At 36.3% G+C, this 144,179-nt stretch overlaps 5 protein-coding genes and 1 long non-coding RNA gene across 8 annotated transcripts in view; 4 read left to right on the top strand and 2 right to left on the bottom strand.

The window, feature by feature from the left end:
* Window positions 1-7,975, top strand: part of si:ch211-217k17.9 (DNA-directed RNA polymerase subunit beta'') — a 17,471-nt gene extending 9,496 nt beyond the window's left edge. Inside the window, exons 2-4 of the mRNA XM_048198398.1 lie at window positions 846-914; window positions 2,199-5,509; window positions 7,914-7,975. Coding sequence (XP_048054355.1) covers window positions 846-914; window positions 2,199-5,403 — 3,274 coding nt within the window. The 3' untranslated portion in view covers window positions 5,404-5,509; window positions 7,914-7,975. The remainder of the gene's footprint in view (window positions 1-845; window positions 915-2,198; window positions 5,510-7,913) is intronic.
* A 12,276-nt stretch (window positions 7,976-20,251) lies between these two features.
* On the top strand, window positions 20,252-28,638 carry LOC125271867 (mucin-2-like). The gene is made up of 6 exons (XM_048196148.1): window positions 20,252-20,350; window positions 21,651-21,722; window positions 21,850-27,383; window positions 27,544-27,605; window positions 27,773-27,930; window positions 28,117-28,638. The coding sequence occupies exons 2-6, from the start codon at window positions 21,683-21,685 to the stop codon at window positions 28,236-28,238; spliced, it is 5,916 nt and encodes a 1,971-aa protein (XP_048052105.1). The 5' UTR covers window positions 20,252-20,350; window positions 21,651-21,682; the 3' UTR covers window positions 28,239-28,638.
* Window positions 28,639-29,160: 522 nt separating this feature from the next.
* LOC125273130 (DNA-directed RNA polymerase subunit beta''-like) lies at window positions 29,161-37,854 on the top strand. Its single transcript, XM_048198396.1, has 3 exons — window positions 29,161-29,177; window positions 36,751-37,631; window positions 37,793-37,854. The coding sequence occupies exons 1-2, from the start codon at window positions 29,161-29,163 to the stop codon at window positions 37,523-37,525; spliced, it is 792 nt and encodes a 263-aa protein (XP_048054353.1). The 3' UTR covers window positions 37,526-37,631; window positions 37,793-37,854.
* A 37,579-nt stretch (window positions 37,855-75,433) lies between these two features.
* On the bottom strand, window positions 75,434-114,655 carry abca1a (ATP-binding cassette, sub-family A (ABC1), member 1A). 3 transcript variants are annotated; one of them, XM_048196144.1, is made up of 50 exons: window positions 114,475-114,655; window positions 112,050-112,154; window positions 111,272-111,365; window positions 109,538-109,679; window positions 109,292-109,410; window positions 106,015-106,136; window positions 103,388-103,579; window positions 100,930-101,019; window positions 96,678-96,921; window positions 96,444-96,583; window positions 95,269-95,385; window positions 94,252-94,446; window positions 93,580-93,785; window positions 93,286-93,462; window positions 91,987-92,209; window positions 91,684-91,905; window positions 90,446-90,650; window positions 90,242-90,355; window positions 89,982-90,153; window positions 89,758-89,889; window positions 89,510-89,649; window positions 89,244-89,381; window positions 88,928-89,160; window positions 88,733-88,805; window positions 87,841-88,043; window positions 87,691-87,739; window positions 87,466-87,579; window positions 86,630-86,778; window positions 86,413-86,537; window positions 86,233-86,331; window positions 85,658-85,847; window positions 85,449-85,543; window positions 85,320-85,352; window positions 85,115-85,220; window positions 84,920-84,994; window positions 83,817-83,986; window positions 83,551-83,728; window positions 83,340-83,455; window positions 82,777-82,921; window positions 82,515-82,638; window positions 81,124-81,253; window positions 80,913-81,033; window positions 80,630-80,692; window positions 80,398-80,504; window positions 80,043-80,184; window positions 79,816-79,950; window positions 78,642-78,745; window positions 78,451-78,543; window positions 78,117-78,360; window positions 75,434-77,111 (listed from the first exon to the last, which is right to left on the bottom strand). In XM_048196144.1, the coding sequence occupies exons 2-50, from the start codon at window positions 112,113-112,115 to the stop codon at window positions 76,971-76,973; spliced, it is 6,807 nt and encodes a 2,268-aa protein (XP_048052101.1). In that variant the 5' UTR covers window positions 112,116-112,154; window positions 114,475-114,655; the 3' UTR covers window positions 75,434-76,970. The 3 variants fall into 3 exon arrangements, with proteins under 3 accessions (XP_048052101.1, XP_048052102.1, XP_048052104.1); XM_048196145.1 differs by having other exon boundaries at window positions 85,658-85,844; XM_048196147.1 differs by having other exon boundaries at window positions 87,475-87,579.
* LOC125271866 lies at window positions 103,575-105,929 on the top strand. Its single transcript, XR_007185732.1, has 2 exons — window positions 103,575-104,352; window positions 105,503-105,929. It is a non-coding gene; the product is annotated as an uncharacterized LOC125271866 (long non-coding RNA).
* A 13,589-nt stretch (window positions 114,656-128,244) lies between the features above and the next one.
* tacr3l (tachykinin receptor 3-like) lies at window positions 128,245-142,670 on the bottom strand. Its single transcript, XM_048196136.1, has 5 exons — window positions 142,107-142,670; window positions 138,932-139,120; window positions 138,322-138,472; window positions 132,009-132,205; window positions 128,245-128,755 (listed from the first exon to the last, which is right to left on the bottom strand). The coding sequence occupies exons 1-5, from the start codon at window positions 142,472-142,474 to the stop codon at window positions 128,473-128,475; spliced, it is 1,188 nt and encodes a 395-aa protein (XP_048052093.1). The 5' UTR covers window positions 142,475-142,670; the 3' UTR covers window positions 128,245-128,472.
* Between the last annotated feature and the right edge of the window lie 1,509 nt (window positions 142,671-144,179).

The following is a 144,179-nucleotide window of genomic DNA, read 5'->3' as shown; positions in this document are numbered from 1 at the left end:
ATAAATATTAGTTGCAAAATTCCAATTATTGGTGACTAGTAAGACCATTTTTAACAGGTGTGAAATAAATATGTCACTTGATTCTTGCCTCTAAAAAAGGGTTGACCATCAATTGGCAGGTTTCCACAATTAAAAAGAGAAGAAAGGCAAGAGAAGTAAAACTTAATTATGGGAAACAGGAGGGGTGAATCTTAGTACTTAGTAAAGTACTATAAGAAACTATCCCTATAGTCAAGAATAAATAAAAAAATGTGACGACTCCAATTAAAAAATAAATTGTTTCCATAGCATGTCATCACAGCCTCTGCCAAGGGACATTCCATTGAGCTTATTTGTTCATTTCAAAGAAGGAAACATTCGGGCCGTTATTGTGTGGTATATAAGAGGCAGGAGTGCTGCAAGTGATTCAGAAAAAGTGGAAACTGAAGCACAAAATATTTAGTAGGTCCACTTAAAGCCACTGAGACAACAGCGGATTACCAACCAATGTGCTGAATATTATAATATCTGCTCAAGGATTGGTAAGGACATTTTATATCTCTAAATATATTTGTGATAATTATTTTGTATTATAGTTTAATTGTGAGAAATATCTCAACATTTAATTATCAAAGCATTATAATATTTAATGCGATGCCAACCATTTTATAATATGGTAAAATGTATCAGTTTTGTCTTTGTCAGAAATGGCACTAGTGTTACTAAATAAAATTCAATTACGTTACAATAAGTAAATTAACTAAATTAATTACAAAATTTTGTATGAAATGTATCTTCAGAAAACTTCAGAAAACACACCTATTAACTTTTCAGTGAAATATAGTGAAATATTGCTTTCTTTACAGACTTTTATCACCACCACAGGACTCTTTCCAAGATGGACAGAAAAGCTTTGATCTTAATCATTTTGTTCGGTAGGTAATTTACAACAATTCTGAATAAATTGAGAACCACTTTTTTTTTTTTTAGTTTAAAAATATACAACTAAACAAAAATAAGGTCATCTAATAGATGTTGTGAAAGAATGTTAATTGCTGCTTATTTAAAAAAAAAAAAAAAGGGTTTTAATGAATCATGATTCAATGACTCACTCATAAAGACTTCACTTGTTTCATTATTGGATAAATCAGTGTTTTTGAATGAATCTCTGGAATAAAGATTGGCAAATACATTTTTTAACAGTCACTTGTCTTCACTTACTGAGGTAGCGATGTAATTAATTCAATCTTTCAATTCAAAGTGTCAGATTATATTCAAACGGGATTTAATGTTTTTTGATTGGTACCGAACACATCAGTTTTTACTACATCATGAAAAATTTTGGGGTGGGGGTGGGGGGTGTAGTGTCTTAAAGTGATGATACACGGGGCAACTTTTTGAGCAATCTTGCAGGGCAGTGTTGCTTGGGCACTTTCCCACTGAGAATGGGCAACAAATTTCTATCTGGTACTTTAGATCGAAATTTGTTGCCCATTCTCAATGGGAATGTGCCCAAGCAATATCGCTTTGTCACTTATTTTTTCTATCCCTCTTTCTTCAAAAAAAATTTCTCACTTCTAAAACATTTTTTTCTCTCTTCTAACATGGTGAAGAAAAAAAATCCAAAATTATTTGGTAATGCTTTTGCATTCTCTTGCAAATGTGTTGAGTTCCCCGGATAAATTTTGCATTTGCTCACAAAGAACAAAACTCTCTCTCTCATTTTTTATTGGAGAGAGAAAAAATGTTTAAAGAGTAAAAAAGCTTTAGAAGAGACAGAAAGTTATTAAAGAAAGAGAAATATTTTTGAAGAGACAAAAAGTGAGGGTGAGATAAAAATAAAACTTAAGACACAAATTTTTCCCCACCTTAAATTTGCAGTTTAGGGCTTCTGTAGTTGTTATATGCAAACTAAAACTTTTATCCCAATACTCCTTTTATTGTTACAAAAATAATGATACTGTGTTGTTGAAAAGACTGGTTGTTTGAGAAGCTGTTTCAGACAGACAGAACAACTGCTTTCTTTGGGTCAGCAGCAGCACCAACCCAGATTTGAATGTTTGTTGTGACTGTCGAATTGTTGTCATTTAGGAATAAGATTGTGTGGGTGTTTGAATTGAGATTGCAATCTTCTAATGATTAATCATGCAGTGTTAACATCTATAAAAAACAAAATAATTCTGTGATAAGCCTATATGTAAAATATATAACTGTTTTAGCAACCACAGGAATTGCAGCAACTCAAACAACGAGCGCAACATCATTACCTTCAACTACAGCATCTACAGGTTCTACAGAATCTACAGCATCTACAGCTTCTACAGCATCTACAGCTTCAATAACATCTACACCTTCTACACCATCTACACCTTCTACAGAATCTACAGCATCTACAGCTTCTACGGCATCTACAACTTCTACGGCATCTACAGCTTCTATGGCATCTACACCTTCTACGGCATCTACAGCTTCTACGGCATCTACAGCTTCTACGGCATCTACAGATTCTACGATTTCTACAGCATCTACAGCTTCTACACCTTCTACAGTTTCTACAGCTTCTACGGCATCTACAGGATCTACAGATTCTACGGTTTCTACAGCATCTACACCAACAGTATCTACACCTTCTACAGCATCTACAGCTTCTACACCTTCTACAGCTTCAACAGCATCTACACCTTCTACAGCATCTACAGCTTCTACACCTTCTACAGCTTCAATAGCATCTACACATTCTACAGAATCTACACCTTCTACAACATCTACAACTTCTACGGCATCTACAGCATCTACACCTACAGCTTCTACAGCATCTACAGATTCTACAGCATCTACACCTTCTACACCATCTACACCTTCTACAGCTACAACAGCATCTACACCTTCTACAGCATCTACAGCTTCTACAGCGTCTATACCTTCAACAGCTTCAACAGCATCTACAGCATCTACAGCTTCTACAGCATCTACACCTTCTACAGCATCTACAGCTTCTACACCTTCTACAGCGTCTACACCTTCAACAGCATCAACTGCATCTACAGCGTCTACAACATCTACAGCATCTACACCTACAGAATCTACACCTTCTACAGCATCTACAGCTTCAACAGCATCTACACCTTCTACTGCATCTACAGCATCTACACCTACAGCTTCTACAGCATCTACAGATTCTACAGCATCTACACCTTCTATAGCATCTACACCTTCTACAGCATCTACATCTTCTACACCTTCTACAGCTACAACAGCATCTACACCTTCTACAGCATCTACACCTTCAACAGCTTCAACAGCATCTACACCTTCTACAGCTTCTACAGCGTCTACAGCATCTACAGCTTCTACAGCATCTACACCTTCTACAGCATCTACACCTTCTACAGCATCTACAGCTTCTACACCTTCTACAGCTACAACAGCATCTACACCTTCTACAGCATCTACAGCTTCTACAGCGTCTACAGCATCTACAGCTTCTACAGCATCTACACCTTCTACAGCATCAACTGCATCTACAGCGTCTACAGCATCGACAGCATCTACACCTACAGAATCTACACCTTCTACAGCATTTACAGCTTCTACACCTTCTACAGCTACAACAGCATCTACACCTTCTACAGCATCTACACCTTCTACAGCGTCTACAGATTCTACGGTTTCTACAGCATCTACACCTTCTACAGCATCAACTGCATCTACAGCGTCTACAGCATCTACAGCATCTACACCTACAGAATCTACACCTTCTACAGCATCTACAGCTTCTACACCTTCTACAGCTACAACAGCATCTACACCTTCTACAGCATCTACAGCTTCAACAGCATCTACACCTTCTACTGCATCTACAGCTTCTACAGCATCAACTGCATCTACAGCTTCTATAGCATCTACAGCTTCAACAGTTTCAACAGCATCTACACCTTCAACAGCTTCAACAGCATCTACAGCATCTACAGCTTCTACAGCATCTACATCTTCTACACCTTCTACAGCTACAACAGCATCTACACCTTCTACAGCATCTACACCTTCAACAGCTTCAACAGCATCTACACCTTCTACAGCTTCTACAGCTTCTACAGCTACAACAGCATCTACACCTTCTACAGCATCTACAGCTTCTACACCTTCTACAGCATCTACACCTTCTACAGCATCTACATCTTCTACACCTTCTACAGCTTCAACAGCTTCAACAGCATCTACACCTTCTACAGCATCTACAGCTTCTACACCTTCTACAGCTACAACAGCATCTACACCTTCTACAGCATCTACACCTTCAACAGCTTCAACAGCATCTACACCTTCAACAGCTTCAACAGCATCTACAGCATCTACAGCTTCTACAGCATCTACACCTTCTACAGCATCTACATCTTCTACACCTTCTACAGCTACAACAGCATCTACACCTTCTACAGCATCTACACCTTCAACAGCTTCAACAGCATCTACACCTTCTACAGAATCTACACCTTCAACAGCTTCAACAGCATCTACACCTTCTACAGCTTCTACAGCTTCTACAGCTACAACAGCATCTACACCTTCTACAGCATCTACAGCTTCTACACCTTCTACAGCATCTACACCTTCTACAGCATCTACATCTTCTACACCTTCTACAGCTTCAACAGCTTCAACAGCATCTACAGCTTCTACAGCATCTACACCTTCTACAGCATCTACATCTTCTACACCTTCTACAGCTACAACAGCATCTACACCTTCTACAGCATCTACACCTTCAACAGCTTCAACAGCATCTACACCTTCTACAGCTTCTACAGCGTCTACAGCATCTACAGCTTCTACAGCATCTACAGCTTCTACAGCATCTACACCTTCTACAGCATCTACACCTTCTACACCATCTACAGCTTCTACACCTTCTACAGCTACAACAGCATCTACACCTTCTACAGCATCTACAGCTTCTACAGCGTCTACAACATCTACAGCTCCTATAGCATCTACAGCTTCAACAGTTTCCACAGCTTCTACAGCATCAACACCTTCTACAACATCTACAGCTTCTACACCTTCTACAGCTTCAACAGCATCTACACCTTCTACAGCATCTACACCTTCAACAGCTTCAACAGCATCTACACCTTCAACAGCTTCAACAGCATCTACAGCATCTACAGCTTCTACAGCATCTACACCTTCTACAGCATCTACATCTTCTACACCTTCTACAGCTACAACAGCATCTACACCTTCTACAGCATCTACACCTTCAACAGCTTCAACAGCATCTACACCTTCTACAGCTTCTACAGCTTCTACAGCTTCTACAGCTACAACAGCATCTACAGCTTCTACAGCATCTACAGCTTCAACTGCATCTACACCTTCTACAGCATCTACAGCTTCTACAGCAACTACTACAAAAATACCTGAAGTGAAAACCGATCTGGAGTTTAGCTCTTCTGACATATTTGTAAATGCACTCAGCGATCCAAACACAGTGGAGTTCAAGAATAGGGCAAAGTCTGTCAAGGATCAAGTGAGTTCAAATCTATTTACTTTATTAGAGCACACTATGATACACTGTTAGACCTTGCCAGGCTATTTTTAATGAATTTATATATATATATATATATATATATATATATATATATATATATATATATATATATATAATAGTTTACAGTTATTTACTGTAATCTACAGCATGTTACTGTAAAGATACCATGCACTAAATTAAAACTGCACTAAATTAGCAAAACCCGGCTGCCTTAAATTGTCCCACTGCCATTTAAATTTACAAACTAATATTTATTATATGCTAATAATGTCAACATATTATTACTATGAACTTATTTCATTAGAGTTCACTAAAAACATTTTAAATAAAGAAACTTTCAGTGCATCAACAACTACACAGTCACCATCTGTTAAATAAAACAACAGGCAGCATATCATCAATGTTTCTTGATCTTCTCCTGAACCTAAGCACAGGCTCTACTCTTCAGCACAATGTTGACTCACAAAACTCAATTTTACAGTAAACTACTGGCAACAGTGTTGCCAGTATATAACTGGCATCAGTGTTGCCAGTATATAACAGTTTTTTTAACTTACAGTTTATTACTGTTAAAATACATTTTGTGGGTGTGTCTTTTTATCTTACACCTTTAACACTTTCAACCCCACAGGAACATCCTCTAGTGTCCACACTACAAAGAGTAAAAGTAATGTTGATGCTGTGTTGCAGTGACATAATTAAGTTAATATGTAAAAGATGATTGAGCATTAATGATGAACACCTGCTGTTAACAAGCAGAATCACTGAAAAGAGAAACAAGAACAAAAAAAAAAAAAAAAAAACACAAGAACAACAACTGTCTTCCAGCCATTACACATTATTACACTTATTACTGACCAGTTTAACTTTAGTTTAAATGTTGATGTTATATCGAAAATGTTTGGTTTGATGTCACCATAGAAAAGATTAGTGTTTGCTTTAGTTGAGCTCTTGACCCTTGACTTTTTATACATCAGTTTTTGTTTTGTTTTTTTCTTTGGCTGCTTAAACTATTTTGCCAGCCACATTTGTTATGGCAAAAACAAATGTGAAGAAAAAAATAATTGAGTGCTGATAGTTATGTGTTGACGAAGATCAACCATCACATAGTCTCTTGATTCTTTGAACTCATACTGTATAATCCCTTGTGTTACATTATCACCACTATGAAGCTACAGCAAGAACTCCAACAACAATCGGTTAAAAAGATTTTTCTTTTTAAACACAGGCGCAAAAAACAGCTGTAGCAATATTTAGACAGAGATATCAAAAATCAGCACATCAATCTCAACAATGGTGGCAAAAAAGTACCATTCAGCTGCATAATTTATTCAAGCTGCAGTCCATACTGGGAGTTTTGTACTATGCTGGCACCCAGCATGCATTGCGACAGTAAACTTTTGAATGTCACCATTGTTGAGATTCATATTCTGATTGTTGATGTCTCTGCTGTCCAAGTTGCAAATGCAAGAGCTCAAAATATTTTATGTACTATGTGACTTCTAAATAACTGATTACTAAAACATTGTTGGCTCTTACATGTTAAATCACAGACATAGTACAATAAATGTAAAGTATCTGTTAAATCCAATACAAGAGATCAGAGAATTAGACAAGTCCAAGACAATTACAGAATCATCACAAAAGCCAAAAAATCTGATCAACTTCATGTTGGCTTTTTCCTGCCATAACAAAAGTGTTTTATAAATCCTCAGTTACAGCAACCAGAGAAAGCTATTGTTAAAGAGTCAAGAGCCCAACTAAAGCAGACACTGGTCATCACGATGGTGACTGCAACCTTCAATATTTTTTTTTACTTTCAATTAAACATCAACATCCAAATCTGTTAATTTTCAACAAGAACTTCTAAACATTTATGAAAGAAATAATGTCAAACAGGTTTGTAAACTGATTTCACACTTAGTGTGGCTGAAGTCAGTTGTAGTTCTTTTTGAAGTCAGTTGTAGTTCTTCTGTTTCTGCTTGTCTCTTCTCTTTTTTTCTGGTCTTGTTTCTCTGTCCTTCAGTGATTCTGCTCATAAGGTGTTCATCAGTGTCTGAATTCACTCACTTCTTTTAATTAACTCTGTCAAGTTTAATATATTAGTGAACTAATGTAGGGAATAGTGAACGAGGGTATAGATGTGATTTAGAACACAGCCTCTGAGTGTCGACTTTGAGCGATGTTAACTCACAGTATATTCCTGTAGGCTACTTTCTCGAAAATGACAAATATTACCCAGAATGCATTGTTTTCTACAGTATATTACTGTTTTACTGATTATACTTTTCTTGATTTTTAACAGAAGAGACAATTATATAACTAGCAATAATATATTACCATACTGTATTGTAACTGATGTCTGTAATTGTTTCTGTTCCAGCTTGAAGGAGTTTACAAAAAGAAATATTCAAACTTCCTTAGAATGAATGTCATAGGATTCAGGTAAAACAGCATATTGGAATGCTGCTTATTTTATGTGGTGTGTGTGTGTGTGTGTGTGTGTGTGTGTGTGTGTGTGTGTGTGTGTGTGTGTGTGTGTGTGTGTGTGTGTGTGTGTGTGTGTGTGTGTGAGCGAGAGAGAGAGAGAGAGAGAGGCTGAATTTTTAAACCTTACATAATCATTTTTTATATATTTATAACATTTATATATTCCAGCCAAGGGTCAGTTATCACAAAAACAGAAATGTTCTTCAACTCCAGTCAATCTGTCCCATCCGGTCAAGAGGTTGCACAAACCCTCTCGACAGCAATAGAATCAGGAGATGTCAAAGATCTGAACATAATTCCTGATTCAGTTTTAGTCAATGGTTCAGGTAAACTCTATTACTCCATAAACTTATAGTCTGCAATAACTTTACTATCATGGAAATATGACACACAAAACATTTTTTCATTGTTCTAACATTTTAGTATTTATCTATAATTGTTCTACTGTTATCTATGATTGCAAAAAAAAATAATAATAATAATGCTAATAATTCATCTATATGGAGATTCAACTTATTTGCATATCTTTTATTACAGTTTCAACTACAACTACCGCTCCTTCAAGTGGATTAAAGATTGAATCCAGTCTGCTTCAAGCAACATGCCTCATTATTATGTCAAAAATATTAAGGCTTTTCCTATAGATCCTTTAACCATACATCAACCAATCATGAGAGTACATCTAGACATGCTGTAACAAATTAAACAAAGAGCAAATGTATTTTTAATGACATGGAATTTTATTACATTTAGTTCAATTGTAGCATACTCTCAGATAACATTATAGGTAAATATATAGATAATCTTGATAATGCATTTGTTGTTCATTAAATTGCATTTAATGATTGCTTGAATTTCATGTATTTTGATGCTGTCTCTGAGGGGGATAAGTGGGTCTTTTTAACTCATGTATTTCCTAATGCATATTTTCAAATTTAAATGTTGTAAAAGTGTTTTTCTTTAGCTGTTTGGTTATACTTATTTTGTCTATACATTCTAACATTGCAATATGTCATATTTAATTCAAATCAAATAAAAATGTCACTTTTTTTCTTTCATGAAAAGATGGCTTCTTACTGTACACTGTTCAATGTTCAAACACAAATGCTCTATTTTAGGTTAACATTTCTGCACTGTAAGTAGGCATATATAAGCAATCAGTTTGGAGAGATGGAAACTGGTATTTTTTCATATTGTTGATAAGAGCTGCCATTAACAATAAAGTCTTGGATGGCACAGGTGTGTCACTTTCATGCAAACACATGCTCAAAATATTTTTGGCAGCTAATCAGGCCACAGAGGCAATTACCAAACAAGTTGAATGGGTGTAAGGATGAGGCATAGATAACCAAATACCCCACCTCAGCTACACCCAAATGTTAAAATCACCAGTGAATAATCTCAATAGGATTACTCTAAATACCACTCCTGTGAATCTAAGACTAGTTAGATTTTATGTGACTGACAGCTAATGTGAGCTTACAGCTCATATAACAGGGGGTCTGTGTCCATGTTAAAGGGATAGTTCACCCCAAAAAAAATCAAAATTCTGTCATTATTTACATCTTCATTTGTGACGTGAGTTGAATTGTCATCTTTAATACTGGATTTTTTACAGAGGTGTAAAGTCCAGGGGTCAGAAAGTCCTGCCATATTTTTTATTCCACCCACTGAAGTGGTTTTAAAGTTAATGAGATAATTAAGTGATTAATTTAGTGATGATTGACCATTATTGAAGACATCTGATGATAACAAGCAGAATCACCAAAGGAGAAAATCACAATTTTAAAGTCACCATCAAGCGAAAAGATGATCAGATGGTGTTGGTTATGTTTTCACATAATCGTTATTTGACTTGAATCACTGAACTCATTTAGAGCCCAATCTCTGAGTTAGATTTACATTATTGATTACAGCAGTACTGTGATTCTACAGCAGAAGATCAGCTTTATCAATATAATCCAAAGAATTTTGCAAAAGGTTTTTTGATCCAAAAAAACAACAAAAAAAACATCATACATATAGAGACACAGACATCAAGAATCAGCCTGTGAATCTCAACAGTGGTGACCATCAAAAAGCATGTTGCAGTGCATTCTGGGAGCCACCAATCATAATTCATCCATGGCTCCCATCATGCATTGCTGCATAAATAAATTATGAGCTGAATTGTCTTAGTAATTTCCTTTATTGTCACTATTTTTATTTATTTATTTACTTTGTTTGTTTTTATGTGACAAAATCTAATATTAAAAAGTCAAGGGTCAAGAGCCCAACTAAAACAAACCCTGACCTCGATGATGATAACTTAAAAACAGTGATTTTCTCCTTTGGCGATTCTGCTTGTTATCATCAGGTGTCTTCAATAATGCTCAATCATCACTAAATTAATCACTTAATTATCTCATTAACTTTAACACCGCTTCAGTGAGTGGAATAAAAAATATGGCAGGACTTTTACTTTTTGACCCCTGGACTTTACACTTCTGATTTTTTAATCTCAAAGTGTCAGCTGTACAAATACAAATTTTCTGATAAGTTACAGCAAATGGTAAAAGTACAATGAATAAGACTGATGTGACTTTCAGTTAGGACTTTAAGGCAGGCATATTCCCGGGAGGTAATGAGACATTCCACACGTTACGAGTCAGTTAACCTGATAATTGTTTTGGGGTGACACCCTGATGTTTAAAAATTATCCGGAGGTCAGGAGTGTCTCCCCAGCTAACAAATCTTTGTTCTAAGAACATTTTCCAAACATTCCGTTTTGGTTATTAAAATGTCCCGTTTTCTTATGTTTGTTTTGTTGTTGTTGTTTGTTGTTGTTTTTAAGGTTAGTAGGATGTTCCTGAAACATTCTTTCAACCTAATTTTTACGAACAACCCAACATTATAGGAACGTTGGTTTGTAACATTCCAAGAACATAAAAATGTCCAGCTTCCATAATGTTAATAGAAGATTATTTAATAGTATGATGTTCCTGAAACATTTGAACACCCACCTGCTTTTAATAAGCAGAATCACTGAAGGAAAGAGAAACAACAAAAACAAGAAACTACAACTGACTTTCAGCCACAGCCTTAGATGAAATCAACTGAAGATAAAATACATTAAATCTCTCAAGATCTCAGCAGAGGATACTAACCAGGATTACTAACCAGATTCACCTGATCTTTGCCATCTGTCTACAGAAGTTCTTATAACACCAGAGTTATTAACTTCTTGCTTGCAACATGTTTTCAGTTGATTAGTACGAAAGTATGATTTTAAGAAAGTCAGGAGCACAATATTTGAACAAATTAATAAAAAAACTCACTTCTGAACAGTAATTAGATTTCAGAAATAAACAGTGAAAGAGACCACTTTACTTTAATTACATTAATAACAGTCAACATCATCTAACGTTATTCTAACGTGTCTTCCTCTGATGCAGTAAACATGTTTTATGAACACACTAAAGCAGCCAGAGAAAATCTAACAAAACAACAAGCTACAAAATGTTCCCAAATTCCAAGAATGTTCTTTTAAAAGAGCAAACACAACATTATTCATTTGAAGTTAGTTTTCATTCTAAATGTTTTATCTAAGGCTTGTACGTAATTCCTCTCACACAATGCAAAATATGATTATTTTAATTAGTGTGCACTAAATTTATCACATGCTTCACTGTCTGAATTAAAATGCATACCAGTACAGCTTCCTTGATGCACTAACAATATAGCTCCTCCTTCAGCGATCTAACGTAACTACTCTAGTTACTGTACAACTTTAACCCTCACCATAACTGCTAAGTTGTCAGGGTTTTCATATCAACATTTTCCTACACATTCATCAGCTTTCAATCTAAATACATTTAAAGGCGAGCTCTAAAATATTCTTCGAAACAGTAATCGAATAAGGTCTTACCAACACTGACAGAGAATAACAGTTTTAGGAGACCTGTCCACCATCATTCCCAAGACTCTCAGTGACAAAGTAACAGACTCTAACAAACCAATATCACACCCATATTTCTTCAAAACAAGCCCAATATCTCACAAAAGAGAAATATTCAGAAGCCAGCCTCCTATATTGCTCATCCATTGTTAGTATTGGGTGCTACTCAATAAGCCAAAAGCAACTCTCGCTCACCTTTGCTGCTTTTAAAATCTGTATTTATCTAAAGCAATATTCACAGTTGTATTTAGCATCTAGAGTTCAATAAAAACATTTTAAATAAAAAGATTTTGCATTAGCAACTACACAGTCACCATCTGTTAAATAAAACAATATGCAACATAACATCAAGGTTTTTTCATCTTCTCCTGAACTTAAGCACAGACTCTACTCTTCAGCACAATGGTGACCCACAAAACTCAATTTTACAAACAGTGTTGCCAGTATGTAATTGTTTTTTAATTAACAGTTTGTAACTGTTAAAATACATTTTGTGGGTGTGTCTTTTTATCTTACACCTTTAACACTTTCAACCCCACAGGAACATCCTCTAGTGCAGGAGTCCTCAAATCTGGACCTCGAGATCCACATTCCATAGAGTTTAGCTCCAACCCTGACAGTTAATTTGGTAATTAAGTGATTAATTAAGGGATGATTAAGCTTTAATGATGAACATGTGTTCTTAACAAGCAGAATCAATTAAGAATAGAGAAACACAAGAACTACGACTTCAGCCACTGCCTTAGAAGAAATCAACCGAAGTTAAATGAAGATATTAAATCTCTGAAGGTCTGATTAAACAGCTCTACAAACAGCATTACCAGCTTCACTTATTACTAACCAGATTGACTTTATTTCTGTCACACATCTACAGAAACTCTTATTGAGAATTAACAGAGATTTAAATGTTTTTGGTTTGAGGTCACCATTGTGGAGATTAGCATTTGCTTTAGTTGAGCTTTTACTTTAAATGTTTTTTTAAAACAAAACTGCAATTATTGATAATGAATCAACTTGGCAAAAGTCAAGACTTAAGAGCTCAACTAAAGCAAATGCTCATCTCCATGATGGTGACCTCAAACCAAACATTTTCAATAAGACATCAACATCTAATCTCTGTTAATTCTCAATAAGAGCTTCTGTAGACGTGTGACAGAAATAAAGTCAGTCTGGTTAATAATAAGTGAAGCTGGTAATGCTGTTTGTGGAGTTGTTTAATCAGATCTTCAGAGATTTAATGTCTTTTATTTTCAGTTGATTTCATTTAAGTCAGATGTAGTTCTTGTGTTTCTCTTTTCTTCAGTGATTCTGCTGGTTAACAGCACATGTTCATCAATAAAGCGCAATCATCCCTTAATTAATCACTTAATTATATCATTAACTGTCAGGGTTGGAGCTAAACTCTGCAGGAATGTGGATCTCGAGGTCCGGATTTGAGGAGGGGGGCTTTAGTGTCCACACTACAGAGTAAAAGCAGAGGTGTAAAGTCCAGGGGTCAGAAAGTAAAAGAAACAGTGTTAAAGTTAATGAGATAATTAAGTGATTAATTGAGTGATGACTGATCATTATTGAAGACACCTGATGATAACAAGCAGAATCACCAAAGGAGAAAATCACAATTTTTAAGCCACCATCATGGAAATGAGTGTTTGCTTTAGTTGAGCTCTTGACCCTTGACTTTTTAATATAATACTGTGTTTGGGGCTGTTGTAACTAAGTTATAACAGCCAGGCAAGCAAAGAGAAAAACTGATCAGGTGGTGTTGGTTATGTTTTCACATAATCATTATTTGACCTGGGGTGTATTCCAGAAAGCAGGGTTAACTTACTGTCACATATACCCTGAACTCTCGGTTGATTAACCCAAACCTTGCTTACTCATGGTATGCTGGTTCCAAAAATACGTCCGGGAGTAAGTTCAGCCAACCCAGAGTATGTTCCCGGTTAACCCACAAGACATTCTCAACAGAGCGACAAACTGATGATTCGCCATGGAAACAGACGCTAAGAAAAAGCGCGCCATTCTACTTCATTCTTCTTCTTTTGTTTAATGGCGATTTACATAACCTACTTGGTGCACATCACCACCTATTGGGTGGTTATGCAATCATTTTTTATTCTTAATATTGTTTGATGCTAATTATTTAATAAGATGTCACATATATGATATGTATTTTATTATAGAAATTATAGCATAGAAAATGTCCTGTTATAAAGGATAAAAAGCAGATCCATGTGTGAGATGACAATAAAATACATTCATATATTAGAATTGAATAAACAGTTATATATTGTATAATATAACATTGTGTATATAACTGTAACTATATAACAAATTTAGATACATTAATATAACCATATTGATAATATAATACGCATCTGAATTCCTCTTAAGCTAACTAACCCTTGAACATAACCTTCTCCGGAGCAGGTTATGTTCAGAGAGCAAGTTGCTATGGTTACTTACATACCCTAAAAGTTACCTCTGTTTTTGGAACCGAAAGTTGAGGTTATCCGCTTACTTACTCTTAAACATACTCAGGTATGTCACATAACCTGCTTTCTGGAATACCCCCCAGAACTCATTTAGAGCCCAATCTCTGAGTTAGATTTACATTATTGATTACAGCAGCACTATGATTCTACAGCAAAAGATCAGCTTTATCAATATAACCCAAAGGATTTCTTAAAAGTTGTTCTGATATGTATAAAACCTTTCTTTTAGGCACACACAGACATCAAGAATCAGCCTGTGAATCTCAACAACGGTGACAAGCAACATATTCTGATCAACAGATCAACTCTGAAAATTAGAAAACAAACTACTAAAAAGTCACATAAAAACAGAAAAAAAATAAGGGTTAGGGTTAGGGTTATAACCCTAAATAATAAAGGAAATTACTAAGACAATTCAGTTCATAATTTATTCATGCAGGAATGCATGATGGGAGCCATGGATGAATTTTGTTTGGTGGCTCCCAGAATGCACTGCAACATGCTTTATTATTCTCACCACTGTTGAGATTCACAGGCTGATTCTTGATGTCTGTGTGTGCCTAGAAGAAAGATTTTTTTTATATATAATCTTCAGATTATACTGAGAAAGCTGATCTGCTGTAGGATCATAGTGCTGTAATCAATAATGTAAATCTAACTCAGAGATTGATTTTCTCCTTTGGTGATTCTGCTTGTTATCATCAGGTGTCTTCAATAATGGTCAGTCATCACTCAGTTAATCACTTAATTATCTCATTAACTTTAACACCGCTTCAGTGGGTGGAATAAAAATTATGGCAGGACTTTTACTTTCTGACCCCTGGACTTTACACCTCTGCTGAATTCACTCACTTCTTTTAATTAACTCTGTCAAGTGGGTTATATTAGTGAACTAATGTAGGGAATAGTGAATGAGGGTATAGGGTGTGATTTAGAACACAGCCTCTGAGTGTCGACTTTGAGACACAGTCTATTCCTGTAGGCTACTTTCTCGAAAATGACAAATATTGAATATTGAACAATGAATACATTGTTTTCTACAGTATATTTCTGTTTTAATGGAAAATGGTTTGTTACTGTCAGAATTTGGTCGTATTTTTACAGCAAGATTTAACAGTGAATAAAAATAGTTTTTTTATGGTCATTTTCTTTTATTTAAAATTATACATACAACTCTGTAAAATTACAAACAACATATGTAAATTAACAACCCGGCTGTTTTTTTAAGTATTATGAAATTAATGAAAAATTATAGTAATTCACATATTTTTTACAGAAAATATACTGTATTTTTTATACAGAATTTATTCTGTTTTCTTAAATTACAAACAAATGTATGTACAATTACAAAAATAATCAGTATTTAAACAGTAACAAAACAGTTAAATGATAAAACGGTCAAATGAATGGCAGCCAAGAACCCTTGTAAAATTAAAGTAAAATATCCTAATTTAAATAAAGTGCAAAAAAACTTTAACAGAAATTCTCTTTAAATGTTAAAAAAAAAAAAACACTGTTATTTTACAGGTATTTCCTGATTTGATTCAACTGACTGACAACAGCAGAAGACTAACAGATCTCTCAAGATCTCAGCATCTTCACTTATTACAGTCCAGACTTTATTTCATTTATAATTCTCTTATTGAGAATTAACAGAGGTTTAGATATTGATGTCTACTGAAAAAAAAAGTTTGTAGACACCGTTATGGAGGTGAGCATTTGCTTTAGTTTAGGGTGACCAGACGGGGTTAGTCCCGGTTTTTTAGCTGCTCCGTCCCCGACTGGAGCTGTCCCCGGAAATGTCTTCGTTTTATGTCTCGTTCAAAATAATCCGCAAATAGGCTACATTGCAAAAAAGGCCGGCCAGCATACAGCGTAGAGGTTTCTTAATAGTGTTGTCAAAATATATATTTTTCTAAACATATCTCTCTATAAAAAAATATGTTAAACAGTTCAATAGGCTACCGCTTTTCTACAGTATCTATATACACACGCACACCGCAGTTGAACACAGACACGCCCCCTGTCACTCACTCAGAGCAGCGGCAGGCCTCGAGACTCTCTCGTTCAGTCAGGTTGAAGGGTTTTTGTTATGATATAGCAACTGATATGACAATTTTAGCACGTGTCAGCTAAACATTCATTCAGTGTTTCCCATTAATGACCCTGTGCGCCGCCACCGTTTCATAATGAACCGAAAATTTAAAACATAAATGGTCTCTACGTAGTATTTTGCAAACGAACTAAAATCGAAACCGTCATGGCTTTGTTCTTTTATAAAACAGCAAAATACAGTGATTAAGTATATATATCAGTCTGTTTGTGCTGCGTGTTTTAAAGAGAAGTGCGCACTTTGCTCACGCGATCAGCTGGCGATTTGGTGATCAAAATTAAAGCTCAAGGATTTATCTTAGAAATTGGCTACAAACTAGTATTTTAATTTCCCTATATGTTGTGTAAAGTAGCCTAACTAAAAAAAAAAAAACAACTAGAGGAGGTAGGCCTATACGGAACATTTTACAAATTCCAGTGGGAAATAATGTAGGCCTACATTTTATGAACTAGAATACTACAACAAAGCTCATTTTCATGTCAGTAAAGCTGTTAACAGAAAATTAAAATGTCATTGGACAAAAGTTGTAATTTCGTACAGTAGGCTATTAACAGCTAGTGAAAATGAAAATATTAAATTCAATAATAAATGTTGCAGATATTATTTGTGTTATTTAGGTTATCTCGTTTCTCGTTTAATGTGATTTTTCAAAATAGTGTAATAGTTTTTATAGTTTTTTTTTGTAGTTAGGCCTACAGGCTAGTTATTCTGGTGAATTGTATTAAAACCAGACCAAAAATCCTAATAATAAAATTAAATCATAATATTTATTAATGTAAAATGTGGAACCCACAACAATAAAAAAATAAAAAATGTACTGTCCCCGTTTTTTAATTAATAGATAATAACAAATGAGATTTTGGTGGTATTTTGACCACTCAAATAGGAAATGTCCCCGGTTTCCATTTCAGAAATCTGGCCACCTTACTTTAGTTAGGCTTTTGACCCTTGACTTTTTCGTGTTAGTTTTTCTTAACTGTGTTATAGTAGCCTAGAAAATGCAGGAAAAACTCTGATTAGATGTTTTTATGTTGTCATAAAGTGGTCTGATTCACTAATAGCACATACTGTCAAATTTCTGAGTATATTAGCTGTTAATTTTATATGTTTCTCTGTGAATTGTTGGATTTACTTAATAAAGGAAGTGTCAAGTGGTTCCATGCAACTATACCGGTTAAAGAAAATTTCAGTTAAAGTTTTTTTACGATTTATTTTTTTTTACAGTGTGGTCAAGTTGAAGTGTGGAATGAAACATGAAAGTTGAAGTTGATTGAAATATGTTTGAGAACCTGAAAATACAAATATCCTGATTATCGAGTTTGATATTCTTCTTATTGTACTAATTTGATTTTCCTGAAGGGAATAGCCTACCGGTTTGGCAAGGAAAACCAATTGTGTTGAAATGTTTGAATCCAGAAATGGAAAAAAAAAAAAAAAAAAGTCAGAAAGTAGAAATTTAATCTGATATTCTTTATTGTGGGATTTCAATAAAGTTCTGCATTGCCACTGTAATAAATATTCATGAATTACTGCAAGATTGAGAAAGAGAAAAACTCAGTATTTTGGACACTGGCTGCTATAGATGAAAGAAAATTAAATTTTGCTGGTGAACGATCAATTCATCCTCTGTCATCCAAAATCCACTGACTATTTGAAGGTGGATTTTATTCCTACAATTTTGTGTCATTTTAAATACCAATCTTATTATTATTATTATTATCATTATTTACATTCTCACTTGCGTAGATTTATGAAAACATTACACAACATCACTTTTAAGTTCCAGCAGGTGTTCCATTCCAACAAGAATCACAGAAAGTTTTGGGTGTTAACCTGTACATGCACCACACCCAAGGATTCATGTGTTAGGCTTGACTGTAATGAGAAGAATGACAACTACTTCTCTTGACTTGATAAGAAAAGATGGCACTTAAAATAAAATGACTGTAGGCTACTTTTTGGTGCGGAAAGATAAGAAACAATATCGAGTCTATAAAACACGTCAACTCGCCCGAGAACACTCGTTTAAACAGCATACACACCGGGACATTTGATTGCACATCACATTTTTGACGATAGCCTTCTGCTTGCAATCGTAATGCAACATGCCGGGCTACAGGACATAAATTATGCCTTTAAATAAAAGAGTTACTGAGCTGTTTACACTGGCATATACAATAAAAATGAACACAAAAACTGCCTACACCGAAGGTGGACTTGCACTCCGGAGTAGCGAACAAATTCTTTTTTTCTTATTTTTTTTCTTTCTTTCCTAATTTGTTGGTTTTCCTATTACCACCAAACGACACATTTCAAGAAGATTCTTTCAAAAGGAAGCTTTGATTATGTATAAATCTAATCTTGCGAACCTGTAAACTCACCGAATTTTTCAGAAACCTTTCATAGCCCTATAATGATTTTAATGTAATAAAAACACAGGCCTGTTGTCACAATTGCAAACAAATTAGGTGAACATTACTACTGAATAAGAAAAAAGACAAATTAAACCATAGTGAATCCCAATGTCAGACGGTCAACCGATTTGTTTTTTGTTTGTTTTTTTCAGGCTACTTTTATCTTTACGAGAACGTTTTTCACTAAACCATATAAAAGTCATTTTGCGTCATTGACATTTTATGTCAAATATTCTTTTAAAGCAGTTAATTATAGTTGTCCGTTTTAATAATTACAGTTATTATAAGTCTAGAATAGATTTTAAGATTTTTTAATAGAAATGGCTACATTAATTTTACAAATAAAAAAGAGCAATTTTGAACATTTTTTTCCTCCAGGAAATTTAGAATGTCCGCTTTTTCCCCTGAGACCCGCTGAATTTTTATAGTGAACATAGCCTACATGCGATATGCGAAATGGAATACAACTATGTAAGGAAAAAAATCAGTGTATATTTTTACAGTAGGCTATAAATCATAGGAAATATAGGATATCACTATACGAGTTTAAGTGCTGAGCGCTGGGACATTAGCGATTCATTGAGAAATAACTGAGGGAAAACATTCTGAGAAACGTCAAGGAAGCCAGTGAAACTATGTGTCAGAATGTGAGGAATGCTTAGGTAAACCTGCTGTCTTTTGTTTTGGGCTGTTATGATCTCACTTGTGTAGTAATCATGATTAGTTGACGTATGATCCTTAAAAAGAACTTTCTGCACAATCATCTTTACTGTCGCAATCTGCCCTATATTCATGAAACTGTTTTTGATGTTATTGTTGTTGTTTTTAATAGTGTAAACTTGTGTAACTTCATTTTCCGTTTTTCCAAATATTCATGCAGTAATATCGACAAATTCAGATTTTTATTTTTTTTCTTAAACCAAATTGTGTAGGCCGATGCAAGTGTTAAGAAATTGGTCTGTCCCGCGAATTTCGGATAGATTTAAAATAATTATTGATTTAAATATAATGAAAACAGTGATATAACCATGATATGTGAATTACATATATTTATAGTCCTAAACAATATGGCTTTGTCAAGTTATTTAACAGTTTCTATAAATAAGCATGGCTATAATTCATTGTTGCGCAGTCCAGACATTTTAGACAGTCACTATAAGATATTAGAAAAACGTCACGATAACTGCAAGGGGCATTCCAGATAGCTTATCAGTGAAGCAATAAAGCACAATCAGGACGTCACTGAGTGCTATTTAAGAAGAAGCGCCGTAAGTGGAGTAGTTAAAAACTGGAGTACCCACTTAAAGATACTTTGGCAGCTGCGGATTACCAATCTAGGTGTTCATCATAAAAATATCTGCCCAAGGATTGGTAAGGATATTTTATTTCACAAAAATATATTTGTGTTAATTATACTCATATTATAAAGTATAGTTTGTATTGCTGGAAATATCGCAAAACATACATAACAATTAAAGCATTACTATGTTAATGAAAAATTAAATGTAATATGATAAAATGTTACAGTTGTCATGCTGTGTGGTCTGTGAATTCCACAAAACTAGAAGACTTTCTGAACATATGTGGTTGTTTATGATTTTGAATTTGATAAATGGTAGCCAAATTTGTCTACAAATATAGCTTACTTGGACATATACTACACAATCACAGATTATTTGTGTTAATTTCAAACACAAAGATTTTCATTGAGACAACCTACTCCACTACTGGGGATAGATGTAACAATAAGAGCTAATTTGCTGAAATAAGATCTACACAATCTAAATTTATTAAAGAACATTATTGAAGAAAAAAAAAAGAATAATATGTTTTGAATAAAGTTAACAATTTAAAGTGACAAAAACATTGTATTGTATTACTTTTATTACTTTAAATTACTTAACACAAACAATTGCAGTGTGTGTGTTTGTGTGTCATACTGTATTCCTGTCACATAAGGGTTCAAGTCACTAGCTATGTTGCCATCCACTTATTTTTATGTGAATTTTGGGACATTTTTCAGGACATTTTGGGATCACATAAAAAAAAAAGCTGGATGAAAATGCCAAGTTGCTCATAAATACTAAAAATGTGCATGCACACACACACACAGGTTTGTTTTTGTGAATTGTGAGGACATTCCATAGGCGTAATTGTTCTTATACTGTACAAACTGTATTTTCTATTGCCCTACACCTAAACCTACCCATCACAGAAAACTGTGCACATTTTTACTTTCTCAAAAAAAAAAAAAAACCTCATTCTGTATGATTTATAAGCCTTTTGAAAAATGGGGACTTATGTATGATATTGATGACATCACCACAGTTCTTTTCTGACTTGTCAAACTGGCAGTGTTACAACTGACCCTGTGTTACAACACTCCCCGGTCTCCCCCTAAGCAATATGTTGTTTTAAAAAGGAAACTATAAAAGTAATAGTAAGTAAGTAATAATTACTAATTTAAGTAAAAATAAATTCATGTAATAATGCAATCAATAAAAATGAAATTGCAGTCTTATAATGAGTATACTATTTATTTTTGGAATCTGATTAGGTAATCCAGATCATATATAATCAGTTGCTACCCAGTACTGTATGTACATATTTATGTGTGTGTGTGTGTGTGTGTGTGTGTGTATAAACTTTGTGCATATTGCTTGCTTTGCAGACTTTTATTATCACCGCTGTACTCTTCACAGAATGGAGAGAAAAGCTTTGATTATCATCTGCATTTTTATTGGTAGGTAAAATAAATCATACCTGTAAGAAAACCATACAATTTCTTCAATTTGCTTAAACATAAAATATACTGTATATATAAAAAAAAAAAAAAAATTAACGAAACACTAACTTTTTGTTTTCTCTAGCAACAATACAAAATGCAACAACTCAGACCACAACAGATTCAACATCATCACCATCATCTGTTAGTACAGCTGACACATCTACAACGTCATCAGCAGACACAACTCTTGCTGAAACATCCACCAGTACAGTAGTTACCACAACACCACCACAAACAACAGCTGAATCCTCTACAACACCTACAGCGACAACACCAGTGCCCTCAACAACAACAGTTCCTGCTGAAACGTCCACCACCACAGCAGGAGAAACCACAACAGCACCTCAAACTAGTGTTACAACAGCTGAATCCTCCACAACACCAACAACAACAACAACAGTGTCCTCGGCGACCACTACAGTTCCTGCTGAAACATCCACCACTACAGCAGGAGAAACCACAACAGCACCACAAACTAGTGTTACAACAGCTGAATCCTCCACAACACCTACAACAACAACAGTGTCCTCAGCGACCACTACAGTTCCTGCTGAAACGTCCACCACCACAGCAGGAGAAACCACAATAGCACCTCAAACTAGTGTTACAACAGCTGAATCCTCCACAACACCAACAACAACAGCAGTGTCCTCGGCGACCACTACAGTTCCTGCTGAAACATCCACCACTACAGCAGGAGAAACCACAACAGCACCACAAACTAGTGTTACAACAGCTGAATCCTCCACAACACCAACAACAACAGCAGTGTCCTCAGCGACCACTACAGTTCCTGCTGAAACGTCCACCACTACAGCAGGAGAAACCACAACAGCACCTCAAACTAGTGTTACAACAGCTGAATCCTCCACAACACCAACAACAACAGCAGTGTCCTCAGCGACCACTACAGTTCCTGCTGAAACGTCCACCACTACAGCAGGAGAAACCACAACAGCACCTCAAACTAGTGTTACAACAGCTGAATCCTCCACAACACCAACAACAACAGCAGTGTCCTCAGCGACCACTACAGTTCCTGCTGAAACGTCCACCACTACAGCAGGAGAAACCACAACAGCACCTCAAACAAGTGTTACAACAGCTGAATCCTCCACAACACCAACAACAACAGCAGTGTCCTCAGCGATCACTACAGTTCCTGCTGAAACATCCACCACTACAGCAGGAGAAACCACAACAGCACCACAAACTAGTGTTACAACAGCTGAATCGTCCACAACACCTACAACAACAGCAGTGTCCTCAGCGACCACTACAGTTCCTGCTGAATCATCCACCACTACAGCAGGAGAAACCACAACAGCACCACAAACTAGTGTTACAACAGCTGAATCCTCCACAACACCAACAACAACAGCAGTGTCCTCAGCGACCACTACAGTTCCTGCTGAAACGTCCACCACTACAGCAGGAGAAACCACAACAGCACCTCAAACAAGTGTTACAACAGCTGAATCCTCCACAACACCAACAACAACAGCAGTGTCCTCAGCGACCACTACAGTTCCCGCTGAAACGTCCACCACTACAGCAGGGGAGACCACAACAGCACCTCAAACTAGTGTTACAACAGCTGAATCCTCCACAACACCTACAACAACAACAGCAGTGTCCTCAGCGACCACTACAGTTCCCGCTGAAACGTCCACCACTACAGCAGGAGAAACCACAACAGCACCACAAACAAGTGTTACAACAGCTGAATCCCCCACAACACCTACAACAACAACAGCAGTGTCCTCAGCGACCACACCAGTTCCCGCTGAAACATCCACCACTACAGCAGGAGAAACCACAACAGCACCTCAAACTAGTGTTACAACAGCTGAATCCTCCACAACACCTACAACAACAACAGCAGTGTCCTCAGCGACCACTACAGTTCCCGCTGAAACATCCACCACTACAGCAGGAGAAACCACAACAGCACCTCAAACTAGTGTTACAACAGCTGAATCATCCACAACACTAACAACAACAGCAGTGTCCTCAGCGACCACTACAGTTCCTGCTGAAACATCCACCACTACAGCAGGAGAAACCACAACAGCACCTCAAACTAGCATTACAACAGCTGAATCGTCCATAACATCTACAACAACAGCAGTGTCCTCAGCGACCACTACAGTTCCCGCTGAAACATCCACGACTACAGCAGGAGAAACCACAACAGCACCACAAACTAGTGTTACAACAGCTGAATCATCCACAACACTAACAACAACAGCAGTGTCCTCAGCGACCACTACAGTTCCTGCTGAAACGTCCACCACTACAGCAGGAGAAACCACAACAGCACCTCAAACTAGCATTACAACAGCTGAATCGTCCATAAAACCTACAGCAACAGCAGTGTCCTCAGCGACCACTACAGTTCCTGCTGAATCATCCACCACTACAGCAGGAGAAACCACAACAGCACCACAAACTAGTGTTACAACAGCTGAATCGTCCACAACACCTACAACAACAGCAGTGTCCTCAGCGACCACTACAGTTCCTGCTGAATCATCCACCACTACAGCAGGAGAAACCACAACAGCACCACAAACTAGTGTTACAACAGCTGAATCCTCCACAACACCTATAACAACATCAGTGTCCTCAGCGACCACTACAGTTCATGCTGAAACATCCACGACTACAGCAGGAGAAACCACAACAGCACCACAAACTAGTGTTACAACAGCTGAATCGTCCACAACACCTACAACAACAGCAGTGTCCTCAGCGACCACTACAGTTCCTGCTGAATCATCCACCACTACAGCAGGAGAAACCACAACAGCACCACAAACTAGTGTTACAACAGCTGAATCCTCCACAACACCAACAACAACAGCAGTGTCCTCAGCGACCACTACAGTTCCTGCTGAAACGTCCACCACTACAGCAGGAGAAACCACAACAGCACCTCAAACAAGTGTTACAACAGCTGAATCCTCCACAACACCAACAACAACAGCAGTGTCCTCAGCGACCACTACAGTTCCCGCTGAAACGTCCACCACTACAGCAGGGGAGACCACAACAGCACCTCAAACTAGTGTTACAACAGCTGAATCCTCCACAACACCTACAACAACAACAGCAGTGTCCTCAGCGACCACTACAGTTCCCGCTGAAACGTCCACCACTACAGCAGGAGAAACCACAACAGCACCACAAACAAGTGTTACAACAGCTGAATCCCCCACAACACCTACAACAACAACAGCAGTGTCCTCAGCGACCACACCAGTTCCCGCTGAAACATCCACCACTACAGCAGGAGAAACCACAACAGCACCTCAAACTAGTGTTACAACAGCTGAATCCTCCACAACACCTACAACAACAACAGCAGTGTCCTCAGCGACCACACCAGTTCCCGCTGAAACATCCACCACTACAGCAGGAGAAACCACAACAGCACCTCAAACTAGTGTTACAACAGCTGAATCATCCACAACACTAACAACAACAGCAGTGTCCTCAGCGACCACTACAGTTCCTGCTGAAACATCCACCACTACAGCAGGAGAAACCACAACAGCACCTCAAACTAGCATTACAACAGCTGAATCGTCCATAACATCTACAACAACAGCAGTGTCCTCAGCGACCACTACAGTTCCCGCTGAAACATCCACGACTACAGCAGGAGAAACCACAACAGCACCACAAACTAGTGTTACAACAGCTGAATCATCCACAACACTAACAACAACAGCAGTGTCCTCAGCGACCACTACAGTTCCTGCTGAAACGTCCACCACTACAGCAGGAGAAACCACAACAGCACCTCAAACTAGCATTACAACAGCTGAATCGTCCATAACACCTACAGCAACAGCAGTGTCCTCAGCGACCACTACAGTTCATGCTGAAACATCCACGACTACAGCAGGAGAAACCACAACAGCACCACAAACTAGTGTTACAACAGCTGAATCGTCCACAACACCTACAACAACAGCAGTGTCCTCAGCGACCACTACAGTTCCTGCTGAATCATCCACCACTACAGCAGGAGAAACCACAACAGCACCACAAACTAGTGTTACAACAGCTGAATCCTCCACAACACCTACAACAACAACAGCAGTGTCCTCAGCGGCCACTACAGTCTCTGCTGAAACATCCACTACTACAGCAGGAGAAACCACAACAGCACCTCAAACTAGCATTACAACAGCTGAATCGTCCATAACATCTACAACAACAGCAGTGTCCTCAGCGACCACTACAGTTCCTGCTGAATCATCAACCACTACAGCAGGAGAAACTACAACAGCACCACAAACTAGCATTACAACAGCTGAATCGTCCGTAACACCTACAGCAACAGCAGTGTCCTCAGCGACCACTACAGTTCATGCTGAAACATCTACCACTACAGCAGGAGAAACCACAACAGCACCACAAACTAGTGTTACAACAGCTGAATCCTCCACAACACCTACAACAACATCAGTGTCCTCAGCAACCACTACAGTTCCTGCTGAAACATCTACCACTACAGCAGGAGAAACCACAACAGCACCACAAACTAGTGTTACAACAGCTGAATCCTCCACAACACCTACAACTACAGCAGTGTCCTCAGCGACCACTACAGTTCCTGCTGAAACATCTACCACTACAGCAGGAGAAACCACAACAGCAACACAAACTAGTGTTACAACAGCTGAATCGTCCACAACACCTACAACAACATCAGTGTCCTCAGCAACCACTACAGTTCCTGCTGAAACATCTACCACTACAGCAGGAGAAACCACAACAGCACCACAAACAAGTGTTACAACAGCTGAATCCTCCACAACACCTACAACAACAGCATTGTCCTCAGCGGCCACTACAGTTTCTGCTGAATCATCCACCACCACAGCAGGAGAAACCACAACAGCACCTCAAACTAGCGTTACAACAGCTGAATCCTCCACAACACCTACAACAACAGCAGTGTCCTCAGCGACCACTACAGTTCCTGCTGAAATATCCACCACTACAGCAGGAGAAACCACAACAGCACCACAAAATAGTGTTACAACAGCTGAATCCTCCACAACACCTACAACAACAACAGCAGTGTCCTCAGCGACCACTACAGTTCCTGCTGAAACATTTCCTGCTCTTTTGTCTACGGCATCTACAGAGTCTACAGCATCTACAGCATCTACAGTTTCTGCAGCATCTACAGCTTCTACAGCATCTACTGCATCTACAGAGTCTACAGCTTCTACAGCATCTACAGCTTTGACAGTGTCTACAGCATCTACAACTTCTACAGCATCCACTGCTTCTACAGCATCTACAGAGTCTACAGTTTCTACAGCATCTACAGCATCTACAGTGTCTACAGTTTCTACAGCATCTACAGCTTCTACACCTTCTACAGCATCTACAGCTTTGACAGTGTCTACAGCATCTACAACTTCTACAGCATCTACTGCATCTACAACTTCTACAACTTTCACAACAACTACTGCAAAAATACCTGAAGTGAAATCCGATCTGGTGTTTCGCTCTTTGGACACATTTCTAGATGCGCTCAGCAATCAAACCTCAGAGGAGTTCAAGAATAGGTCTAAGCTTGTTATAGATCAGGTGAGTTCAAATCTATTTACCGAATTTACTGGAACGCACTAATGATACTTTTCTTGACTTTTAAACTCATAGTTAACAGAAGAGACAACAATTATGTAACCAACAATCATATATTGCCATACTCTATTGTAATTGATGTCTGTAATCGTTTCTGTTCCAGCTTGAAGGAATCTACAGACCCAAATATATTAATTTCCTCAGAGTGATTGTCATAGGATTCAGGTAAATACAGCATATTAAAATGCTGCTTATTTTAAGTATTCTCTCTCTCTCTCTCTCTCTGTGTGTGTGTGTGTGTGATTGAAAGAAAGAGCAAAAAAAAAAAAAAAAAAAAAGAGAATCCAATAAACTTAAGCTAACATAATAATTTCAGCATTTATATATTCCAGAGCTGGGTCAATCATCACAACAACAGAAATATTCTTCAGCCTTAACCAACCTGCCCCATCTGTTCAAGAGATTTCAAACACCCTCTTGACAGCAGTGAATACAGGAGGTGTCAATCCACTGAACATAATTCCTCAGTCAGTTTCAGTCAATGGTTCAGGTAAGCTCGATTACTCCATAGATGGAAATTTGGAACACAAAACATTTTTTTCTAACAATTTAGGATTTATCTATATTTGTTCTTGTTTTTTTCTCATTTTCACTAGAATGAAGGAATGAAGCTGAATGAAGCTGTGATATTTCATCTATATGGAGATTGAACTAATTTGCATATCTTTTATTGCAGCTTCAACTACAACTATCGCTCCTACAGTAACTACAACTTCAAGTGGATTAAAGATTGAATCAAGTCTGCTTCAAGCAACATGCCTTATTATTATGTCTAAGATATTAAGACATTTTATATAGATCCCTTAATAATATATCAACCAAACATAAGGGTACAACTAGACATGCTGTAACAAACTAAACAAAGAGCAAATTTATTTATTATGTGATATATAGTATTTCCATTGTAGCACACTCTCAAATAATGGTATAAAGCAATATAAAGATAAGCTTGATAATGCATTTTTTTCTCAAGAATATATTTGCAGATATTTGTTTAACAGCAGGCTGTTTTCTAGGAGAGAGAAGTCGATCTTTTTTTTCCTCATGTATTTCCTAATGTATGTTTTCAAATGTAAACACTGTAAAAGCTATTTGTATATTTGTTTTAAGGATAAATACTTGTCATACTTTGTTGTCTAAGTTGTAATAGCAATATGTCATATTTATTTTAATCAAATAAAAATATTTATTAAGTTTATATGGTCCAAAATATTTTGCTTTCATGAAAAGAGAATACTATATGTATTCTTACTGTATCTACAGCTTCTACTGTTCAGTGTTCAAATGCAACTTAATTCAAATTTTATGTCAGAGTTTCTGTACTGTAAGTACAAGCTTTCATAAAGCATTACATTTGGAAAGCTATTGGAAACTGGCTTTTTAGTGTATATTGTTGATGAGTGTTGTGTAAACGAAATTAAAGGCTCTCGAAAGAAGGAGACAGGAACGGGCAAATAGTAAACGTTTAATCACAAAATAAACACAACAAAATGAAAGTAAAGCATATAAGGCCTGGTCCTCTCTCATCCTTCACTGTCGTTACTCTTCTTTATATGATTCTGAAGCTCCTCCGTTGGACTTGAGACCAGTGTGACGCACAGATCATGCTCATTAGCACTCATGCCACCGGCCTCGCTCTGCTCCCACGGCTCTCGGCCCCACCCTGCTTGCCACATACCCACATCTCTCTCCATTCTTGCTCTGCCTGCTCCTCCCCATCATGACGGATGACAGCAGGTCTGGCCTCCGGTGAATGGCGGCAACCCCCCGTCCCCTCACGGATGGCAGCCACCCCTCCTCAACCAAGCACGGCAGCGAGCTCTCTGTCCCACCTGTTGCTAAATTGCTCCACGTAACAAATTGTTTAATCACCAATGTAACAAATGTAAAGGTTCAGGGAAGAAGGAGACTGGAACTGGCGAATGTTAACAAAAAGAACAAAATGAAAGTAAAGCGGCAGCCCCTCGCAGACTACTGCATAAACTAAAACAAAACAACAAGTCCAGGCCTGGTCCTCTCTTCCTCCACTGTCAGAGCACCTCCATGGGACTCGAGACTGATCTGGCACACAGGTGACATTCAGTAGGACTCGCACCACTGACCTCGCTCCACTCCCATGGCTCTTGGACCGACCCTGCTTACCAAAAGTTGGCATTAAAAATGAAGGTGATACAAGTGTTTCACTCTCAGTCTCATGGCCACATTAACACATGTTCCAATCATTCTTCATTTCTGGCAGCTATCAAGCAAAAGAAGGAATTGCCAAACAAGTTGTATGGGTGACACATAGATAAATAGACACTCTGCTACACCCACGTTACACCCATATTAAAATAACCAGTGAATAATCTTTATCTATAAATAAAGGCTGGTTTGAGTTTATGTAACTGAAAGCTAAAATCACAGAGGGCCTGTATCCATGTTAAAGGGAAAGTTCACTCCAAAATGGAAATATTAAATGGAGCTATTTACTCACCCTCATGTTGTTCCAAAAAGTAGAACCAATGAAACTCAAATGACTTTCAAAATACCTTCCATATCTATAAAACAGAATATCAAGCTCTTCTGACTTTGTACCAGTATAAAAGTTTTGTTTCATTGTGAATGTTGTTTCATTGTTCAACAATAATGGTTGTTTCCTTTTCTACATTTGCTCTTTCAGTTTTTCCAGATTTCAAGTCTAACTGCATTGTGCAAGTTTGCCAGCAGACAGCGCCGTTGTTCGCTGAATATCTCCGGGGTTTGTCATTTAATCTTCTCTATCTGCAGTCATATTGCTTGTTGGTTGGTTGGTTGGTTGAGCATGTACATGTGTTTGGGGGTGGAACGAAACATGAAAGTGGAATTTGATCAAAAGATTTTGAGACATTAAAAATGCTGATCATCAAGTTTGATATTCTTTTAGTGGTTTTAAAAAAGACAGTAATTGTAATAATACCAGTGCACCAATCTGAATGTCCAAATACCAGCAAAACTAATGTTAAGGTTTTGGATCCAAGGGGAAGAAAGCCAGAAGGGGAATAATGCTCTGAAAGTGATGATATTAGTGGGAGGTACAGCTTGTTCCCATGCACTGGCTCAACAAACATCAACAAATAACAAACTTCAGCATTGTTGGGTTACACAGACTGAGATTTCTCTGCATTCTCTGAATCTTTGCACAAAATATATAGATGGTGAAAGACTTAAATTCTCTGCAATCCTGCATTGAGAAATGTGATTTTTGAATTTTTTGTCAATTCTCTCATGAAATTTGGCACAAAGTGATGAGCCAAGACCCATCTTTGTTTGCAAAGACTGAGCCTTTGGTGGATGCTCCTATTATACATGGTACCCTCACCTATCAATTCACCTGCTAATTGTAGACTGTTTCAAAACCGATATCAAAATAACTTATATAATATAATATTAAATATTCTGTAATCTTTACACTTTCATTTAGCCTCTGTTCCAATCTTTTTTGGAGTGTGTTGCAGCTATCAAAATCAAAATGTATTTATTTTTACAAAATACAATTAATTTGGTCATTGGAAATCTTTTCTTTTTACTTTTGTCCAGGGCCAATTCTACGGGGGTGCTAGGGGGGGCTAAACACCCTCAAACGCAAGCAAGAGCACCCACAGTTGATACTGTATTGGCAAACCAGATTTGGTAAATGCTCCAGTGCATATTTGTGTTTGCTCTCTGGAGAACGTCAAATGTATCTATTTACAACGTGTTTTGCAGCAGTGAGCAACATAGCCAATCATGGTTGTTGTTCACATAGTTGTTGGTCTCTCATATTAAATGTCTCAATGTGATGAAATCATTAACTGTACATTGATGAAACTGAAAACAACTGCAGCAGAAGTATTACGAAGCTGTGAGAAATAATAGGTCAAATGCATCTGAGAAAGTCTTGTTGCCCACTGGGTAGTTTTTTGCCAAGTCAGGGGTTTTCCAATAAACAACAAATGGCTGTAAAAGACCAAGACCATTATTAAGAAATAAATATGTCACTTGGAGGATTCTTGTCTCTGAGAAAGGGTTGACCATCAATTGGCAAAATCCAAAAAATCCACTCAATTGCTTCTCAAAACTAGTCCAAAACCCAATTACGTTCCTTGGGGTATCCCTGTAAAAATTGCGTTCCGAGGGTTAAAAATCGTGTTAGTGTGGTCGCTTCAACCCACAGACTTGCAACTGTGAAAAAGTAACCCAATTCTGCAGGAAAATCATGGCAACACACAGCGTGCTGTCATATGGAAGTACACACAGAGGACATTAAAGTAAGCGATTACACATTTATTATTATGCGCAGGCAATATGAAAAATAAAGACAATGATGTGACAAAAGAGTGCAGAGTTTTGAAACTTTTATGATAGCCCTCATGTTTTTCTTGTATTACAGAGCTGTCTCTGAGTTCTGACACATCACTGCCCTTCTACTGACTACCTTGCGCAACTGTCTTGTTAATGTTGGGTCTGTAAAATCTTTGAAAAGACTCCCATGAGCGCAGAATAGTGACAAATATTGATCTCGAGTGATGTAAAAATCACATGAATTCCGATATGACTGTTCACTCTGCGGTCGCATTACAAAACAATTGACCTGTATCAGATTTAGTACCGCATATGTAAGTGGTATTTTGGCACTGGAACTCTTGAGCTTCATTTGCAAGAAAGAGAAGACTTTTCTCCACAACAGATGCATACTTCTATGGTGAACCCATTGCTTATCCTACATCTGCACATTACTAGAGCACCCTAAGTAATTTCAGAAGCACCCTCGTTGATTTGATTCTGGAACTGGGCCTGCTTTTGTCACTTAAATAGAGGTTCCTGAGAAATGGCAAATCACAGATTCTAGGTTTTACTGCATTTTACAAAAAGACCCAACTTTTTTGGAAATGGGGTTGTACTTTTTAAGAAATAGCTACATCCATTGTTACAAATAAAAAGAGCTTGTGTGGGTGGATTTCTTTATCACAACATTTTTAATGCCTGTGCAATTGTTGCTCTGAATTTATTTTATTTCTGTTTGAGATCCACATGCATTATATACAGGGCTTGACATTAGCACCCGCCAACCCGTCAAATGCGGCTTGATTTCAGCAGTGGCGTGTAACACCGTCACTCCTACTAGCCACTTTGGCGGGTTGAATTTTATAATTACTTAGGGTGCTCTCCGGCTGCAAGTATGAATTGAAAACACAGTATCCAGCACTCATAGTAATGACAATAAATCCTGAATAAATATTACTCTTCTGTATAGAAAATTGACAAACATATGAGAATCCATCAATATTTCTCCAAATGTGCATGCTTTTAAGCTAAAAGCCTATATGAAATGCCATAGAGGTAACATAATTGTTCAGACACTTTGCATCACAGAAATACATTATATTTTAAAGAATATAATAGAATACCATTATTTTAAATTGTAATAATATTTCACAGTATTGCTGTTTATGATGAGCTGAGACATGATCACAGAGGGTTTTTTCACAGCCTACCTGACTGAAAGGCCTCATTAATATGCAAGTCATTTCAGGTCATTATTATATGATTCTTTTGTCTTCTCAGGTGAGAATCACCCATTATACATGAGGATTCATGCCTCCACGCATACTGTGTTTCTTGACCAAATATGTTTTAGAAAATTTAAATCTCTCTATTGTTTTATATGAACAAGCAGGCAGCATAATTTTTACCTCATTTTGAAGCAAAAACTCTAGTCTACAACCTCAAATACCCAGAAGACTTGTGAACAAAGATTTAATATATATTTTTTGGCTTTATTTCAGTGACTTAAGTTTTTTGTTTTTTCAATAACCACACATAAACATTATTCCTTCAAAACCACAAACATGTACATACATGTTCCTCACATATTATTGTAGCCTAGTTTGTGCTGAATACAGTGTAATGACACTTTTTCCATTAATATGTTTATGAACAACTGAAAAAAGCACAAATGTCAGGGCATGTCAAAACTTCTCCAGGGTCCCAAAAATCCTCAGACCCCTGAGGGTTATATATCGGAAATGCTTCCAATACTCATTTTCCGCATAATAGATATGCTCTCATCTCTCCAACAGCAAACTGACACATAAACCTGCCTTCCCACACTCACTCATTTCATTTGCCCCAGATGAATATTGTTGGTGTTACTGGGTCTGAATTTCGGCATGGGATTGCGTGTATTGCACATCATTTAATAGATATGCTCTCATCTCTCCAACAGCAAACTGACACACAAACCTGCCTTCCCACATTCCCATGGGATTGCGTGTATTGCACATCATTTTACTCATTCCCACAGATTTTGTGCTCACACCAAAAGTACATGCACATAAAGCCACCTCTCAGTACTAAATGGAGTTTTTTTCACTGCTTATTGAGCAGAAACAGTCAAATACACACAAAATAATGTCAAAATGCCAGTCGAGAATTCACGTAAACAGTTATGTTTTAAGTGAATGTAAACATTTGCGAAAGAAAACGCATGTGTATAATAGTATAATGGATCCATGCGTCAGGTCTTAAAGTGACAGCAGCCTAATATACCGGCTGCCAAATATTAAAAATATCTATATGGCAGTTTTTTCCCATGGTATCAATGTCAAAATTGTGGCCAGTGAAAATGATGAGTGGCTAGTAACTTTGGAAAGTCACAATGGCTGGTAAGCAAAAACATTAATGTCAAGCCCTGAACACGGAGATGAATATGGCTACATATGAAATATAGCAAGATTATGCTGTATAAGACTGTCTCAGCACTGTGAGTTTAACTGTTGAGCAATGGGAAACTGATGCTTAAAAATAATTGACAAATTCAGAGATATTCATAAACCAAACTCCATGCAAGTACTATACGAAACTATTCCTATCCCTCAGAATTGAAACAGATTTTAAATAATGTTAATACATTTTATTGAAATGATGTAATGAACGAAAGCCATGAGATACCCATATGTGAACAACATAAAGTCAGTTATAAAATTTAAAATGTGACAGCTCAAAAAACAAAACAATCAAACAAACAAAAAAATCATAGCATGACATCACAACATTCCATTGAGCTTATTTGTTTATTTCAAAGAAGGAAGCAATCAGGCCGTTATTGTGTGGTATAAAAGAGGCAGGAGTGCTGCAGGTGATTCAGGAGAAGTGGAAACTGGAGCATAGAATTTCTAGTAGATCCACTTAAAGCCACTGAGACAACAGCGGATTACCAACCAACGTGCTGAATATCATAATATCTGCTCAAGGATTGGTAAGGACATTTTATATCTCTAAATATATTTGTGATAATTATTTTGTATTATAGTTTAATTGTGAGAAATATCTCAACATATAATTATCAAAGTATTACTATATTTAATGGCAAGCCAACCATTTTATAATATGGTAAAATGTATCAGTTTTGTCTTTGTCAGAAATGGCACAAGTGTTACAAAATTAAATTAAATTACATCCCAAAAAGTAAATTAACTAAATGAATTACTAAATTTTGTATGAAATGTATCTTCAGAAAACTGCAGTTATATAAATAAACTTCTACTTAATTATTTCATATATCTTGATATTGATTAGAAAAGCCATTATCTTTAGGATATCCAAATGTCAGTCAGGGGCATTCGTTTGTTTTCTAAAACACTGATGTTAATATTAACTAGTCATGATAGAAAAATAATGCAGCTTGGAAATGATAATCATTTGGAATTTTATTTCAATTTTGTGATATCTAAGATATAAACAGAACAAATAAAGACGTCTGTCTTTGCAAGGTCTGTCTAACTTTGTAAGCATTTTAAATTAAAGCAAAAACATTAACTTCTTGTTTTTTTTCCCCACACACATTAACTTTTCAGTGAAATATTGCTTTCTTTACAGACTTTAATCTCCACCACAGGACTCTTTCCAAGATGGACAGAAAAGCTTTGATCTTATTCATTTTGTTAGGTAGGTAATTTACAACAATTTTTTAGTTTAAAAAAATAGACAACTAAACAAAAAAAAAAAAGAATGTTTGTTTGACAGAATGTTAATTGCTGCTTATAAAAAAAAATGGGTTTGAATGAATCATGATTCAATGACTCACTCATAAAGACTTCACTTGTTTCATTATTGGATAAATCAGTGTTTTTGAATGAATCTCTGGAATAAAGATTCAATGGCAAATACATTTTTTAACAGTCACAATTGTCACTTACTGAGGTAGCGATGTAATCAATTCAATCTTTATTCAAAGTGTCAGATTATATTCAAACGTGATTTAATGTTTTTGATTGGTACCGAACACATCAGTTTTTATCATGAAAAATTTTGGGGTGGGAGGGATGTAGTGTCTTAAAGTGATGATACACGGGGCAACTTTTTGAGCAATCTTGCAGGGCAGTGTTGCTTGGGCACTTTCCCATTGAGAATGGGCAACAAATTTCTATCTGGTACTTTAGATCGCAATTTGTTGCCCATTCTCAATGGGAATGTGCCCAAGCGATATCGCTTTGTCACTTATTTTTTCTATCCCTCTTTCTTCAAAATTTTTTTTTTCTCTTTTAAAACATTTTTTTCTCTCTTTTAACAATTTTCTCTTTCTTCAAATAATTTTTTTCAATATGGAGCCCCTAAAGGGACATGGTGAAGAAAAAAAATCCAAAATAATTTGCCAATGGATTCTCTTGCAAATGTGTTGAGTTCCCCAAATACATTTTGCATTTGCTCGCAAAGAACACAAAAGTTTTGCGAGCAAAACTCTCTCTCTTATGTTTAATTGGAGAGAGAAAAAATGTTTAAAGAGAGTAAAAAAGAGTTAGAAGAGAGAGAAAGTTATTAAAGAGAAAGATATTTTTTTTTTGAAGAGATAAAAAGTGAGGGTGAGATAAAAAAAAAAATGTTTTAAGGACTTCTAAGACTTTTAAGACAGTTTTTTCCCCACCTTAAATTTATTTTTTTCACGTTGCAGTGAAAGGCTTCCGTAGTGGTTATATCCAAACTAAAACCTTTATCCCAATACTCCTTTTATTGTTACAGAAATAATGATACTGTGTTGTTGAAAAGACTGTGGTTGTTTGAGAAGCTATTTCAGACATACAGAACAACTGCTCTCTTTGGGTCAGCAGCAGCGCCAACGCAGATTTGAATGTTTGTTGTGATTGTACTTGTCAAAGATTCACATAGTCGAATTGTTGTCATTTAGGAATAAGATTGTGTGGGTGTTTGAATTGAGATTGCAATCTTCTAATGATTAATCATGCAGCGTTAACATCTATAAAAACGAAATAATTCTGTGATAAGCCTATATGTAAAATATATAACTTTTTAGCAACCACAGGAATTGCAGCAAGTCAATCAATAGACGCAACATCATCACCATCATCTACAGCATCTACAGCATCTACAGCTTCTACAACATCTGTACCTTCTACAGCATCTACAGCATCTACACCTTCTACAACATCTACAGCTTCTACAGCATCTACAGCATCTACTGCATCTACGGCTTCTACAGCATCTACGGCTTCTACAGCATCTACGGCTTCTACAGCATCTACAGCTTCTACAGCATCTACACCTTCTACAACATCTACAGCTTCTACAGCATCTACAGCATCTACTGCATCTACGGCTTCTACAGCATCTACAGCTTCTACAGCATCTACACCTTCTACAGCATCTACAGCTTCTACTGCATCTACACCTTCTACTGCATCTACAGCTTCTACTGCATCTACACCTTCTACTGCATCTACAGCTTCTACAGCATCTACAGCTTCTACTGCATCTACACCTTCTACTGCATCTACAGCTTCTACTGCATCTACACCTTCTACTGCATCTACAGCTTCTACTGCATCTACACCTTCTACTGCATCTACAGCTTCTACTGCATCTACAGCTTCTACTGCATCTACACCTTCTACTGCATCTACAGCTTCTACTGCATCTACACCTTCTACTGCATCTACAGCTTCTACTGCATCTACACCTTCTACAGCATCTACAGCTTCTACAGCATCTACAGCTTCTACAGCATCTACACCTTCTACTGCATCTACAGCTTCTACTGCATCTACGGCTTCTACTGCATCTACTACTGAAGTGAAAACCACTCTGGACTTTCGCTCTTCTGACGCATTTGTAAATGCACTCAGCGATCCAAACACAGTGGAGTTCAAGAATAGGGCACAGTCTGTCAAGAATCAGGTGAGTTCAAATCTATTTACTTTATTAGAGCACACTATGATACTAATGATACTTTTCTTGATTTTTAAACCCGTAGTTAACAGAAGAGACAATTATGTAACCAACAATCATATATTACCACACTGTATTGTAACTGATGTCTGTAATTGATTCTGTTCCAGCTTGAAGGAGTTTACAAAAAAAAATTTTCAAACTTCCTTAGACTCATTGTTAAAGGATTCAGGTAAATACAGCATATTTGAATGCTGCTCATTTTATGTGTACTGTGTGAGAGACTGAATTTTTAAACCTTACATAATCATTTCAACATTTATATATTCCAGCCAAGGGTCAGTTATCACAAAAACAGAAATGTTCTTCAACTCCAGTCAATCTGTCCCATCCGGTCAAGAGGTTGCACAAACCCTCTCGACAGCAATAGCATCAGGAGATGTCAAAGATCTGAACATAATTCCTGATTCAGTTTTAGTCAATGGTTCAGGTAAACTCTATTACTCCATAAACTTATAGTCTGCAATAACTTTACTATCATGGAAATATGACACACAAAACATTTTTTCATTGTTCTAACATTTTAGCATTTATCTATAATTGTTCTACTTTTATCTATGATTGCAAAAAAAATTCTAATAATTCTAATGCTAATAATGCTAATAATTCATCTATATGGAGATTGAACTAATTTGCATATCTTTTATTACAGATTCAACTACAACTACCACTCCTTCAAGTGGATTAAAGATTGAATCCAGTCTGCTTCAAGCAACATGCCTCATTATTATGTCAAAAATATTAAGGCTTTTCCTATAGATCCTTTAACCATACATCAACCAATCATGAGAGTACATCTAGACATGCTGTAACAAATTAAACAAAGAGCAAATGTATTTTTAATTACATGGAATTTTATTACATTTAGTTCAATTGTAGCATACTCTCAGATAATATTATAGGTTAATATATAGATAAGCTTGATAATGCATTTGTTGTTCTTTAAATTGCATTTAATGATTGCTTGAATTTCATGTATTTTGTTGCTGTCTCTGAGTGGGATAAGAGTCTGTAAAGTCTTTTTAACTCATGTATTTCCTAATGCATATTTTCAAATTTAAATGTTGTAAAAGTTTTTTTCTTTAGCTGTTTGGTTATACTTATTTTGTCTATACATTATATGCATATACATTGCAATATGTCATATTTAATTCAAATCAAATAAAAATGTATTAAGTTTATATGGTCCAAACTTTTTTGCTTTTATGAAAAGATGGCACTGTTCAATGTTCAAATACAAATAGGCTCAATTATTCTATTTTAGGTTAACATTTCTGCACTGTAAGTAGGCATATATAAGCAATCAGTTTGGAGAGCTGGAAACTGGAATTTTTTCATATTGTTGATAAGAGCTGCCATTAACAATAAAGTCTTGGATGGCACAGGTGTGTCACTTTCATGCAAACACATGCTCAAAATATTTTTGGCAACTAATCAGGCCACAGAGGGAATTGCCAAACAAGTTGAATGGGTGTAAGGATGAGGCATAGATAAATAAACACCCCACCTCAGCTACACCCAAATGTTAAAATCACCAGTGAACAATCTTTATAGCATTACTCTAAATACCACTCCTGTGAATCTAAGACTAGTTAGATTTTATGTGACTGACAGCTAACAGCCTTACAGCTAATATCACAGGGGGTCTGTGTCCATGTTAAAGGGATAGTTCACCCCAAAAAAATCAAAATTCTGTCATTATTTACTTACATCTTCATTTGTTACAGCAAACAGTAAGATTACAGTGAATAAGACTGATGTGAGTTTCAATTAGGTCATGAGACATTCCACACGTTACGAGTCAGTTAACCTGATAATTGTGTTGGGGTGACACCCTGATGTTTAAAAATTATCTTAAACATGTCCCGCTTTCTTATGTTTTTATATTTTTTAAGGTTAGTAGGATGTTCCTGAAACATTCTTTCAACCTAATTTTTACGAACAACCCAACATTATAGGAACATTGGTTTGTAACATTCCAAGAACATAAAAATGTCCAGCTTCCTTAATGTTAATAAGATTATTTAATAGTATGATGTTCCTGAAACATTTGATCACCCACCTGCTTTTAATAAGCAGAATCACTGAAGGAAAGAGAAACAACAAAAACAATAAAGTACAACTGACTTTCAGCCACAGCCTTAGAAGAAATCAACTGAAGATAAAATACATTAAATCTCTCAAGATCTCAGCAGAGGATACTATCCAGGATTACTAACCAGATTCACCTGATTTTTGCCATCTGTCTACAGAAGTTCTTATAACACCAGAGTTATTAACTTCTTGCTTGCAACATGTTTTCAGTTGATTAGTATGAAAGTGTGATTTTAAGAAAGTCAGGAGCACAATATTTGAACAAATTAATAAAAAAAAACTCACTTCTGAACACACTATCAAAGCAACCAGAGAAAATCTAACAAAACAAACAAGAGTAAAGAGCCCAACTACAGGAAATACCAGTCACCACAATGGTGACTTAAAATTTTTGTTATTCTTTCTCTAAGAGTCATCACTAATGCTCAATCATCATTTAATTATCTATTAAACTCCAACACTTCTTCAGTTTAACACTGTACCGTGGACACATATGACCACTGAGTGGTGTTCATGAAATAAGGGATTTTGCAAATTAGCATCCAACCTTAAGCCATTTTTTAGCCATAAAGTTAGTGATCCTTAATATTTAAAGGACAATCGAAAAATGATTGCTGAATGAGAATGTTTTCTGCCAACATTATGAGAACATTCATCAAATACTAATGACAATATGTGGTGTTTTCATGACCATTGTTTTGAAAGTAACCTTTTTACATAAATTAAAGAGAAAAGTTAGGAACAATAACTTTGGGATAGGCTACAAAACGTTCCCAAGTTCCAAGAATGTTCTTTTAAAAGAGCAAACACAACATTATTCATTTGAAGTTAGTTTTCATTCTAAATGTTTTAACTTTGTTCCAAGAATGATGTTCTGAGAAAATAATGTATAAACAAAATTTTTGTGCTAACCTTTTGAGAACAAATGTTCTATTAATGTTACTGGAAGAAAGTGTCACATGCTTCACTGTCTGAATTAAAATCCATACCAGTACAGCTGCCTTGATGCACTAACAATATAGCTCCTCCTTCCAACAGCAATCTAACTAAACTACTCTAGTTACTGTACAACTTTAACCCCCACCATAACTGCTAAGTTGTCAGGGTTTTCATATCAGCATTTTCCTACACATTCATCAGCTTTCAATCTAAATACATTTAAAGGCAAGCTCTAAAATATTCTTTGAAACAGTAATCGAATAAGGTCTTACCAACACTGACAGAGAATAACAGTTTTAGGAGACCTGTCCACCATCATTCCCAAGACTCTCAGTGACAAAGTATAACAGACTCTAGCAAACCAATATTACACCCATATTTCTTCAAAACAAGCCCAATATCTCACAAAAGAGAAATATTCAGAAGCCAGCCACCCATATTGTTCATCCATTGTACTTAGTATAGGTTGTTACTCAATAAGCCAAAAGCAACATCTCTCGCTCACCTTTGCTGCTTTTAAAATCTGTATTTATCTAAAGCAGTATTCACAATTGGGGTTAGGGTTAATATTTCACAGCCATATTCAACATGGCAGAAAAGATACCAGTAGTATCCGTTTGGTACAAAATGTTTTGAACTTCTAGTATACAAACTATTTTAAATCTTAATTTTGAATGGTCAAAAAATTGTAATCTATTTTCTGTCACAATAATAAGTCAGCATATATATATATATTTATATATATATTAGGGCTGTCAACGTTAACGCATTAACGCATGCAAGTAATTCAAAATCCTTAATGCGTTAAAATAATTTGATGCATTTAACGCGAAAAAATTATGGAAGCATGTGAAATTGCATCATAACGTAATTTACGTCACGCTAACTGCGTGATCTTAGTCCATGCTGATTATATCAGAGATGGCAGAGAGAATTATTCATTCCAGTGTCTGTTTCGCTTTAAAACACAAACTCTCTCCATCGATCCAAATGTACTAGCAAATTACAGACCCATTTCAAATCTTCTATTTATGTCTAAAATTCTAGAAAAAGTTGTGTCAGCTCAAATGTGCTGTCAAGCCGTGGTTAAATGATGTCACCCACATTCTCAGATGAGAGTTTCGAAAAGCAGAGCGAAAGTGGAAAAAAAGATAGGATACACCGTTTGACACGATTGACTCTTTTCTAAACCCAACTATGAATATAGTATCCTAGCCTTCTTAAGAGTCGTGAGAAGATTTTTTTTTATATTTCACTCAAAAAATGAATGATATCAGAAGCTCAATTGTTTTTTCTGAACTGTTTCACTTTCAGCTTACTTCCGCCTATTATTTGTCTGTCTAAATTTCAACCTGTTTCTTCACTTCAGTTAGCTGATATAATATCTACTATGAAGTGTTCTGGTTCTAAACTGGATATTATTCCGGCTTATCTTTTTAAGGATGTTTTTTCAGTGATTAGTCACATCAAATTCCCTTTCAAGGAAAGTCTGTTCACTCAGCAGCCATATTTGCAACATCTCCGGGCAGCTATTTACGGCATCCAAGACCAAGTCCTATCTAACTGAATGAGGGAATCCTGAAATCTCAAAAACTGCTGGGCGAACTCACAATTAAATAACATTGTTATGCTCAAATAGCGTTAAAAAAGCATATTTTCAGGGTAGGTGAGCCAATGCGCATGTGCAGTTCTAAGTGTGAGTCTCAGGTTTCTATGGCAGCTGCAGTGACGCAATAACTTTACCAATCAGTGACTGGCTCTTTTACTTAGAAGACGGGGCATATTCCACCATATTGCAAATTGCAGTTTCTCCCAATCATAACTAATAGGAGTGAACCGTCTTTCTATACCTATCAGGCCTGAATTGGCTAATCGGGAGCACAAGGAGATGTTCTTTCCAGCATCGCCATCGAGTCGGCCCCTCCTTCGATCCTGAGCCCATGCTGGAGGGTAGAGCTCGTCTGTCCCGGGAGGAGAAGGAATGATGCAGAACACAGGGACTATGTCTTTATTGTGGAGCTGCAGGACATTTCGCAGTGTCCCGTAAAAGTCAAAACCCCGTCAGTTGAGATGAAGTTACTGACTGGTGGCCTTGCTTTTGAGAAATCCTCGCTTGCTGCTACTCTCCTCCCGGTCAGACAGCAATGGGCTGCGAAACATCACCAGTGTGAAGCCCTAGTGGAATCAGGAGCAAAGGGTAATTTTATGGACATTAACCTGGCTCACAGACTCAAGATACCTGTGGATCTACTCATTCATCCGAAATCCGTCAACGCTCTGGGTGGACAACCTCTGTTGTCTATTACTCATTCCACTGGGTCAGTGAGTCTCATCACGTCAGGCAACCACACTGAGGAAATTAAATTTTATTTATTTGACACTGCTTTGGTTCCTGTGCTGCTGGGTCATCCGTGGCTCACACTCCACAACCCTCACATGTTGTCAGAACTGTTGTCATGGCTTGGAGCAAGAAGTGTCATGCGTCTTGTTTGGTGTCTGCTTGTTCTTCGGTGTCTTGTTCTGTGTTAAAGGGTGAACAAGCGGACCTGTCTAACATGTCCAGGGAGTACCTTGACCTGAAGGAAGTGTTCAGTAAGTCTCGAGCTGCTTCTCTTCCTCCGCATCCTGCTTATGACTGTGCCATAGACTTATTGCCAGGTATGTCTCCACCTAGGGGCAGGTTATACTCCCTTTCCAACCTGGAGAAGAAGGCCATGGAGAAATATATTTCTGATTCTCTAGCAGCCAAAATCATTCACCCTTCTTCTTCTCCTGCAGGTGTGGGGTTCTTCTTTGTGGAAAAGAAAGATGGTTCCCTGTGTCTTTGTATTGATTACCGAGGACTGAACAACATCACGGTAAAGAATACCTATCCTTTGCCGTTGATGTCTTCAGCTTTCGAGAGACTGCAGGGCTCTTCCTTTTTCACTAAGTTGGACCCTTGCAACGCTTATCATTTGGTTCGCATCAGGGAGGGGGATGAGTGGAAGACCGCCTTCAAAACCCTTTTTTCAATACCCTCTTGTTATGCCTTTCAGGCTGTCTAACTCCCCCGCGGTCTTCCAGGCGCTCATCAATGGCGTGCTGAGAGATATGGTTGACCAGTTAATTTATGTCTACCTGGATGGCATTTTGATATTTTCTTCATATCTCCAGGAACACGTTCAGCACGTCAGACGAGTGCTTCAGAGGTTGCTAGAGAATGGGCTTTATGTCAAGGTGGAGAAATGCATTTTTCATGCACAGTCTGTTCCTTTTTTAGGGTACATCGTGTCGTCCGAGGGAGTGCGCATGGATCCCGACAAGGTTCAGGGTGTGGTTGATTGGCCAACTCCAGATTCCCGCAAGGCCCTGCAGAGGTTTCTGGGCTTAGCCAATTTTTACCAGCGTTTCATTCGCAATTACAGCCAGCTAGCCACCCCTCTGACTGCCTTGACCTCCACCAAGACGACGTTCAGGTGGTCCAGTCTCGCTGAGGCTGCATTTTCCAAACTCAAAGGCTCCCATTCTTGTTGCCCCTGATCCATCTCGTCAGTTTGTGGTGGAGGTGCATCAGAGGTGGGGGTTGGCAAGGTTCTCTCTCAGCGTTCTTCCCTGGACGGCAAGATGCATCCACGTGCGTATTTTTCTCATCATTTGTCATCTGCCGAACGTAATTACGACATTGGTAACAAGGAATTGTTGGCAGTCAAGCTCGCCTTGGAGGAGTGGCGTCATTGGCTGAAGGGTTCAGGGGTACATTTCATCATCTGGACCGATCATAAGAATCTTGAATATATCAGATCCGCCAAACGATTGAACTCTAGGCAGGCTCGTTGGGCACTTTTTTTCGGTCGGTTAGATTTTTCCATCTCTTATCGTCCGGGGTCCAAGAACATCAAGCCCGACGCATTGTCCCATGTTTTTGACCAATCTGAATGCCCGCTGTCTCCCGAGCCCATCCTACCAGTTAAACATGTGGTTTCGATGATAACTTGGGAGATCGAGTGCCCAACGGACCGATTATTTGTGCCTGAGGGTCTACGGTCTGACGTCATTCGATGGGGTCATTGTTCCAAGGTGGCTTGTCATCCGGGAGTTAATCGTACCATTTTTCTTATAATACAACGGTTCTGGTGGCAGACTATGACCCGTTACACTCGCCTTTTTGTATTGGCCTGCTCGGTTTGTGCTAGTTGTAAGACTTCCAATCGACCCCCTGCTGGACTCCTTCTGCCATTGTCAGTCCCTTCGAGACCCTGGTCCCATATCTCACTAGATTTTGTCATGGGTCTCCCTCCCTCGCAGGGTAACACGGTAGTTTTAACCGTGGTGGACCGGTTCTCGAAGGCGACGCACTTTATCCCTCTGCCCAAATTATCCTCTGTCAGAGAGACAGCGGTTGCTGTCATAGACCACATCTTTCGTATTTATGGCTTCCCGACAGATGTGGTCTCTGACAGGGGATCCCAGTTTGTATCCAAATTTTGGAGAGAATTTTGCTGTTTATTGGGGGCGAGGGTTAGCCTTTCTTCTGGGTTCCATCCTCAGATTAACTGTCAAATGGAGAGGGCCAACCAAGATTTGGAACGGGTGTTACAGTGTTTGGTGTCACAGAATCCGTTCTCTTGCAGCCAACATATCTCATGGGTTGAGTACGTGCACAACTCATTACAGTGTCATCCACAGGCCTGTCACCGTTTGAGTGTAGTTTAGAGTTTAATTTTTCGGAATCTGGAATCTGAGGTCGCGGTTCCCTCTGCCCACGCCTTTGTCCAGAGGTGCCAACGCACCTGGAGGAAGGCCAGACAGGCTCTCCTCTGGGTGGGCTTGCGCACCAAGGCCCAGGCCGATCACCTCCGGTCTAAGCCTCCTGTCTACGTCATTGGTCAAAAAGTGTGGCTTTCATCTTCTGATATTCCTCTCCACTCTGTTTGTAAGAAACTCCTAAATTCATTGGCCCGTTTACTGTCACCAAGATCCTTAGTCCTTAGTGACAGTCCACCAAACTCCCTCCGGCATACAGGAGAATCCATCCCATCTTCCATGTGTCAAAATTAAAACCCGTTTTTCACTCTTTCATTAATCCGCCTGCTCCACTGCCGCGAACCGTAGATGGGGAGCCCGTCTATTTGGTCAGTTGTATGCTGGACTCTAGGCGGAGGGGACGCGGATTCCAGTATTTGGTGGACTGGGAGGGTTACGGTCCGGAGGAGAGGAGTTGGGTTCCTGCGAGAGACATAGTGGATCACTCCTTTATCGATGGTTACAATATCCAGGTAGGTCCCTCTGGGAGCGCCAGGAGGCACTCTTAGAGGGTGGGGTAATGTCATGGTTCACCTGTTCATGCTGTCTGTTATTGTTGTGCTGTCGGTGTCAGTCTGTCTATCAGCATTGCCGTACTAGCGACTAACTGCGCTGATAAACTGGCTGATTAGTTCGCAGGTGCGGCTTGTTATCTGTCCCTATATGTAGTCTTGTGTTTTCTGCGTGCATTGTCAGATCGTTCTTGTGTTCACGTTTTGTCTCCGTTGTTCCCAGCAGTATTCTCTTGTCTCTAGTTCCTGTGTTTGTTTCCTGCTCGAGTGTGAATTATCTCGCCCCTCTGTTTGTCTCTGGATTATCCTTTCATCTGACAGTGGATTCCAGTGGATTTTGCAGTCTCCTTGCCACCAAAGCCAGTTCTATGTGTTGCACTTCTACATCTGACCATCTTGCCTTGCTTTTCTGTTCTGCTGTGGAATTAATAAACTGCTGTTGCATTCGCTACTGGATCTTGTGTTATTTGCTGCGTGACAATTATATTTAGAGACTTTATTAAAGACATTATAAATATTAGTAAGCACACTGCTGTACCTTGATTTTAAGTTTCAGTGTGTTTAACATACAGTGAGAGAGATGTTTCAGTTTAGATGAAGAGAAGCAAGAATTCTGGAGAACTTGTTTTGTTTTTGGCAGCAGTAAACAAGGTATAAACCACCCGTGTGCCACTGGCCAAACAATAAGATAGTCCCATCCCAAATTTACATCATTGGTTGAGTCACTGTTGCTTGTTGGTATGCTCAGACAAACAAAGCAGCATCAGATAATTCTACCGCAACATACAGACTTTCATTCACGTGGAGACCAGTTTTTCCAGGCTACCTTGGTACACTGTACAAATTATGATTTGATTATGATTTGTTATCATCACAACATTTTTTTCTTTTGACAAATCAACTTAAATAATTAATGTGGTTCAGACAACATAATATTTTGAGTTTCTGTTGATTAAATCAATCACCTTCATTGTATTAAAGCTGCAGTCCGCAACTTTTTTTGTGTTAAAAATTTACAAAAATTATACAACATGAATCCATTTTCCAAACCATGTTTTTGTCTTTATTTTTGTCTATAATGGTTTAGCAAAGACTTTTTTTATGGAAGACATGAATGAAAAAAAAAAATACCAGAACCAGTGCCACTGAAAAAGTAGGCGGGCACTAATGCACTCTATTGAGAACCTGGCACAATGTGAGTGAAAGTCCTATCATGTCTTAGTTCCCATCTCCATATTAAAATGAAATGGTGTGTTGAAATAAAGGTTATACAGTGATAATCTATATTTTCAGAAACAGTTGCTTGTCTTGTTTTTATTTTTTCAAAATTTGAATTATTTAAATACAGACGAAACTATTCCATTAAAGAATACTCTAATCAATTTCTGCTCAGATGCAACAAGGCATATCTTTCTGCATGAGTTTGTGTTCGGAACGAATTGAAAGTCTGTAGTTTCAACCTCCCTTACGAAAAAGAAGTATACTTCATGTTCATTAGTAGTATACTTGCATTAATGTTCAAGTATATTTTTAAGTATACTTTATGTAGTAAGTATACTAATATCAATGTACTAGTAGTATACTTGTAAGTGTATTGTTTTTAATGCTTGGGACTAAATTGACTTCGCCGGGAGTTTGATTGACAAGCGATTCAACCAATCATAATGCCGAATCCGCCATTTAGTCCGACAAAGCTGTCAGGAGTTAGAAGATTAACCTCAGTGGACTTGAACTTGAAAAACGGTGTGTATTAACATCTTTCCGCGTGCTTAGCCGCTTGTGCTGAGGCACTAGAGCAATCTGTCATGACACATTAAAGAGCCACAAAACATTTTTTATTGTTCGAATTTCTTTAAAAAAAAATTACACAGTTTGAAAGCTGGGACTTTGTTTAATATCATAAGTAACCTGCTCTGTCTTGTCTGTTGACGTGTTGTCAGTATCCTCTTTGCTCCGCAATGTATTTTTCACTGCGTGTGGTGTGACAGAGCCATGGCTTGTGAGACAAAGCAACAGTAACTAAGGGGGGCGGGTCTTTGTGAAGGGTCAATTGGCCCACTTTTTAGTATACAAAGTATACGTTTAAGTGTACTATAAGTGTAACAGTAGTAAACTTTAAGTGCACAACTAGTTTGTACTGCAACTGTAATACAAGTGAATATAAATTTGAAATTTGAAATTTATTTATTTAGGATAAACCCCTTGAGATGTAGCATCTCGTTTTCGAGGGGGTCCCAACATTCAAAATTATATAATCTTAACATACAAACATCATGAAGTTATAATTAACAATACAAACACAACACACAGAGGGAAAAACAAAAAAAACAAAAAAACAAAACAAAAAAAAACAAACAAACAAAAACAAAAACAGAAACAGTGACAGTCTCAAGTGTAACATGTACAGTCAATCTTTAAGTAAGATATTAAACATTGTTTAAACAACCCAAATGATGTAATGGATCTAATGTCTACAGGTAAATTATTCCAGTCCATTGGTGCTTTGAACCTAAATGCTCTTTTACCAATTGTTTTTTTTGCACGAGGAACCAAAAAGTAAATCTGAACAGAATGCCTAACTAGATAATTTAATGAACAAGGTACAAAATATTGCTGCAGGTAACTGGGATAATCAAAATGAATACATTTAAATACAAGTTGAAGCCAATGAATATGTCTTCTAACATTCAGAGATGACCACTGAAGCGCATCATACATTGTACAGTGATGAGTAAAAAAAGAACAATCCAAAACAAATCTGCAAACTCTATTATATGCTGTATTAAGTGGGGCAAGATCTGATTTTGACGCAGTTTGATAAACCACATCACAATAGTCAAAGAATGGAAGTATAAGTTGAGAAGCAAGTTTCTTACGAACACTATATGGAAAACACTTTCGAGAACGATATAAAGTACTAATTCCAATATTGACTTTGCGTAAAACATGATTAATATGCGATTTAAAAGAGAGATCAGAATCAAGCCATACACCAAGACATTTAATAGTATCAACTTTATGCAAGGATGTACCATCATTACATGATACAACACAGGTAGTAGTTTTGGATTTAAGTTTCTGTCTAGAACCAAAAATCATAATATATGACTTATTTTTATTAAGCACCAATTTATTAACCAAAAGCCACTCTTGTAACATATTAAAATCAGACTGAAGAGATAACTGAATTTGTATAGAATCCGAATTAGAAACGTATATGACGGTATCATCAGCATAAAGTTGTACCTGACAATTTTTAGGAATTAATGATAAATTATTTACATAAATAGAAAAAAGAAGTGGTCCCAATATTGAACCTTGCGGCACACCTCTTTGTTGAGTTGAAAAATCTGATTTATTCCCATCTATAACAACACATTGTTTTCTGTTGTGCAAATATGAATTAAACCACAGAACTGTTTTTTCAGAAAGACCAATTGCATGAAGTTTATCTAAAAGCAAATAATGATCAACCAAATCAAAAGCTTTAGTTAAATCAAGAAAAATTGCACCTGTGAGTTTGCCATCATCTGAAGCTGAAAACACATCATTAGTAAACTTAAGTAAAGCAGTAGTTGTGGAATGATTAGACCTAAAACCAGATTGAACTGAAGATAAAAAATTATTAGCGGATAAATAATTTGAAAGCTGTTTATAAATAATTTTTTCGAAAACTTTAGATATAGAACAAATAATAGATATAGGTCTATAATTATTAGGATCAAGTACATCACCTCCCTTATAAAGTGGAGTAATGCATGCACATTTTCAGATAACTGGGAACTCACATGAAATCAGACATAGATTAAACAAATCAGCAAGTGGATACATAAGAATATGTGAGGATAATTTAAGAAATCTATTTTCAAAACCATCCAACCCAGAACCACTAGTCACCTTTAATTCATTAATGGCATTCTGAACATCAATAGGTAAAATATTCCTAAATGAAAAAGAACAAAATGAATTATCATTAAAAATACCAGAATTCAAATAAGAAGCAGATTCTGAAGACCAGACAGAAGAAAAATGCTGATTAAATACTTGAGCAATAGATAAAGAGTCATGAAAAATCGTATTATCAACTCTAATTTGATTAATTGAATGTTTATTTGATGTCTTAACAATACTTTTAATTTTATTCCAAAACTGCTTCGGATTTTTACAATAAGAAAAAAATTCATTATAATAATTAGATTTTGCATTTCGAGATTTTGTCTTGCTCAAATTTCTCAAATGTCTATATATTTCCCAATCAGCACTACTTGTCTTGTCTGACGAAATGTTGTCCATGCTTTGTCTCTTAGCCTAAAAATATAAATAGCCTAAATATTCTAGTAATTTACTAATTTAATACTTGCAGCACATTTTTTAGTTTATGAAAGTAGACTCTTGGTAAACTACTAGTTTAGTAGTTTTATACTGCAAGTATACTTGTAAGTTGTCTTTAAATGAACATAACATGATAAAACATAAGTTATAGCATCCCATATCACAAAAAAAAAAAAAAAAAAAAGTTTTGCATTCATAAGATATAGGTCAATATATAGGTCAACTTATGGAGTTGTGGAGCATTTTGCTGCTGTCATGGTAACAAATGTGACAACAGCATTTTGTTGTTGTCATGCTGACGGTACCAAAGACTTTGACGGTACTTGGTTACCAATGGTCAGCAGGCATTTTGTCCCATGCAATTGCATTGAATTAAATGAATCCAAATGTAACAGCTGGAATAGACAATGTGACTTCTAAAATATGAACAGATTTTAAATCACTATTGCTCATATACTTGCCTACTTCGTAAATGGTGACAGACAAAAACTGAGCATTGTAGACTAAACAAGCCCTTGTGAAAAATACGTTTATTCAAGTGTGCTACTAGTATACTTCTTTTTAACTAAAAAATAAGAAAGTATACTTTCAGTTTACTTTTTATGTACTTCTCAGAAATATACTTAAAATTACACTTAAGTATATTTGACTTACACTGACAGAAAAGCATGTTTATATTTGGCCTATACTTGTACTCAATCTTTTGATCGAGATATAGGCTACTTAAAAGTATAATTAAGTATTCTAGGTATACTTGGCTTGTAGTTGTGCTTACATACTGTCTTATGAACTTACATTGTTTGGAGATATTGATTTATAAAGAAAACAGATATGTATCTGAATTTTTGTGTATAGTTCACGTGTAGTGTACATAGAAACTTACTTCAAACTTTACTACTTTACTTTTTAATTTTGTCTATTTCTAGACTACTTGAACCCTGTTTATTGCTGTATAGTCAAAGACTAAGTGTGTATAGATCAGCCAAAACTGTCCAAAGGCTGGGTGTTAATTACAGTCAGTTGTTTGGTGAGAACTACTAGGTGGAGTTGGGCTGTCGGTTTGGCTGTCAAGATTTCCTGAGAAGTCTCATAGCTTGAGGAAAAAGATCTTGTTAATCTGGTAATTTTGGCCTGAAGCCTATGTCCAGACGGCAAACAAGGGTGTGAACATAATAAGAGATATGCTTCTTCATGCTTCCTGAATTCTGGAGAACCCCAGAGAACTGGTCATTGTTGTTGGCATGATTTCCGCAGTGGCATAACTGGAATGCTTTGTTTTTTGCATTCATGGTGTGGTAAAGAAGGTGTTAACCACACTTGATCCAGTTGGACTCCAGTTTCTAGTTTCCAGCGTGTGCTTAAAGACACTTTTAAAATAAAAAAGGGTTTGGAAGGACTGGAATTGCCATTGCCAAAAAAAAAAAAAAAAAAAGAAAAAAAAGAAGAAAAAAAAATGTTATTTATTAAAATATAATCATTTCATGCATAAGAGAGCACCATGAAGAATAAGTTCATCACAAATAGCTTTTCCACGTGCTGAAGTATATACTAATATAAAGAATATATAACTCCATCATGGTAACATACAACACTTAAATAATGCAATAAACAACAGAAGATGTAACATAAATCCCTAATGTACATAACTGATAACAAAAACTATTAAGAAACATGATTTTTTTTTAAACAAAATACTTTCAAATGTGGAGTGTCACACAGGGAATTGCGGGAATATCAGTTTACAGTTTTTGACTAAATTATACATTGATTTGTTCTTTTTTTTACTTCTAAAAATTGTAAAATTTACAGCATTTTTCTGTGAAAGTTACATAAAATGTCTGATAAGAGCTTTTAAAGTTTTTCCCTGTACATAGTACAGGAACATACTGTTAAACTATTTACAATTTTTTTCTGTAGCGTTTTTACAATATTTTACAGTTAAAACCACATTCATTTTTTACAGTGTATAGTTTTAATTAATTGTTGTCATTGTTTTTTTGTTTTTTTTAAATTAATTTGTATGAATTAAACAGCAAGTGAACATACTTTATTACAAAACAAAAAAATTTAAATAACCCATTAAATATGACAGCATTATTTAAGACATTTCTCCTTTTATAACCTTTTTCACATAAAAGATTTTTGTTTGAGTCAAGAACCCTAGGGTTCCATATAGAACTTCAATTAACTTTTTTTCCCCCAAGTGTTCTGAATGTGTTCTGAAATGTACTATTTGTTTCTGATATTTTTTGTTTTATCATTTTTAATTTCAAGTAGTTTCTTGTTAAGTTTTAATTTCCTTTTGATTGCAAAAGTAAAGTCATGCTCTTTTCCTGATCAGATTTTTGAGATACTGAAAAGTAACCTAACATAATTATTACAACGTCAATGTCCTAAGCTGCATGCTTTCAAAAACAAAGAAATAAAACTATGCATGACACACCCAAAGTCTGGTCTCATCACGTCACATGCCTGCGCAAACTGTCCACACTAGCGTAAAAGCCACATTCTCTGACCCCTAATTAAGTAACAGTCTCAACAAGAGATTTGTTTCCTTTTGCATAACAAGGCATTCTTTTTTTATCTCTGTCATGGCTTTTGTTTGATTGATGCAGCAGCTGTGACACCTTGGATATGTGTCAACAGGTTTCAAAGAAGAGCAACAGGACGTTTACTGAAAGCTGGAACAGTTACAGGTACATGTGATCTACCAGGTGGTTCATTCTCCAAATACCATGACATGGGAAAAAAGTTTCAAATAAACAAACAACTCCATAGAACTGCATCATTTTATAATGTAACAATTTATTAAATAATATGAAATAGTTTTTCTGTACTGTTCGGAACATTTTCTTAATTGTTTGGAATGTCTAAAAATGGCATTTACATTGATGTGTTTGTTTGTTTGTACATTTTTTAAATAATTTTTTACAGGATAAAGCATTAATGCAAAGTCCAACAAACATGCAAAAAGCAAAACAAAATAATAAATGATAAATAAATCATTTAAAAATGATGATTATTATTATTATTATTGTCATTGGTGTTATCAGTGTTACTTTAAAAACAAAGTTGTGAAAACGTATTTAGGTCAAAAGCTTCAAATGTGCGCATACTGTACATGGTTATTTATCCACCTTGTTGAAAAAAGTATTGTATCATATTGTTTTATTTACAGTTTTTCTCAAATGAGATCTGAACACTTTGTAATGGTGCTAAACAGATTGTATGTTTTCATTTATTTCACACAAACTTCAAATCATGTGAATAATTTTCTCAAAACACTATGCTCAAAGTTATAGGTTTTGTTTGTTTTGTTTTGTTTTGATAATCGCTAGGACCCATTTCTCAACTTGGGTCACTTTTTTAAAACTCTTCACACTGTGAGCACAACAGAAATCTGTAGATCATTTATCATTGCTTTGGCACAAAATGCATTCAATGACTAAATCTTTCAAATGACATCAAATTACAACAAAAGCCAAAACTCAGTTTACCTACAGGCCAATTTACACATGCTTACATACTGTTTTCAAAACTGTTAAACTTAAGTTCAAAACAATAACATAATACAAAAAAAAAAAAAAAAAAAATTGTAATATTGTAATGAATTATATTCTGGATCTAAAAAGTCAAATGTTATCAATACAATTAGATGAAACTCTTTCAATTTCAAATTTTGAAAATTTTGGAATAATTTTGTACTGGTATGTAAACATGGTTCATGTAACAAACCGCTGTGAATTATATTCAATTCACATTTTGTATAGCGCTTTTCACACTACATATCATTTTAAAGCAGCTTTACAGAGAATGCATGTCAACATTACAATTTAGAGAATGCAGTTAGCTAATAATGTAATAATTTAGGCAATTTAATTTACAATCACTGTTAGCAGTTTAATTGAAGGTAGAAGCAATGAGCTCTTGGAAATAATCAGTTACATATTAACAATAATTAGAATATATAGAAATTTGGGAATGTGCAATGTCATTCTTGTTTTGTTAAGAAATTTTACAAAAGAAAACAGTATAATGCTACCTGATGCTTTTTAGGTCTGTCTTTTATGACTGACAAAGTGTTTGCAAAGTGTTCTGGAAGAATGAGTTGGTTTGAGACATGAATGAAGTGTTTTGGTGGATTTAATGCATTTTGAATGTGAAATGAACTGCTGTGCCAAGATGAAAGTATTGAGAAATGTGTCCTAGCATTTGTAAAAAAAAAAAAAAAACACAGCTTTTTGGCTACAATTCAAAAACATTTATGTAGTTTGTCCAAACACAACAAACAAAACTCAGGAATTTGTCATATTAAATGCGCTTGGTATATGTTTTCAATTGGCTCCAAAATGATAAGCAGTTTTCATATCTGTTTTATCACAAATGCATAATGTAACAGGGAAAGTAGGAAAGCATATATAGAGCAAGAAAAGAACAAGAATATGCAAGAGTGGTGTAAGTGTAGGTGGTTGTGTGGGTAGAGGAAGGAGTGTAATAAGAAGGAAAGGAAGAGGAACATGGAACATGTAGATCTCTCTCAAATTCTGATAAAAACTGCTCATTTCAAGCATTGGTACACTTTCCATGTCAGGTGGTGCAATGATATAATATATATGGTTGTACCACCTGACAAAAAAAGTCGAAAATTGAATCTAAACACTTTGAAATGTTATATAACAGCTGAAATTTGTTTAAACACATTGTTCATGACTCAAAAATATGCATTTCATCATTTTGAAAAGATTTAAAAATAAAGTTTTTGAAGCTTTATTTGTCAAAGACTCATAACAAAACCTGTTGGAAAAACATTTCAATAAACGTGTTTTTTTTGTACGTCCACAGCTGAAAATGTTCTAAAATCAGTAGACAACAGTTACAGTACACTACAGTAGACTGTAGTTTTGATGTTAGTATTTATTATTAATAAATGCAAATACTAGAAAAAAATACAGTGCTTTATTTTGCAGTAAAGTTGAACTGTTTGGCTAAGGTAAGAAAGAGTGTTTAGATCACTGTTTTGAGAGCAGTTACATTACTTTGGAGAAATGTGTCAAATTGATTGAGAAAAACTGTATATATGTTATTGGTGTTAATTAGGGATGCACCGATACCATTTTTTAAGGACCGAGTACGAGTACCAATACTTTTTTCTAGTACTCGCTGATACCGATACCTATACCTATACATTTATTAATTTCTCTCTCTCTTTTTTTTGGTGATGTTGCAGTTTTCCAAGCACAACACAGTGAGACTAATGAACGTAGGACAACTTCTTTATAATTACTCTAATGAATAAAGTAATAATTTTTATGTGCTTGTCACAAACTTAAAGAACAAAAATTTCACAGTGTCCAATAACCTTCAAAGACCATAATTACCAATATATATAACTGTTGTTATATAAAAAGAAATTTACAAACAAATTACAAACAATACAACAAATACAGTGGTGCTCAGAATTATTGGCACCCTTGGTAAATATGATCAAAGATGACTATAAAAATAAATCTGCATTGTTTATCCTTTTGATCTTTAATTCATAAAATGAGTAAAAATCTAAGAGTTTGAGTGGCCAAAGACTCTCCAAGGATCACAGTTGAAGAATTGCAGAGATTAGTTGAGTCTTGAGTCTCAGAAAGCGATAAAATAAAAATATCAAACAGCACCTAAATCCCCACAAGTTGTTCAGGAGGTTTTCAAGAAAAATCCTCTGCTCTCATCCAGAAACAATCTCCAGCACATTCAGTTGTCAGACACGACTGGAACTTCAAACGGGACCAGCTTCTATGGTCAGATGAAACAAAAAAAATAGCTTTTTGGCAGCAAACCCACCAGATGGGTTTGGTGCACACATGGATAAAAAGTACCCCATGCCCACGGTTAAATATACTGCTGGATCTTTAATGTTGTGGGCCTATTTTTCTGCTGGAGGTCCTGGACATCTTGTTCAGATACATGGTATCATGGATTCTAGCAAATATCAACAGATAAAAAATCAAAACCTGACCGCTTCTGCTAGAAATCCAATAATGGGCCATGGTTGGATCTTCCATCAGGACAATGATCCAAAACAAACATCAAAACCAACACAAAAATGTATCACTGAGCACAAAATGAAGCTTCTACCATGGCCATCCCAGTCCCCTGACCTGAACCCTAAAGAAAATGAGTGGAGTGAACTGAAGAGAAGAAGCACCAACATGGAGCTGGAATCTTCTCAGATGTTCTCCAAACTCATCAGGCATTTTAGGTGAAGACTCAGAGCTGTTCTCTTGGCAAAAGGAGGTTGCAAAAAGTATTGAATAAAAGGGTGCCAATAATTGTGGCCAGCGTGTTTTGGATATAAACATTTATTTCATAATGTGATTTCCCCCCCACTTTCAATTCTTTTTCTTCAATGAAAGGTTAGATTTTTACTCATTTTATGAATTAAAGATCAAAAGGATAAACAATGCAGATATATTTTTACAGTCATCTTTGATCATATTTACCAAGGGTGCCAATAATTATGACCACCACTGTACTATAGAGAAACAAATTAAATAAATGTGTTTTTCAGATACAGTAGGTTTAATTACCATGTATACATTTTTTTACATATTTTGTTGTTTTATTAACATTAATGACAAATATAGGTATCGATCTTTGGTATCGGGGGTATTATAACGAGTACAAGTACACAAGCTTGGTGTCGGGCCCCATCCCTAGTGTTAATGTTTGTGTGAATGTCAGGTGCCATGGTGGATAAACACTCACAATGAGGAGGAGGAGGAGGAATGCAGGAAGGAAGACTTCAATCCAGGAAAACTAAGAACAAAGAACATGTGACACAGAACATAAACACAGAACCCTGACAGTGAAAGACTTTCATTTAAAAAAAAGTTTTTTTATGTTATAATTTATTGATTATATCTGGTCAACAGTAAAAAATTTTACATGTTGTTTAAACATTTTTTTATGATCATTTGTGTCTGGTTTTATCTTCACTGGTGTTACGCCCCTTTAATAATTCACGAAAAATAAAATCAACTAAAAACAATATCTCCTTTATGACAATAATGTTAATATATTCTTTACCATCAGCTTTTTTGGGAGAAAAATGAGATTAGGAAAAACATTTTCTAAATTCACAAAGTGGTTGAGAACCCCTGCTCTACAGGATAGGCCGTTGTCTTGCAGCTCAACTATTCAACAGACCAGCAGCACATCTGTTTTGTAACTGATACTCTCTGGGAATCTGAAGCATGTGTGACGTGTTATCTTCATTCTGCCATTCCCTCTAGACTGAAATGTTTCATACATTCTGAACTAAAGTGAACCCAATTTCAGTTTACAGATGCAAAATAGCTGAAAACATTTATAGTAACATTTGAAAACAGTATCGTTCAGAAGTTACCTTCCCTCACGATCCTGAACAAAAATCCAATCTAGCTTGTTTAGGCGAGGTTGGATGCTCTCGTCTAGGGCGCGGGAATCCTCCTCCACGCCTTTCCCGGTGATTCATAATGACGCAGCCATGCCAAACGGGATTTCTTTAGAAATGCACTTTACCTTATAGCCTATATTTTTGTCTTGTATTCATCAGTAACTGTAATCAAATTACATAAATTTAAAATGTGATGCGTTACATTACTGCGTTATCAGGAAAAGTAATTAGACTACAGTAACGCGGTATACCCAACTCTGTATATCTGACTACAGATTGATTATGTACAGCTAAAGTAGAGAAATATGCAACTTAAAATATGTTTTGTATCTGCTTTGATTTTCACTAGAAAAGCTTAATTTTGGTTAATTTATGAGACAAAATTGTTCAAAACTGTGGGACAGGCATAATGTTTGAAAAAAATGGTAACACTTTAAAATAAGGTTTCATTTGTTAACATTATTTAACTGCATTAGTTACTTCTACAGCATTTATTAATCGTAAATGTACATTTCTACATTTACTAATACATTTCTAATTAAATATAAATTTCAAACAATATTGAAACGGTTTATGTTTGTTTCTTTGTTTAGATCATCACAGTTTTACACTTCATTTATAATCATATAATGGATTTTCAGTTTACGATTGAAAGTATGTTCTTGGGAAAATTGTAAAACAAATATCTATGCAGACATTTGAAAAGTAGCCTAATGAACATATGGTTGAAAATCGATTCTAAGAGGGTTTTAATATAATATTCATTTACAAGTTTAAAACTGTTTGTTCAAAAAATATATAAATTAATGGCAAATGTCTATTATTACTGTAGCCAACTGCAACCTGACTGTATAACGGTTGAGACATTATAAGTCAGCTGTTTGTAGGCGTCAGCATAAGAGTGACACCTTGTGGTGACATTTTGTTTAACATGCATATGTCATTAAGATTTTAGATGCCAAGAACCCCCAAATATGATCCCGTTTGTAATATTTCAAGGGCTTTTCCTTTGAATGTAGGGATGTTGATAGAATCATCAGAATCATTTTTTAACAGAAACAAAAGCCTGCTGTGTTTAACTTCACTGAAAGGAAAAAAAAAACAGTGAAGGATTTACACCTTTCAACTTAAATATATATATATATATATATATATATATATATATATATATATATATATATATACACACATATACACACACACATACATATATACATATATACACACATATATATATATATATATATATATATATATATATATATATATATATATATATATATATATATATATATATATATACATACAGTCCAAAAGTTTGGAACCACTAAGATTTTTAATGTTTTTAAAAGAAGTTTCGTCTGCTCACCAAGGCTACATTTATTTAATTAAAAATACAGTAAAAAACAGTAATATTGTGAAATATTATTACAATTTAAAACAACTGTGTACTATTTAAATATATTTGACAAAGTAATTTATTCCTGTGATGCAAAGCTGAATTTTCAGCATCGTTACTCCAGTCTTCAGTGTCACATGATCCTTCAGAAATCATTCTAATATGCTGATTTGCTGCTCAGTAAACATTTATGATTATTTTCAATGTTGAAAACAGTTGTGTACTTTTTTTTTCAGGATTCCTTGATGAATAGAAAGTTCAAAAGAACAGCATTTATCTGAAATACAAAGCTTCTGTAACATTATACACTACCGTTCAAAAGTTTGGGGTCAGTAAAAAATGTTATTTTTATTTTTTTGAAAAGAAATTAAAGAAATGAATACTTTTATTCAGCAAGGATGTATTAAATCAATCAAAAGTGTCAGTAAAGACATTTATAATGTTACAAAAGATTAGATTTCAGATAAACACTGTTCTTTTGAACTTTCTATTCATCAAATAATCCTGAAAGAAAATACTGTACACAAATATTTTGTACAATTGTACACATTAAATGTTTCTTGAGCAGCAGATCAGCATATTAGAATGATTTCTGAAGGATCATGTGACACTGAAGACTGGAGTAATGATGCTGAAAATTCAGCTTTGCCATCACAGGAATAAATTACTTTGTGAAATGTATTCAAATAGAAAACAGTTATTTTAAATTGTAATAATATTTCACAATATTACTGTTTTTTACTGTATTTTTAATTAAATAAATGTAGCCTTGGTGAGCAGACGAAACTTCTTTTAAAAACATTAAAAATCTTAGTGGTTCCAAACTTTTGGACTGTACTGTATGAGTCAAGTGCAGTTTATTTAAGGGAAATCCAAAATCATAGTTAGAGCCAGGCAAGGGTCAAAATCCATACAAATCAGTCAAAACAATAAACAAGACAACAAAAAACAAACAGGAAAACCAAAAAGCCAGAGTGCTCAGATGTGCAGGGTTACATTCAGCAAAAACTCGATAACACAGACAGAAACAAACTGGGTATAAATAGACAGACACTAACAACATGATAGAAAACAGCTGGGTGCAATGAGGTGAGTCCACAAAAAAGGGTTATTGTAATGGAGTCCTAAGAGCGATTAAAGTCCAGAGTAGAGTGCCCTCTGGTGGCAGTCAAGGGCACTCCAGCAGGTGATCATGACACAAATATATATAGTACTCAGGCTTTAATATGTTTGTATGCTTTTCTATAATATAGGCTAAATAATTTATATAATTCATATTTTAATCTTTAAAATACAAAATCAATTATATATAATAACATGCATCTTTATTCAGTTTAATCATGCTGAATAAACTATCAATGACAGACAAATCATCAAATCATAAAATCAGAGTCAAACAGATGCATCTGATCTTAAATGCAATGTCTTATGTCTGATGTCTTAAATTGCAACATTAGAGGGATGTGACAATATAGCAAAAATAACATGGCAAATAATTAAATATTTTTGGGTGATTGGGAATGTTTTTGAATTTCCGCCATATGTAAGCTTTCTTACCATAAATTAAAAACATCAGCCCAACATTTCTGTAATACTGAAGATGTTATCTATCCATTTGAAGAGGAAACAAGGTATATCATAAAGAAAGGAGGCATGGCTAACCCTTTTTGATAGGAAACCCTTTTGGAAATTGGGACACCTTATCATTGATTTAAGCTATAGTGTTAGTTAGCATATGTATTGTGCAAGTTAGTTCATAGTTCATTGAACTTTACATGTTTCCTTTTTCTGTTCATCCAAGTTATTAAAGGGTTAGTTCACTCAAAAATGGTCATCATTTAGGCTACTTGCCTTCATGGCTTTTCAAACCTGCAAGACTTTCGTAACACAAATGAATAAAATCTGAGAGATTTCTGTCCCTCCATTGACAGGCTATGCAACTACCACTTTTCACACATACTCTAAAAAAATGCTGGGTTAAAAACAACCCAAGTTGGGTTAAATATGGACAAACCCAGCAGGTTGGGTTAAAGGGCACATATTATGCCCTCTTTCACAAGATGTAATATAAGTCTCTGGTCTGGTCAAGTTTCAGCTTAAAATACCCCACAAATTTGCCCCTATTTGGGGTGAGCAAAAACATGCGTTTTACTAGGGGCAATTGGCTTGCAATAGCAAGTTAGCTTTGAAAGCATGAGATCCCCCTTTAGAGTGCTCTCTAAAGCCACGCCTCCTTCAAAACACATGGGCTGTGTTCCACTTTTAGACACACACTTGCGAACTTCCCTAAGCACTTCCCCTCGAGGGAATCCCTGCCGGCATTTTGAAGTCCGTTCCACTTTGTGAAGTGGAAAAGTTACATTTATGTGGACAGACCCTCAACCCCTCGATTTTGATGAGCAAGTCTACTTCATATGTACACTTCAGGCAGCTCGATACCCAGGGTTGGGGAGTAACGGAATACATGTAACGGCGTTACGTAATCAGGATACAAAAATCCAGTAACTGTAATGCGTTACAGTTACATCAAAAAACGTAGTAATCAGATTACAGTTACATTTTGAAAAAAGAGGGGATACTATCAGGATTACAATTGTTTCATTTAAAACTAAATAAATCATTATTTTGCCATAATAACACCATATTAAGCGCTGCTTGATTATACAGTATGTCCTGGTTCTGTTGCTAGTGAGCCACCCTCTGGTGCATGCGCAAATAACACCCGTGTACAATCTCGTCAGACGCAGATTGAATCACTGCTGCTAGTTGAAATGATGCTGCCCGCAGGGAAAACGCTTTCAATTCATGGAAATTCCACTGCTATTTTTTTTTTTTCAAAGAAGAAAATGCAAGCAACGTGCAAACTCTGCCTTCCATCTACGAAAACACTTTCTTTATCAAAGGACTAAAACATAATCTGTAATAATACCATACTGTAGCCACTAGATGTCTTAATAGCCCTTCACATTTATAGGCTATATTTAGGGCTGTGTATTCCCAAGTTGTGGAAATGAGACATGATTGCTTAGTTTTAATAGGTTTAGTTTTTTAAAAATGCTAAACTAAAATGTTCCGATACCCCTTTTCCATTCCCGATTCCGATACCTGAGCTCAGTATCTGCCGATACCGAGTACTGATCCGATATACTACTAGCCTTGTATGAATTGATAGAATTATTTTATGGTGTGCTTCAGACTTATCCCTTAATAAAATAAGAACAAATGCATAAAGTGAACTAGAGTATTTTTATTATCTGTCATACATTTGTCAGTTATATTATTTATTTAAAGTGAAAAAGAACTGTGAAAAAGAACATAGCTGTATAAAAACAGTGCAACAAATAAATCTGGGAATATAATTATATAAGAAAATAATCTCTAATTTAAAACTTAAAGTCCAGAAACAATTTTGTTAAATCAAAATCCCACGTTTTCGACGGCTGGTCGTCCAGAACAATAAACTTGACAATTTTGTTGGTTATCTCTATCGCTCGTTGGCTGTCTTTTGAAAACTTTTCTTTGTCTGAATGAAACTTCCAAAGATTGCTGATTCATTATTGTTACTCATTTATGCTTATTCTTCATTATATTTTCATCTTCTCAAGGTATTGCTGTTGAGGAGAGTATGATTGCTGTATTCAATTGTTCTTCAAATGTTCCAGTGTGACAAGATATTTTGTACTCATTTGTGGTTAGATATTGGACGCCTGCCATGTACTGCAGAAGTGACAATGTCCTCAGAATTTGCTGCTCATTTGAACTTGATGTACCTTTCCTGCAATAATATTTTGCACAACACAAGACTTGATATTTGAAATGTGCAAGCTTTGCATTCCTGTTGTTCCCACATCCCCAGGTGTTGAACCCACATCTTATTTTTGTCTTTCTTGTTAGTTTTAACTGTCACAGGACCAGTCACGACTCTTATAGCAGGAAGATATATCACTGACACAACAGAGAGTTTAGCCTGACCTTTCTTATCTGTCCAAACAGACCTTTAGGTGGGATGTAAGTTTTCCTCTGCTTTCAGGTATATATTAACATCGGTCTGTGTTAGTTTCACTTCTTCTGCTCCTGACTTCTTGCTCTTTGCGCCATATCTTCTGACAAAGATTGTTATACTCAGAACTCAGAATTAGATGTTGACTTCAGACCTCTGGTCTTTTGTATCAGCACTGTACTCAACTATTAAATTTGATTATCATTTATTCATTATTGATTATTCATTTTCTTCCATATTTCCATATTACGGTTACAACATGTGAACGCAGCATAAGCTTGTTTTGGTTCAAGAGGACATGTAAAAGGTGGCTGCTGTTTGTTTTTGGCGCTCTGTGAATGTCTGTCTACTCTGCATAGCCTTTCAGGTCGCACTGATGACTTCTGGATCTGCGCGAGCAGGGTGCATGCCAAGTCCGCATTTTTTCCATGGAATTTGGCTCCTTTAACACTGTTGCCACTGTTGGGTTGTTTTTCATATCCGCAGGGTTAACCCAAATAACATGATATTTAGCCCCTGAAATGCAAATTTTACCAAGGGGAACCCCACCAAAAAGCGGATTTTATCCCCAGAACGTGATTTTTACAACCGATATAAAGTTGGTTTGACATTGGACGTTTGACATTCGTCAGAGATTCAACTTCGAAAATACTTCAATAGATCAATAACGATTCAGTATAAGAACAAAAAACAAGTTGTGTTCGAATTGTTTGAAAAAGTAGAAGAGGACACACAATGTAGTTTATGTGTTTAATCTGCATTGCTGTATCAGAAACCTATTCATTTTGTAATGTAAAATAGCAGATAGGGACCGTCTACAAAGTACAAAACGAAGAGGAAATACGCTCAATTTTTCCATCCATATACTTTACTCTTGGGAAAAAGGCGATCAAACTGTGTACACAAAACTTTGAAACATACACACACTCAGTCTCACCTGGTAAAAGACTGTAAATGTTACATATTGGAAAGAATAAAAGTAGTGGTAATAGCAATGTTATTAAGAAAAAGAAGTTTTACATTTTGAGGAAAAACCATAATATTCAATCCCAAATTCAAATAGTGTGATCTATTACTATGTCCTAAAAGAACTGCTTTCAGTTGGTTTTACTATCATAAGTGATGCAAAAGCAATGCTATTGAGATTCAGATGTGATAATACATTTGTATAAAATACATATAGACTAATTTTTCAAATATAGATGTTGTGTGTTGTTGCTGGATCCTAGAAGAACATTTTAAGGTTGGTTTCATCCAGGAAACAATAGCATAACATGTGTTATTGAAAGCAACAATTGAGAAAAATCCCGCAAAGCCTCCTAAAGACTGAGCGTTATTACTGCCCCCTAGAGGAACATGAGGCAATTGTTCTAAATTGTTATTCAAAATTTAAATAAATTCATTTAAATTCATACAGTGTTCAATCTCAACTTCACAGGGTGTGTCCTGTTACCTGGACCTAAAAGAACATTTTGGTTTTGGTTTTATCCACGGAACTGCAGCAGAAAGCATGTTATTGAAAATAAAGATAATACATAAATGAATTAAAAATAAATGCAATGCTCTGTTTCAACTTCAAAGGGCGTGTCTAGTCTCTGGTTCCTAGAAGAATAATTTGATGTTGGTTTTACTGTCAAAAGTGATGCTGAAGGCATGCTATTGAAACACAATAATTGCGAAAAATCTCACAAAGCCTCCTAAAGACTGAGCGTTATTACTGCCCCCTAGAGGAGCATGATGAAGTTGTTCTGACTGAGTTTGACATTCAAAATTTAAATAAATTAATGTAAATTCATACAGTGTTCAATCTCAACTTCACAGGGTGTGTCCTGTTTCCTGGACCTAAAAGAACATTTCCATGCAGGTTTTTCTCTCATTTGTAAATCAGGGTAAATGCTATTGAATTAAATTCAAATCTGATAATAAATTCATTTAAAATACATACAGTTTTCTATGTCAACTTCAAATGTTGTGTGTTGTTGCTGGCTCCTAGAAGAACATTTTTATGTTGCTTTTAGTCACAGAACTGTAGCACAAGGCGAGCTATTGATATTCAAAGAAAGACATGAGCTCAGTGAAAATAAATAAAGTGTTCTAACTCGCATTCAAATGCTGTGTGTCTGTACTGGTTTCTAGAAGAACATTTTAAGGTTGGTTTCATCCAGGAAACAATAGCATAACATGTGTTATTGAAAGCAACAATTGAGAAAAATCTCGCAAAGCCGCCTAAAGACTGAGCGTTATTACTGCCCCCTAGAGGAACATGATGAAGTTGTTCTAACTGAGTTTGATATTCAAAATTTAAATAAATTCATTTAAATTCATACAGTGTTCAATCTCTGCTTCACAGGGTGTGTCCTGTTACCTGGACCTAAAAGAACATTTCCATGCAGGTTTTTATCTCATTTGTAAATCAGGGTAAATGCTATTGAATTAAATTCAAATCTTATAATAAATTCACTTAAAATACATACAGTTTTCTATCTCAACTTCAAATGTTGTGTGTTGTTGCTGGCTCCTAGAAGAACATTTTAAGGGTGGTTTCATTCACAGAACTGTAGCACAAGGCGAGCTATTGATATTCAAAGAAAGACATAAGCTCAACTCAACTCAACTTGTATTCTAACTCAACTTTAAATGCTGTGTGTCGTTATTGGTTCCTAGAAGAACATTTTAAGGTTGGTTTCATCCAGGAAACAATAGCATAACATGTGTTATTGAAAGCAACAATTGAGAAAAATCTCGCAAAGCCTCCTAAAGACTGAGCGTTATTACTGCCCCCTAGAGGAACATGAGGCAGTTGTTCTAACTGAGTTTGACATTCAAAATGTAAATAAATTCATTTAAATTCATACAGTGTTTAATCTCTGCTTCCCAGGGTGTGTCCTGTTACCTGGACCTAAAAGAACATTTTGGTTTTGGTTTTATCCACGGAACTGCAGCAGAAAACATGTTATTGAAAATAAAGATAATACATAAATGAATTAAAAATAAATGCAATGCTCTGTTTCAACTTCAAAGGGCGTGTCTAGTCTCTGGTTCCTAGAAGAATAATTTGATGTTGGTTTTACTGTCAAAAGTGATGCTGAAGGCATGCTATTGAAACACAATAATTGCGAAAAATCTCACAAAGCCTCCTAAAGACTGAGCGTTATTACTGCCCCTAGAGGAGCATGATGCAGTTGTTCTGACTGAGTTTGATATTCAAACGATTAATAAATTTATTTCAAGATCATACAGTGTTCAATCTCTGCTTCACAGGTTGTGTCTTGTTACTTAGACCCATAACAACATTTCTATTCATATATTTATGTCATTTGTAATTCAGGTTAAATACTATTGAATTAAATTCAAGCCTGTTTAATTCATTTTAACTAAAATTAACAAAGCTTATTAGCGATTTAAAACACGTTTTAATCCAACAAAGCAAACATGCTTTACAAATAATTTAAATCAATATTTACATGGTATAACAGTAGTAAAAATATATCTCTTACAACTCACATCTATGCCCTGTGACAGAGCAATAACCAGGTGGTCACCCATACTGCAATTGGTGAAAGAGCTGTTTACCTCATCCCAAGCGTAGGTTTAATTTTGTTGGTGTAACTTAATGCTTTCTAAATGTTAAATAACACTTTTACTTCAGTACAATAAATTAATTTTAGATGTAACCACATAAGATGTAAACACATTATTTTTTTGCTGTGTGAGTTATGTGTGTTTGTGTGTGAACATTGCATGTGGGGAAATATGCGATTATTTAATTGGATAATAACATTGTTTTTTTAAAAAACAAATAAACAAAAAAGTTTTCTGCTATAATTCTGTGACTAAAACCTTTTCTTTTTCTTCTTCTTTTTTTTTTTTTTTGAGCCAGCAACAACACACACCCTTTGGAATTTAGATGGAAAACTGTATTTTAAATTAATTTCTCAACAGGCTTGAATTTAATTCAATACCATTTATCCTGAATTACAAATGACATAAATATATGAATGAAAATGTTATTTTAGGTCCAAGTAACAAGACACAACATGTGAAGCAGAGATTGAACACTGTATGATTTTGAAATAAATGTATTAAACGTTTGAATATCAAACTCAGTTAGAACAATTGCCTCATGTTCCTCTAGGGGGCAGTAATAACGCTCAGTCTTTAGGAGGCTTTGCGAGATTTTTCTCAATTGTTGCTTTCAATAACACATGTTATGCTATTGTTTCCTGGATGAAACCAACCTTAAAATGTTCTTCTAGGAACCAATAACGACACACAGCATTTAAAGTTGAGTTAGAATACAAGTTGAGTTGAGTTGAGCTTATGTCTTTCTTTGAATATCAATAGCTCGCCTTGTGCTACAGTTCTGTGAATGAAACCACCCTTAAAATGTTCTTCTAGGAGCCAGCAACAACACACAACATTTGAAATTGAGATAGAAAACTGTATGTATTTTAAGTGAATTTATTATCAGATTTGAATTTAATTCAATAGCATTTACCCTGATTTACAAATGAGATAAAAACCTGCATGGAAATGTTCTTTTAGGTCCAGGTAACAGGACACACCCTGTGAAGCAGAGATTGAACACTGTATGAATTTAAATGAATTTATTTAAATTTTGAATATCAAACTCAGTTAGAACAACTTCATCATGTTCCTCTAGGGGGCAGTAATAACGCTCAGTCTTTAGGCGGCTTTGCGAGATTTTTCTCAATTGTTGCTTTCAATAACACATGTTATGCTATTGTTTCCTGGATGAAACCAACCTTAAAATGTTCTTCTAGAAACCAGTACAGACACACAGCATTTGAATGCGAGTTAGAACACTTTATTTATTTTCACTGAGCTCATGTCTTTCTTTGAATATCAATAGCTCGCCTTGTGCTACAGTTCTGTGACTAAAAGCAACATAAAAATGTTCTTCTAGGAGCCAGCAACAACACACAACATTTGAAGTTGACATAGAAAACTGTATGTATTTTAAATGAATTTATTATCAGATTTGAATTTAATTCAATAGCATTTACCCTGATTTACAAATGAGAGAAAAACCTGCATGGAAATGTTCTTTTAGGTCCAGGTAACAGGACACACCCTGTGAAGTTGAGATTGAACACTGTATGAATTTACATTAATTTATTTAAATTTTGAATGTCAAACTCAGTCAGAACAACTTCATCATGCTCCTCTAGGGGGCAGTAATAACGCTCAGTCTTTAGGAGGCTTTGCGAGATTTTTCACAATTACTGCGTTTCAATAGCATGCCTTCAGCATCACTTTTGACAGTAAAACCATCAGAAAAACATTTTTCAATGCCACTGTAACATTGGGCTTGCTTGGCTGGAGCTAAATTCTTATATTTAGCTTAGTGATATCAGTAAAGTTGCATAATAGCTTTTTCAAATTTTCTTTCATAATTGATAAACTACATGCTACATCAATCTTGATATTGAACTGAACTGAATTAACTTGAGCTTAAGCAAAGTTATGTCCAAAAGATTTCTTTTCAATGTCTTTGTCACAAAAGTTGTACAATGAAAAGATGTCCACTGAGGAGCCAGAATGAAAATTTTTATCTTCTGAATGTTGTGATGGAAATATTTTATGTCAACATGAAATGTACAGAAAATGCAGACTAAGAATGCTCAGGTCAAAGACCAGTCACATGATAAGCTTAGATCATTACAAACCAATCACCAGAACAAATCACAGTGATGAAGACATTGATTTTTACTCAACTGTAAGACTTAAATGTGCATGTATCTTTCTATTCATTGAGACTCACTTGGTTGTTGTGACCAGTGATCTCCCGGCCGTAAATAAAACTTCATTTCTACAAAGAGCAACTTGGAAGTCGTGTCAGGTATATGCTGCGCAGCTGAGGAACAGAAGTACTAAAGATATGCTCAAAAGACCACAGCAGAGACAGTGATAGTGTTGGAAGACTATAGAGTCGCCCTCGGGGTGAGGCTGTAATACTCTGAGTTAGTATTAATGATCCTGTGTCGGACCAGCGTACACCTGAGAAGGACGGTGAGAGTGTATAGATGCTAAAGACCTGTGTGCTCATGTGTGATTGAGGTAGTGATAGTAGCTTCTTGACGGGACGCCGTCACCTTACTTTGGGAAGGGTATTAGAAGTATTCGAGAAGGGAATTACCTCGAGATACTGTAGTATTATGTTGTATTATATTCGAGACGGGAATTACCTCGAAGGTACTATGGTATTGTAGTATTATATTCGGGATGGGAATTACCTCGAAGGTACTGTAGTACTGTATTGGTACTGAGTATTATATATATTATATTGACAACTGGAGGTTGTTTGAATTGTCAGTGGTGAAGTCAGATTTGTATTGAGAATTTCCACGACAATGTCCAATATAGACGTTCGTTGGATCTCTGTACAAGGTTTAAAAAAAAAGAGCCATGGATCCATCCATAGACAGTAAAACACATGTTCACACCTTTAGACAACTTAGCATCTGTAATTCACACATCTTTGGATCAGTTGGGACTCGAACCGCAGGAACCTTCTTGTTGTGAGGAGACAGTGTTTTCCACTGAGACACTTGTTCTGCCCTTAGACACATTCATAAAATTCACATACTTATAGAATAATTACTTAAAAATTATACTATATATATTTAAACTATATATATTTCAGACTTTTTTCATGTTTGTATATAAAATAAAATAAAAAACATTTACAGGTACAAAACTCTGTTTGGATAGATGCTCAAATGTACAACATACACAGTAAAATCCTCAGTGAACACTGATCTGTGTTTATATAAGTCCAATCTACACAATGTTAAAAGAAACACTGAAACAATGTTGAAGTTTATGAGATAATTAACTGATGATTCAGCATTTGATAAAATCAACTGCAAGTAAAAGATGCTGAACCTCTCAAAATCTGATTAAACTCCACAAACAGCATTACCAGCTTCACTTATTAGTAACCAGACTGACTTTATTACTGTCACACGTATACAGAAATTATTGAGAATTAACAGATTTATTTGTTGGTGTTTGTTTCATTTGAAGTCACCATCGTGGTGGAGAGTGTTTGCTTTAGTTGGGATCTTGGTCCTTGTACTTCATCTGTTAACTTTTCATTGGCTGCTGTAGATGTGGGACACATTTGTCACAATGTGTTGTGACAATACTCATTTGTTTTGGCGAAGAAAGTCCAGATAAAGCCAAATCAACTTCTTGTTGATAACAAAATCATCACAGAGCAAAAATCTACTTTTCGGTTTTTAATTTTCTGTTTATATTTGGCATTTACGTCCACCAACCTTGTGAAACTGCATTATTGCACCAATAGCATTAAATTATCAGTTATCCTGAAGCTAGATAAAAAGCATGTGCACAAGATATTTGAGCGGGAGTAATCATGTCGTCACACACAGACATCAAGATTTTGCATGTGATTCACAACAATGGTGACAATCAAAACAAGGATGAGTTTTTTAGTTTTGATTGTCACCATTATTGTGAATCATATCCAAAATAATGATGTCTATGTGTGTGACTTCATGATATACTCAATCAAATCTTGTGCATGCTTTTTACCCACCTTCAGATCAGTTTAATTAAAAACATACCATTAGATGCTCATTTTACCATTTTTCTATAACAAGGAGTTGATAACAACTTATCCTGCTTCATCTAGGCTTTTTTTTTTTTGCCACAACAAATGTGTTTTACAAACACAGTTATAACAGCCAAATAAAAGCTAACAGAAGAAGAATGAGGACCAAGATCCCAACTAGCAACACTCTCCACCTTGATGGTGACTTCAAATGAAACAAACATCAACATCTAAACTTCTGTTAATTCTCAATAATAACCTCTGTAGATGTGTGACAGAAATAAAGTCAGTCTGGTTAGTAATAAGTAAAGATGGTAATGCTGTTTGTTTAATCCTCCTCTGCTTGATTTTAGCAAATGTTCAATCATCTATTATTTGATCACTTAAAGGGATAGTTCACCCAAAAATGAAAATTCTATCATCATTTACTCACCCTCAAGTTGTTCAAAATCTGTATAATTTTCTTTGTTCTGTTGAACACCAAGGAAGATATTTTGAAGAAAGTTTGTTACCAGGCCACTTTGGGGCACCATTGACTTCCATAGTAGGAAAAAAACTACTATGGAAGTCAATGGTGCCCCAAAACTGTTCAGTTTAACACATTCTTCAAAATATCTTCTTTTGTGTTCAGCAGAACAAAGAAAATTATACAGATTTTGAACAACTTGAGGGTGAGTAAATTATAGAATTTTCATTTTTGGGTAAACTATCCCTTTAATTATCTCATTAACTGCTTCAAAAACATTGTCTCAGTGTTTCTTTTAACATTGTTTGGATAGATGCTGAAATGTACAACATTCACAGTAAAATCCTCAGTAAACACTGATCTGTGTTTATATCTACACAGAGTTTTGTTCCTGTAAATGTTTTTAATTTTATTTTATTTTACATATAAACATGAAAAATAGTATGATATATGTATGTTTGTATGTATGTCTATGCATAAGGGAAGCACAAGCGGCTCAGTGGAAAACACTGTCTCCTCACAACAAGAAGGTTCCTGGTTCAAATCCCAGCTGAGCTAGAAAGTCTTTGTTCAGATCTGGTTTCTCTCGAATTTATATTTTCAAATCCGTTAAAGGATTATTAGGCTGCATAAATTAGGTCAGCCCGAACCGGGAACACTTCACCAGATGTACTCGTTACATCAGAAGAAGAATGGCATCTACGCTAATATTAGTCTTTCTGTTTATCCCGAGGCTTATCGTAGTCAGCCGGATCCGGGCCATATCCAGGTGAGATTGAGGACCTGCACATTGACACGACCACAACGCAGCCCTGAAGTATCAGCAGAGATCGAGTCAACTAGATCATCCATTGTGAAGGCCTCATCAACACGATAGCCAGTAGCACAGTTCCTCAACAAACCGTCCATACCGGCATGATGAATACGATCCTCAACTGGATGGAACTGAAATAAATACTTTGAATGTTGCGATCCTATCCGACTTATGATAGCAACCCGAGTCGTAACAAAGGACTGTTCGCCAGAGGAGAACTGGCCCCCCGACTAAGCCTGGTTTCTCCCAAGGTTTTTTTTCTCCATTTTAACACCTGATGTCACCTGTTGGAGTTTGGGTTCCTTGCCGCTGTCGCCTTTGGCTTGCTTAGTTGGGGACACTTGACATTTGATATTCAACAGTGCTTTGATCTGCCTGCTTTAACACCATTCTTTAAGAGCTGTTGTATAGCCAAAATTATATACCAGTTATCAATGTAAAGCTGCTTTGACACAATCTGCATTGTAAAAAGGGATATATAAATAAAGGTGACTTGACTTGATAATCCAAAGATGTGTGAATTACAGATGCCAAGTTGTCTAAAGGTGTGAACATGTGTTTTACTGTCTATGCTCATTTTTTAACCTTGTACAGAGTTTCAACGAACGTCTATATTGGACGTTCAGAAGACGTCATAAAAACTTTTATTCTGGCTCCTCAGTGGATATCTTTTCAATGTACGACTTTTGTGAAGAGACGTCTTCTGGACATAACTTTGCTTAGTGGGAATTATGAAAAGATTGTATTGGTAGCACTAATAACATAACCAATTACATATTTTGTGTACAGTATACAAGCGCACCGCCATCTTTATAAAATTGTCTTTGAAATTACATTTTGCGGTAGATCTACATTTCAATGGCATCACTGTCAAAGAATATTTACTTTACAAGAATATTTAATATAACGAGCGAGCGCAGCGCTGAAAAGGGGCGGAGCTACATAAGGTCTTTGAAATTGTTTATTCTGTGAGTGAGCGTTGTGTGTGTTCACTAAATTGCTTTTAAGTGAAAAAAAAAAATAAGATCGTTTTTTCTTCCACATGTACTTTGTAGACGGTCCCTATCTGGCCTAAGCGCTAGCGCATCACTGCTAGAGATAAAATATGTTGCTACACATTAAAGAGGATTAAAACTCACAAACTGCGATGTGTGCTTAGTTCTATGTTATAATACCTTTCAAATAAGGCACTTTTTTTACATTTATAATTATTCACAAAGAATCTATTGAAAATTTTCGTGACCGAATATCTATCGAATATCTAATATCCAACGTCAAACCAACTTTATATCGGTATTTTTACAGGGGGATCCCTCCTGAAACGCGATCTTTGAGTAGCAATTATTGGACGGAATTTTTTTGGTCCTAACCCTGACAGCAATATAGTTTTGACCCAGTTTCGGCCCTCATCTGGTCCGCATGTAATCCACATGTATCAGATGTGGACCGGATCTGGGCCACACTATGTTTCTGTCTGGGAATTAGACTTCTGTGGAAGATTATGTAGCCTATGTTTTAATATTTAAACCACTTCTATTATTGATTGCTATCAGGATGTGAAGAGAGTTTCAACCAGTATAACAAAAAGTGTTTATAAAACAAACACAAAATTGCCTACCTTACCTTTAATCACGCTCAGGCCCTTTAGAATCCAAAAAACTTTGTAAGACCAACCAAACGTTAAACATACAAGCTTAAGTGGAGATGCCCGGGATTGAACACATGCAGGCCTCAAAAGCATGCAAAATGTATCCACTGATTTTAGGGTACGTTTACATGACAACAATATGGTTAAAAGTTTTTTCTTTGAGACAACACCATTGTCAAAACAACCCCCATACGAATCCGTGAAATGACTAAAAACGCTGTATTCTGCTGGCAGGCCATTAGATGGCGATGAAACACCTCAGAAGGTTGAATGGTTGGATTCCACAACTGGTAAAATAAAACATATATAAGGCAATACAACATGTACTGTAGGAGCCATACAATTTACTGGTGACTTAATTTAAAAAACTGTTCTATTGCGCTTCTGATTTGGCAGTGAAATTCGCCGATTTTGGGTGCGTAAGATGTGAAGGATGGTCCAGTTAGTATTTTCACCCCATAATGGCGGCCGCGCATAGTGGCTGTTACCCAAAAAATATCAAGATGTCGCCTCTTGGTTTCTAAGTTGATCTAATTCGGATGGAGGTGATTATAATTCTGATGTATGTCTCTTTTTTTACGTCAATCACTTAACCATCAGTCTGTCTGTCCTTTATAGTCTAATAAAAATAACTGTAGTGGTAGTGGGCCTATTTAGACCTTCACTTCTGGTAAATAATACTTACATTTCTAAAAAATTATCAACATTTACTCTAATGCTTTTAGCCATTTAACAAGTGTTTAACATTTATTTAATATTATTAATGTGTATAAATCAAGTACATACTATGCAAGTACAGGTACACTTTAAAGGGTTAGTTCACCCAAAAATGAAAATTTTGTCATTACTTACCCTCATGCCGTTCCACACCCGTAAGACCTTCGTTAATCTTCAGAACACAAATTAAGACATTTTAGTTGAAATCCGATAGCTCCGTGAGGTCTCCATTGGGAGCAATGGACACTTAATTCCTCTCTCAAGATCCATAAAGGTACTAAAAACATTTTTAAATCGGTTCATGTGAGTACAGTGGTTCAATATTAATATTATAAAGCGACGAGAATATTTTTGGAGCGCCAAAAAAACAAAACAACGACTTATTTAGTGATGGCCGATTTCAAAACACTACTTCAGGAAGATTCGGAGCACAAATGAATCAGTGTATCGAATCATGATTCAGATCGCGTGTCAAACTGCCAACGGCTGAAATCACGTGACTTTGGCGCTCCGAACAGCAGATTCGTCACACTGATTCATCTGTGCTCCGAATCTTCCTGAAGCAGTGTTTTGAAATCGGCCATCACTAAATAAGTCGTTATTTATTTATTTTTTTGGCGCTCCAAAAATATTCTCATCGCTTTATAATATTAATATTGAACCACTGTACTCACATGAACCGATTTAAATATGTTTTTAGTACCTTTATGGATCTTGAGAGAGGAAGTGTCCATTGCTCCCTATGGAGGCCTCACAGAGCTATCAGATTTCAACTAAAATATCTTAATTTGTGTTCTGAAGATGAACGAAGGTCTTACGGGTGTGGAACGGCATGAGGGTAAGTAACAAATAACAGAATTTTCATTTTTGGGTGAACTAACCCTTTAAGGCAAGCTAGCAAACTTTGCTCTGACTTACTTTTCTTCACTATTTATTCCTATTCTTTTTGACTGCCACTTGCAGTTCAGAAATTACACACGGCACTTGAACAAAGCAAACCAAAAAAAAGGACACAAGAGTGACTGAAATAGCTTTTTAATATTTAAAATGTAAACACATACATTGTAACACAGAAAATAATGGCCATGGTGGGACATATGAAATTGCAGATTAATCTTTTGTTAAACACAAAACATCCTGGTTGTGAATTTTAAATATCAAGACCAGTTTAACATTGACTGTTATAAAGTGCTTCAGTTTTGGACCAAAGACAATACTTTTTTCCTTCTTCTTCCACTAATGTGCAGCAGGGATTGTTGCTTAATTTCTGAGCGTGTTTGACTAAAGAGCACCTCATGGATTTGGAAATTAAATTCAACCGGTAGCACCTCATTGCTTTTGGTCACTTCACGCTGTAGGCGAACAAGAACGGTGCCATGGAGAGCATTGGTCGAGATCCTAAAAGTGGTATACTACAGAAAACTAAAGCATTTACACAGAATAAAGAGGCACATCCTGAGTAATTAACTCCTGTACCAACGGCCTACGAATGTCATTTCCATGAAAAGATGTAAGCTCTTGTTTTTTAAGGCCCTATTGTACAATGAAACTCTTGTTTCAAATCACACGGTGTAGACAACAACAGAAATGTAACATTTAGTAGCCTGTTGAGGGCCACTAGCATAATATCCAACACCGACAACTTGTTTGCTTTATAATACGTTCATTTGGAAATATTTTAAATCACTTGACCTGTTTTGGCACAGACATGATTTGCTTCTGTACAGTTTCACAATATGAACTTGCCTCCGTTTTGAACACAAAAACAATTATGGATCTCCCAGTGAAGTCCCACCAAAATCTCCTCGAGATCATCCGTAGATACCCACACAAAAAATACTTTAGGATAACGAAGCTAGAACATGCTTGAGCTTACAATGGTGTCCTAAACACGGCATCCATGTAAAGCATGCAATAACCTTCCAATGTCATCCTCTCCGTCTTTACAGTAGACGCGAAATCCATTCTAGCTAAGATGACAGTGTGTGCTCGACGCTCCTGGTGTCGTTTCTAGTCCATTAGCGGAGTGTTGTTTCAAGGCACCACACTTTCAAATACTTAGTGAAACATTGCACATCGTTGCATCAAAATATCTTTTGAGTATAGTTTTAAAATGCATATCTAAAAAATAAAGTACAAAGACCAAGAAGAGTTGCTGAAATGCAAAGCTTGAATCCTGTACTAAATGAGGAGATGAATTCGGCCCTGAATTAGACATCTCGTTGGCAGTGTCTGATTGATGTTTTCGATAGAAACTCCGCAGACGTCTTGTCAATCAAATATTCACCGCTAGTGGAGCGAACAGCTTCAAGTTTCCCTGCGTTCACCGTGACGGAGCAACGAGCACCAGGCTCAGCCTCGCTGTCGTTGGCGTTTTACTTGAATTTCTTTCTCTTTTTTTTTGCATTGATTTGCATTGGTTTGTTTCAGTAGTGTGTTTCAGGTCCAGTGCCCGCATGTGAGCACACACACAGCTGAAATACAACAAAAAACTAAAAAGTAGTACAAAAACAAATGACACGCTAGTCCCACAAAGGTGGATTTTTGAATGGCTGATCACACCACTGACTCTTTGGCCTTCTGGTCTATGAGGAAGGCGTCCAGTTGAGAAATGTCCACAACGGCATCGTTTTTGTGAATGGAAATGTCTTTCAAGTGGTCCTCATCTGTTTGGTCCTTGGCAAAATTAACAAATACCTGAAATGAGAACACAAAAATATATAATAAGTCACAATGGATTTGGTGTTTTTATTTTTTTATTTTGAGGCATTTCATTCCTTTGCAAACCTCTGTTTTTGTTCTCTGGTTTAGGGTCGGCAAAATTATTTAAAATATTTCCGAAAGAATTTTCTTATGTCCACCAAGGCTGCATTTATTTGATCAAAAATACTGTAAAAACAGTAATATTGTGAACTATTAGTTTTAAATGTCTGTTTTCGATTTGAATACATTAATTTATTCCTGTGATCAAAGCTGAATTTTCAGCATCATTACTCCAGTCTTCAGTGTCACATGATCCTTCAGAAATCATTCTAATATGATGATTTGATGCTTCATGTTTTTGTGGAAACTGTGATACTTTTTTGTAACATTATAAATGTCACTTCTGATAAATGTAATGCATCTTGGCTGAATAAAAGTATTAGGGTGCTTTCACACTGGTAGTTTAGTTCGAAACGGAGCACGGTTCGCATGAAAAATTGGTAATGTGAAAGCTGTCATGCGGACCCGGGAGCACACCGGGTACTGAACCCGAGATTACCTGTGCTTTGAGTTCGGATGCACTGGAACTGTGGCGCGGTTCACACGAATGTGAAAGCAACTCAGACTCCCCAGGTGAAAAAAGTACATTTCTATAATGTACTTAAAGTAATTTTGTACTTAATATACTAAAAAATCTTCCTTAGTACTTCTTAAGATAATATTAAGAACATCTAAGTGTACTCAACTGTGAGACTCCATGAAATATGAACTAAAATGTGATTTTAATACACTATCTCTGTATTTTAAAAAATATATTTAGCTACCACTTATAGGACACTATGGGTTCAAAAGTACTATAAGTGGTATCTAAATACATTTTTTAAATAGACTTTGGAATAGTTTTTTACTAGGAGTAGTCAACAAATAATTTTGCAATTCGTGTATTGCAAAAGTGCTGTTTTTTTATCTATATGGCATAAAATCTTGAAGCATTCTTACTTGGTCTAAAGTGGTCTGCGTGACGGAGTAGTCCTCGATGTGGAGCTGCTCTTTGTTCTTGGAGAGGATGTTGAAGATGCGGGCGAGGGAGGTCAGCGACGAGGGCAGCTGGTATTGCAGCATGTTCCTGTGCTTCTCCTTCAGGGTGCTGCCCGGCAGCTCCCGCTCGATGAACTCCATCACCGGCTCCAGCTGCGGATTGGCTCCCGCCACCCGCAGGATGATGGTGTACCCGTCACCAAACCTGGAGCAGGAGCAAAGGGGTCAGTAAACCCATTCAAAAGAATCGATTCTCCAGAATGAATCAAAATTCTGTTGTCAGTTAACATCCAACCTGTTCTTTAAGTGCTGCACACTGCCCAGGCATCGGAACCTGCCGTTCACCATGATGGCCATACGAGTGCAGAGAGCTTCACACTCCTCCATACTGCAGAAGAAACAGAAAAGTCATGTAAACAAGTCTTTGATAAACAACATTATGCTTTTTAGGGCGTGGCACCCCTAATGCTTCTCTTCCTCTCTCACCTGTGTGAGGTCAGAACGACCGAGCGTCCCTCTTTAATGATGCTGAGGATGCAGTTCCACAGGGCTCGCCGGGCTTTGGGGTCCATCCCAGTGGTGGGTTCGTCCTGTAACAACAGCGACAGCCAGGTTAACCATCGCCCACAAATTCAGCAGGAAACACAAGCAGAACACCATAAAGAGAGGGAAGAGCGTGATCATGTTTCCTGATTCTGACTGACGGGCACCAGAAAAGTGGAGCGCTGCACTGCCTTGTTAGAACTGCCGAGTGTAACCTGGTTCCTTGGGAATTAAACACTTCATAGCGTATTAAAAATGTGGCAAGAGCCAAAGGCCGCATGGGTATTGCTTTTGTTCTGGGAAAAAGAGTTCTGCCAAGCGGCCAATCTGAGGACTGTTACACAACTGCTCAGATCTAAACTGGAATGAATGTCAAAAGATCTTTTCTTGAAATGCAGATGACCTATATACACCCATATGCAAGGTTTTTTGGGCTTTTTAGAGAATTAAATGATTTTTGGTCGGTAATGTGGTGTATTAGGACTGTTTGAATTCAGGTTTTACTCTGGTTTTGCTCCAATTTGATGGTTTCATGCTCTTGGCAGCCAAAAATTATGCTTGTTTTATATGAAGAGCTGGTTTTTTAAATGTTAATCATATTTAGCTTTTATTTTTATTTTATTTAGCTTTTATATATTTTGCTATACTTTGACAACTTTGCACAATTGCACATTTTCCTTCCTTTTAAATGTTGATATTATTTAGCTTTTATTTTTATTTATTTAGCTTTTATATATTTTGCTATACTTCAATCACTTTGCACAACTGCATACTTTTTCCTTTCTTTTAAATGCTGCTAATATTATTTTTTATTTTATTTAGCTTTTATATATTTCGCTACACTAAAATAACTAGGTGCAATTGCACATTTTGATATTATTTTGTTTATATTTTTATTTATTTTGCTATACTTTCTATGCACAATTGCATAGTTGCATTTGCATTTTATTATGCATTTGCAGTTTGTGCATTTTATTATTTGCATGTAGCATAGTTTTTCCCTGCTCTCCTTCATCAAATACAGACCTATGACATATTTTTGGTGTATGATGCACTAGTTGAAAACCACTGGTTTAAACGAACTCAAAGTTGGGTAGTATATTAACCTCACACTCACCAAGAACACCACTGGTGGTCCTCCAATGAGCGCCATAGCGGTGGAAAGCTTCCTCATGTTTCCCCCGCTGTAGCTTCCTGCCGCTTTGTCTACATACTTCATCAGACCCAGTTTACGAATGCCCCAATCCGCCACCTGCGACAAACAAACAACCAATCAGATCCCTCGATAATCAGCCGCAACGCAATACACAACACTTTGACTTTCCCTCTCAGCTAAAAACTGACCTCGCACACTTCTTTCTCGGGGACGCCCCGCAGGATGGCGTAAAACTCCAGATGTTCTCGGCCAGTCAGCAGGTCATTGATGGCATCAAACTGTGGACAGTAGCCCATATTCTGATGCACTTCATCAATCTCTGTCAGCACGCTGCAGAAAACAAGCCAAGAGATTGGTATTATTATACAAAGTGTCACTTAAACACATTTTTGAAATGTTATGTAAATACTATGCATGATGGAAACAATGTTAGCATTATTTGTTACGAGAATAGCATGTCGACGACCTCAAAGTCACAAAAAATGTAATATTAATATTATTCGAAAACGTTAAATTAGTAGTATGATGTTTTAATTTATTTACCTTTTTCCTGCCAAGTAGGCCTCTCCACTAGTGACAACTGAATCTCCTGTGAGCATCTTGAAGGTGCTTGTCTTTCCAGCTCCGTTCACACCGAGCAACCCAAAACACTGATGAAAGAACATAATATCATCTAAACCCCATTCGCCATCGCTTTATTCTAATCATACAAGACCAGCCTAACTAAACTAAAAACAGTTCTTTATTTACTAAGAAGACAGACAGATGATCTCACCTCTCCTGGTGGGATTCCCACACACAGTCTGTCGACAGCTGGCTTCTGCTTCCTCTTATACACCTGCAGAATGAGCAATATTATTATATTATTATTTTAACTAAACAACAATACTGATGCAATAATTATTATGTGACAAAAGCTAGCTTGAGCCACCTATATATGTGCATAGATAGATAGACGTACATATATAATTAAAATTTTTATTATTTAACATAAAATAACTAAAAATTGCAACATTTTACCAAAACTGCAGCTAAAAATAGTGTGAGATGTTGCTCACCTTGGTGAGCTGTTTGAGCTCCAGAATATCAGTATGTCCTCCTCCACCCAGAATCCTCTGCCTCTCTCTGGCCACATCCTCATCCTCCTCTCCGATGGGCTTCAGCTTAGTGCTAACCGGCCTATTAATAACAAAACAGAACATTTATTTCATGCATTAAAATATATATTTAAAATTGCATGGCACAGTGAGGGTATGAAAGTATTGTTACCTAGCCTTGATGCAGAAACGGTACTGGATAAGGACAGTGATGCAGAAGAAAATCACGCCCTCTATGGCCATAGCAAAGAGATTCTTGCCCACCATGTCCCACGCCAGAGGAGAGCGGAATCGATTCTCACCTGAAAACATTCAGAAACATCATGTCAGAAGAAGCAGACCCAGAATTTATGCACAACTGATTTAACGTGTTGCATGCGCAGTAATGGCAAAATACTCTAAGAAGTATAAAATACGCAGTACACACAAATACTGGGATGAACATTTTCAATTGACAGTTTTCAATCATTGTTTAATTAGAAAAAACTGTTTAATCAATACATTTCACTACTGAATAAATAATATTTTTTTTAAATGTTTTTTTCCCCCCACTCAGCTCATAGCAGTGCATTGTAGGACAACCTTCTCAGCGAAGGATACACTGCTGTAGGTGGCTCACTAGGTTTTGGAAATGAGCCAAGGTCTACAAACTAAATTTCGTTTCATTCGACCCTGATTTCTTTCTTAGAATGACATTTTGTTCATATTTGAGCAGCTGCGATCCTTATGCTTTTCCATGGAAATGATCCAGGACATGTTATGTCCACAACAAGATGTCAGTTTGACTTTGACCTTGGCCCCAAACCAAACCAACCCAACATCAGCAATTATTTAAACAATATCTGGGGTGAAACACTTTCAGCTCCATTAAACCACAAGCTAACAAAAAATATGTTCTAAGGATGTTTTTCTAACATCCCCATTAAGTAATGAAAATGTTATTTCCGAACATTCAAAAAGTAAATTTTTTCTTAAATGTTGTGAAATACTTGTTTTTGTTATGTGAATGTTCAATTGATCGTTTTGCAAACATTATGGGAATGTTACTTTTAAATGTTCTCTGAACATTCTGAAACAAGTTAGACAAACATCCAACAAAAATGTTTCTGAAAAAAAAACATTCCATGAACGATGTTTTTGTGATAATGTTTAGAGAACATGGTAGCACTTCATTTTACAGTTCTGTTCCGCATGTACATTCTATGTACTTATTATGGCAATTACAATAACTGGGTTATATACAGGAACATACCCCTAAACCTAACCTTAACCCATGTAGTTTCCTTATATTAACAGTACTTTCTCGGGTAAGTACACTGTAAGTACACATACTGTAAAATAAATGTAACCGAGAACATTATTAAAGACCAGATTACTTTGAATGAACATTCTATTAGAGTTAAGAAAGAACCTTGCCAGAACGTTCTGAGAACATTCTCTGTTCGGTTAGTCCAGCAATTCTAAACAGACATTCTATAAAGGACATTTTACTGTAAGATTTTAAAAAATAATTTGGATTTGATTGGTTCACTTGAATAATGTATTTGTGAGAATTGTACACACCAAATCTCTCCAGGGCGTCAGCCATAGCTTGGTTCTTCACCATGTCAATGAGACCTCTGCCCAGACAGAAGTGAGGGAAGATCAGGAACACGTTCTTCAAGATGTTGTTGATGCCTCCAATCTCCTGAAATAAAAATGAGAAGAAACATCCACAGTTAGTTTAGGGCTTCTTTTGAAGGGTGCTGAACTATTGTCATCACAAATTAGATTGCATTAGTTATAAGATATATAAATCAAGCACAGCTTAGAAATATAAACTTACGTTGCTGCCGAAAAGCTCCAGGACAAATGTGGATACGCTGCCATTTATCCCAATGAGGATGTTAACGCTGGTCAAAACCACATATGCTGTACTGGGAATCTTAAAGAAGAATGACGCCGGGTACATCAGGGGTGTTATGGACCACCTAGATGGACACAAAGAAATGGACAAAGCTTTCATATTAGTGACATATTTTTGGAGATGTAACACGTCTATAAAAATCTGACATACACTACTATTCAAAGGCTACATTCATTTGATCAAAAAATACGATTATTACAATTTATAATAATAATTTATTCCTGTGATCAAAGCTGAATTTTCAGCATCATTACTCCAGACTTCAGTGTCACATGATTCTTTAGAAATCATTCTAATATGCTGATTTGAGCATCTCTGATTAATCGGTAATGTTTTGATGAAAAAAATATTTTGTAACATTATACATGTCATTTTTGATCAACTGATTGCATTAATATCTTTCAAAGAAAAAGCCTTACTGACATCAAACTTTTCAACAGTAGTTTATACAAGATAGTAAGGCAATTTGAGGCCCATCTTACCCATAGAGCAACAGCAAGAGGGCAAGAACAGGAAGATTGGTGGAAGACACATAGGCCTCTTGTTGGAAACAGATGAAGATAATGATGACAAGGGTTGCCGGGACAATGTAGTTGCACTAAAATATAAAGATGCAATCAGTCAAAAGCCATGTTATTAGATACTGACATATTTAGAATAAGATTTTACCATTTTACATTACAACATGCTCACCATGTCCCAAACAAAGTTGGCTAGCCAGTAGAGGAAGGGCTGCACTCCGCTGATGAACTGCATGTGTTTGGCTTTATTCACTCTCTCCTGGATGAGGAACACCACAAAGCTAGCCGGGACGAAGGACATGGCGAATATGACGCAGATGGACACCAGCACGTCGACTGAGGTTGTCATTCTGGGAAGTCGATGGGATCAAAGGTCAGAGATCAAGACTGTTCAGGTACATGGATTTGAGTGTGTGAACTGCTGTCATGGTTACTTACAGCGCCACCTGTGAGAGCTGCTCTTTGGTGAGGTTGAGCGGATGGTTGAAAGCTTTGATGCCGAATTTGGACCGCTCCTGGCCGGGAGGCAGATTAGCACGCAGGACGGCATTGTTCATGACACTGAGGAACGATCCAATACTGTGCCAGCCCTTATTATTGAACCAGATCTGGAATAGGACACAATCATGTCACTCTTCTTGCTCTTATAGCGCAACAAAAGCCCTTAAAGCTCCTTGACATTGTGCAATCAGTGTGTATGAGCTCTGGCATAATAATAGACTGTAACTTCTGCCTGCAGTGTGTCAGTCTCTAACACACTCAACCTCTTGGATTTGTTGCTATAAAATATATTCATATACATAGTTGTTGTAAATTATTTACGTACTTGTAGTTCTTTATTATATATCTAAAAGTCTATAAACATGTAATAATAACATGAAATACACATATATGTGTGTATATATATATATATATATATATATATATATATATATATATATATATATATTTTTTTTTTTTTTTTTACAAATATCAATTTTCTATATATGTATGTACATATATAATTGTTGCTTAAAGACTTGTAGGTCTTTATCTATCTATCTATCTATCTATCTATCTGTATAATCTTACAATAAATATACATCAATAACAATTCAATTCTTGTTCCTGTTAAGTTATTTATGGATTTGTAGTTCTTTATATATTTAATTGTAGTTCTTAAGTTTTTTAATTACTAATATTACATATATATATACACACACACACACACACACACACACATATATATATATAAAATATCAATAATAATATTACAAAACATAAAATAAGGACATAAATACCTTACAATAAAAATTTATATAACAGCACCTTAAGTTTAGCCGATTTTCTATTAGACAATAACTAAAGCTGTGCATTAATACTGTTAATACTGTTAACAATGTGTTAAAACTCCAGTAATTCTATTGAGAAATTAATCGTGCCAAGACACATTTACACAATCAACCACTTGAGAATATATATATATATTCCTAACATGTATAAACCTTTCATCCAGACTCATCTATGTCTGTATACATCCAGCCAGAATGCAGTGTACACACCTTTACATTGTTCTTGGTATCAAGACCTTGGATAAAAGTGGACAGGCTTCCCAGAAAGCGGTCAGATGCTGTACCCTATGGGTTGCAAAACAAAGACAGGGTTAAGGCAGGTAAATCTCAAACATTGTGCAACAACTGCCTCCAAGTTTATGAGCCCTATAGCTGATATTCAAACATCGTAAACTTGAGACATACCGCTTGAAGACTGAAGCGGTTACGAATATGAGCGATGGCATCGGCGACCTCGTCGCCATCGGGGAGGGCTTGTGAGCTTCTGGCACCCAATGAGAATCCACCATATCTGTAAGACAGCCAATGAGAAAGAGTGTTGAGGTCCAAATCTTCCACTGCATTATTCTTATTTTCCTCATCAATAACAAATCTGAAGTGATAAGCATACCTGAATTCGTTGACCCAGAGCTTGTTCTTCAAGCTGAACAGACAAAGCAAGACAGAGTTAAAGCGTTGCCATGAGAATGATAACCGGGAACTTCAAGCAAGTCTTTACTTCTGGATTTGCTTAACCCACCTTTTCCCAATAATCTGTGCGTATGTTTTCACCAAGTAGTCAGAAATGTTTCTGCCTGTCAGATTCTGCAAAGTTTCAGCAGCAGTGACTTTAATCTAAGGAAAAGCAGAAGACAAAACCAATGAACACACTGTTGTGCTGTCACTGAAACATATAATAAAAAATAATAGTTCTATTGAAGAAGTACAGTATTTGGTAAATATGTCTACCTGAGGGGGTGGCAGACCTCCTGCTCCAGGCGGACACTCCGGAAGCATCTTTTTCCTTCCTTCGCAACTGCACTCGCACAGAGGGGATGGGTTTTCCATACTCCAGTTCCCTTTTAGGAAAATGTCCTGAACGGTCTCGGGAATCTCTGGAACCACCCACTCTCCATCTTTAATCGGACATGATTTGCTACTATTTCACAAAAATGAATAAATAATTATTATTAATAAAAATATATTCAAATTGCACTTGCACTAAAACAATTTTTCTCAAAATCCACAAATTTAAAACTTTTTGAACTTGTTGGATAGTTAGAATTAAAGACCCAATTAACCAGAAGCATCTTCTACACTTAAAAAGTGGAAAGCTGCAATTGTTGAGCTGCTTTTTACTTGATTTAAACAAACCAAATAATATTTTTGACTTGAATAAAACCAGTTCATTTAGATGTTATAATAATTTTTTGGGTTACCGTTTTTTTCTAGTGTAAATTGTGAACGTAATGATGCTTTTAAAAGCTGCCCTTTTAATGTTGGACAACAGCAAAGCGATATGAGGAAAAGGTCTGAGGACTCACACATCGTTCTGCTGATCTGTGCATTGCTGGTTGTAGGCCGGACTGTCCATTAGAGCTTCAAGTAACCCGTTTGTATGCCTGTCCTCAGGTGCATCATTGCTGTAGTGAGAAAGCAATTATTAGACTCTCAAAGAATCATGGGAATTAAATCACAGACAGTGTGTGGGTGGTTGTGTGTACCTGAAGAAGGAGAACTGCTCCTCATACATGCTGGGCTCCAGAGCGAGACTAGGATACTTTCCAAAAGGAGGGACAATGAGACTGAAGACAAGAGCGATGCACACGAACACAGCAGGAAGCACGATCTGGAATGATGTGTTTTTTAAGGACATGATTAGGAATTGCAAACAGACAACTCAGGAAAATCTTAATATGAAATATTACATGAATAACATACCTGAGCAAAGAAACCTTTCCGGGAACGTCGGGCATACAGGAAGCGTTTCCAGAGCAAAGCCACAAACTGCTGTCTCTTCAGACTCCAGCCCTTCACCTGGTACGAACCTTTACCATCAGCGCCGCCCAACCAGTCCGTCTCACGTGATTCTGCAGGTCCACCAAAAGAAAAAAGGTTACGATTTATTGTTTTCCATATGACATGTAACAAGGAATACGAATGTATTTTCATTCATATGCATCAGTGTAACAATATATAGCAATAAACACCAATATAATATTTATCTATTTACATTATCGTCCAAAGGTTTAGCAGCAGATTTTTATATTAGAATGATTTCTGAAGGTTCATGTGACACTGAAGACTAGAGCAATGATGCTGAAAATTCAGGGGAATAAATTTCAGTTTACAATATATTTGAATAGAAAACAGTTATTTGACATTTTAATAATATTTAATAATATTATTGTTTTTGATCATATTAATGCAGCTTTGGTGAACATAATTTCTTTTAAAAACATAAAAAAAAAATCTTAATTATTCCACAATTTAATCAGTAGTGCAGATAAATTAATGACAATCGGTTTTAAATTGATTCATTGATACAGAAATTTTGAACAAAATCACAGACATAAACTCCAAATTAAACTTTGCAAATATTCACAACAATTATAAAATATTATAAATATCAAAATATAGTAAATATTCAATATATCGGCAAGCTCTAGACAGCTTTTCACATCAACTATCTAATCTTGAACACATGAGATGAAGGTTCAGAACTCAAAAAATATTCAAAATAAGTGGGATGGATGAAGGATGGGTAAAGTAAGTACCTGGATCACCTTCTGAGTCATTGAAATCAAAGTCGTCTTCAGTGAAAGGCTTCAGGCAGCTCTGATGGTCACCAAAAGCGTGTCTGCGGTTCCTTCGTGCAGGTAGAGTTCCATCTGATCGACGACATAAAGCATAGTTACTCACGTGTTTATTGATATCCATGTACTACACTACAGGATTACATCTAGAATTGACAACAATGAAAGAAAAATGAGTTGTTTTACCTGACACTTCAGCATCAACGCCGCTGTCTTCTGCCACTTTGAGGAAAATCTGCTCAAAATAATCACAAACACAAATTAAGTATATTCACATTCTTGCATGGAATGAATGGAAGTAAATAAAGAGATATTTCATTTATTCAGTAATGTTACCTCTTCCAGCGTGGTGTCAGAGATGCCATAGCTGGAAATGCCGAGGTCGGTGAGCCGGTCGTCGATCTCATGGAAGAGCTCAACAAACGCTCCGGCTTTGGCAGACTCGTAAGGAAGAACGTACATGATCTCGTGACCCATATCTTCAACTAGTCTGGCTGTAGGGACGTGCTTGAAAATCACATTGGAGATCAGGGAAACATCTGGAATATGGAAAGAGATGAGAGAGCACACATGTATGACTAGAAACTAATATACGACATGAGGGTAAATAATGAAATAACTTTCATTTTGGGGTGAACTATCCCTTTAAAAGTTTATTAACTAAAGTTTATTAAGTTTTTGATCTTTATATTTTCAGTTTTAATTAATTTTCAGTAATTTGTGTAATTTCAGTGGTGCTTTCACTTTTTTATTTTTTAGATCAGTTTTAGCTTTTATCTATTTTTGTTAGTAATTTTAGTGCTTCAGCTTAAACTTATTTCATTTAGTTGCCAAAGTAGCATTTCCAATTTTTTCTTTAACTTTTTAAGTTTAACTTTTCCAATTAATATTCCTGCTTTAGTTTTTTTTTTTTAGCTTTATTTCAAAAATGTGTTTAATAGTTTTAGTTGTAGTTGATAGGGATGTGCCTGAAGCCAAATACCTTGGAAAGGCATGGATAATAATTATATTGCATTCTACGGAGCCCTTAAAGAGACATGATGAGGGAAAAAATAAGAGATGTAAGGAGATTTCCTTTTGTGTTCGCTCCCAAACATTTGCCTTTCCCCAAGAAAAAGCATTAAGATATATTTTATCATTATTAAGCGTGTTATTCTTTATCTGTGTCTTTCCGAGTAAATTATTTGGCTTTGGACACATCCCTAACGATAATAACCCAGCCACATACCTATGGTGGTGGTTTCGCTTTCGTGGTCGCTGCCCAGCCCAGCATCCGAACTGCTCTCAGATACACTGTCCTCCTACAGAGACAAAGAAAATCACAAAATATGGCACCAAGAAAACTTCAGATAGGCTGAGTAATATGAATATGAAGATTACCCACTCCACATCCGTCAAAATGCATATTAATCATCTTCCCTACCTTCTTGAGACTTCCTTTAGAATAGGAGACGGTGCTGCTGGAAGTACGGCAGGAGCTTGCGGAGAGATCAAAGTCTTTCTTCACCATCGTCAGGTAGTATCCCGTTCCCAGCTGGGTCTTGAGGAACAGAGAGGAACCCACACAGCACAGCTTCCCATGGGAGATGATGGCAATACGATCCCCCAGGATATCAGCTTCGTCCATGTGGTGGGTGGACAGGATGATCGTGCGGCCTGAAGGTAAAACGATACGGCTTAATGGAATGTTTCAGGAAGAGAAAAACGACAATGTTGGCTTAGTCAGAATCCACCTATACCTGGACGATACTTCAGCAGCAGATCCCAGATGCCACGGCGAGCGTAAGGATCAACTCCGGCAGTCGGTTCATCCAGGATCACAACCTTTGACCCTCCAACAAACGCCAGTGCTACTGATAACTTCCTCTGCATTCCTCCTATAAAGACCATAACGGTTAATCTTTCAGCCTAGCCACAGTATAAGCATTTGCATAAAGGGAAACACTAAAAAATTATAAAAATGGTACAGCAAAATCTCTGCTGTTGCATGATATAATTTCCATACCCGAGAGCTGGTTGCTACGTGATTTGCGTTTATGAGGCAGGCCGAGGTCCATCACAATCTGCTCCATCTCAGACTGCACCTTCTCCTCAGGCAAACCCTTCAGACGTGCATAAAACCAGATGTGTTCCTCCACGGTGAGCCTGGAACACATAGAGAAGAATACAATCTGGATCTAGAGCTAGAAAACTATTATTTTGGCATACACATAACAACTAAGCTTCTAAAATGTGTTTCTGGTGGCAACGTACATGCTAAAGAGGACGTTATGCTGCGGACACACGCCCAAGTTTTGACGTATAGCGCTCAGATCGGTGCGGATGTCTTTGCCCTGGATGTAAGCAGTGCCCGAGGTGGGTGGGAACAGGCCAGTGAGGATAGACCTGAGAAAGCAAGAAATATTGAGCTTATCTTATTAACATCAGCATATTATTAGCATCAGATGTTGTTAAGATCTTGTGTTGAATTGTCTTACATGGTTGTGGTTTTTCCAGCGCCATTGTGACCCAGGAAGGAGGTGATCTGACCCTCATAAAAACCTAGAGTCAAACCATCCACTGCCAGTTTGCCATTGCTGTAGACCTTCACCAGGTTCTCGATGTAAACACCTGGATCCAGGTGGGCTGGTTCCTCTTCAATGCATACAGCTAGAAGATAAATCAAACACAACCAAAAAACTGATTTTCTTTTACCAAACAGAACCTATATATACAGTATGTTAGATTTTTGGTTTACCTTCAGCATTTTCTTTCTTGTTGGTCGGCGCTGCTGTAACCCAACCACATTTCTCTCCACACCAGTAGGACTTGGTGAATGGGAAGTACCAGGGACGTGGGATGCCATACTGGCCTGTGAGAATGTTTTTACATCATGAGAAACTTCACAAAGCCACCCAATATCTTGCAAGCATGAATTACATCTTCACCAAATGCCACTTACCTGGAAACACAGCTTCGATGTACCAGGTCATGATGGCGTACAGCACAGAGTCGAAGAGCATGAGCGAGATGGAAGTGGTGAGATTGTAGCTGTCCTCCTGCATGGGGCTGGAGAGCAGGTTACTCCACTGTATGCCCACACCCTGCTCCTCGAACAGAGCGAAATACTCGCAGCCAAAGCCGAACGCCACCGGAGACAAGAGGCTCTGAGGAAAGAGAGACAGAGGCCTTCAATATGTCATGTCAAACACACATAAATAGCACAAGGCAGGGGTTTAAAAAATGTAAAATAATAACAATACTCAATAAAAAGTAAGATGAAAATAAATAAATAAATCAATAAATAAAAACTACATCTAACAGTACAGTATTATAATGAGTAGAAAATCTACTTAATTTAACTGAATAGAAAATTAATAATTTAATTTAATTTTTTTTTAAATAAATAGAAAATTAATAATTTTTTTTTTTAATAAATGGATTAAAATAAATAAGTAAATAAAAATTAGATTAAAATAAATAAATACAAATTTGATTGAAATAAATAAGTAAAGAACAATTAGGTTAAAATAAATAAGTCAATAAATAAAAAGATGTATTAAAATGTGTATTAAATAAATAATAAATAAATATTAGATAAAATTAATAAATAAAAACTACATTAAAATAAATAAGTAAATAAATAATACATCTAAGAGTACAGTAGTATAATGAGTAGAAATTTTACTTCATTTAATTGAATAGAAAATAAATGTTTAAGTAGATTTTTTATTTATCTGTTTATTAAAATAAATAAATAAATAATATATTAAAATAAATAAGTAGAGAAAAAAATGGTTAAAATAAGTCAATAAATAAATAAAAATGCTATTAAATTAAATTAGTAAATAAATAAAAAAGTACATAAATAAATACAAATTATATTAAAATAAATACATAAATAAAAATTAGATTCACATAAATGAATACAAATTACATTATAATGAATAAGTAAATAAATAATACATCATTACAGTATTATAAATGAGTAAAAAAATAACTAAAATATTTTCCAGATCTAGACATCTTTATAATATTAATTTTACACAGTATATATTGGGTCTTTATAGAAGAAACTATATAGATGCCTCGCATGAGGATGATCATATTTGGGGGTCCATGGCATCAAAAATAATTAAAAACCCCTGGCATAGGGTCATTTCTAAGCTGATGAATAACTTTCACATAATTCACACTCACCACTACTACTTTGGCACCAAAGCCCACGTAATCCTGCCAGGCCACGCACAGCACATATGGAAGGTAGAGGGTGAAGTATATGATGCCCCCGCAGGCCGCGGCGAGGTTAGCGCGAGAGAAAAGCGTGCTGATCAAGAAACACTGCATGATGGTCACTACGGCAAAGGAGGCCAGGAACAAGTAGACTACGCCAGGGTCGCTGTACGGCAGGAGATTCCCCATCTGAACAGACGATGACAAACAAAACCATGTTGAATTGTTGTTAGAGTGATATTTTTTATAGACAAACTGAGCAATACGCACCTTCAGGATGAGCACCAGCAGGGCGGCGCTGATGAGCAGTGGTATGAGACTACTGATGAACCAGCTCAGCCACAAGATGCCATTATCCAAACCCATAATCCTCATGGTCTCCTTGAGCCGTGCTTCCTTCTCGTACACCACACCCTTGATGATGATGGCCACCGAGTACATCCAGGCCAGAGTCATGAACAGAGGCATGGAGCGGCTCATTACCCGCAGGAAACTAGGGCAGAGGAGACAGGATGGGTTACACCTTCAGCATGAACACAAATAACGGCTGTTCCAAAAGATGTCTAAAAGATGCCTCAATGGAAGCTTGTTTCCGCCACTAAATAAAAAAATTAAAAAGGTAATTGTGACTTTTTATCTCACAATTCTGACTTTTTTTCTCAAAATTGCGAGATTTAAACCTGCAATTGCTAGTTATAAAGTCAGAATTGTAAGATATAAAGTCGCAATTACCTTTTTAATGTTTTTATTTAGTGGCGGAAACAAGCTTCCATAAAAAAATAGAATCATAATGCACTGAAATAAGCTCAATGTAATGAATAATTCACCATTATTTTGACAATATTAGTCTTTTTATGATTATAGTATCACATTCTTTGGTTAGAAACCAAAGCTAATGCCAAACTCTACTGAAATCAAATGTATGGCACACCAAATTGGTCACTTATGAGGTTCCATTTCAGTTGGTATGATAACTTAGTAGTCGGCTGCCTATGAAATGAATAAAAATTTTATCAAAAATAAATAAACAATTTAAATAAAATAAAATATTAAAATAAAAATAAATGAAATTAATAAAATATATAAACAAATAAATCAATAAACTATACATATTTAGATTTAAAAGAATAAATAAACAAACAAATAAATGCAAATAATAAAATAGATTTAAATAAATAATAAAAAATTGATTATAATATATAAATTAATAATAATCTAATAAAAATTATATTTCAATAAATAAAAAAGATTTAAATGAAAAAAAAATTTTTTTTTAATTTATTATTAAATAATAAAAATATGTAAATAAATAAACAAATAAATAATACAGCTAACAATACTAACAAATAATTTAAGGTAATAGGAACTAAATATTTCTCAAATAATATTTTATGCATATTTATATAATTTGTTTTTCCACAGTATAAATTTGGTCTTTATGCACGACAATATATAAACCTTTACGGATGGAGTACCTCGCTTGTTTTTGTCTGAACCTGAGAAGGAAACCTGATCATGAATGTACAGAGTAATAATTTAATTTAAAGGCAGCAACATGATATTTCTTACACATCGTCCACATAGCAGGGATAAGGCATCTGCTGGATGTAAACTCCAGTTTTCTCCTTGCTGCCCGTCAGAGCTCGTATGATTCCGTGTTCAATCACATCCTGCAGGTAGGAGAAGCCGCCCCAGATGTACCGCAGATCCTCAAAGGGGTCCGCTCGAGGACCGGGATCCCAATATCTACAGCAAACACAAGCGTTAGCTCTCAATGACAAGTACAAATCCTGTTGATTTTCTCCATCCTGAAGCTGTACGGACAAATTCGTAGCATAATTAGAAAAATGTAGCTTATCATACCCATCCTTGATCTTGTTAGTGCGCTCCACATTATCGATGTCCATGCGTATCTTGTAGTTGATGTTGGGCGGCAGATCAGACGTGTTGGACTGCATGTCAGGAAACACTATTCCAGCCCAGAACTTGCGATCATCCAGCAGACGCATGGACTTGTTTACCAAACGTTCTTCGTTAGCCACCGGCTCCAACTTATCCAAGTTCACACACTTTAGGGGAGGAAAAATGAAAAGTTTATCAGAAAGAATTCAGAGACAGGTTGACCCAATGATTCTCAATTCTGATAATCAATAAATCACAAAATAATCAGTCAATCCAGCTGACTTTGAACTGAAATGACCTGTTTTGGTGGTTTTGTGTAGGAGTGCAGTATAATTGATTTGTTACTGTAATTTAGTGGAGAACTGAGAACCGTTTCTTTCTGACAGGGCGACACACTGACCCAGAAAAATAAGACGGGCACATAAAATGTGGATTCACTTTTCTTAGAACCATTAAATTGATTAGCAGAGATCACAAGACACCCACATAATACTGCTGATGACTAGACGTAATCCATGCCCTTCAGTCAAGTCAAATATAATGAGATCAAGCCACTTTTAAGTCAACATTAAAAATTCCTAGATGGATGAGTGGAGTTTGGTTTATGTAATGAAGACGGGCGTATATCCGCACCTCCATGAACCGAGAGATGGTTTGGATGGCTTGATCCGTCTCGTTGAACGCCTCTCTCCACGTGTAGGCTGTCCCATGAGGACGTGTGTCTTCTGAAGCCTTGGACAAGAAGCTGGACACATCCTCAACACGCCAGTCTGTCCCGCTCAGCTTGGCATTAAAGAAGCGAGCGCTAGCGTTGTTCTGGAGGAGGGTCTGTTTAGGAAAAGTGACATTCAGTTAATCGTTACATACAAAAACATTGCTTTTTGTACTATAAATTAGTGCATCAATAAATGTAAAAAACTACTAACAAAACTATGATATAATAATATTTTATTACACAACTGTAGGTATACTTTATATCATAAAAATGTCTAAAATTTTTGGAAAATTTTTATTTATTTATTTTAATCTAGTGCATCAATAAATGTTCACAAAAAACAAAACAAAATGTCAATAAAACTATATCTTTTTTATTATTATTGTATCACACACTTACACCCGTATACTATATACTGTTAAAAATTAATATTATAAAGATTATAAAAATGTCTAAAATATTATTGTTAGATAATATACTGTATTGTTAGATGTATTATTTATTTACTTATTTTAATCTAATTTTTATTTTTTAATTTATCTATTTTAATGTAATTTTTTTTAGCATGACCTTGCATGAAAGTCATGCACATAGAGTCATGCATTTTGTGCCTATGACAGTAAAACACCAATTGTAACACTTTTTCATTCATTTAGGCACAAATAGATCCTTAGAATACTCCAAGGGTTTGAAGATCTCCACTAATAAGTATGCATCCTGCAGAGCACCACACGTTGTGTGCCATGTGAGTTCAGTAGTGAGGTTAAAATGCAGTACCGCTTACATCCAAAAGGTGGCAGTGAGAAATGCACAATTTGAGCTACTCCTAGCACAAAATCATGTGCTCAGACGTGACTAACAGACTAACAGGAAGTGTCTTTTGTTTCAGGAGGGATATTAGTGTTCAGAAAGATGCATGTGTGTGTGTGACGCACCCGCACTAGGTCCATCTCCTCACTGTTCTCCATAAAGTTCCAGAGTTTCGGTCTCATTTCTTCCCACATGCCCCCGAGGTCCCTGAGCACGCCAAGCTCTTGAAACGTCTTATTGACCTGAGAGAAATAGAAATACAGTTAGGATGGTCCTCTAGACCCAGGCCTTTCAGCTGGAGGACTGTAAGGTAATGCTGGGGATTGATGGAATGATACATCATACAAAATACATAAAGCACATTGTATATACTTCAGAAATTTGCTCAAATATGGACATAGTTGTCTGAATTTATATTACTCGTGATATTCAAAACCTTGATCTACAGGTTTCTGCTTTAATACTTAAAATTGTCTTTGTAGATGAATATAAATTGTGTCTACATATTATATGAAATTAAGTTTAAGATAAGAATGAATCATTTAAAAGTTTATTTTGAAATATTGTGCAGTAAAAATCATCAACAAGTGTCCAGAATACATACTTTTTTCGGGAAATCTATTAAATATTTTTGCATTTGTTATATTTTCATTAATTAAAATAAAATCAAAATAATATATACAAATTAGATGAAAAACTCAAATTGAAAATTCAAAATGTTGACTTGGCAACTAATCGAACTAAAATAAGTTAAAAGTTGAAGTACTAAAATATAACACAGAAATAAAAATAAATTAAAGCAAAAAATAAATATTTAAAAACAACTAAAGCACATGACAAAATTACTAAAACTTAAAATAAAATGAAAAAATATAAAAAATCTAATTCAACACAATAAATACTATATTAGTATTTAATAGTGCTGTCACATCGTTTAATCGCAATTAATCGCATCTAACATAAAAGGTTGTAAATATGTAATATATGTGTGTGTATGTGTGTATATATACATACAACACATACACAAGCATATATATATATATATATATATATATGTGATTAATAGCGATTAATCGATTTGACAGCACTAATATATAAATAATAATAATAATAAAATAACAGTTCTGATGACTAGTGTCATCATGACATGATCTGATGATTAGAATAAAATATTGAAAATAGAAATAATACAGAATGAGTATGTATTTCACAGAAACCTGGTCGACACCAGTTTAACATACAGTAATGAGCTTTTGTAATGCTCCTCAATGGCAGTGCTACTAATTAGTGTTCTCCTGACCTCGTGTATGATCTTCTGGGTGGCAGGAGTGTCTGGTGTGTACAAGATCTTTCCCATGAGCAGCGGCTTCAGAGCCCTCCAAATCATGCGCGATATGGGACTCGACTCTAGGCCCTTCATCACGTTGTTGCAGTAGGGCGCTAATACAGAGATGACAAGTTTTTGAAACAATTTAGCGAGGCACATGACATATTTTTCATTCACGGGAAAAGAGAGAAATAGGAGTTCACTCACTAGAGGAGTTGTCGTAAGCAGAAACGGGGTCGCTGTCGTTGTCGTTGCCGTAGTTGCCGAACAGAGCCTTGTAGTTGTTATCCTCGTACCAGTTGAGGGACTTGATCTTCAGGCCTCCGCCCTCCGGGTGGCCACAGACGATGCGGGATACGGCCTGGTACATGTGGTTGGGGGACTGTGTGCTATTGCCCGTCAGGTACTGGATCTCGTTGCGCATGTCCCGCCAGCTCTTCATACTCACGAGCTGAGAAACAATGAGACAAGCTTTGTCACTTAAGAGTCATTTTCAGTAAAAAATCTATCATTTTTTACACTAGCCTTCAAAAGTTTGGGGTCGATAAGTCTCTTCTGCTCACCAAGGCAGTAGTTATTTGATTAAAAATACAGTAATATTGTGACATATTATTACAATTTCAAACAAGATGAAATTGAAGGTTTTGAAGGCCATTCAGTTTATCAGAAAAATGCATCTTTCCTCACAACACAACAGATTATCAAGTAAGTGAAGAGCTTGTCTAACGTCACAAAACGTTTGCTTATGCTAAAGGCTTGTTTGAAACATGTGACGGGAAAACAAACGCAAACATACAGGCACACCGGATGTCATATAATGACTGTGTTTATTCAGTTCTTTCAAAGTACGTCATTCGTTGTTACAACTGCTTCAGAAAAGAGACTAATATTAATTGCAAACGCTTGCTGTCCCGTTACATGATCTTGTTCATCCAATCCAAACGAAAGCAACCTCAGTGTCTTGTTTTTGAGTCTTGAAGTGTGTAGTTCACGTGCCGGCCTGCATTTGGACATTATATCTCTATGCGTCACAGGGTGTAATTGTTTTGAAGTGTTGTCACTGTCAGCTGAAGGGTGTTACTGATGTTGACTAAACCCAAACATAATAATAATACAGATACATGCTTATTTAGAGGTCTTAAGGTCATGCTTCTGGAGGTCTTAACTGCGCAATCGTTATTGTCATGATATATGTTGTTTTGTAACGTGAAATACAAGAAGAGAAATTTGCATGATACTTCCAGTCTTGTAAAGCCATTCAAGAGCCTTGTGTGAGTAACAAACCCAATGTAAGGTGTTATTCATTGATAATGTTCTTATTTGCATTCACTTTCAGTGAACTCATATTTCAGTCTGTTCCATCATATAAGTAAGCAATAAGGTATGAGAGGCTGTGCTGTATCTCAAATAAGTCACGGCTGAAGGGCGTTGTTAGGCACAACTCTATCGCCTGCATCGCCTTCAGCCGTGACTTATTCACAATACAGCACTAGCCTCGAGTACCTTATTGCTTTTATAAAATGGTTACCACACAATACAAATATTAAAGCCAAAAGTATGTATCAATGCAACTTTCATGAAGTAAACTCTTATTAAAAGCCTTCCTTCCACCAAAAAAAATAGTCCCTGACTGTGAACAGCAACAGAAGTTACATTATTACACCATTAGATGGCAGCAAATACTGTCTTTATGAGTGTGTCAGTCAGTAGTGAAGACTTTTACATTGAAAAGATTGAATTGTTGTGAACACGGAACAAGACGCAACTGACAAATGCTTTGACTAGCGCTGTCAGTCATGGGAAAACCCCTTAACTGTTAAAAGGACAAGATAATACATCGGACATTTAAACAGATTTTTTATTATGAACATAGAACTGACCTGAAGGAAAACGCTAAATCTGAATGCAGGTAATAAATCTCTTTCTCAAAATACTCTTTTACATAATATAGTAAGTTTTAATGAAACTTGAGCTTTATAGTCACTATACAGACTAAGGCAGACTGTAAAAAAGTTTCATGAATATTTATTTAAAATTCTCATTTTGTGTTCCACAAACAAAGCTAAATACAAAAATGCAGGTTTTTAGTGCCATGACAATAAGTAAATAATGACAGTTAAATATGTTTACATACTGAGAGAAAAACTGAACAAAAGCAGAAAAAATAGAGGATGAATGTAAGTGTTTTTAGGGTCATCCAGTGCTTGGAGCGGAATGAAAGGGAGTTTATGAAAACAGTATCTTGTGCCGACAGCAAGCTGAACAGAGGCGCTGCTGTAACACGCTCACGCATGCCTGTCGGGGATGAGGTTACTATCGGTCATTCTCCTGATGAAACCGGAAGACGACTCAAGAGGACAAAAGACCACGATAACCTACTTTCTGCCATATCCATCACATTAATTGATGCATGTGGAAGAAAATGGGTTCTGAGAATTATGGTATGTTGCTAATGAGAGTGATTTCATTCTCAAATAAATGGGTGGTTTCACGCATTACATAAGCGTTTGTTTGAACGTTTGTGTAGATGGGTTATAGTCGGTCAGGTTTGCAAATGATGAGTCAATATGATTCACAGGGCTGTAAACACTTTTGTCATGTGCATTTCCTAAAATCACCATCAACACATCTGAGACGTGAACACGCAAAGAGCTTTACTGCCGAGTTGATTTGCTTATCCACAATTTTCCGTTGACTTCAACAGGGAATGCATTCAGCTGAAGGGACTCACAAACCTAAGTTCTTTTAGACATTGACAGGGTTACTGTTGTTAAAACTACAACTTAAACAATTAAAGTCAGCATGAAACGTATGTTGCGATAGACTTTTCTTCCCTATTGTGAGGTACTGTATATCCGAGTGAAACGGCTTCTGGAATGAGAACAAATGTAGGGCGGGACTTGATTTTGTCGATGGGGAATTGATTGAATGGTTGTGGTTTGCTATTGGTGGATCTCATGTGAGTGACAGGTTGTCCCGCCCTCATGCCAGTAAACACGTCATCAGAGAATAGATGTCGCTGTAATGGCGAGGGGAATTTATTTTGATTTAAGATTGTGAGGGCAAAAGTTTATAATGATGGGCACGGATGAATCATTTATAATAAATACTGCAATATTCCATAACAAAATTAAGAATTCTCCATTTTGATTTCAACTTTATTTCCGTTACTTAAAAAAACAAAACAAATAAAACATAAAAACTTTAAATTTATTTTATTTCAGTTAGTTGTTCTTGTTTTCATTTTGTTTAACTTGAAATATTAAATAACTAAATCTAAAACTGAAATAAAATTAATAAAAACTATAAATAAAAACTTAAAAATGTAAATGAAAACTTAAAAAAAAAAAAACATTTTCACTGAAAGGATGAGCTCATAGTCACTTCGCCAACATCATCCAGGGGTCTCATTAGGGAAGGATTCCTCAATTCCCTCTTTTCTGCATGTGCTTGCTAGCCATAGAAGAGGCCTATTGTTATGTCTGTCACCTGTAATCATGAGGTGTCTGAGGAAGCCCTGGAGGTCAGACAGACATGCAATCAGGGCAGGGTAACTGGAGAAATAAAACACTACCTGGAGTAACCTCTCTGCTGCTGACTTAAGTGAGGGTTACTGGAGTTCAGCTTGCATGTCTCCAGCTCGTGAGAACAAAGAGGAACTAATGCTGATCAGCTCAGCGTTGGCGTCGACTCAGTTTCTGTTTCTGTTTAAAACAATAAAACTATGCCTAACTAGAAAGAGATTGCTTGTAAGAGGCATTCCCTGTGAACAAATGCCCTGTGTGATGAGGTGGAAACAGAAGAAAAAGGAAAAACGTGTCCATGTTTCTTTCTAAAGGCAAGTTACTTAACATTTGTCGAGCTCGGCACTTTTGCCCAGCGCTGGCAGGAACCAGGAGTCTTGTGATGGGCCAATCTACTGCTGCTAACTCACTTAACACTTAGGTTTGGTTTCTAAACGCTGCACACCAAATATATGAGAGTTGGCCGTGTACAGCTAAAATGTCATGCGTCAGCTCCTTGGTTTCAAAGGGACAGGAAGGTTTGGGATGCTAACCGAAAAAGCTATTTATTAACAGAATTGTTATATGTCTTGTTATATACTGATTTGGGGCCATGCAACAAGCTTAATGATTATCATTTTTCCCAATGCAACGCACAAAATGTTTGAATGTTGCTTTTCCAAGACTAGCAGATTGGAATATTAGACATCAAAAACCGGTTATATAATCATAATTGCCATTTAAACATTAGTTGATTCTTATAGCATTATAGAAAGACTGATATTTAATCATTATTTTGACTTGTTTTTCCATTTGTGTTTTGTGACTAATCCAGATCCACTGGTCTAATACGGGATAAGATCATTTGGGAAGCTGGAATGGGAATTAAACACTTCACTCTGGTGTCTAGTTCGGTCTCCAGAGTTGGGGTGAGGGATATTTTGGGGGGCGCTTACCTCCACCGCTAATGCTCCCAAACTCTCCAGCAGGCTGTCTGTTGCTATAGACACATCCTGGATAATCTTTGGATCGGACTTGACATCTTTCTGCATGACCAAAACATAAGCAAAAAAGACTTGAGACATTGTACACATTTTACCATAAAATGTTCCAGTGAAATTTATGGTAAAAATAACAACAACAAAAAAAACATCATTTTAAGTTTTACCACATATTTCATTAACTGAAATAACATTAATACTCAAAATGACTAAATCTGTTTTTTACCTTTATAATATACTGACAACCACTTTAAAAACACAGGCGGTAGAAAAAGACACATGATAAATCAAAGTAAATACTAAAAAGATGCAGACAGTGTCATGCACACGAATACAAAACACCATCATGGTAACTACAATAATGCAATAAACAAGATGCAACATAAAACCCTAATGTACATAACTGATAACAAAAAAACTAAGAAGAAACAAATGGTTTCACTTTATTTTAAGGTATACTTGTTACAGTGTATTTAAACATTTAAATGAGTAATATTAATGAACAACATGTACTTACTATAGGATTGGGATTAAGGTTTGGTTTAAGAGTTAGTTTCACGTAATTATGCATAATTTACTGTTATGACTATAGCAAGTACATGTAACGTATAACTAAATCACTAAAATAAAGTGTTACCAAACATATTATTTATATGAAAAACATCAAATTTGAGCTGCAACACAGAGAATTCTGGTAATGTCAAGTTATGGTTTTTCACTGTAAATTACACTCCAAAAACTGTACATTTAAGCAGTATTTAATTTACTGTAAAATTATTAAATTACAGTTTTTCACCATATAGAGTAAGGGGACTTACAGTTAACCAATTAACAGGTTTTTACCATAGCATTTTTAAAAAAATTTTACAGTTAAAATTACGATAATTTTTACTGTGGTGGCTGCCAGAATTTCACAATAAAAAAGTACTGTGACAATGTTTCTGTTATTTCGGAATACCTGAATATTTTACAACTTAAACTGTATATATATTTCATTAAGTGATATAGGGCCCTAACACTGTTTTTTTGCTAGTTTTAGCCTGACGCAGTTATAATTTTCACATCCTGCGCCATGTTGTTTAAATAGCAAATGCATTTGCGCCCGTTTTTGTGCTCATGGGTGTGCTGGTCTGTAAACAAGGTGCGTTCAGGTGCATTGTTGGCGTGTTGCTATTTTGAGGCAACTGAAATATACTGCGCCATTGACCAACTGAAACCTGGTCTATCCCACGTTTTAATCTCACACACGATAAGATCCGTTCCTCGCTAGAGAAGCGTTCAGTTCTTCCACTTGCAAATTCCACCATCTAAATAGCAAATCCGCCATGGTGCAAGTGCAACTGGCTTTTAAAGGGAATGAGAGATGAGACTCTGATTGGTTTATTGCACGTTACGCCCAAAACAGACCCATGACTCATTAAGAGAATAGGTACAACCCTTTTAGACCATGCGCCAGGCACGCCGACCATTTTTCCCGTCGTTAAACTAGCAAAAGTGGATTCAGACAAGCCCTAAGTGCACTTGCGCTGTGCGCTTTAGACCATGCGCTCAGATCGTAAAAACAGGGCCCATTATGTTAATATACCAACTACCAAAAATCTGTTTTTACCTTAAAATGCACTTATAACCATCATAATAATATAAGTGGTGAAATAGAAAGCAACATGACATTTTTTTCTGTGTTTTTCACTGTGGTTTTTACTGTAGCATTGTATTTTCTTCAGTGTATGTTTACAGTAAAGTACATGTGAAGTTTTAAGTTGTTTTAAGCTGTTAACAGGCCAACGTAAATTAGCGTGTGATCCACATACAGTGGCAACTCTAGGCTATACTGTCGTGATTTAGACAAAAAATGTCAAAGATCTCTTTGTCCCCTTGCTTGCATAACTAAATTGCTGTGCAAATATAGTAGTGACCTGGCATCTTGAAATCTCATTACTCAAAAACAAAGAAAACATTCAGTCTAAAGCGAACATAAACAAAGACAACAATATGTGAAGACTCTTGGCTAACAGCCACTGCAGCTCCCTTTTCATGCACAAATGTGCTCAAATAATTATTCTGATTCATAAACAAATTATGTAAAAGTGACCATTATGTGACTACAATGTTATTTTGTTAAGCTTGAAGACCTGACAAAGTTCACTGGGTCCATATTACAAAAATATACACTTGCCCTAGTTTGTGTGTAATTGGTTTATTGAACTGGCGAATTCCTGTGCTTACTGTAGCGTTTATTGAAGTGCAGTAACCAACTTTTATGTGAAATATATGGGACATAAAACACTCAAGCAATCATTAACATCTGAACAAATGTCTATTCTTGTATTCTAGTTTTTGCAACATCAATGAATTAACTAAATAAGACTTTGTCCAATGAACATGTTATTATTTAACAATTGCATTTACTTACCCGTATTGGCTTCAGAAAGTCTAAGTTGGACAGGAAGTGGCTCTCTGCGTTGTTCAGCCATTCAGCAGGTGATTGGCAGATGATGTTTTGCGTCAGCTGAGACACGTCCTTATCAGCAATGGTCACGAATTCCTCCAGAGACGTGGAATTGCACAGGTCTCTAAGATGAACTCCGAACCCTTTAATAAGCACCTGTAGATCACAAATAGCAGTCGAACTAAATAAACAAACTCTCTGCGATCAATGTTTTCAACCTTACTGTCAAAAAGTTTTATCACAATCAGTAATACACTGATCCTAAATGACAATCCTTCACCTTGAACAGTTGTTTGATGATAATATTTTCCACAAGAGCTTTAGAAAAATGTCAAAAGACTAGATCAAGCATGAATGTAAATGCTCGTATTTGTGAGGTTGAAGTACAAGTGTGCAACTAGGAAGATGCCATATGAATATGAATGCATAACATGAATGAAAGTGTATTTCAAGTAGAATTGAAGATGCTTTAAGTCTCCATTTTGGTGTAGCTACAGAATATAACTGTTGAAGCTAGCTAGTAACCAGGCAAACCTCTCTCGTTCAACCAATGGCGTGAGTTTGAGGCGGGACTACCTGTTTCATTGACCAATGGTAAATAGGGAAAACTGTGTTTGGGAAATCTGTTTAAAAGAAGATTGTCTGCAGTTCTGTTTGGTTCAGCTCTATGGTCATGAAGAGATCTGGTATTCAAACGACACTTTTAAGTCTGCAGATCTCTAGAGAGTGGGTGCAAATGATTGTAAAAAAAACAACATTGTGTGATCACATAATTACAGGTTCTTTCTTTTGTGAAAGTCTTGTCCTTTACTTTTCTGTAAGATGACTCCCTTTCTGCTCTGTCACTCTCTCAGAGCCTCGTTACACTCAATAATTCAATCAGGATGTACTCAGAAGATGATTAAAGTCTAATTTGGGAAGCTCTTAAGGTATGACCTCAGACAACTATCTCAGATTCTTATATGCATATACATTAACGTTTCTGATGTTATTGAAAGAAGTCTCTCCTGCTCATATATATATACACAGTACAGTCCAAAAGTTTGGAACCACTAAGATTTTTAATGTTTTTAAAAGAAGTTTCATCTGCTCACCAAGGCTACATTTATTTAATTAAAAATACAGTAAAAAACAGTAATATTGTGAAATATTATTACAATTTAAAATAACTGTGTACTATTTAAATATATTTGACAAAGTAATTTATTCCTGTGATGCAAAGCTGAATTTTCAGTATCATTACTCCAGTCTTCAGTGTCACATGATCCTTCAGAAATCATTCTAATATGCTGATTTGCTGCTCAAGAAACATTTATGATTATTTTCAATGTTGAAAACAGTTGTGTACTTTTTTTTTCAGGATTCCTTGATGAATAGAAAGTTCAAAAGAACAGCATTTATCTGAAATACAAAGCTTCTGTAGCATTATACACTACCGTTCAAAAGTTTGGGGTCAGTAAGAATTTTTATTTTTATTTTTTTGAAAAGAAATTAAAGAAATGAATACTTTTATTCAGCAAGGATGCATTAAATCAATCAAAAGTGGCAGTAAAGACATCTATAATGTTACAAAAGATTAGATTTCAGATAAACACTGTTCTTTTGAACTTTCTATTCATCAAATAATCCTGAAAAAAAACATTGTACACAAATATTTTGTACAATTGTACACATTAAATGTTTCTTGAGCAGCAGATCAGCATATTAGAATGATTTCTGAAGGATCATGTGACACTGAAGACTGGAGTAATGATGCTGAAAATTCAGCTTTGCCATCACAGGAATAAATTACTTTGTGAAATATATTCAAATAGAAAACAGTTATTTTAAATTGTAATAATATTTCACAATATTCCTGTTTTTTACTGTATTTTTAATTAAATAAATGTAGCCTTGGTGAGCAGACGAAACTTCTTTTAAAAACATTAAAAATCTTAGTGGTTCCAAACTTTTGGACTGTACTGTATATATTAGTTATTTTTATTAGTATTTAATAGTATTTAAAGAAAGATAGTATGAAAAAAACTTGTTTTAAATGATAAAAAACATGATATTTTTAAAGTGGTCTTTATCTTGCAGCACATCTGTCAGAGGTGTTGAGAATCGCTCGCCCCGTCTCAGTTTTCCAGGAACTGCTCTGTGGCCGTAGCTCTGCTGGTCAGCAGTCATGTGACTCAACCACAACCAAAACCCCCACCCAACGCACAGGAGCACGTGCACAGCTCTCTCAGTACAGCTGTGCAGGAGATCCGTCATGTGCAGCATCTGCCCGGGACTGTCCGAACGAGTCCTATCCCAACACACCAAGGTCATCTGCATGTGAGAGCGTACGAACGCACGTACGGGGCTTTGAAAAACAGATCGCTTCATATCTGTATGAGCCAGAGATGTTACGTAACAGTCTCAGGATACATGACAGACTGCCATTTAATGTCTACACCAGACAAAGGGTAAAATATGTTAAGCGAAGGTAACTAAAGACAATAAACAAAGTCATAAAAAAAAAGTACTTGATGTCTGTTGATTCGAGGCCTTTTTTTATGTTTTAGTTGTTGAGGGATTTTTAAACAGCTCATGAATGATTCATTTACCTTCTCCAAGTTGACGTTAGCCTCCACTATCTGTCTCACAGCATGCTTGGGCAGGGTAGCATTTTTCTCGAGAAACTCAGACAACGTTTCATTATCATGGAGGAAGTCCTTTAGTTTGAAACCTAGGAGAAAAAGAAAACCTTTTAAGACTAAAAAATTCAAAAATTGCATATACAATGAATGCAATCAAATATTGATTTCAACAAAACATTTTGGAATATATATTAGTCAGCATGATAATATATATACAGTCAAACCAAAAATTATTCAAACATTTTTGATATATTTTTACTAGTGGGTGCAGGACACTATAGTTCATTTATGTAAGTGAGGATAGCAAAATAAAGTAATCTGTGACATATTATACCCAAAAAGTCTTCATACAGTGGACTACCAGTAAAATTGATAAAAATTTGGGACCAAAAATTATTCAGACACTTTGACCTGACCATGTTTTGCTTAAGTGTTATCTGACATAATTAAGATTAATTTTTTCTGACTTATCTCTGAGATCTTGTCATATTTTAATACTATTTTTTTTAAACTAAACTGTATTAATGAATGAAATGTATATATTATACAAGCTATTTGTAGATTTAATAAAATAGAACTAAAATAAATAATCATATAAATATTTTTATTTATTTATTTAAATATACATAAATCAATTACGTATGCAAGGTTATATATAATTTATATAATTTATATACTTGAGTTTGACAACGTCATATGGGAGTCATGCTGAAGAACACAGGTCAAATTGCTGTTTTTAATGGAATTCATTACATAAAGCAGTGATTCACAATTATAATTGTACTATGAATATTATTATTTTTAACAAAGGGTGTCTTTCAGAACATTGTGATAAGCATGACTCTACTGCAATTCCCAACTCAATGATAAAGCGAGTGAGGTAATGCAGTCGAGGCATTGCGTTAGGTCACGAGAGAACTGTCCATTTAGCTCTCAATTCCCAGTTCATCATGCAAGATGTCCACAATAAAGGATGGAAGGAAAACAAAAGCCAGAAAGTGACTACAGCAGTGTTCTTCACAGTGCTCATTGTGTTGCGTGTCAGAACATTCCGGAAGAGTCATCAGTATGAACTGGTTTGAGTCAGTCTCTTTCCTCTGGGGTTACTAAAGGTCATTCCTCAGCCAGTTCTCTGAAATCACCACAGAGCACTTTTCACATGTTCTTATTGTTGCTATTCAGGACATTTTTGGGAAAATGAGCTATAAAAGATTTCAGGGGGCGCAGGGAGTAGAATCAGAAGCACATCAATAAAGTAAAAACAGCTACAAAAAGGATATTTACTGAAATACAGTAAGAGTATAGAGTTATAAAACAAATAAAGCTCAGATCATCATCTGAGATCTGGCAAAAGCTGAGAAGCAGTTTTTGAAACTCATTTGCTGAATAAAAATTGATGTGGGAATTACTTTAATAGAAGTTTTACTCAGAAACTGCTAGTAAATTTAAGAAAAAATTACAAAGTAACACTGAATTAAGCATGAAATAATTAAGTAGAAAGACTGAAACTGTATTTTCTTGTAAAATGTGCTCAAATAATCTTTGTTGAGACACATTCACTACATTTTTCCTCAGAGGAAAAAATCAGAGAATTAGGAGATCTTATCAAAAGTCTCCATTTAATGCGTAAATCATCTAGAAGAAACAACTGCGATATCAAAGAGATCTCATTTGTGATTTTTCTTTGCTATAGCATCACCTCAAACATTTTAACCCTCCCTTACAAAACCTCAGAGCAGTTCTGACCAGATGGGATGAGTTATCATACCTCAGTCTTCTTCAGCGGAATGTTCTAGAACCTCAAAAAGAGCTCATGTGAGTGTCTCTGCGGCATAAAATGATCATGTTTAACCACTGGCTCTTGAGGCTTGCTAATCCATGGTGGGCAAAGCAAGCATCCTGTTCCGCAAGCCTCAGATGCAAACAGCAGCCCCTCCGGGAACATTAATTAAATGCTATCAACTGTGAGTAGATGCAACTCCCACAAGCCTTTCTCAACAATAATTACAGCGAGTTATCAGTCTACATAAGGAACACAAACTTCAATTTATAAGCAAGTGTATTGTAAATATTAGTGGGTTTTGCAAGTATCGCTTCTGCAAGTGTCCATCGAAAAACCTCGAAAAATCCCATAGGATCAGAACAGAATATAATACTTATACATACTATACAAGGCTACAAAGCAACCACCTAAAACACTCTTATCACTATATCTTTTAAGCAAGAGAAAAAAATGAGTAGATTGCGACCACTTTTTTACACTTCAATAATCAAACATATAAACAGGACATGTTTTCTATTTGAAGAGATATGCTAAGGTTCAACCCTGAACCTAAATTGAGGAACCGCACCTAAGCCGGATGTCTGACAAGGAAACAGACACATGAATCCCTCAGGTGTTTCCATTTCATTGGGTATACCGATGACCAGTGGGAATGAGGATGTTGGAGCGCACTAATTAAACTTCAAGGCACACCGGCTCAGCTAGTTATCAACCAATACTGAAGCATTTAAGAGAGTAAATAATGCTAAAATGTGGCAGAGTGACTTTAGAAACTGAAACCACATACCAAGCGAGGAATTGATATAGATCTTTCTCAACAGACTTAGAAAACATTGACTCAGCAGTAGTGAAGAGAACTCTAAAAGATTCTGAATCTGATTCCATTTATCGATTCTGATTCCTTAATGATTCCATTAATGATTCTTTTAGTACAATACTTAGTCCTAACAACAAACCGAAGCAATAACAATGCTGTTTTTGGAAACATACGCTAGTGTTAGAAAGTTTGGGATCAGTAAGATTTTTTTTAAAGAAATTAATACTTTGAATTGATCAAAAGTGACGGTAAAGACATTTATAATGTTACAAACAATTTCTATTGCGTCACGGTTTCCACAAATATATGAAGCGGCACAACTGTAAGAATAAGAAACAATAAGAAAGGTTTTGTGAGCACCAAATCATCATATTAGTATGATTTCTGAAGGATCATGTGACACTGAATACTGGAGTAATGATGCTGAAAATTCAGCTTCGATCACAGGAATAAATTACATGTTACAATATATTCAAATAGAAAACATTTACTTTAAGTTGTAATAATATTTCACAGTATTACTGTTTTTAATGCATTTCTGATCAAAAAAATGCAGCCTTGGTGAACACAGACCCCAAACTTTTGAAGGATAGTGTACATATTTTACAAAAGCTCATCTTTAAAGGTGTTTAAAAGTGCCTGACCTTCAGTTTTCCTCTGCAGTTTTCTCAAGGCCCGTACAAGTCCTTTGAAACCTTCAAAGCTCTTGTCCTGTTGGCTGTAGAGGAGAATTTTCTTGGCATCGATGAACAGTCGGGAAATGCTGTAAATGATGACAAAGACACACATATGAGGGAAACTTGCTATAAGTGTTTCATTTTTAAAATAGCACATATTAGTTATATATATTTTGTAAAATCCAATGTAGACCCAAAGCTTGATATACTTACATGGAGTCATTGAAGTTGCCCACCACTCCGGGCGTCTCTCCAGGGGTGGGGTAGCGAAAGCAAGGGTTGTTGGCATTGCAGATGATGCCCTGCACCCATGGTAAAGTCCCCGCAGAGGGCATGGCCTTATTGGGAAAGTGGCCTGGGAAAAAAAGGACAAAGCAATCAGATTTACAACAAATGAAATGCAACCATATTTCTGTAATCTGAATTATTTAATGCAATAAAATGTAGTTTATTTTATTTGGAGTAACGTGCATAAATTAATCATGCACAATGAGACCACAAATGTGCATTAATAAAGTCAAGTATTATTTTATTTTCAATCATGACAACTCTAGAAATAGTTTTAGCATGTTGACGAATATGGCAATGTTAATGTATTTGGTCTTGGCGGACTAGATCTGCTGCTGTTGATTATTGCTGCTGCAGATCTTAGCAGCTAACAGATACACAGACACACTGCTGTGAGCATGTAAGATATGCTGCTGCTGCATAAATAGACATAAATTAATTCTGTAACAGATCTAGGCAGGTGGAGCTGGGGAGGTGGAGGGGTTCAGAGGATCTCTGATAGCGCACTGTAGAACTAGTTTACAGCAAACACTGAACCAGACGATTTAAATGTTGAGCAAGCAATCTCATTGGCTTCAGGATCAGCAGAGGCCAATCAGCTTGTGCCATGTGGTAATGATGTGATTGCTCGTAGATTGCATGTAAATCAGCCTGTGCCATCTAGAGTTTCATGACTGAACTAGACATGTCATGTTAACTTTAAAGGATTTTTTGGATATCATCAAGATGGCTTTTAACTGATTCCTTTCGAAAGTTTTGTCATATTAGTTCTAAATAGTGTTTGTGTGATGAAAAGTTTAAGTATTTCACAATATGTGCATGGACAACATTACAGTTTGCTCTTCATTACATAATTCCTGGAAATATCCCTGCAGAAATTCTTTCCCTTTTGTTTAAAAAAGTAGGTTTACACAAACCAGATATACTGTAATTTTTCTTTGTCCTATTCTTCTGGTCTTCATTTACAGGTTTAAAACTAACTCTAAAATAGTTAACATTTAATTATTTTAGTTTAAAGTACAGGAACTGACACTGCAAGAAAACTGTGTTTCAGAGATCTTGTGAGATCAAATTTCATGCGGTTCTTGGAGCTGTTTTGCTGTCCTTGACCTCTCCTGGGAACAGTGTGATTTCCAAAGAGGAGCAAATATTGACACAAATGAAGTAAGACACAGTGACACAAGACATTAAATCACATGTATTTAGGATCATTTTAAATTGACAGTGCAAACCTTCTGTATTTTTAAAGTAGTTATTATATATATATATATATATATATATATATATATATATATATATATATATATTTATTTATGTTCAGTTATTTCACTTAAATGGCAATGAAAAGGACCTATTAATTGCCATTAAAGTGAAATTACTGAACCTAAACATACAAGCTTGATAAAAATGCTCAATTTAGAAGAACATTTCAGACGGCACTTAGAGGCTTTTGCATCTGAAGTCTTCATATATATATATATGCAGTTTGCTGTTTTGGGCAAGAAAAACACTATCTAACCTAAGCTCAAATCTCATTAGATGCATTTGCATTTATTCTGTGGTTGTAAAAAAAAAAAAAAAATTGAAAGCAAAATAAATGTTTGTTTGTTTGTTTGTTTGTTTGTTTGTTTGTTTGTTGGCCCAACTTAGGCCACTTACATTCATGTTGCTCGTAGGGAGGATAATAGAGTCGGACTGATATCAAGATGAAAAAGATGAAGAGCGGCCATATTATCTCAATCAGCAGCTGAATCTGGAAATGAACAGACACAACAGTGTGATATTTACTCATTTGACCATACTATATACATCCTGGATTGCTTTAGTTCCACCCTTATGAACTTATAACTTGAATTCAACAGCACAACTTCTTCTCTTCTCTTTCCACAGGTCCTGAATAAACTATTCTAGCGAAGTCAAGAAAATCCTGTTTATCATGATGGTTGTTGGGCTTCCTGCTGACAAGGCATCTGAACCTCCTGTTCATACATTCAGTGCCAAGTACATGTATGTGCTGTCCGTACCAATATCATGATCATTTAGTCAGCTTTTTGAGGTACATTCTCTTACTGAACTTCTTTAAGGAAAAGCTGATAAGTATGTGCATAAATGACAACTACTTCACAAACAAGTGAGAGTTTCTTCAACAGCAACTTTAAAAAAGCTACACAATAAAATGTGTATACACAAATACTAATTAGTATGTCTTGTTATTTATGTATTTATTCAATCCTATCAATACGGGGGTTGGTGACCTCCAGAACCTCACAGATGTCACCAACAGAAAAATGGGAGCCTAGGGACTCCATATGTTACAACAGGCATTCGTTTTGCTGCATATGAAATGTTAGTTTTATTGGTACTTTTGATAATTGATTGATTAGTGGTAAAAGATGCGTTAAATATGTTAATCTCAATGCTTTTGGTATGAACTTACAGTCTGTCTCCGTCGGTAAGTGAAGTTCTTCCACAACAGTAACCCCAACTGAGTGGAGACAGCCATCTTGCCACGGCTCCACACTGTCCGCGCCGCCTCTCGCAACTGTCGTAAAAAACAAAGAAAAGAGATGTAAAGCTAATGTTGCTAAGCTCAATTTTTTCACCCGTGGTGAAACTCAAATACAGGTAAAGACATATCTCATGCCATCTTCGCTGATGACGTTTACTGACAATCTGTCACTCACAGGAGATCGACCAATAGCAAATCACAACCATTCAATCAATTCCCCATGGACAAAATCAAGTCCCACCTAAGGTGACCACCTGTTAAATTTACTATTATTGTCCTGTGTAAAATTGATTAGCATTATTTGGAAAGCCTATTTGCCATCACATTAGATGATAACGTTTTAAATCGTCAATAACCTTTGTTAACTGTGACTGCATTAGTTCCGCCTACATTTTTTATTGTTTGAGAAAGAAAAGACTATCGCAACTTCAGTTTCATACCTACTTTTAGCTTGCAAGGTAAAAATAATCATTCAAACACAATGTTTTGACAATGGCACACAGTAGCTTATCTTCAAGTCATTCATCTTATCTGTTAGACACATTCACTTGCTATCAGAAAACTATAAGCAGTAAGAGGAAACAGAACAGTGTCAGTATGTGGGTTAGTATGTTTCATAATAAACTAATTTATAAATGTATCATGATGTCCTGCTGGTGTTTTGATAAAATTGTCTAGTAATGCATTTTCCAATTATATTAAATTTAATGGTTATCATTCCTAACAAAATGTATGAGTCAAGCAGGCTATATTAGAGTGAATGACATGATTTTTTTCTTTGGATCTAATAAGTTATTCAAAAATATTAAAATACTACAACTACTTATATACTACTAAGGCTTGGTTTTACAGACAGGCTTAGATTAAGCCAGGATTAGGTCATAGGACATTTAAGTAGCTTTAATAAACGTGCCTTAGAAAAAAACATAAAGTGTGCATCTTGAGACAAAACAAGACATATTTTAAGATATATCAGAGCAAGTTGCTTTCACTTCAAAACATGCATTTAAATCTGGGACTAGTGACTAGTGATTGTTTTAAATATCTAATTTAAAAGTAATTTTGATGTGTATACATTTGATTAATGTTTAAAACTTTTGTCCACCAATTAAATCAAAGACAGTGTGGCATGACCAGCATGCAAGAAGCCATTTTGTTGCATTTGGCAAGAAAAGCATAAAGCAACTTTAGTATAAATATCACATTTCAAAGAACATGGTGCATTTCTCCTTGTATCATTACATATATTTGTCTGTATCACTCATTAGTAGCCTATGTGTTTTACATCTTTCGTTTTTGTACTGTTTGTGCTGATATGGATCTGTTTTAGGTAATGTGAATCTTATGCTTGTGCTTTTCAAACATAACATCATGAAGAGCGTCCCTAGTGGACGAGTCCATATTCTTATTTTTCTCCTTGTTTACCATTTTCTTTATCATATCGCTTCATACTCTGACAAGCCTATACAAATTCTTGCGCATATGCACCAAATACCAGTTGTTTTGTGCTCGTTTTGCAGTTAAAGCAAGATAAATAAAGCCTGTCCATCACGACTGACTTAAAATATGTAACATAAAGATGATGTAAGAGTAAGAGCAGCCCGCATATATACATTTGTTTACACAATCTTTGCCACGAATTCCTTCTGTGGGGCAAAATACGAAAAGACATTTTATAATACACCGAACTTAAGACCTTAACTGCCGTTTTACCACCACAGGTGTTTATAATCATGATGTTTTAAAGATGCAGAAGAGTTGAGGAGCTCAGGGTGCTTTTCATTGTTCCGCAGAGGAGAGGTTACTCTCGGTCATTTCGCGCACTCGGTTACGAGCAGATGCTTGAAGCGACACGCGACCACTTGCAGTCTTCTTTGTCTTTTCAAGTTGTCATTTTATCCCAATAGCATACGAATGAAAATGATAGTCAGTCATACTACACAACTTTTCAACATAAATAACTGCCACGAAGCATTTGATACATCACAACTCATCAAGTGTTTACGATAAAAGACAGCATCGTGTAAGTTCTGAAGAAAAATAACAACTGCGCGTTTCTGATTAAAGAAGTAGCAGGTTAAAATATCCATATGTTTATGTGTAACGATTATTCAGCGATTAAACATGACAGCTGTAATCAGTTTGCAGCATAAACGACTGCCACGAAGCTTTTAATGCAATGCATCACAACTCACCAAATGTTTACGATAAAAAAAACGTAATTTGTGCAAACAACAACAGCGTGTTTATGATGACAGAATTAGCATGTTTAAGCAAAAATATGTATCTATGGATTAGTAAAAAAAAATGAGCTCATTGCTTAAAAAAGAAGAAAACTCAACATTTTACTCACCGTTTTTTCTTGCTCCGAAATGATTAGGCTATTCCTTATTTCATATAAACTGTAATTCCCTTTGAGTCGAGAGGAGAAACAGCTGTTCTAACGCTCTCAAAGCGATATTGTAGCTAGTGCTGGTGTTTTGTGCTCTTATGGACGGACCTTTTTCCTCTCCTCCATCCTTTTATAGCGAGAGCGATGCGCGAGGTTACTGTCGGTCAAAAGCGCTGCTGTTTGTGTTCGAGCCTCCATATATGGAAAGCACGTGCGGACCCAAAACAGCTCTTAAAAGGGCAACGTGAAATTGCGCAAAATTCGTTTTTACTGATGTTTACTTGCGGTGTAGCTAATTTTATACTACACATATTATAAATTTTAATATTAAATTTATAATATGTGTAGTATAAAATTAGCTACAACGCATGTAAACATAAGTTTTATTATTTTGCAGATATCACTGAAATTGGGGTGCACAAGCGGTGCAGTTAACTGGCACTTTGGTAAATGTCAAAGTGATTGTCAATTCTTATTTTCCAGCACATGGTACATTTCATAATCTGACATCTCTGCTGAACAATTTTTAGATGGTTTGCTGGTTTAAGTTGGTCTCACATCCTGACCAAGTTTTGATTGCAAACTAGATTAGACTGGTGTAAATTGTTATTTTTCTTAGAAGGCAGAACAAACCAAAACTAAAATATCAACTAACTTAAGTTTTGTTTCTGCACACATATAAATCTCATAGGAATGAAACAGATTTTAGAGAAAAAAAAAAAAAAACTTCTCTCCAGGTCATCAGGACCTCTGAGAAATGAAGGCAGGTTGTAAAATACTTAGACACAACCAGTTGCATGGGCCTTGGATGAAGATACTGAGCAAGACGGATAGCACTAGCTTATAATTTAATTGATAAAGTGTCCTAGAAATCCATCTATCATGCAAAATATAAGGCATAGTTCTAAGTTGGCAGAAGTATGCACAATGATGGTTTAAAGTCTACAACAACTTCTGTTTTTTTTATATAGAATCTGTGCAGACAATATTGTATTTGGTTTGTCTATTCTTAAAATGTTATTCTTGCATTCTGTGTTCTCTGAACTTTCTGCATCACTGGTCCAGATAACTGTGAAGTTACCCATTAATGATGTGCATTTGTGTAGTTAATGAACGCATCACACATGGGGAACTTTTTTTTGTATTCTAAAATCTTAAAGGATTGGTTCACTTTCAAATGAAAATTAGCCCAAGCTTTACTCACCCTCAAGCAATCATAGGTGTATATGACTTTCTTCTTTCTGATGAACATAATCAGAGTTATATTAATAAATATCCTGACGCATCTGAGACCTGCCCCCCTTAGTTACTGTTGCTTTGTCCGACAAGCCATGGTGCTGTCACGCCACACGCAGTGTAAAATACATTGCGGAGCAAAGAGGACACTGAGCATGATATAAAACATCTTTCAAAGCTTTCAAACTGTGTAATATTTTTAAGAAATTCGAACAATAAAAAGTGGTTTGTGGCTCTTTAAAGTGTCGTGACAGATCGCAGTAGAGCCTCAGCTCAAGCAGCTCGTGAACCGATCATCTCTTCCTACTATTAATTTATAGCATCAAATAAACATGAATGAACATCAGAAGGAATGTTGTTTCAAACACAGAAAGATGTAAATCGAACAATTTTGTTTGTCGGACAAAATGGTGGATTCGGCGTTATGATTGGTTAGATCACTTGTCAATCAAACTCCGCAAAAGGTCAATTAAGCTTTTTCCGTAAGTTGATTTGGGAAGGCATAGGATATAGCGTCAACTTTTTTAACTGCTAGAGTTTTACACTTTCTTTGTAAGTTGAATACGGAAGGCAGTCTGGCGGAAGCAAGATATTTTACTTCATAACTTGTTAAATATGGATATTTTTTTACACAAAAGCATCGATTCACTTCAGAAGGCCTTTATTAACACCTCAGAGCCGTGTGGAGAAGGTTTATGATGGATGGATGTGGATGCTTTGGCCTTGCTTTGGCTAATTTTCATTTGAAAGTGAACTAATCCTTTAAGATTTTAGAATACAATGTTTGTGAATGCATAAATGAAATGTGTCTCATAATTTTTTCACAATTTTTAATCCCTTTTGTTTTAAAGGTCCTGCAATTTGTTTCTAACCACACAGTCAAACAGAACACATTGATTCTGATTTGAACTGATGGAACGTAACATTGTGGCTTTTCTGCTTTTGGTCATGTGATCAGCACTTTCATCCTGTTTTTCAGGCCGATCATCTCTTTGTGTTTATGAAGGCTGGGAGGCTGCCAAGTGGATAACGCTGCCCTCCTGCCCCAGTATCCTCTGTCAGTATTGTGGAGTTGAGCCTCAGGGACGACACGGTGAGGTTGACACAGAGAACGATAGTGAGCGAGCTAGCAGAGATAAACAAAGCATCTCAAAATGACATGTGAAAACTCTTTGCAAAGGAAACCACAGCTGGGTCTGAGCTGAGAGAGGAAGCTACATATTCAGACTGTGGTAAACACAATAAACATGTGACTTTGGTAAGACTTAAAGGAATAGTTCATCCCAAAAGTTTTGTTATTTACTCAGCATCATGTAATTGACAAAAGAACCATGGTGCTTTTCTGATTTTTAATTCCATTTCATGGTATTAGCATCCAATGCCATAATTGTAGGCTACCACAGTGTTTTATAAGGTTTAATCATCACCTGCTTGTTGTCAAGCAATGCCACAGCACTTAACATAAGTCACTTATCAACTGATATGTAACGAGAGGATGAACTGATTACAGCTTCAGTTAGTTTATATGGCACTGACACACTTCCCAGCGTGAAGAGCTGTTGCCCTTTTAAGAGCACGCGCCTCGGTTTTGATAAATATAATATTCAACAGCAGCAAAATGTTGCCTTTGCATGACAACTGATCCATTGCTTATAACGTTTTAAGTAAAAAACGTGCTTTTCTGGTGAGTTTTGATAGGAAAAACTATTGTGGTTTCATTAATAAATGTCTGTTATGATAGGCCTACCCGAGACGAAAAATTGGAGGTCTAAACGCAGAAACACTATGAATACGTTTGCTAAATCATAATAATCTCTGTTAAAAGGCAAGCGCGACACAATTATTAGATTTTAAAAATGTATATCGCTCTTGAGATCTCCTCAAAGTCGCTCGTACTCGGTGAAAAAAGCGTTTGTGCGGCGGGTTTTTCCCAGATTTAGCATCTAATGTGCTTTAAAATGATGGAATTATGCGTAGGCACAAAATATTTTGCCAAGGAAGCAAGTATTCCCTTATTTTCAGGCTCCTCTCAGCAGCTGAGCACAAAGAGTCGGTTTGTCCGATAGTAACCCCGTGAAGGGGGAGGGGGTGCTGGATAAATATAGTTCCGAATACGGGAGCAGAATAACGTAATGACGTGTTTTACATTTTATTCGACGTTTCTTTACCAAAATCTATTCATTCATTGGCTTTGCGCGAAGTCGATTAGCTAAACCAATGGCCAAAACATCAAACCAAGTGTAACTATCAAGTAAATTAAGTGTATAAAACGCACGTTTAACGACATTATGAGTGTAATGCCGCGTAGATAGATGCAGGTTTAAAGAGAACAAGGACTTCCAGCGCTCTGCAGTGCTGCAATGACCGATAGTAACCTCGCCTCAGAGCGCGAGCAGCAGAAACTGGGTGAAAGGGAACGTGACGTCACTCGCGGTGAACCTTCTCGACTGCTATGTTTACATGGTCATTAGCCATGAGGCATCTAATGCTCTTTACAGCTATGCATTCACGAAACAGGCCTACAAGTAGCTACTTTCTGGTAAGCCACTGATTTGAAGCCAGGCCAGTTAAAGGGTTAGTTCACCCAAAAATTAAAATTCTGTCATTAATTACTCACCCTCATGCCGTTCCACACCAGTAAGACCTTCGTTCATCTTTGGAATGCAAATTAAGATATTTTTTTGTTGAAATCTGATGACTCAGTGAGGCCTGCATAGCCAGCAATGACATTTTCTCTCTCAAGATCCATTAAGGAACTAAAAACATATTTAAATTAGTTCATGTGAGTAAACGAGCGATGAGAATACATTTGTGTGCCAAAAAAAAAACAAAATAACGACTTATATAGTGATGGCCGATTTCAAAACACTGCTTCAGGAAGCTTCGGAGCGTTATGAATCTTTTGTGTCGAATCATGATTCGGATCACGTGTCAAACTGCTGAAATCACGTGACTTTGGCGTTCCGAACCGCTGATTCGACACACTGATTCATTATGCTCCGATGCTTCCTGAAGCAGTGTTTTGAAATCGGCCATCACTAAATAAGTCGTTATTTTGTTTTTTTTCGGCGCACCAAAAATATTCTCGTCGCTTTATAATATTAATATTGAATTACTGTACTCACATGAACTGTTTTAAATATGTTTTTAGTACATTAATGGATCTTGAAAGAGGAAATGTCATTGCTGGCTACGCAGGCCTCACTGAGCCATCGGATTTCAACAAAAATATCTTAATTTGTGTTCCGAAGATTAACGAAGGTCTTACGGGTGTGGAACGGCATGAGGGTGAGTAATAAATGACATTATTTTCATTTTTGGGTGAACTTACTCTTTAATACAGCTAGTTGGAGAGAGAACTGTTGCAGATAATGCTGAAAATATTACATCCTCTATCTGTCATGATATAGGATGCCATACAGTTACACAGAAAGACAACAGTTGTCATTAATTTATTTACTGTATTGTATTGTATTGTATTGTATTGTATTGAGTTTAACGGAGGCCAGTTAGTAAGAGCTGTGAGGGTAAACCTCACTCCCCCGGCCTCAAGAGGCGCACTAGCGACTGACACTAGAGGCTGCGGTCTTTAGCGTCCTTGTTAGCGCACCTGCCTCCCACAAATCCTCCGGTTCAAATCCTCCCACAGCAGTGTGAGTAAATCCGGGGTTACATTAGTGCTGTGACCCAGATGGGAGTGAGGTTTAGGGCGGGGGGGTGAGTAAAGCCCTGGGTATACTTTGTTTTTTTTTACGTGTACACTAGTGTACGCACACAGTCGAACGCACAGCCTTGCAAAGCATACTTCGTTCGACTTGTAGGCATACACAGGCGTTCGAAGTATGCGCAGGTTTGAGCAATCTCACGCCACGGGTTACAATACATGTAAACATCTTTGCTACAGTTGTACAAATGAGGGTACTTTCTAACCTCTTCGCACAATCTCTCGTCTATGTAGGCCTCTATTGTCGCTGTAGCTTGCATGTGTTCCCGTCTGTTCTGTTTTTGCAGTTCTTCGTTGACTACCTTGTGACTCGACACCCCCAGGACACGGTTGCCACCTTGTGGATAAACTAATTACTGACAAAAAATTAAATGCACATGTGTGACCTGTGCGTGCAAAAACAGAAAAGTAAGCGCGGTTACAAAAATCTGGCAGTGCACATACTCTTCTGATGACGAAATTCACGTCACGCGCACTGTACGCTGACCCTTGCGTACGCGCAAAAGTGAACTAAACTTTGGGCTTGAAATGGAGGCCAGTTAGTAAGAGCTGTGTGGGTAAACCTCCCTCACCTGGCCTCAAGAGGCGCACTAGCGACTGATGTTAGAGGCTGCGGCCTTTAGGGTCCTTGTTAATGCCCCCACCTCCCATGCCGGAAAGGTCGGTTTCGAATCCCGCTCGGAGTGGTGTGAGTAGAACCGAAGGGGTTACACAAACACAATGACTTTAAGGATTAGTTCACTCCAGAATTTAAATTTCCTTATAATTTACTCAACCCCATGCTTTCCAAGATGTTTATGTCTTTCTTTCTTCAGGCTAAAAGAAAATGAAGTTTTTGAGGAAAACATTCCAGTATTTTTCTCCATATAGTGGACTTCAACGGGGACCAAATTGCAGTTTCAATGCAGCTTCAAAGGGCTCTACACGAACCCAGACGAGGAATAAGGGTTTTCTCTGCGATCCGTGTCCACAACTTACAAATGTACACAGAAGGGTGTTCACATGATCAAGTTGACAATGACTAAACAAACTGAGTACTGTATATACACACAAACCACTACTTAAAGGGTTAGGGAACAGGTGAGTTAAGTTAAGAGTGTACTTAAAACGTTGCGTTTTTTAAGTACAAACAACAATGTTGTCAAAATGATCCCACGTTCACGCAGATCCGTGAAAATCATTAAAAAACATGACATGTTGTTTTATTAACAAAGTTTGGGAAGAGCATGTTCAGATAATCTATCCAGTCAGCACGAGAGGTGGTTATATAGAGAGACGACTTACCTCCACAGTTCCACAACAGTTTTTCCAGCATCCCTCCTCCACCCCAACTCCGCACTCTTGATTATTCCTATCCCAGCCAGGGATGGGGGGGGGGGGGGGGTGCTCTGGGTTCGGACCAAATTCCGAGCTTGGAGCCCTCTCCTTGGACAGCATGCCAAATACACATATTTTATACTATATTTGATTATATGTAAGTGTGAACTTGTGAACACTGTATTATTCATGCCAGGCCAGTAGTTGGCAATGTCAAGAAACACTTTGAAAAAGAAACACTACATACCTATAGACTGAACAAATTACTGTTTTTGTAGTTTACACCCAGTCAATAATGGTATCATTTTGAAAATGTTGCATTTGAAGGCCCCCAAAACTCTATTGTTGTGTTAATGAGCAGCCAAAACGCATAAAACGTTTTCTGTTTTTAGTTGAAAAAGCTGTCATTTAAACAGCCCCTAATAAGCAGAGGAGCATGGGAGAGGGAGAGACTGGCGAAGGCGTGATTGTGTCACAATAATAAGTTTGGGGAAAAAATTATATCTGCTGTTTTATATAATTTAAGGGGTCATTTACACAACATAGGTTTTAACTAAAAACATAAAACTTGCGTTTTGGCCATTCATTGACACAACAACAGCATTTTGGGTGCCTGAAAATGCAAATTTTGAAAACATGTTTCAAAGTGCACATTTTTGAAAACGATACCGTTATCGTCTCCATGTAAACTACAAAAACTTGAATTGAAGGTGCTACAGAGGATCTTTTCGTCGACTGAGAAACCAAAGACTGTTAGTGAGTTTTTGAAATGAGCGCATGCATAAGAACAACCCCCCTCCTTCACAGCTCATTTCGAGGGAACGCCTCCCAAAACTCATACATGAGTATTGGAACACGAGTGTTTACCACCGGCATTTGCTGTGTCGTGTTAGTGGATTCATTATGTCAGACTCACCGCAGGTAACTCATAATCTGCAGTTGTTACTCCTGTCTCCTGACAAAAACATTGCATGCGGCGCCTGTGGAGTGTGGAAAGTTACTGGAGCGCGCAGCCGCGAACGTCTCGCACAAGGAGCGTAATGGCAGTGATTGACAAGCCAGAGGGCCAATCGTTTACGCGATGATCGCGTAAACGATTGGCTGATGTTTTTAAGGCCCTACCTCGTGCACAGATGATGTTTATTAATATTATTCCTTTCAGTGCACCTAATAAATAGTCTTTTATCAGTCAGTAAAGACAGTTGCAAGTAATATTGCAAAAATGTATAAAACAAAACATCCTCTTTAGCACCTTTGAGTGACATCACATGCATGCTTATTATGTGTCCAGTCTATAGACGAGTAGCCAACTACTGGCCTGGCATGAATAATACAGCGTTTTTAGACATTTTTGCAGATCCAAGCGAACGGGATCCTTTTGACAATATTGTCATCTGTATGCAAAAAACGCAAAGGAAAAACTTCAGTTTTTAGTAGTGTTGTGTAAACGTACCCTTAAACCCCTTCGTAAAATAGTTTGCTATTAAAGTGCTTGTGCTTTTGATAAAATAAAGTAACAGGGTAAAATAAAGCCAAATAAATAATGAGAATGACTGATGATTTATCTCATATTTCATGGTACCGTACCTTATGCTGCCTTCACGTGCTCTCGAAAATGTGATAATTCCCACTTCTGAATTCGTGAATATGAGCTCATCGCATTCAAGTTTCGAAATGGGAGGGCGTTCATGTCCAATTTCTACCTAAGAAACTCATATTTACGATAATTCCGAGAGCAAGTGAAGGCAGCATTAATCTGGCCTTTATATACTTTTACTATGCGTGTATTTTATACCAATACAAATTACTATTATGAGTACTATTATGCAAAACAACCTGGCGGTGGTTACTTTTTATTTTTCCACTTGCAAACCTTTCATTTTGGCTCATAACAGCACATTCCCTCTTATAACTGCACCATATTTCATTAAAATGATAACAGAAAGTGACTTCAAAACAGTGACTTCAGCTAGAAGTTAGTCTGTATGTGACATGTGTGCCCTCTCTTCAGGCCTCGCCTCTGTGCTGAAAGCCTCAGCTGGTGTCAGACAGAGAGGGACATTCATAGGGAAAACAGCTGTGGAGAACACCCTGTCATCCAAACATGTGATTGTCCTGCTCGGCTTTTTCAGTGCCTTTTTTTGAAGCAGGAGGTGTGGTTTAGGGCCCCTCGACAGGGATGAAAAAGTGCTGACCGCATGCAAAAAACAACTGCTGCCAACTTATTGTTTATAGAGAGAGATACAGTAAGGCTTATTAGCAGTCGTCTGCATTCCTTTTGATTTATTAATAAGAATATTATCCTGTACCAAAATAATGGGCTATTATTCATGCAATTCTTTCTGAACTTTGAAGCATTCATTAAACAAGAACTAAAAGCCACAAGCTAAAAGCCACAAAACTCACAATTTTATGGTGCCTTTATGTGTTTAATTGGCAAATATAAACAAACTAAATCTTGTACGATGGATTGTTTGTCATATGATTATCCGATATATATATATATATATATCACCTGGCATTTTGGGAAACTCATGGTTCATATATGTGTGGTTTCCAAACTTCCACGTGACATTTTTCCATGAAATCTATGTGTAAGCATCACTTCACGTGAATCTCATCAACTTTATGTCAGTTTGCGTATTGCTCAAACCAGATAAACATTGCTGAACATACATTCTCTCTTGAACCTTTGATTCCCTCGTGTACATGTTTTTGTGATGCCACAAAGTTCACCATCTGTTTGTGTGGGTTTTACATTTAAGTCAAACATAGTGATACTAGCATTTAACATGTGGTAAATAGTCTTAAAAGGTTGCAACCGCTCTGTATGCAATATCCTGGCAGTCCCATGAGTTTGTAGGACCACCTTTGCCAGTAGTTTAATTTTCCTTGCGCAAGTCTTTATCAGCATTGCACATCTTGACATTGGAATTTTTGTCCAGTCCACCCAACACCCAACCAGCATTTCTCAAGCTCCATCAGAATGAATGGGAACTGAATGTGAGCTGCAATTTTTATGTCATTCCACAGACGCTCGGTTGAATTACAGTCTGGACTTGGATTGGGTCTTTCCAGGAGATTCATCTTTTTGGGTTTAGGACTGTGACTGTTCTCTGGTTATTGTCCTGTTGTGAGCTGAATAAAAATGTGCTCGCGAAGACCGAAGCTTCTCTTCAGGGAGGTTTCTTGTCAGTACGTTTTGTACTTTTTTTTTCTTCTATCCCTCTTGTTTCCACAGGGAAAATTCCCAAAGCATGATCCTGTCAGCACTATTGCATGAATGTTTCTACAGTCATATGCTCTATTAGATTAGATCTCATAGAAGTTCAGTTTTGGGCTGATCGGACTGTAAATCTGAGAGTCTCCCATGGGTTTGCCAAACTCCAGCTGAGATGTAATATGGGTTTTCACAAAGGCTTTTTGTGATTCATGCCAGCTATTGTCTCATTACAGTTTTTCTCAATTCTGTCACAGATGCGGTTCTCTTAGGGCTTAACTTATTGAAAACAATAATTATTATATATTCAACTGTGAAATATGTAGTTGGTGATCAAGAGACAATTATATAGGGATGAGCCTGGTCAGATTCAAAGGTGTCTGTATATTTGGTTTTTATTTACCTTTTTTTGAACTTGTACAGAAATTACAGTGTTTACTGTAATAATAACATAAAATCCTCAAATAAAGCCCATATTCAAGCTTTTTTTGTCCTATAAATGATCTGAATAAATGAATATGTAACATTGTGAAGCACAGAAACAGAATGCAGTATTCTATGGAAGCTTGTTTCTGCCACTAAATAAAAAATAAAAAAGGTAATTGTGACTTTTTATCTCACAATTCTGACTTTTTTACTTGTAATTGCTAATGTCAGAATTGTGAGATAGGCTATAAAATCACAATTGTGAGAAATAAAGTCAGAATTGCGAGTTATAAACTAACAATCGCGCGTTATAAACTCACAATTGTGATTCTGACTGCTTTTCTCAGAATTGTGAGATATAAACTTGATATGGCACATTATAAAGTCAAATTCTGAGGAAAAAATACTGACTTTTTGTATCTCGCAATTCTGACTTTATAACACCCAATTGCAACTTTATGGCCTGGTTTTATCGACAGGGCTTAGCCTAAGCCAGGATTAGGCTACTGTTCCTGAAAAAAAACATTAGGCTACTTGTGTACATCTTGATAAATATTTTAAGATATGTCAGTACAAGTTGCTTTCAGTTAGAACAGCTCAAACTAGCTTAAGCCTTGTCTGTGAAACCGGGGTATATCTCGCAAAAAATCTCAGACTTAAAGGATTAGTTCACTTTCAAATTAAAATTTCCTGATAATTTACTCACCCCCATGTCATCCAAGATGCTCATGTCTTTCTTTCTTCAGTCGAAAAGAAATTAAGGTTTTTGATGAAAACATTCCAGGATTTTTCTCCATATAGTGGACTTCAATGGAGCCCAAACGGTTGAAGGTCAAAATTACAGTTTACAGCGATCCCATACGAGAAATAAGTGTCTTATCTAGAGAAACCATCGCTCATTTTCTAAAATATTTTATACGTTTTAACAATAAATGCTCATCTTGAACTAGCTCTCTTCTTCTTCTCTATTTGAATTCCAGCATTGTAGACTCTGCTAAGTGTATTACTGCCCTCCACAGGTCAAAGTTTGAACTAAATTGTCATATACAATATGCTAGTGCAAGTATATAACAATTAGTTCAAACTTTAACCTGTGGAGGGCAGTAATACACTTAGCATTGAAGTCCACTATATGGAGAAAAATCCTGGAATGTTTTCATCAAAAACCTTAATTTCTTTTCGACTGACGAAAGAAAGACATGAACATCTTGGATGACATGGGGGTGAGTAAATTATCAGGAAATTTTAATTTGAAAGTGAACTAATCCTTTACTAACTCGCAAGTGCGATTTTCTATCACGCAATTCTGAGAAAAAAAGACGCCATTATACCTTTTTTATTTTTTTATTATTCACATAAGAGCATTGGATATTATTATATATTCTTTATAACGTGTTTTCACAAAACGAACATGATGTCCTAAGATTATGTGATCACGTCTGGCAATATTTGACCTGGCATTGTTGTTGAATGAAGAGGGAGCTGTTGACTCATCAGAACATTACTACTGACCTTGGGGAGACCTCGGAGGTGAGTGAGATGAGACCAGAATAACTCATGAATCGATACCCTTTCAGACGGTCTGTGTGAGCAGAGAGCTGTGTAAAGGGAGTGTGACGCTAAGTGATCTGTGTTTGGATGATACAGATCGTGTGTGTGCACACGTGAGAGACGGTCACCCCAGACTTGGTAGCTTCCACTTTACCTACAGCAGATAACCTCCAAATCTTCAATGAAGGGTTTTACTGCAAAGACAAGTGTGGCATTTGTGACTGACCAAACAAAAATTAGATTTTTTTTGCTTTCAAGGATAGTTTTAATGTTTCCTTATGTAAAGTATGGCTATTATACATACATAAGTATGGTTAATACACATAACATAGTCTACATACAGAACATGCATAATTTTTTTTTTTTTTTTTTTTTTTTTTCTCTGTGCCCAGTTGCAGTGAGGGTCGTTCTTCCTGTCTTTACCGGCACACACGTCAATAGCTGGGCTGTGGTCAACAGGGAATAGGAAGGGAGATATTCTGAGTAAAGGATGTAATAAACAGGAAGTCATGTGAAAGAGACTGCATCATACTAACAAGGAGATATGAGAATAATAAATGTTGCAAAAGTCTAACATTATGCATTTCTGTTATTCCTATAGCCTATTTAAAAATAGCTTTTTAATGCTAAACAATTCTCTCCTTCAAATTCTCCTCTTGGAGAAAAAAAAGACAAAATAACTTTGAATTTCTTATCTGTCGCGGATTGTTTTTAGAGTTTACAGAAATATACAGACATTTCCTTCAAAACTGAACATATACAATTTCTAGATATAAGCTTCGGTGGGAACAATGTGTCCTGAAATGTTTTGTTTTTTTTAACCTTCAATTGGCTTTCACCAGCACGGATTCCTCCCCTTATACTAAAACTATAAGCAATGGCTCCATCTAGTGGTTGCACGTGACCTACACATCGTTAGCCTCATAGCATAATTGCCTAAGTCATTCATTTTCAAATGATACTTAGGCAATTATGCTATGAGGCTAACGACATGATAAAAATCACCATGCGTTATGTAGTCAAGTGCATTAAAAAATGAATGTGCATTGCACTTGCTTTCGTTCATGTTGTAGTTTTCAAAATAGTTCAATACTCGATTGTAGTCATTTCACACCTGATTTTCTAAAGAAAATGGCTCGGAATTACACGTGACTTCACCAACACCAAGGTTAGTGATCATCATCCAATATAGCAGCATGGTCCAGCAACCAGACACGAGCAATGCATGAGCCCAAATTAAAGATCTACAGATAACACACTTATTGTTCATACTGCAAATAAATTTATTTCTACTTAACAATGACTATCTTACCATTTTGTCTCGTAGAGTTTGTTGGCTGAAGCTTCAAATCAGCCATCATGATATTTCAGTTCTGAACAAGTAAAATATTGTTTATTATAATAAAGAATGTCGTCATAATTTCTGTTGTTCACTTTAATAAATCTTTGTTGTTCACACTCAACATCAAACAATGCGATCATACCAACATTATTCGTTTTGCACACATTAGCTTTAGTTGAGATCAAATCATTACAACAAAGCAGGCGTAAAAGCTGAAAAAAACATCATCAATGTATTTAAACGTGACAGCAGTTTTACTATATTAATTTTTTAGGACTATACTGTGATTTTTTAATTACTGATAAAAAAGTTTACTTTGCACATTATTTACAATACAAATCATAAGCACATTATCAGTGGTGTAAACACAACATCATAAATATAGCACATATATAGGCTACTATATCAAACGTGAACAAGACACAAAAATAAACTGTATAGTCAAGTTATTGTCTGTTATTTACATTCATTGGATCTTATTCATGAAACAGTTTTGTGCACCAATGGTTTTATGAAATTCACAAATAACTTATTTTCTGACATTGCTTCATCTGCTTCATCATACAACCTGGCTCAAAGTTTGTTGGCTCAGAATATGTTATGTTTTACATTCAGTTACACTTTTGAAGTCAGTCTGGACTGTGCTGCCTATCTTCAGTATGCACAATATTACATTTCTATATGCATGTAATATTAAGATCAAAATGTGCAATTCACAACAGAGCACTGAGCTAGGTATGCTTGCTTTGACTCTTCATTTCTACTCAGAAGCATCATTTTTTCAGCATCATATTTAGCAAATAACAGCTTTATTTCCAGGATGATCATACAATGTGATGAGGTCATGAACTATTAGTGTAGTATATTACTTTTTATGTTTATCATTGCATATTGAGTACTAATGTTCTGTTTAAAAAAAAAATAGAAGGCAGTATGCAGTATATACTAGGCAGCATGCAGTAGTAAGCTAGACTACACTGAAAACGTTCAAAATTCTCCACTTGGAGGCAGTATTACTTCATCACACTGAAGATTTGAGGGTATTTGGTCTCTCAATGCATGCTCAGAAATGTATCATTTATTTTACATGTTTTATTAAAAGTATGACTGTAATGGAGCACGATCAGATGCACGTCGGGCCCTTCAGCTGAGCTGCTCGCTGGCAAACATTGGCTCTCTGTGAAGACAGAGTTTAGTAGCTGCCGTGTTTTCGTCTTTGACCTCGACCTGACACTGGGACTTGGTGCTCTTTCGGTTGCTGCGGCGGGGGTCGTCGCCGTGGACGCTGGTGTCGATCCGAGACAGGGTGCACATGCTGCTCTGGTTACGTGGATGGAGACGGGTGGGACGGAGCTCTAGCTCATCGTAGCTTGAGACATGGATGAAGGGACACCACCTGAAGGCCCTTTTGAAGCCGGCCCTAAACCTGGAGGTTTGGAAAAAAAAGATTTTTTCATTGAAATGAATTCCATTAATAATAATAAAAACATTATAATTACTTCATAATATTTTCAGCATCTAAATTAATTATGTATGTATGTATGTATGTATGTATATATATATATAAACATATATGCAGGGATTGGCCAATGAAACTGAAACACTGGCCAATAGCGTTGGAGGTTTCACACACATATATATATATATATATATATATATATGGGGTCTATATATAATAAGAATAAGCAGAGCAATAGCACAGCTGTACATAAAATATTGCAATACACACAACATAATGGAAAACATATCAGAGTTCAAAAGAGGACAAATTGTTGGTGACCAGACTGAAGCGAAGAGGTGGATCAGTGATGTTTGGGCCACAATATCATGGCATTCCCTACTGTGCTTTAAGGGCGCGTCACTGGCAAGGACTACTGAACCATTCTGGAGGACCATGTGCCCTAATGGTTCAAACACTGTACCCTGAAGGGGGTTCTGTGATAATGCACCAATACACACAGAAAGACAGAATGGTTTGATGAACATGAAAGTGAAGTTGAACTCTCTCCCATGGCCTGCCCAGTCACCAGATATAAAAATTTTTGAGCCACTTTGAGGTATTTTGGAGGAGCAAGTCAGAAAACGTTTTCCTCAACCAGCATCACATAATGACCTAACCACTGATCTGGAACAGGAACAGCTCAAAATCCCTCTGACTGACTTGTATCTGTCATTCCCAAGACAAAATGATAATGTACTGGCCACAAAGGAGGCTCTACACCATACTAATAAATTATTGTGGTCTAAAATCAGCTTTGTCCAACCCCTCTGTGTGTGTGTGTGTGTGTGTGTGTGTGTGTGTGTGTGTGTGTGTGTGTGTGTGTGTATATATATATAATATATATAATGTCACACTCATTGAAGTATAAGCGCCAGACATCACTGCCGCTGTCAGAGTGCGATCAGACCTCAGTAACGAGCGCTGAACGCAGTTGGAAATAGTGTTTTTTTTAGAGTTAAAAAATGATATAAATACTGTTCGGTTTCTCACACAAACCGATCGTTTCGTGTCTTGGGACATCAATGTGTCGTCCCGAGCCGCAGGGTTTAATTTGGATTTGTCTGTGCATGTTTTATTTACTCTTATAGTAGAAGTTCCCATTCACTCGAATTATTTGACTGACAGACGGCAGCGGTTGGAGTTAAAAATCATCATTTGTGTTCTACTGAAGAAACAAAGTCACCTACATCTTGGATGCGCTGGGGGTAAGCAGATAAACATCAAATTTTCATTTTTGGGTGAACTATCCCTTTAAATACAACCTCAGATGAACAACAAGACATTATTTATTTAACAAAAACTAGGCCAAAATGGAGAAGCCATGTGTGACAAACTAAGGACACCCTTACTGTTTCCATAGGAATTAAGAGGGTTAGTTTCAGTCAGGCACTGATAATCAAATGTCTTTGATTAATTGATCATCAGCAAGAGTGATCACCTCTATAAAAGGTGAAGATTTGGCAGTTTGGTGGTCTAGAGCCTTCAGGTGTGTGTTAACACAAGGCCTTTGGGCTTGTTTTGCAGGCACAGGACCTGGGCATCTCACAGTCATTGAGTTCACCTGGAACTCCTCTGTACACCAAAGTATTTTAGAGTCAAATGTGAGGCCATATATATATATATATATATATATATATCAGAGGTCGCGTTAACCGAAAATTTTCCGTCATTGACGGAATTTTTTTATCAATGACGGAAAAATCTGAAGGCCGTCCGTCACGGTGACAGATTACACTGAGGGTGATCTACTGTAAGTTGTAACTGTAATTTCCACCCCTGTCCAGTTGGTGGCGAGTGCGCTCCAATGTAGCAGCAGAGCACTGGATCCAGAACAAAAATAAAACTGACATGAATCTTTTGCTATGCATTTGATACTGATAACGGAAGCTACAACTCTCTATCACGCCACATTAAAGAGCACCAAAACGGTATTTATTGCTTGAATTTCTCAATGAAATGGACAGAATTTGAAATCTGAGACTTTTGTTCCATATCAAAAGCAACACAAAGCGTTAAGCCTATTGCGATTTATTGGATGGGAGGCGCACAATGTACTGTTTAATCATCAACTGAAAACAGCATATAGCCTACCAAGAGATCGACTGTGATTTACGAATCGATATTGGTCTCATGAATGCGCAAAACAGCAAGGAGACATTTTAATTGTTTATTAATAAAGTAATGTTTTCTGAATCAGTGTCGGCTGCAAAGATGAAGTTGATATTGACTCTCATCATCTCCTCATGGATGCGCTAGAGAGAGAATGCACTTCATTTGGTTTAGACTACATAATCAGAGTAGCCTATTTCTTTTCGTTTTGAATTAATTCGTTTTCGTTGAAGTAGGTATTTAAACCTTTCTGTAGATATATTTCTCATGTCTGTGAGGCAAGCAGCCGCTGAGTTTCGGTTCATTTAGCTGACGCGTTCCAGTTCATCGCGCCCGCGCCTCCATGTCATGATTATATTGTCTGCTATATTTGCTTCTTATTTATTACATCCAGGCAATTGGTTAATGAAACATTGATTAAAATTAAGATACAATTTTTACAAAACGAAATTCACTTTAAAGAAAGGCTTTCTACAAAATAAAACGTAATGAAGTGTTTAAAATCATGTCTGACCCACTCCATGTCTCCCGATATATTGCGCATCTTATGATGCATCTTACTCATGCTGTTCACTATTCATAATCAAATAGATGAATTTAAAATATAACATAGGACTATTTAAACATAAATATGAAACTACGTTTTCTTTAATGGCTACCATCGTAGCCTATAGTACAGTACAGAGAAATTTCACGTGTGAATTACCCGTCATTTTAATTTTCATATTTTAATTATAATAACACATTTAATTGCTTTTATTTTTGTTCAAATGCTATAATAACACATTAAATTGCTTGTATTTGTGAACAAAAATAGCAATTAAATGTGTTATTATAATTAAAATATGAAAATTAAAATGACGGGTAGTAATAGATTATGATGGAATTTTTACGACCCTGTCCGTCAAAATGACGGACAATGTTAAAGTCTAACGCAACCTCTGATATATATATATATATATATATATATATATATATATATATATTTCTCAGTTTTCTCCATTGGCAGATATGACAAACAGTTAATTTTACACCCTGACTGTATATATGTATATGAGTGTTTCATTACCTGCCATTCAGACAGCAGTAAATAATGGGGTTGTACATGGTGGAGCTCATGGCCAACCACAGCACAGACAGATAGACCTGCTGGATGGACTTCCACTTGTTCAAGCGCTTGTTTAAGCCCGTCACAATAAAATAGATGTGATAGGGCAACCAGCAGAGGGCAAAGGTCACCACCACCACAATCATCATCTTCACCACCTAAGGAGAGAGAGGAAATGATTATCTAAAGTCTCAACATGAAGCATATGCAAGCAAAACAAGTTTTTTTTTTGGCTTCTTGCGTCCTGGAACAAAACGGCATCAGGGAAAGCCACGGCTCAGCTCATGTAAGAACTCCATCTGCCGACTCAAAGCCATCTGCTGCCATTGTTCAGTGAACAAAACTCAAACCTGAAAACAGATAATGAATGACTAGAAGAAATGTGACTGCTAGTGATTTGGCTCCAAACTGAAAGCTTTTTCACCGGTCATCAGGCATGAGTCAAGCTCAATTTTTATTACGAAAGAAGAGGAAATTGCAGTGTGCCGAAAAGTAGTACATAATTGCATATTTCTAATGAAAATGCCACCAAAGGGCATTTTTTGCGCTTTGATTTGATGTCACTGGCATCAGGTTTTCAGAAAGGAACATATTGTTCTGGTGTCCAGGGGTCATTCGTTCTTGTTATACTAAACAGCCTCACATCTCGCACAGCCGGACTTCTGTCTAGCAGCATCTGGCCCTCGCTGCAGCACATTATAAAGTACACACTTTTTATGCAGGAAGAGAGTGTCTGACCAAAATGTGAAGTGACCAGCCTCTGTTTGGTTTTTTTTAAAGCACCGTTTATGATATTGAAAATCTATTTGCTCAGTAGTGTTGTCTGCATATGCACTATCGTTCAAAAGTTTGAGGTAACTTATTTTAATGTTTATGAGTTTCAACACTGTAAACCCTAACGCTCAAAATTATTAATTGGTTTGAGTAGAGAAAACTCAACTTAAAGGGTTATAGTTCACCCAAAAATGAAAATTCTGTCATCTATTACTCATCCAAACCCGAAAGACCTTCGTTCATCTTCAGAAAACAAATTAAGATATTTTTGATGAAATCAGATTTCTCAGTGAGGTCTCTATTGCCAGCAATGTCACTGAACCTCTCAAGATCCAGAAAGGTACTTTTCAACCATATCTAGTGATGGCCGATTTCAAAACACTGTTTCATGAAGCTTCGAATCGAAGCTTTGGTTCGGATCGCGTAAATGAAATCACGTGACTTTGGTGCTCCGAACCACTGATTTGAAACAAAAGATTTGAAACAAAAGATTTCATCAAAAATATCTTAATTTGTGTTCCGAAGATGAACGCAGGTCTTACAGATGTGGAACGACATGAGGGTGAGTAATAAATGACAGAATTTTCATTTTTGGTTGAACTAACCCTTTAAAACATTTAGTTCAATCAAATTAACTTCCATGAGTGTTTAGAACTTTCTTTTTCTTTTGAGTTCACGAAACTGAAACATTTTAAGTAATCTAAATTGTTTCATTATTTTGAGTTTTATATACCCATTTCTTTTAAATTAGACAAACATAAATTTACCTGAAACTGGGCTAGGATTTCTATTTCCCAGCATACTTTTCCATGACACTCCAAAGGGAGAATCGGAGAAATGTTTTGAAATCGGCCATCACTATTTAAGTTGTTTTTTTTTTTTTTTCGCACCAAAAATATTCTCGTCGCTTTATAATATTAATATTGAACCACTGTACTCACATGAACCGATTTAAATATGTTTTTAGTACCTTTATGGATCTTGAGAGAGGAAATGTCATTGGTCCCTATGCAGGCCTCACTGAGTTATCAGATTTCAACAAAAATATCTTAAGTTGTGTTCTGAAGATGAACGAAGGTCTTACGGGTGTGGAACGGCATGAGGGTGAGTAATTAATGACAGAATTTTCATTTTTCAGGTGAACTAACCCTTTAAGTGGGGGATTTAATAGTGTTTAATGTTTAGCCATGCTAATTTAGAAGAGTTTCTGTTATGTGGGGTTTTTAAGAGTTTACCATCATGGTGACGAGTGGAGCATGGGCTTAGTTTGAGAAACAGGTATTTCATAAATGTTCTATATTGTCATACTCTTTCAGCAATTTCTATGCTATGCTAATGTTATCAATTAGCATTTGTTGAATTAGCTAGTTGTTATAGCTAGCTAAATTTCCACTACTAAAAACATAAGGTGAGATTTGCTGCTCAAGAAACATTTCTGATTATTATCAATGTTGAAAATAATTGTGCTGCTTAATATGTTTGTGGAAACTGAGATACTTTTTTGAGTAACACTGTAAATATCTTTACTGTCACTTTTGTTAAACTGGAAGGACCCTAAACCTTTGACTAGTAGTATCATTCAGAAAGCAGAATATACCATATCTAATTTATTTGCTAATGCTAATATCTTTCAAAGATTTGATGGCTTTAACAAATTCAGTGATTAGAGCTCATTGTATCAACCAGATAAACTAAACTTTGTTTTCAGGTGGACTATAGTCAGAGATATCATAGTACTAGCCAGTCAAATTAGGATTTTTTGGATTTGCTTGACGACTGGTGTGTAATAAGCATCAGATGATCAATTAACAGTGTGAGTTTGACGTCTGAGGCTGAGACTAAACAACACAATGGAGAACAAAGATCTCAGGCTATGGCTGAAGGTTTGGACTGCATCAAACACTTGCCCTTGCCTGTAGTTCATATCTTTCCGCTTTGTTTTTAAAAACTAAATAAACTGGCACCTCCATTGGTAATGTTAACATACAACCATCCTTCATTCTCCAAGATCCAAGGTCCTCTGCTCAATTTAGTATGAAAAGCCACTCACAAAGTCTCATTAATTTGTGCATAATTTGACACGGACCTGTTGGAAAAGACAAAGAAATGCCGTCCATCATCAGTCAATGAACACTTTCATTTGCACCTTGACTGTAAAGAGGCGACAAGAGTCTTGTACCCTGAAGAGAGCCTATTGTAGTTTAATGAGTAACGGGACGCAGTGGAGCCTTGCGAATAATTGCTGATTGACAGTTACACAAAGCAGAGAAAGGTTAGGTATGACGTAACCCTACCAGCAGATACGATGGCAGAAGTGTCAGAGAACCTGCCCTTTTTATGCCAGTTTGACACAGGTTTAGCTAAAGTTTTCAAGGGAAGCGTAAATGGTCTTCAATCAGTGTGAAAGCGCAATGTTTTTTTTTAGGAGGGCAGGTGAACATGACCTGTCAGGAGCCTACAGCTAATTATTACTAACTCACTGTGGTGACGCCATGCCGATTTTCTCACCCTGTTACGACAGCATTCATGACATTTTGCAAAGGGAAAGCTAAAAATACAGAGTACCCTGGATTAGATCTAACTTTTTGTAATAACTAATGCATTTATCATATCTGCAAATTTGTGAGTCGCACCTTCTGCAGATTATTTTCTTTATATAGAAAATTCTGTCATCATCTACCCACCTTCAGGTCACTCAAATCTTTTTCTCCATTTGTCCCCACTTTCTGCAATTTTGCTTGGTTTATCAAGACTTGGTTAAAAAAAAATTCTATTCATCCACTTTTTCCCCATCAAGACTCTGAGAAAGTGTTCACACGCCCTGCGAAACCTTCTGGAATCCTTTCCATTTAATTCCAGCCAATCAGCACGTTCTTCGCAAGAATGAATGGGATTCGGGAAGTGAGGTTTTGTAAAGGTGAGAACACAAGTGCTTTAAGCCAGCATAATCCTAGGGTTATATTTGAAATGTTTCGGTAATCTCTGCATCAAAAACAAAAGTACTGGATTACATAGGAAGATCACAGTCATTAATATGAACCATTTTAGCACAATATGAGATGAATTGTCCTAGATTCATCCCTGAGAGGGACCTATCATTGTTCCACATGTGCAAGCGTGTGCCTGAAAGCTGCGGCTCACAAAAAGCTCAGAGCTGACCGGCGAGATAAACCAGACATGACCTTAATCTGTGGAAAAATTTCTAATAGATATAACAATACAGTACATACCCTCAGTACAGGTAACAATAAATACATAGATTAATTTCTATGATTTACAAATGCATGGATTCATTTCTTTAACACTGTCCTTTAGTCACCTCATTCTGACAGTCATACTGAGGACAGAGAGATTATATGAGAGAGAAATCATTCGGTTTTTACATGCAGTGTAGCGTAACTTTCTTCACCGATCTGACAAATACTTTCACTTTGAATGAATTTTAAAGACTTAAAACTCATTTTGGTTACACTTTATTACAATAGTCCACATTAGACATACTATAGTAACATTGCAACTATATGGCATACTAACTCTCATTATTAGGGATGCATGGAAATGAATTATCGGTGAATTGAATTACGTTTTTTGACAAAAAGAGAAAATATATCCCACCCCGCCTATGCTCTATGCACGTCTCTATCTGCAAGCACGCGCAACAAAATGGATAAGTACATAATCAAATTCATGAATATTACATCATTTTAACATTATTAAACAATTTTTGTCATAGAATACACTTGTCTGTTCACAATGAGTCGACAGTTTGAACATTCTTGTTTATTTGTATTTATTTTGACGATCTGAGATTAATTTGTTGCCTTCAGTACAGCTATAAAAGACATACAAAATGATATTCAAACTCACATTAGACACTTTTAAGTAAGCAATAAGGTACGAGAGGCTGTCCTGTATCGTGAATAAGTCACAGGTGAAGGGCGTTGTTAGGCACGACGTGAAGTGGAGTGCCTGCAACCTCTTCAGCCGTGACTTATTCATGATACAGCACTAGCTCCGAGTACCTTATTGCTTTTATAAAACGGTTACCACACAATATAAATATTAAAGCCAAAAATATGTATCAATGCAACTTTCATGAAGTGAACTTTCACTAAAAGCTTTCCTTCCGCCGGAAAAAAATGCCCCTGACCGAGAACAGCAACTGAAGTTACATTATTACGCCATTAGAGGGCGGCAAAGACTGTCTTTATGAGTGTGTCAGTCAGTAAAATAGACTTTTACATTGAAAAGACTGAATTGTTGTGAGCAAGACACAACTGATAAATGCTTTGACTAGCGCTGTTAGTCACAGGAAAACCCCTTAACTGTTAAAAGGACAAGATATTGAAGCAGACATTTAAAGGTGACCTAGAACTTTTTTTAAAAATGAATGTGTCTGTGAAGTTTTAGCTCAAAATACCACATAGATTTTTTTTAATTCATTTTTTTAACTGCCTATTTTGGGGCATCATTATAAATGAGCCGATCCAGGGCTACTGGCCCTTTAATTCTCGTGCTCCACGCCCACGGAGCTCGCGCTTGCCTTGAACAGTGCATAAACAAAGTTTACACAGCTAAAATAACCCTCAAATCGATCTTTACAAAGTGTTCGTCATGCATGCGTCGGATTATGTGAGTATTGTATACTGTTATATTGTTTACATTTGATTCTGAATGAATTTGAGGCTGTGCTCCATGGCTAACGGCTAATGCTACACTGTTGGAGAGATTTATAAAGAATGAAGTTGTGTTTATGAATTATACAGACTGCAAGTGTTTAATAATGAAAATAGCGACGGCTCTTGTCTCCGTAAGAAACGATGTTAACTTTAACCACATTTAACAGTACATTAGCAACATGCTAACAAAACATTTAGAAAGACAATTTACAAATATCACTAAAAATATCATGATATCATGGATCATGTCAGTTATTATTGCTCCATCTGCCATTTTTCGCTATTGTCCTTGCTTGCTTACCTAGTCTGTTGATTCAGCTGTGCACAGATCCAGACATTAATACTGGCTGCCCTTGTCTAATGCCTTTCATAATGTTGGGAACATGGGCTGGCATATGCAAATATTGGGGGCGTACACCCCAACTGTTACGTAACAGACGGTGTTATGATGAGATTTGCCTGTTCTTCGGAGGTCTTTTAAACAAATGAGATTTACATAAGAAGGAGGAAACAATGGAGTTTGAGACTCACTGTATGTCATTTCCATGTACTGAACTCTTGTTATTTAACTATGCCAAGATAAATTCAATTTTTCATTCGAGGGCACCTTTAAACATATTTTTTATTATGAACATAGGACTGACCTGAAGGAAAATGCTAAATCTGAATGCAGGTAATAAACTTAGTCTCTTTCTCACAATACTCTTCTACATAATACAGTAAGCTTCAATGAACAATATCAATTGAGAACAAACAGTTTACGTTGCTAAGAGGGGTTGCCAAGACCCCAAAACCGTGGGACAAATTTTACGTCCGCTTACCTTCCTTTTAGCACGCAGTTGTCCAACATAATTGTCCGATGAATCTCCAGGAATTTCTCCTCCCCAAAGTGTCACCCCGACTATAGTGTAGGTAATACCCATCACCACTAGGGGCAGCATGTACACCAGCACCGTTACTATGATATGATACCTGCACAGGTGAGAGGAGAGGAAGCCGTTGTGAAAAACAAGTGGCTGTTATGATCACCAAATGATAAAACCAAGTACCTAATGCTCGGGTTGGATATTTAGACAACAAATTTAGATTGTGAGTCAGAATGACTGTTTACACTTCTCACACACCATTTGGCCACTGGTAAATAGGTAATGTGTTTGGTTTTCAGTGTTTCTCGCCTCACTGGCAGATGGCACTTTGTGTAAAGATAGGAGGAAGTGTAAAGCCAGGAAGAGCATTACCAATATTTGAGGAGTGGAAGCAGGGCTTGAGAAGTGAAGGCTGTACAGAAATTACAATCAAGCAGAAGAAAAGCCAATCAGGCAATGCCAAATCATCGTGTTGCTGTCAACACATGCGATTCTAAGGCTGAGTGAAATCCACCTCATTAGTGACTGATTGGAAACTTTAGTTTGGAACAAATAAATCTCTTACATAAACGAATCCTCAGCAGGTCTCGGCCAGGCAACGTAGCAGACGGTTCTGCGAGGCATAGTTCTCGTGGTAGAGTAGAAACACAGCGGGAAAGCCAAAATCACCGCCAGGGCCCAAATACAGAGAATCACCACTTTAGTAGCGGTGGCTGACAGGCGAGGCTTCAGAGGGTGAATAATGGCCATGTACCTGCACAAAGAAAAACATGGTGTTTTTTTCTGGCTGTTGACAGTATTTTCTGATTTATAGACGTTAGTCAGGGTAGCGCCATGTTGATAGAATACAGTACATTTAATGGATTGTTTAACAGTGTTGGGGGTAACTCATTACAAGTAACTTGAGTTATGTAATCAGATTACTTTTTCAAGTAACTAGTAAAGTAACACGTTACTTTTTCAATTTACAACAAAATATCTGTTACTTTTTCAAATAAGTAATGCAAGTTTTTAATGTCTTTGCTGCTGACCTTCAATGATCTAATTCAACCATACTAATAAGCAAAAATTACTTTAGATTAGATTTAGAAATAATAGTGTTGAACTTCCTTCTCCTGTATCCTATTCTTCTGCGATCCAGAATGGCAGCACAGCTAAAAGGTTTGTTTGAGCTGCACCCTCTACTGTTCAGGAGTGAATATGCTTTTCCCTCAGCCTGAGGCTTCTTCATTTCACGTTTGGTGTGAAAGGGCCTTAACTTTTGCCAAAAAATAGAACTTTTTTGTTGTTATTAAAAAGCAAACAAGCATGCCCAGCCCAGGTGAGAAAAAGTGACGCAAAAATAATGTAACGCATTACTTTTCATCAAAAGTACTGCAATTAGTTACTTTTTTAGGGAGCAACGCAATATTGTAGAGGATTACTTTTAAAAGTAATTTTCCCAACACTGGTTGTTTAACATACTGATTGTTCAACTGACAAAACGTCTTTTTTCGAAAAAAAAAAATCAAAAGTGGTCAAACTCCATTAAACAGTTAAAAGCTGAAAGTTGTGAAAATTACAGACCTGAGACCTTTATACAGTACATGCCACCGTAAAGACTGTACTTCAATTCTTCAAAAAGAGATATGCAAAATCCAATTCTAATATGTCAACAAAATGAAACAAGAATTTTGAACCAGGCTTTATCCAAGATTTCTGTCCTGGAAATGTATGCAAATAAATGCATGTTTTATCATATAATCCATTATTTGCATAAATAAATATAACTGTGAAATAACTTGTAATTATTTTTGCAATTCTGAATATAATTAATCATCTTGGAACATATATTTCACCCTTTTCACCTGTGGTTTCTTGCCTTAAAGACACCATGAAATAAAAATGGGCAATTCTTATTTTTTATGGAACATTGCAGTATTTATTTTCAATGATTTATCTGTGCACATCATTATTTTTTTTAATTCACATGCCTCATAATCTTTAATCAAAATAACTTTCCCTTTTTCTTGAATAACCTTTAACCTAAAAAAGAATAACCTTTTGATAATAGGTACAAAACATTGAGCCAGCATATGGACATGAACACATTTGCGCGTGCTGAAAGATTACGTAGAGTTAAGATGAACTGATGTTCTCTGGCTCCTACACAGCCACAGACTGAGCTTGTAATCTTTTAATGAAGGAAAAGCCCCCCTATGCCCTGGATCATGCAGATCAGTATCAAAGATCTCATCTCATTAGATGCATTCATGACTAACTGGGTGCTATGAATGTTGCTTGCACAAGGATATGTACATTATTGTATCGCTGTAATCTGCATAATTCTGTAAATATACAACTGGAAGAGAAAGAAAGAAGCCTTCACTGGTTGTCCTTAAGAGCCTCTCTTTGCAGGCCAGTTTTTCATCACTAATCCATAGGGTTCTCACACCTTCTTCCCATGACTTTTCTAGACTTTAATGATTACTTGATATGAATTCCTTTTTAAAAAACTCTCACAAAAAGAAGGGTGATGTCAGGTAAAACGCACGAGCCAGATAGCACTCTAAAAAACACTGCATGGGTTAAAAACGACCCAAGTTGGGTTGAAAATGGACAAACCCGCCAATTAGGTTGTTTTAACCCAGCGGCTGGGTTAAATGATTGCCCAACCTGTTTTATTTAACTCAACTATTGTGTAAAAATTGCTGTATTGTTTGCTTAAAATTAACCCAAAGTATGCTGGAAATAAACATTTATTAAATTGCTTATTAATAAAGGTTCACCTTTTGATTATTATTGTTTCCTCTAGTAATTATGTGTCTGATTTTGGGTTCATTTTTAGCCAGCCATATAGTATTTTTTAAACAGTAGTTGGGTTAAATAAAACTGTCCAGCAGGTTGTCCAAACATTTAACCCAACTGCTGGGTTAAAACAACCCAGTCACTGGGTTTGTCTATTTTCAACCCAACTTGGGTTGCTTTTAACCCAGCATTTTTTAGAGTGAGGTTGGGTTGTCATAGTTCCTAGTGCTAAAGATTCAATATCCAATCATTGTAAACTCCTTGCCACAATAGCACTTAATGTAACTGATTTAATTACCATTTTGTAAAGCATTTTACAGAGGCCGGTTCATACCTTTTATATACAGTATTCATACGAAATACCAAACAGCTAAAAAATACAGTATTGTGAACGATATATTGATTATTTATATAATAATGCATAGATTTGAAAAATAATTGTATCTACTAAAAAGCTCACTTTGACTTTTAAAAGCATTTTCAAGCCTTATGTTTCCATTTTTGTTGCACTCATAACATTTTCTCAATCTCTCTCCCACACACATTTTAATACAGATTTTATAGATTAACTGGACCTGAATACAGTATTCAATAGTTCTCAGATTATTTTTTCTTAAGTTCAGAAGAGACCTGAATAAACATAAGAAGAGCATAAAGAGCAGTCTGGAAAATGCATAGACATTTTAATTTTGCTCTACACCCTTAAAAATAACGGTTCTTTATTGGCATCGATGGTTCCATGTAGAACCTTTAACATCTGTAGAACCTTTCTATTCCACAAAAGGTTCTTTATAGTGGAAAAATGTTCTTTACACTGAGAAATAAAATGGTTCTTTCAAGAACTCTTGTTTTCATTGAAATGTTCTTTAGGGAAACAAAAATGGTTCTTATATGGCATCACTTTTAAAATACTGTATGATCAGAATGCTATAACTGATCATAAACAGTCTTACCTGTCGACTGCAATCGCTGTCATGGAGTAAATGCTGGCAAACACGGCGGTCACGGGAAAGAAGTTGTGGAACTTGCAGTAGACCTCTCCAAAGTACCACTCTCCGTGCGTGGCGTAAATGAAGTTGATGAGCGTGTTGAAGGCGGCCATCGAGGCGTCGGAGAACGCCAGGTTGAGCAAGAAATAATTGGTAACGGTGCGCATCCGTTTATGAGCCAAAATGATCCAAATAACGATGAGGTTTCCGAACACGGCGACCGCGAGCACGGAGCTGTACGCGACCGACCAGATCGCGACACGCCACGGCGGCTGCACGAACTGATTCGTGTAATTACGCGTTACGTTTGAGCCACTCTGAGGAACAGCCATGATAAACTTAATGCGATATCCTTCTTAAACAGTTAGACTTTGGTCTGAGACATATATTTATTCCACTATCAAGTATAGATCTGGCGCGTCCTCGTGCGCATCCTCCTGCACTCCATCCAAAGTGTCCAAAATAGCGGTGACGCGCAGTCATGTCTCATATGACAGACGTCTGGAGATGCTGCTCCTGCCACATGCTGCTGCTTAAATGAATAGAGAAACATGCAAAGGTGGGATAGTTTTAAAAGATTTGGAACTGATGAATGCTTTATCGTCTCAGCCTTTGAGGTTTGATGCATCAGAAATACCTATTTTAAATATGACTTCTGAACAAAACGAGGCATTGCATTTCATTTCAGCGACGAATTTATGTAAAATATACATTGATATGTGTTCACTGAAACTGAGGTTAAAAAAAATCTGTAAAGCAGTTTGAAAAGTGATAAAGAAATTAAGCATTGCATTTAATTTCAGCGACAAATTTACATAAAATATACATTTATATGTGTTTACTGCAATTGAATTAAAAAAATATATAGATATTAATAGTATATAGATATTATTATTATTACTATTTAATTATGGTTTATTTATGGTCCTGCTAGATCCTAGTCCAGCACTCTAAAAAGTAATTCAGGGGATCTGTTACCACAACTTAAATAAATGCATGGTTGCAAGTTAAAAATTCTAATTTATTGTTTTAATTAAACCTTTTAAGTTGCAAACTTCGAAGCTTCATGAAGCAGTGTTTTGAAATCGCCCATCATATTGTTGAATAAAGTCGCTATTTTGTTTTTTTGGCACACAAAAAGTATTCTCGTTGCTTCATAACATTAAGGTTGAACCTCTGTAGTCACATGAACTGTTTTAAATATGTTTTAGTAGCTTTCTGGGCATTGAAAGTGTAAATTAACTGGCTGTCAATGCAGGCCTCTGTGTTCCGAAGATGAACGAAGGTCTTACGGGTGTGGAACGACTTGAGGGTGAGTAATTAATGACAGAATTTAAATTTTTGGGTGAACCCTTTAATGCTGCCTTCATATGCTATAGGAAATTTTATAATTTCCACTTCTATAAGTTTCGACATGAGAGGACGCTGATATGCATTTTTTTACCAAGGAAACTCATATTTACAATAATTCCAAGAGCATGTGAAGGCAGCATAATTGGTTCCAGGGCTACAACTTGCCACAGTTATGTTGTTTTAGTTTCATTATTACACAGCAATATCCCCAGTGTTAAATGAACACCCAAAGTGTACATATGACTCCATCTTGCCGGGTGTTAAAAAGTAACACTAAAGCAGTGTTAAAGTTACTGAGATAATTGATTGATGATTGAGTGAAGATTGACAATTAGTGGAGACACCTGATGATAATAAGCAGAATCACTGAAGAAACAACAAGAGAAAAAGAGAGACACAACAACTACAACTGACTTCCAGCCATTAAACATTATTACACTTATTATTAACCAGTTTGATTTGATTTCTGTCATACATCAACAAAAGCTCTTATTGAGAATGAACAGATGTTTAGATGTTAATGTTTTAATGAAAGTTTAGTTTGAAGTCACCATGATGGTGAAAAGCATTTCCTTTAGTTGGGCTCTTGACTCTATTTATTAACATCAATTTATCTCTGGCTGCTCCAACTTTGTGTTTGTAGAGCACATTTGTTATGGCCAGAGAAACTATGATCTGAGCTGT

Source organism: Megalobrama amblycephala, linkage group LG7, assembly GCF_018812025.1.
Source record: "Megalobrama amblycephala isolate DHTTF-2021 linkage group LG7, ASM1881202v1, whole genome shotgun sequence".
NCBI classification, from domain to species: Eukaryota; Metazoa; Chordata; class Actinopteri; order Cypriniformes; family Xenocyprididae; genus Megalobrama; species Megalobrama amblycephala.
The sequence above is the reverse complement of the archived record's forward strand: the minus strand, read 5'-3'. Positions and strand labels throughout refer to the sequence as shown.

What these genes read in the sequence shown, in the direction of transcription:
- LOC125271867 (XM_048196148.1), top strand. Translation starts at nt 21,683, where the DNA reads ATGGAGAGAAAAGCTTTGATTATCATCTGCATTTTTATTG. An exon ending in GTGATTGTCATAGGATTCAG is followed by an intron (nt 27,606 to 27,772) that starts GTAAATACAGCA and finishes TATATATTCCAG; the next exon opens with AGCTGGGTCAATCATCACAA. An exon ending in AGTTTCAGTCAATGGTTCAG is followed by an intron (nt 27,931 to 28,116) that starts GTAAGCTCGATT and finishes CTTTTATTGCAG; the next exon opens with CTTCAACTACAACTATCGCT.
- abca1a (XM_048196144.1), bottom strand. Translation starts at nt 112,115, where the DNA reads ATGGCTGTCTCCACTCAGTTGGGGTTACTGTTGTGGAAGAACTTCACT. An exon ending in GCACAGATTATTGGGAAAAG is followed by an intron (nt 85,353 to 85,448) that starts GTGGGTTAAGCA and finishes TTGTCTGTTCAG; the next exon opens with CTTGAAGAACAAGCTCTGGG. An exon ending in TGACGCCCTGGAGAGATTTG is followed by an intron (nt 81,254 to 82,514) that starts GTGTGTACAATT and finishes GAATGTTTTCAG; the next exon opens with GTGAGAATCGATTCCGCTCT.
- tacr3l (XM_048196136.1), bottom strand. Translation starts at nt 142,474, where the DNA reads ATGGCTGTTCCTCAGAGTGGCTCAAACGTAACGCGTAATTACACGAAT. An exon ending in CCTGCTGAGGATTCGTTTAT is followed by an intron (nt 138,473 to 138,931) that starts GTAAGAGATTTA and finishes TCACCTGTGCAG; the next exon opens with GTATCATATCATAGTAACGG. An exon ending in AACTGCGTGCTAAAAGGAAG is followed by an intron (nt 132,206 to 138,321) that starts GTAAGCGGACGT and finishes CTCTCTCCTTAG; the next exon opens with GTGGTGAAGATGATGATTGT.